The sequence below is a fragment of the Pyrus communis genome, chromosome 2, assembly GCF_963583255.1.
Source record: "Pyrus communis chromosome 2, drPyrComm1.1, whole genome shotgun sequence".
NCBI classification, from domain to species: Eukaryota; Viridiplantae; Streptophyta; class Magnoliopsida; order Rosales; family Rosaceae; genus Pyrus; species Pyrus communis.
In genome coordinates, this window is record NC_084804.1 from 7,359,803 (window position 1) to 7,473,199 (window position 113,397).

At 36.4% G+C, this 113,397-nt stretch overlaps 14 protein-coding genes and 3 pseudogenes across 14 annotated transcripts; 11 read left to right on the top strand and 6 right to left on the bottom strand.

Annotated features, from left to right (window-relative positions):
- Positions 1-17,237: 17,237 nt before the first annotated feature.
- Positions 17,238-19,815, bottom strand: LOC137725363 (vesicle-associated membrane protein 722-like). Its single transcript, XM_068464022.1, has 5 exons — positions 19,361-19,815; positions 18,718-18,859; positions 18,507-18,627; positions 17,847-17,909; positions 17,238-17,615 (listed from the first exon to the last, which is right to left on the bottom strand). Exons 1-5 carry the CDS (start codon positions 19,548-19,550, stop codon positions 17,466-17,468), a joined length of 666 nt encoding a protein of 221 aa, XP_068320123.1. The 5' UTR covers positions 19,551-19,815; the 3' UTR covers positions 17,238-17,465.
- A 2,002-nt stretch (positions 19,816-21,817) lies between these two features.
- Positions 21,818-25,787, bottom strand: LOC137726526 (protein OSB2, chloroplastic-like). Its single transcript, XM_068465460.1, has 9 exons — positions 25,329-25,787; positions 25,100-25,238; positions 24,518-24,614; positions 23,323-23,423; positions 23,054-23,225; positions 22,815-22,918; positions 22,589-22,736; positions 22,375-22,439; positions 21,818-22,273 (listed from the first exon to the last, which is right to left on the bottom strand). Exons 1-9 carry the CDS (start codon positions 25,664-25,666, stop codon positions 22,163-22,165), a joined length of 1,275 nt encoding a protein of 424 aa, XP_068321561.1. The 5' UTR covers positions 25,667-25,787; the 3' UTR covers positions 21,818-22,162.
- A 908-nt stretch (positions 25,788-26,695) lies between these two features.
- Positions 26,696-32,702, top strand: LOC137726544 (uncharacterized). Its single transcript, XM_068465476.1, has 16 exons — positions 26,696-26,980; positions 27,082-27,126; positions 27,215-27,255; positions 27,361-27,442; positions 27,744-27,788; positions 28,206-28,262; positions 28,725-28,784; positions 28,869-28,996; positions 29,244-29,481; positions 29,564-29,630; positions 29,912-29,982; positions 30,062-30,151; positions 30,754-30,862; positions 31,065-31,156; positions 31,479-31,584; positions 32,366-32,702. The coding sequence occupies exons 1-16, from the start codon at positions 26,840-26,842 to the stop codon at positions 32,491-32,493; spliced, it is 1,500 nt and encodes a 499-aa protein (XP_068321577.1). The 5' UTR covers positions 26,696-26,839; the 3' UTR covers positions 32,494-32,702.
- A 742-nt stretch (positions 32,703-33,444) lies between these two features.
- LOC137725713 (exocyst complex component EXO84C-like) lies at positions 33,445-39,429 on the top strand. The gene is made up of 7 exons (XM_068464481.1): positions 33,445-33,650; positions 34,691-34,785; positions 35,898-36,927; positions 37,547-38,071; positions 38,549-38,737; positions 38,820-38,956; positions 39,039-39,429. Exons 1-7 carry the CDS (start codon positions 33,555-33,557, stop codon positions 39,283-39,285), a joined length of 2,319 nt encoding a protein of 772 aa, XP_068320582.1. The 5' UTR covers positions 33,445-33,554; the 3' UTR covers positions 39,286-39,429.
- A 2,190-nt stretch (positions 39,430-41,619) lies between these two features.
- On the top strand, positions 41,620-43,792 carry LOC137722493 (phosphoribosylformylglycinamidine cyclo-ligase, chloroplastic/mitochondrial-like). The gene is made up of 7 exons (XM_068461511.1): positions 41,620-42,007; positions 42,286-42,380; positions 42,476-42,577; positions 42,667-42,726; positions 42,855-43,027; positions 43,179-43,284; positions 43,454-43,792. Exons 1-7 carry the CDS (start codon positions 41,620-41,622, stop codon positions 43,790-43,792), a joined length of 1,263 nt encoding a protein of 420 aa, XP_068317612.1.
- A 4,315-nt stretch (positions 43,793-48,107) lies between these two features.
- Positions 48,108-50,976, top strand: LOC137726568 (probable RNA 3'-terminal phosphate cyclase-like protein; annotated as a pseudogene).
- A 1,423-nt stretch (positions 50,977-52,399) lies between these two features.
- On the top strand, positions 52,400-54,594 carry LOC137724375 (uncharacterized). Its single transcript, XM_068463122.1, has 4 exons — positions 52,400-52,571; positions 52,643-52,741; positions 53,885-54,066; positions 54,389-54,594. Exons 1-4 carry the CDS (start codon positions 52,400-52,402, stop codon positions 54,452-54,454), a joined length of 519 nt encoding a protein of 172 aa, XP_068319223.1. The 3' UTR covers positions 54,455-54,594.
- Positions 54,595-60,128: 5,534 nt separating this feature from the next.
- On the top strand, positions 60,129-61,509 carry LOC137726509 (protein PHLOEM PROTEIN 2-LIKE A9-like). The gene is made up of 3 exons (XM_068465443.1): positions 60,129-60,282; positions 60,420-60,502; positions 60,874-61,509. Exons 1-3 carry the CDS (start codon positions 60,229-60,231, stop codon positions 61,274-61,276), a joined length of 540 nt encoding a protein of 179 aa, XP_068321544.1. The 5' UTR covers positions 60,129-60,228; the 3' UTR covers positions 61,277-61,509.
- Positions 61,510-63,783: 2,274 nt separating this feature from the next.
- LOC137726288 (protein PHLOEM PROTEIN 2-LIKE A1-like) lies at positions 63,784-65,243 on the top strand. The gene is made up of 3 exons (XM_068465196.1): positions 63,784-64,186; positions 64,604-64,719; positions 64,812-65,243. The coding sequence occupies exons 1-3, from the start codon at positions 63,812-63,814 to the stop codon at positions 65,215-65,217; spliced, it is 897 nt and encodes a 298-aa protein (XP_068321297.1). The 5' UTR covers positions 63,784-63,811; the 3' UTR covers positions 65,218-65,243.
- Positions 65,244-65,327: 84 nt separating this feature from the next.
- Positions 65,328-77,902, bottom strand: LOC137724657 (phosphatase IMPL1, chloroplastic-like; annotated as a pseudogene).
- On the top strand, positions 70,881-72,502 carry LOC137726784 (lectin-like). Its single transcript, XM_068465744.1, has 3 exons — positions 70,881-71,390; positions 71,486-71,598; positions 71,685-72,502. The coding sequence occupies exons 1-3, from the start codon at positions 70,881-70,883 to the stop codon at positions 72,055-72,057; spliced, it is 996 nt and encodes a 331-aa protein (XP_068321845.1). The 3' UTR covers positions 72,058-72,502.
- Positions 77,903-80,028: 2,126 nt separating the features above from the next.
- On the bottom strand, positions 80,029-80,807 carry LOC137724658 (uncharacterized). The gene is made up of 2 exons (XM_068463399.1): positions 80,406-80,807; positions 80,029-80,316 (listed from the first exon to the last, which is right to left on the bottom strand). Exons 1-2 carry the CDS (start codon positions 80,805-80,807, stop codon positions 80,029-80,031), a joined length of 690 nt encoding a protein of 229 aa, XP_068319500.1.
- Positions 80,808-80,906: 99 nt separating this feature from the next.
- On the top strand, positions 80,907-82,005 carry LOC137725767 (lectin-like; annotated as a pseudogene).
- Positions 82,006-82,132: 127 nt separating this feature from the next.
- LOC137725766 (phosphatase IMPL1, chloroplastic-like) lies at positions 82,133-86,679 on the bottom strand. Its single transcript, XM_068464547.1, has 10 exons — positions 86,299-86,679; positions 85,736-85,803; positions 85,340-85,473; positions 84,847-84,935; positions 84,474-84,531; positions 84,285-84,337; positions 83,800-83,898; positions 83,537-83,650; positions 82,787-82,888; positions 82,133-82,376 (listed from the first exon to the last, which is right to left on the bottom strand). The coding sequence occupies exons 1-10, from the start codon at positions 86,602-86,604 to the stop codon at positions 82,281-82,283; spliced, it is 1,119 nt and encodes a 372-aa protein (XP_068320648.1). The 5' UTR covers positions 86,605-86,679; the 3' UTR covers positions 82,133-82,280.
- A 2,223-nt stretch (positions 86,680-88,902) lies between these two features.
- On the top strand, positions 88,903-89,563 carry LOC137727037 (protein CYSTEINE-RICH TRANSMEMBRANE MODULE 3-like). Its single transcript, XM_068465981.1, has 2 exons — positions 88,903-89,295; positions 89,377-89,563. The coding sequence occupies exons 1-2, from the start codon at positions 89,003-89,005 to the stop codon at positions 89,438-89,440; spliced, it is 357 nt and encodes a 118-aa protein (XP_068322082.1). The 5' UTR covers positions 88,903-89,002; the 3' UTR covers positions 89,441-89,563.
- A 2,056-nt stretch (positions 89,564-91,619) lies between these two features.
- Positions 91,620-95,794, bottom strand: LOC137725752 (lecithin-cholesterol acyltransferase-like 4). Its single transcript, XM_068464530.1, has 11 exons — positions 95,409-95,794; positions 94,756-94,847; positions 94,119-94,237; positions 93,862-93,997; positions 93,645-93,696; positions 93,360-93,460; positions 92,922-93,104; positions 92,574-92,731; positions 92,362-92,416; positions 92,211-92,264; positions 91,620-92,099 (listed from the first exon to the last, which is right to left on the bottom strand). The coding sequence occupies exons 1-11, from the start codon at positions 95,647-95,649 to the stop codon at positions 91,716-91,718; spliced, it is 1,575 nt and encodes a 524-aa protein (XP_068320631.1). The 5' UTR covers positions 95,650-95,794; the 3' UTR covers positions 91,620-91,715.
- Positions 95,795-98,097: 2,303 nt separating this feature from the next.
- Positions 98,098-99,919, top strand: LOC137726562 (cytochrome c6, chloroplastic-like). Its single transcript, XM_068465497.1, has 6 exons — positions 98,098-98,196; positions 98,280-98,409; positions 98,899-98,996; positions 99,078-99,109; positions 99,501-99,564; positions 99,663-99,919. The coding sequence occupies exons 1-6, from the start codon at positions 98,140-98,142 to the stop codon at positions 99,801-99,803; spliced, it is 522 nt and encodes a 173-aa protein (XP_068321598.1). The 5' UTR covers positions 98,098-98,139; the 3' UTR covers positions 99,804-99,919.
- The last annotated feature ends 13,478 nt before the right edge of the window (positions 99,920-113,397 follow it).

The following is a 113,397-nucleotide window of genomic DNA, read 5'->3' on the forward strand; positions in this document are numbered from 1 at the left end:
AATTAATACCTTCAATATGCTTAAGCCTAGCTTTTCGGACAAAGACTATCAAATCACGCTTTAGGGCTTACGTGCATTCCTGTTCTTCTTGCCACCCAATGTGTCACTTGTCATGGTCCTAAAAAATTATGGTTCCACACATATGGTTTGTGATCAACATGGTTCACATCCCTTATTTTCTATTTCATTAGTTAAAACCTTATTCCTTTTCAATTTATTATCAAGGTTCTTTGGTTTTTATTTACTTCATAATTTCAATAACAATAAATCTACATGTTAGCATATTTCATACATTTCTATTTTTAATTTGTACTCATTTTTTAGTTTGTAGCAATTTTCTTTTTGGTTTTAATTTGTACCCATATATTTAATTTATTTTTGTGCCCATATTTTCAAACTTTTGTTGCACCCTTAATTTTGAAAAAATATTTTATTTCTACCCATAATTTTAAATTTTAATATGTAACCTAAATCAGATCGGGGTACATTTTGTGGGTACTTAACATTTTGTTCCTTTAACATTGAGATTGGTAGAAAAAAAAAAATTGAACAAAAATGAGATTGGTACATTCTTTTGACATAGAGAATGTATACGTGTATATTTTTTGACATTGAAAACCATATATAAGGCGGAGATTAATTTCCCAATGAAAGAAAAACGGAAAAAGGGTCTCGTTTAAATAATATACCATAATTCCAATAAAAGAAAAAAGAAAAAAAAAGGATATCTCATAAAATGGAGAGTTATAAATTTCATAATTTGTAACTTCCATAAAAAGTTTACATGGAAATACATTACATAAATATGAACATGATGAGATCTAAAAGTCAAAAGGTTTTGATAAAAAAAAAAAACAAAACTAAAATCAATAAATTTTCAATAATAACAGTGATAGATGAAAACCGCATCCAACTTCTCCTATTAATAATCACCAATAGAGCCTCTAACTTTATAATATTTCTGTATTTTTTTAATCCTAAACTCTAAACCCTATTCGTACGTGTATATGTAGCAGTAGTTGCTATCCAACTTGGTGTAGGAGGGAGAACAAAATTCCCCAAAACAAATCAATAAATAACGGATGGTCGACTTGAAAGCAACATATGATGACACAGATTTTTTGTGGGATTTTGCCAAAACTGGATTTGGACCCATTTTTTGGGATCTTTAGTCCCTCCGTGACTAGCATAAGACAGATTGAAAAACCAAAACTAATTAATTAAACTACTATTCATATAACCTTAGGGATTTGATATTATAATTTATAAACTTCATGAATCAACCTATCCCACCCACTGACTGAAAAGACCTACACGCCATATATAATTATAAGGGATGCCCGATGCAATGACCGTCTTTATCTAAACCATGCACATTTGGAATATTGGATGGTGACTGTTACCTTTTGTATTTTATATTGTTGTCATATATGTGGTTCAAGTTAATTTACTCTCAAAGGATGTGAGTTAGAGAATTCATTACGATTTGCACAAAGAAAAAGAACTAAAAAAGAAAATAATGTTGTTTTGATTACTTCTCACAGCATTGAGACGTTTATCTTACATTAATTAAGGCGATATACATCAAGCAATCATATGAGAACAGTTTCAGTGCCAAATAGTATTCAAATAAATAGAAAGAACGGTACTACATACACCAAGTTCATGCACTTACTTTAGTTTTTAAAAATGCTCTATCTAGATGCTAGGCAATTGATCACTATTCTGATTAATTTATCGACGTTAAAAAAATAGAAAAAACGCCTAGACTCACCCAAATCCCCACGTAACCTGCTTAGGGGCCACCTAGGTTGGCATAAGTGTGCTAGGCGGGCTGGGTGATTTTATGACTGCTTTTGCTTATTTGTTATTTATTTAAGAAAATTGCTTAGTGTCGCGATTGTCATTTAGAAAGAAAATAGATAGCTTATATTTTGTATTGGTTTTTTTTTTTTTTAATCCAAAATGGTTATTGAAATTGGTAGAAGTCGCCACTTTGGTCCCTAAAAATGAAAATCGATATAAGTGGTCCCTATTTTTGTCACTGTAAATCATTTTGGCCCTTCCGTAAAAAATGTCAATATCCTCGTTAAATTGTCACGTGAACGACCAGGTGACCACCTTTTTATGGGTATTTTTGTCAAACCAACCCCTCCACTTAACTAGGATAGTGACATATTTCTCATGGAATGACAAAAATGATTTACGGTGGAAAAACTCAAGGACCACTTCTATTGATTTTCATTATTAAGGACCAAAGTGAAGTGTTATGTCAATCTCACGGACCATTTTGACTAAAAAGCCTGTTGTATTTAATGTTTTCAATGAATTGTAAGATAGTTGTTGGATACATGGATGAACACTTACTATATGATTGTTTCCTTTGTTTTCAATATGTTTTGGTACTTTATAATTTATGTATCATTCTACGTTGCAATTTATGTTTCTCAAGTATGTATATTTTTTAAGTTTAAGTACAGAGTTATTTATATGTTATATAACAAATAAATTAATATTAAAACCTCCTAGTGGCCTAGTCCCCTAGCTAGGCACTAGGTCCTTACATGCTGCCCGACTAGTGCGTTTTAGAACCTTGATTAAATGTGTGCACCAAATAATGTGGCACATTCTACACCATATAAAATTTTATTATAATTATTAACCAAATTCGAATTTGAATTAAAATACAAGTTTAATTGGTTTCACATTCTTTAATGCACAAATTTGATGTGTAAATTTCGTGTACAAGCATTTGTCAAATAAAAATACAGAAAGTGAAGGTTTTTCTTTATTTTTCTCTTCTGTTTTCTTTTGCTAACAATTGAAAGCGAAACTTGACCTAATTTACATGTCCAACTCTGGTGTCAATTAATTAATTTGTTATCCAAGTCAAGTCGCATTTATATGTCAATTTTTTGAGAGTGCAAAGGTAAAAGAGTTTCACATCGATGAAAGGAGAAACTTTGCAACGACTTTTAAGAGGTTGGGTTACTTCTGATATTGCCAATTGGTTTTATGATGGAACATCAACTTTCTTCATGGTATTAGAGCAGGTTGGTGTCCACGTGTGAAGGTCAATGGCTACACGTGCTCCATGTCACCTAATTTGTGTTGTCCACATGTTTGGCTTGAAAATTCATTATATGCGGAGAAAGTTGAGGATCCACTGTAAAATCAATTGATAATATGGGAATTATCCCAACCTCTTATATGCCCTTACAATGTTCTATTTTCACCAATGTGGGAATCTTTTATCTTCACATTTTCACAAATTTTAGTCCAAGGGGTGTATTCAATTTAGATTTCAAAAGATTTTAAAAAACTTGAAATTTATTGTATTTAATGAAGTTTTGTAGACCCTCTATGTGAATTTAGGTGAAATTATTATAAATCTTAGGGTAGAGGCCTGATTTCATAAAGCCTAAAAAATACTATAGAATTACTACAAATTCATTAAATCCTTCATCTTTTAAAATACTTTAAAATCATATCCCAATTGAATACGCATGGAGTTTTATAAAATATTTTAAAATCCAGAATGAATACACTCAGATTTCTTTTAAAATCTTAATTGAATACCATCATAAATTCAATTAAATTTTTGAATGGACACATATGAATTTGTAAACTCTTCTAAGATCTTTAAGCTCTTATTTGAATACACCCCCCAAATTGTTGAGAAGAAATGGAAGAAGGAGAACTTGGTCTTATTGATGACTTGTTGAGAACAACAAAAACGTTTGTTAAGTTGTCGAGATAATCAATTAGATATAATGCTACACTAAATGTTCAAACTAATCTAAAATGAACTTTTAATTTCATAGATATATAATACTGATCATTGCAAGGGACATATAGCTTAAATGATTAAAAATATTTACTTATGTATGATATATCGAGGATCATAGATTCAATCCACTCTCAATACTATTGTTTTAATAAAATAAAATATAAAAAAAAAAAAAAAAAAACGGAAATCTAATCATAAATTCTATATGTAAATTAAAGTGCATGGGTCACAGGATAGGATTCGTTCTCACTTATTGGGATCATTCTTTTAATAATCAAATACAAAATCATGTCACAAGCACTTTGATTGTCGCGATAGAAACTAAGTTATTTTCCTATTAGTTATGATAGCTTTTTGTTTGTTTAACATGAGAACCACTTTCGTAACACCCAAAATCACTCTATATTTTGGTGGAGATATGATGAAGAAAATTTCAAATTAGTTGGAGCGTCGAACCTAAACTTAATTGGTTGTATGTCAAGAAAAGAAAAACACAATTGACAAGTGACAACATATGGGGTCTATATTTTCTAAAGCTTCATGTATTGGGACATGACATGTGAATGAAGTTTCGCATTCATCAATGTTAAAGTTGGAAGTTGGAACATGAAACTGAGATTAATTGATGAAGATGATAGTGAATTTAAACGTGCAATGTCATTCTCATCAAATTGGATCTTTAATACTTCAAACATGTCCCTTCACTTGCCCCACGGAAGGACCATCCTCAGAAAAAAAAATTAAAAAAATTAAAAAAAAATAATTTTATTCCTTTTAATTAGACACTCCATATTTTTTTTCAATAGTCCGAACTACTCAGTATGAGAAATGAACGGTCAGGATTGAGTTAAGGGAATACTATTTTTGCTTACTTGCTAATTTAATCGATAAAGCCGATCTTCCCCAAAACATTAACCATTCCATCTTTGATTTTGTTTCTAACACTTGTCTGACAATATGAAATTACAGGGATTTATATATATTGTTCATAAAAATAGTCAAATTATTCGTTTTGACATTGTTATGATTTGCCACGCATGAAAAAAAAATGAAAATAAACGAATGAAATTAAAAAAAAAACTTTTAAGTATGAAATGCAATTCAAATTTAGTTTTGAAAACAAAATTATGATTATTATGGTGTCCAGCTAGTTGTAATCTTGCCTACAACCAAAAGGGCCATTCACATGTGAAAGTTCTACAAGTTGTCCTCTAGTTAATTTCAATTCAAATGATCGATATTATTTGAAGTACTTCTTAACTTAGTTAACTATTGGGCATGCCCCGGAGGTTCTAGGTTTTGATTCTTTCTGTTGAAGAAAGAAAGTACAATAATATGGCTACTTATTTGTGATTTGAAAATTTTAAAAGTTTTAAAGGAAATATAGTCAGTTTTTGACAAAGCAATAATATTCAAAATTACTTTCATTCACATTATGAAGGGAGATATTTGATTATTTTCACTCACGTTATTTGTGGTAAATATTTTGTATGCCAAAAATAGCTCACTTTGCATTCACAAGCATTTGATTGTGCTGGCCGGCGTTTAATTATTGTTATTCTACCTTGTCATTTTATTTAATTTCAAACGTGCAGTGATAGTATTTTCCTTATATATTTTGTATCACTATCATACATTGGATAATGAATACATAAACCGACTTAACTGACTTTTAGCCCTAATTCAAACACAGAAAACCATTGAACCTGCAGGTTTTACATCCAATTCAACAATAAAAAAATAAAAAATAAAAAATAAAAAACTTGTCAAACCCAGTAGAAAAGGTCCGATCCCACCTCTAAGAGGCTCGTGCTAAAGGATTCAAGCTCACCTTAATTAGAGTACTCATTTGAAAACTCAGGCGTTGTTTTAAGGGCATGAGCTTACATGTCCAGGCCTTGGAAGATATCACTAATTATTGAATAGTAACCTCATAAAGCTGGCCTACAATATGCAACAGTTTCTAACTATTTCAATGTATAACTAAACCCTAGGCCTCAAACTCACAAAGTCCACATCTATTTTGGTAAATTTCTTAATGGGAATATGTTTACTCACCATCCTGAAGTGATGGTAATGCTCACCACCTTATTTATCACTGTTTGATAAGTTTAAATTTTCAAAATATGTGTAGTAGACAGATACAAATCTTAAAATTTAAACTTATCCAATGATAATAAATAAGTTGGTGAGATTATTACCACTGGTGAGCAAAAAACTTTTTCTTAATAGCTCTACTACCTTGCTCACATTAACAACCAACTAATTTTCAGACATTTGGAAGTTAGAAAGCGTCCCCATATAATTAGATTTGGAACCCGAGCTCCACTTGTTGGCCAAATTAACCGTTAATTCTTCAAATTGACTAAGATTTTTAAACTCCTTGAGGGCATCACATCATTTTATGCGTTGTTCATCTATTATTCCTTATAGTTATTCAAGGCCCGGACCACTCAAAATTGCAATGAATCTTCGGCCTTTATTTGTTGCGTGGGGATTTTCGGCCGTGACCATGTGTTTATGTACTAGATGATATAAACAAGTAGTGGCATGGAAGACCCGTCACCCATCTCGTAATTGTCATCCTAAATATATAATTAGAGGAATATTAGATATACGTGACATCTAATATCGGCACGCATCCAAGTTAAACAATGGCCACCACCTTATACATCAAAACCCAAGATTTATTATACTCTTGGTTGAATAAATATAAAGATATCATATATGTGTACGTAAGTGGGAATATTTCACTTTATTTTTATATGTTTCTTCTTCTTTGTCACTGTCATATGCAATGTAGGTGCGAAGATTATTGGCCTATGTGACTCGTGAGGTGTTCTTAAATTAATGATTTTGATTAAATATGATAAGTTGATAGGGTTATCTTTTCAAGAGCTGATGTTGCGATTAAGAGAAACTAACCACCTTATTTGTCACCTATAATTCATAAAATAAAGGAGTGGAAGAAGTGCGAATAAAGTAGTAAACCAAACTTTGTTGCTTTACATGCCATTCTTGACCTAAAAAATATCATAATAAAATTTTTGTTTTATGTAACAGAATCATATCTTTTTCACATAGCCATACATATGGGTTCCTAGACCTCTCTCTAAATCTGAGTTCTACTAACTCTGCACGAAGAATTTATAAATTCTAGGTAACGTGCAACACTGCACCATGTAGTACGTATGGCACAGTTGAACTAACGAAAAATTCTTAAAATTTTTAATTTTAATCAAAGGGGTAAAATAAATGTGTAAGCGAATAATATCAAGAGTGACTTTTCAGAATAAAAACATTCTTGATGTTAAAAGTGAACAGTACCGGAAGTTATGATGTTTGATTAATTGAAAATAAATGTGTAAGTGAATAATATCAGGAGTGACTCCCTTTAATTAATTGAAAATAAATAAGCATAGACAAAGATGAAACTGATCTTCTTTTCTGGCTTAATCAAAGAGGAACCCAATGTTGCATACTATGTAATTCTTCTTTTTCCCCATTTATCTTGATGTTATGATGTTTGGTTGTGATTTTTTTTTTTTTAAATATATATAAACATTACAAACTGAATCCTATACGGATCATAGTACAATACAAATCAAATAAAAGCCACGAACAAATTTCGGAGGAAAATTACAAAACTAAATGCAAGATTGACTATAAGTATGTGCTTGATTAGCAAACTCATCAAATGTCATATTGCATTCCTGTTAATGTAATTAATCGGATAATTGGAGATCTGGTCCAGCAAATACCATATATCCTTGATGAGTGAAGATAATTGTCAAAGAATCTGAACCTTCTACTTAATTGCTTGTATTGAGAGTTAAGACTTTGGTTTGCTTGTTATCATTTGTATGTTTCTGAGTCATAAAGAAAATCGATTTTAACTTAAACATTATATGTATGATATAATTTTCCAAAATATAACCTGCAAGATCTAGAGTACGTTTGGCCAATGTAATAATTTGCCTACGAAGGTGGTGGAGACTTGAAGTTAATTTTCACAAACCCATCACATCAAACAATAAGATGATGTGTTTTCTGTGAAGATTTGAAGGTAAAAGAGTCTCACATCGGTGAAGGGAAAAACCTTGTAAGGGCTTATAAGAGGTTGAACGATTCTCTATATTACCGATTAATTTTATGATAGAACCTCAACTTTTTTTTCATAATATCAGAGCATACGGATCGATGTGTTGACAACATATGCATATGTCCGTATTGTATATATAATAACACAAGAAGGCAGTGAGGACAACCTCTTCGTCCATGCCACATGGTACGCTCAACTGGCCCTCCTCTATCTTATTTATTGTCAAACAAGTAAGAAAATGGCACACACACAGCCCCACTCATTTGGTTTTATAGTTTTGTGAGGAGTGGCCCGAGTGGGGGGGCATAAGTTTAGCTGACCCAAATTTGGAGGATCCCAGTATGCAATTGCGATGTCTATCTACCCTGCTATTTAGTCTTTGACTTCTTGACTAGGGCATTGGTCCCAGTAGGGAAAATAGGTAAAGAAATGGAAAGGTGTTTCATAAAGATGGCAAGTCCACCTTGCAGATATATCCATATTCCATGCACAAAAGTGGTGGGGAATTTTGATGGTAATGGAGTGGACAAAGCCATGGCATAAAATATGGATCTCCATATATTAAAAAAAATGAAAAAAATTAGGGTCCCATGATGTGTAGTAAAATGTGGGGTGAGTGGCACAATCCAGCTATCAGCTTTAGTCATCACCTTAAAATTTGATGTTGCTTCCCTCTCCTCTCTCACAACACCACATTTTCCCTTTATAACATTGTCCCCGCTCATATGACAATTGACAAACAAGAGAGAGAGACATATAGAGAGAGAATATCCTTTATGTGAAAATTTTGAGGGCTACCATTGGTTTGCTTTAGGAATATGGATTTTATAGGATAAGAGAGATGGTGGAGTAGAAGCAAAGGTGGAGTATAATATCTATTGGGGATTATTAATTTTCCATGGTGGAATCAAGAACCAATAAAGTTTGAAGTATCCGGAAGGTTAAGGTGATTCTATTCAACATATGCATAAAAGGGGACCTTTACTTACCATTCTTTTCCATTGAGTTAGAAAAATATATGCCATTGTTGTAAGCACATAATCTTATCCCACCGAACAAAAATCCCATACGCCAAAGCCTAAAAGGCTGCAACCTCTCTTCATCACAAGATCCCATTCATTGGTTTCTTTAAGATTGCAGCATCAAATCTAATTAGTGCAAATCCCATCATCTTCATTTTTCTCTTTTATTTACTTGTTTTATAACATAAAAAACTATTTATTTAAGTTTTATGAATGAAACCCTAAACTTAAAAGTCTTTGCAACGAAGTAACCAAAATTATGGGCAAATGATCTCAATGGCACTTTAGTGGGGAGAGAGATGCTAACTTCTTCAAGTATGGGGCCAGTAAGGTATGAATGACACATTGTGAAAATGGTTTCTATGGGGAGGGATAAGTGTTAGGAATTGTTTTAAGTTTATATCTTTGTGCAAGTAAAAATTCTATTCAATCAAATATTGATAGATTTGGGTGAATAAATAAAACTTGTTATTTTTCTTTTCAAATGAACAATTGATTTATAATACATGTGATGATACTAAACAATTTAAAGTACATATCAGTGACTTTATTTGTTGTTTTAAACAATTGTTGGGAAAACACACTTTTAAATTAGGGATCAACTACCTATTCCATTTGAAGTTGAATTTAAAATCATCTTAACACTATTTGTAAAATATATTTGGAATAATGGTGACAACATATGGGACCTTGGTTGTCCATATGGCATGACTATTATCTACAAAACACACACACATATACATATATATATATATATGTATAGAATTTGTGTGTGTGTGTGTGTGAGAGAGAGAGAGAGAGAGAGTAATTTGAAGATGTTTCTTTCCATTGAAGTTTATGATTATGAGAGTAACTTCAAGGTCGTAATCAATTAAGACGAAAGATTGAAAAAGAAAAGAGAAAAAGAAGAGGAGTAAAATATGCGTCATTCCATCTAGATGTGCTTCCAACTTTTCCTCTCTTTGAAAGGAGAAAATTTAGCGTTGAAGAGAAAGGGTGATGACATGGAAAGTGACCCAAAACCTAGACTAATCAATTTTTAATCAAATATATTACATAATCAAATTTTTAGCAAGAATAAAAAATGAGTACCTTTAGGCACAACTACCATGAACATTTGATTAAAAAAAAAAAAAAAAAAAAAAAAAGAGGAGTGGAAAGAGTAATGTCGCCCATCACACTTTATTGGCCACCCGACATTGCATGTCCTAGCTATAAAGGAACCAAGTGCTGGACCGAAACATGGTCTCCAAGTCATCGTGTTGAATCCAAAACATAGAATCTTGGTTAAGTCATACAAAGAATCTTTTAAAATTAGGTTAAATTATGTGCGACAAGACTTAAGTCTTTTTTTTTTTTCTTAGCATGTGAATAAATTCGTTGGGTGGATACGGTGCAATTTTCTAAATGGGATCTCAGCTTTTGATGATGCTGAGGCAGCTGGTAGACCTTACCACTTTATTGTATCAAATCATAAAGTCGGTCTAACCAGATTTGCTCCCAAATTTATTAAGGAAAAAGCATGGCCTGGTCAAGGATGGTGAGGTTGTCCAATAGGTTTTGAATGTGATGTGTAACGACTACAGTGGAAAGACCCGAAATAGAAGAAGCCATTATAGCCAAGCATCAATCATGAATAAAATGAGAGAAGAAAAACGAAAGGGTAGTGTTATCAACACACTAATTTTCATCTCTTACACATTCTTCTCAGTTTTTTGCTATTGGATCGAATGATGGATACAAATTAGCAATATGTAAAAAAATGCGTGTCAATAGCATTATCCCAACGAAATTGGTTCGAATTGATTGAAGATTATAATATTGGAGTGTTGAGAACAAAATTAGCAAAATGTATTTGGGCCAAACTTACACTTACTCTATAGGGTTGGAAACATTCAACTCTAGCTTTAGAAAGCAACTTCAACTTCAAGTCTAGGCCAAGTTCAACCCACTTGAAAGGCCCACAAGCTAAAAAATGTTGATTGTATAAATTCTTTTCATCTGGGTTGTTTTTCTCTTTCATGCAAAAGTGGAAGAGCATGGAATCGAACATAAGATCTCGGGGGCATGGGTAATTGTTCTTGATCATTTGAGTTACAAGCATTTTGCTTCATCAGGTTATCGTTGAAGCTTTAACCAAACTGATATTGTTGTACAATCTAAGTATTAACATATTAATCCAACCACCATAGAGAAGCAAGCTTGAAGAAAAAAGAGAGAGAGAGAGGCTCTCTATATTTCACTCACAGAATGAGATAAATACCTTTACCATTCAGAGAGACTACAACATATGTATACAGAGAGAATCATAGCTTTCTTAGCTCTCAAGCAATACAGCTAACTCACTTACTGACTCTCTCTAACAGCCTAACAGCTAACATTATATACTAATTACCAATACTAAACCACTAATATTTAGCTAGATAACTGTCAATACTCCCCTTCAATCTCAAGCTAGGGAAAACGGTGGATTATACGAAGTCCTTTTTGTCAAAACGTAGCAATTTATTGATTTATTGATCTGTAGGAATGTAGGTCTAAATTTATAGTACGCAGTCGTTGTGCTCCTAGAACAACCCAGTGTACTCCTGGACCTAAACAAGAGAAATCATTCAGTAGAAACTCTAATGAAAAGGACTTATGGTAATGGAGTAACTGGTTGAAGTTCGAAAATCAGCTAACGATTTACCACCTTGCTTGTTACATAGATATGCAGAGTGGTATTCCGGTATGGCAGTATACCAAGAACATGCTTCCCGCGGCAATTTAAGGTCATACAACCTGCATATTTTTTTCAGTTAAATTTATCATGCAAAGGAGAATGAAGAAGAGATATAAAGAGTAAAATCTGCTGATGAAAATTTTAAGAACTGAGTCAAACAATGTAAAACAAACTAACAAAGTAATAATACATTTTTTCGATGATCAATCAGGACTGTTCAGAGTTGTTGCTCTGGCGTATAAACCTTCTCCTAAATCGGACAGCAAAATTCCCACTCGGATCTGCTAGTTTTGGGACAAGATGAAAAAAAGGACAACTGTATTTGGCAATATATACAGTCCCTTGGCTACAAAAACCAGACACAACCCCAAACGATGATGCCTTGCATCACAAGTCTAAATTGAAAAACTGTGTAGGATCGAAAACTGATCTACCCGTTGCAGGTCCGTGATGTGGTTCTCTTGTCTGTCGACAACATCGACAGTAAAAACCGGTAATCTCACATGAAGTTAATAGACACACATACCATATATACTGTTTATCTGTATATATTGAGTTAATCTTAAAGGTCATAATTCATTTAATTAAGAATTATATATAAGGTTTAATAAATTGCAGAAATGATACCATCAGTATCCAAGGATTAGAGCAGTGTGCTTCCCTTCTATGCATTAAGTTTGAATCTACTTTTTCCTCACGTTAGTTTCTAGATTCCAAGTTTACTACACGTGTTATAGCATAGTAATCATATTGGTTTCCATCCAAGCGAGTAGTAATCAGCTTTTACAAAATCAGTACTATTCTTACCCCAATTTCATAAAACTTTAGTAAATAGCTTAATAAGAAATTTGGATTCTGGCTATCCTCAAGTCTAATTCTATGTCAAATTAGTAAATGAGCCATCAAAGATAGTGAGAAAATTGAGAATCGAACACAAGATCAGATGTGCATGAGTTATTACTCATGACCACTTAAGTTACAAATCACTTTACTCATAAGTTCATACAGTCGAACCTAACTAATCTCATACTACGATCCAAGAGGTCTGAATTTGGAGTAAGAATTAATTGAACTCCTGGAACAATATCACATTTTCCCAATGTGATTGCATTGCACACAACTCTATATCGTTGGTTGATATAAATCTTCAAACTTAATTGACAAGAAAGCCCTTTTCATCATGAAATCCAATTATTCTGCGTATCGTTGTAACTTTTACAATATCTTGACGATGAAGAAACATTCAAATTGGACAGTGTTTTATGGTCCTTTGCAAACTCTCACTTAGTTTTTGTGGTCTTGGGTTGGCCTTGGCCTGGTCCAAATAAACACATCACATTGATGCAAGCCTTTGCTCGACAATAACGAGCTTAGCCCAACTCCAACTCCCAAATATGAAGTTTCAATTGTCCAACCCAAAAACAAAAAAGTCTGAATTGTCCAATTTTTCGAGACCCTCGCTCTTTAGGAAAATAAAAGTAGGGGTAAAATACAAAAAATTACCTTAACTATTGGTGTCATGACACTTTCATACCTCATCTTTTAAAATTGACAATGTCATACCTCATCTTACGAATTTGTGTCAATGTTATACCTTCCGTTAGCCTGCCGTTAATTTGTCAGTTAAATGTTGACGTGGCTTGATCCAAACCCCACTTTCTATTAAAAAAATATTAAAAAAATTAAAAAAAATCATTTAATATTTTTAAATATTAAAATACTAAAAAAAGTTAAAACAAAAAAAAATCAAAAAAGTCAAAACCTTTCGTCCCATCCACCCCCTCCTCCCTTTTCTCTCTCCCCATCTTCTTCTTCCCCGGTGATTCAACCAAAAAAAAAAAAAAAATTGAAAACCCATCAACCCCCAACCCCCCCACCCCCCCCCCCCCCCCCGCCCCCGCAAAGAAGAAGAAGAAGAAGAAGAAGAAGAAGCAGGAAGGAGGAGAAGAGAAAAAATAAAAACTAAATACCTAACGCAGTTCGTCCCTCCCCCCCCCCCCCCCCCCGCCCAACAAAAAAAACACAAACCTAGTTCGTCCCCTCCCAAAACAAATCCAACTCCCTGCCAACCCAGAAAGAAAAAAGGAGGAGGAGGAAGAAAAAAATAAAATAAAACCCAGATCCCGTTTGCCGATTTCGCAAGGGGTGGGTGCAGAGAGTGGATGTGAGGGGAAGACGAACTGGGATTTTTTTTTTTTTTTTCTGGGTTCCAGGTAGGGGCTCGAGTGGGGGAGAAGAGGGGGGTTGGGGGGGGGGCGGGGGGGGGGGGGGGGCGGGCGAGGGTGGGAAGGGATGAAGGCTTTTTTTTTTTTTTTTTTTTTTTTTTTTTTCTTCTTCTTCTTTTCTGGGTTGCAGGCTTGCAGCAGAGGGTTTTGGGGGGAGGGGGGGGGGGGAAGGGGGGATGGGGAAGGGATGAGGTTTTTTTTTTTCCCCCTTTTTTCTTCTTTTGTTTTCTGGGTTGCATGCTTGCAACAGGGGGTGGGTTGCAGGCTTGCAACTGGGGGAGGGATGGAGGGAGGGAAAGGGTTGTTTTGTTTTGTTTTTATTATTTACTTTTCTTTATTATTTTAATATTTAAAAAATATTAAATGATTTTTTTTTAGTTTTTAATAGTATTTATTTATTTATTTTTAATAAAAAGTTGGCCTTGAATCAAGCCACGTCAACATTTAACTGAGAAATTCACGCCAAGTTAACGAAAGGTATAACATTGGCACAAATTCGTAAGATGAGGTATGAAATTGTCAATTTTAAAAGATGAGGTATGAAAGTGTCATGACACCAATAATTGAGGTAGTTTTTTATACTTTACCTTAAAAGTTTTGTTCGGAGACGCCTTTGTTGAAAACACTTCATATCGTAAGTGTTTATTTTTAGAAGCACTTGAAAGGGCTTGATGAAGATGTGTTTCTTAGAAAGTACTTTTACAACTCAAAAACGTTTTTAAGTTTTATAAGCGCTTCTAGTTGCTAAGAGATGCATTCTATAAGCATTTATGAAATGCCCCTTTACCATGTCCACCTAATTCAAACCATATTCTATGAATTAGAAATGAAAACTCAAACCACTTTTTCTTTTTTTTTTTTCTTTTTTTGGGGAAAAAATAAGCTATATTTGAAAGAGAAATAATTTTTACACATCATATTTTTTTTGCATTTGCACAACTTGATTTAAAATTATCTTTATTCCTCCTTCACATTACGCGATTTTCCAAAAACAATTAACTATAAATTAGAATCACACGAACACAAAAGCGTATGTGATAATTATTAATTAGTTTGGATGTACTTTTAAATTAACTCAAAGAGCTTTTAGAGAAAATATTTTTGGATTCTAAAAGCACTTTAAGTGTATTCTACAAGAAGCATCAGTTATGTGTTTCTTCCAGAAACTTTCAGAAAGCACTTTAAGTGCTTTTTCAGGATTTACTAGCATTTTTTCTAATGATTGTTTCTACAAATATTTTCACCAAAAATATTTTTAATTATTTTAAAAGCACATCAAAACAAACTCTCTGACAAAAAAAATATTTACCACTCAAAAACAAAAATAAAAAGCCGCTAATAAAAGGCAAAGTTTGTCTCCAACAGTTTAGGGTTGAGAAGAAAACCACACCAGTATTCGAACTGAACAGTCTGCAAGCACCAAACCTTCTTCCAATCCACCAACGCCACCACCATGTCCCAAAAACCCAAATCACGACGCAAAACCACAAAAATCGAACAAACCCCAACACTCCCAATCCAAAACCCGACCCCACCAGAGTTCCATTTTGCCATAGCCAGGATCGCGGTGTCTCAGATCAGCCAATCAGTCGGATTCAAATCAACGAAGCCCTCCGCACTCGAAACCCTGACCCACATCGCCGTCAAGTACATCGGCGCCGTAGCCTCCGCCTCGGCCTCCTACGCCGCCATGGCCAAGCGCACCAACACGAACGTCTTCGACTTCGCCAACGCCCTCCACGACTTGCAGTCGGTGCAGGGATTCAGAGGCGCCTCCGCCCTCCACGAAAACGGATTCTGCGTATTGGGTTCGAGCGTTTTGAGCGATCTCGCCGGGTTCGTGAGGTGGAATCGGGAAACCCCCTTCGCCAGGCCGATTCCGCGGGTGGAGAAATTGGGCGAGGAGAAAAGGGGAAATGGGGTTCCCATTCCGCCGGAACTGGATTCCCGGAGGGGCTTGCACGTGCCGAGATGGCTGCCGGCGTTTCTGGACATGGGGAAGGCGGTTGGGAAGAGGAGGAATGGGGAGGAGCTGTGGGAGAATGTAGTGGCTGGTAATGGCGGCAGTGGCGGTGGCGGTGAGGGTGAAAGTGGAAATGGGAAAAGGAATTGCAGGGAATCGGTGGGAAAGAGTAAGAGGGGGAGAGTGAGGTTTAGGGTCGGAGGAGGGGAGGAGGAGAGTGGGGTGGTGGGGGGAATGGGTGTGGATTTGAGGAGTGGGGTGTGTAGAGGAGGGAAGAGGGTGTCTTGTAGTAACAGTAAAATTGGTTACACTAATTTCAGTACCAGAACAAGAATTCATGAATTTGTTGATGATGATGATGATGATGGTGATAAAAGATAGTTTTAATTTTGATAATTTTGTTGTGATGAAGATTTTGAAGTTTTTTGGCAAATTTCAGAGACTGTTTGTAATTTTTTTCACCAAGTTGTGTGTTCCGGAGGGACACAGCAGGATTCGATCGTCCGATCTCTCTCCCAAAAAAATGTAGTGCTCTCTCCCAAAGAAACGTAGTGCATCGTCGGCCCCATGCCTTTTGCAGGAGTTTCTACACGAAGCTATGGATTTACGATTTTATGTCATCGGTCTAGTATCTTAGTAGATAGGACATGTTCTAATATTTTAGGAGACAAGATGTGGTTCAATAACTTAGTAGATAGAATGTGGGGTTTCTACTTATGCATTTAGGGTTCGGAATTCTTCTCTTTTAAATTATTGTAAGTACTCATCGCCCTTCCCTAACAATACTAAAAAAGAAAAATTCATTGGTTCTCCACTGAAACTGGTGGGCCTCTCGTCCAATCTTATAGAAGAAATCTCAAGTTCGAATATATAGTCTTGGTGGAATCATCTTCCATTATTAGGGATGAAATCCAAGTTCAAATCCCCATCTCGAAAGATAATTTGGAATTCAACTTTCCTATCAAATTTAAACACATCAATGGCCCAATGCTGCTTTTAAAAGTGTCAATCCAAATGACCGTATGTAATACTCTAAAAATATTATCTCGCACTCCTTATTAATGAAATTAAATAAAGGAAAACTAATGAAAAGAATTTGAAAACTTTAAGTTTTAACGAAAAAGACAAAAAGGTATTGTAAGTGAATAGTATAAAAAATCAAATATTTTGCACTCAAAATAACTGTAGCCTCTCTGTGACCTCAATCAATGCCCGACACATTTATAAATTGAACTTTTCTGATTTTGTTGTCATAAACTTAATATGTTAGTTATTAATTGGAGCCACAAAGAAACCACACCCGTTTTGGAGACGGAAGATTTGATCTCGATCCGAAGGTCGGAGGTTACAAGTTACAACCAATGAGTGAAGCATTCAGAACTGGAATCAAGAAATCAAAAGACTATCCATCCGTAGGCAACGCACTCATTTCTTATACCAAAGTAGTAGTAGCATCATATAGGGAGTTTCTTTCACACAAAAAATACATCTTGCGCCTCGTGACACGTCCGAATATCACTACTTTTAACTAAGCACAGAGTTGAAACAGATATATGATCTTTCTCTTAACAATTACTACAATATAATTGCAGAAGTTTGGACTGACGAGGCCAAATGATTTTCTTGACAACGGCAAAGGGCTCATTTTCCGCAGTTGAAACCATGGCAAATGGACAGTATTATGATAAGGATTAAGGCGATCAGGATTCCTAAAACAATCAGCTTCACCTTCATGTTCTGCAGCCACATCTTCCTCCGCATTTTAGTCCCCACGGTCCGAAAGTCCTGTGCCTGTAAGCAGATCAATTTTTCCCCGTAAGTAGGGAACACAGAATAACAACTCGTTCAAAGGAAACAATATCTTGAAAGATGAATCAATTTCGAATGACACCGCACATTATGCATTAGCAATGTGCTCAGACTTACGTGGGTTGGCATGCCAATTCAAAAGGGAAATACTTATACAAAAAACTATTCTATTTATTAAACAAGACCATGCAAAGATAGAGAACGAGATACGACCTGTTGATGAAGGTTCTCAGTCTTATCAACTAAAAGCTCTATCTTTTCCCCCCTATCCAAAACCTGCATCAAAATGCAAAAAGAACATATGAGAAGATTATACTACAACACGTACAGAAAAACAGGTTTGAAAAAGGCAACTTGAGCAAGCAAGTTACAAGTTCATCTAATGACATTTGTTCTATGTCTATAAGAATGGATGCATATACAACCAAAATCAACAATCATCGAACTTAGCCCGTGCAAAATATAACCCCTCAATGGACACAACGATATCCGATACCACCACATCCCCCTTTCCAAATCCCAACTATCATTACTTCTTCCACATTGCCCGATCCGTTAGTAGCTTAGCTTCTAACAACACACATAAGATTGCATATGCTCCTTTATGTACGTGTGTCCAGATCGCTGTACAACTAAATGCTCAATAATTACTAAAGAGCATTTCTTCCTAAAGTCAGGGCAAAAACCACCAATCCTATCCATTTTCCCAAATCCGAAATAAATAAAATGGGCAAAAAACATAAACAATTAAGAAATAAATAGATGCGTGAAGCTCCAGCAGTTACTATTTGAATCAATAATATTGTATCCCAGGATTATCAAACAATCTGATACAAACCAAGTGAGCAATACAGATAAATCAAGGCTGTCTACCTTTTCAATATTCTCCATCATAACACCTTTGACTTCTGAAACCTGGGCCTTCACCTTTGCAAGCTTGCTTATTTCTTCAGGATGATCAACACAGTATTGCATATGTTCCTTCAATTTTGACCTGCAATCAACGGAAGAACAAATCACCAATTTTAACCAGATAAAAATATAATCACCGTGCATTTTACATGATCCTAATCAGGTACAATACCCAAATTCCTTGTTAAGGCTGTTGGCAGCAGCTGTGGCAGCCTTTCCAGTACCATACTTCGCAACAAAGTCATCCTTGACACGCTCCAGAAAAGCGATAGGTACTTGTCTTCCACTCGATTCATCTGCAACCACACAGTATGCTGGAACAACAACAAACTTCAGTGAGTACATTGATTGAATAACGCACCCGTAACTTTTGAATTGACACTAACAAGAACTTAAAAACACTCGGTTCTAAGATTTTAAACACAGGAATTTCGAATATCCTAACAATTTCAACATCCAGGAAATCACGGCATTGGAACTATTTTCGACAATCGAAGTGCAACAAGACGATTCACGCTTGCACACTTGCAGAGCGCAAATCAATACAGATATCTTCAAATATAAGCCGAAGATCCAAGATCTAGAAACTCCAATGCACAGAAACCGAAATTTTGCGCCGAAAACTCAAAATTTACAAAACAAAACCAAAGCATCAAGATCAAGCTCAGATCTAACAACAATTAGGCACACCAAACGGAGCGCAACAAAGCAAAGCAAAACGAACAAATCAAGCAATCAACACAACATAAAGTAGAAATTCCAGCATTTTCTCGGGAAACAAACGGAAAATAAAAGAAAAGGGAAAAGGAGATTACTGTAGCCATTGTCGACGAGGTAATTGAAGGTGTGGCCATCGCAGTTGTAGGTGAACTTGTTGTTGGTAGCAGGAAGCTTCTGGAGGCACTGAAACGCAATGGAGTTGAAATTGCCGCTGAATTCCGTGTACTCGGCGAGAACCACAGTGCCGCGCGCCACGAACGCGTAGATCAGCGCCTTCTGCCCCATTTTTTGCTCCAACCTTCTGCTCTCTGCCTACTGCTGTGCGTTCTTGTTCTCGTTTCAGAGAGACGCACAGCGATTTCGTAATTTTTATGCTTTTTTCTTTCGAATTTTTGGGGGTTGGGTTGGATTTTTTTTGGGTTTTGATGCGTGAAGCGCTCTTTTTGTCTCTCTCTCTCTCTCTCTCTCTGATCTGGCCTCCCACTGGATTTGTTTTAGAGAGAGAAAAGGGCAAGTTTAAGGGGGAGTTTAATGAGGTTTAAAAAGTAGAGAGAGAGGTGAGGGAGAAGAAATGTCGGGTTTAAAATTTAAAAATATGGATTAAAAGTTTAATTAGAGTGAGAGGGATTTTTTGGGGAAAGAATGTTGTGAGGTTGGACTCGCGAGATAATGTTGTGAGGTTGGACTCGCGAGAGACTCATGAGCTCTTTCTATCGAAAGTGAGATTCCTTGTAAGAGTATATAAAATATAATGTGAATATAAATGAGAATTGTTATTAGTATTTCAAAAATCTCATTTTATATTTTAAACTTTCTACATTAGGAAAGAAAAATACACTTGTGAGAAGTCTAAAATAAGATTTTTGAAGTGTCAATAACACTTCCCATATAAAAAGCTTTTTAGTCAAAATAGTCTTTAAAATTAGCACAACTCTTCACTTTAGTTCGTGAATTTTAAAACCGATAAAACTAGACCTTAAGTTTGTCTACCATCATCAATCACTTTGGTAATTCTGTAAAAATTTCCGTTAAATAAGGAAGAAAATAACAAAAATACCTCAACTTTTTATAAAATCATTTTAGTTCATTGTTTATTAATTTTGGTGTATTTTTGTTATTATTTAACAAAGATTTTAGAAATGACCGAAATAATTAATAATAAATAAACACAAATATTAATTTTACCAATTTCAAATATCAAAAATCATCCACGAACATTTTGCTAAAATGCTAAAAAATCGTTTGATCCTATTGCGTGGAGTAAGCTTTCATTCGGCTTCGTATACGTGGCAGAGTTCAGGCGCCCGTCAAGCCCCTGTGAGAACTGCTCACCCACCAGTGTTGTACGGAATAACAAATATTTCAATTTTTTAATCCAAAAGAGGAAGCGTAACAATAAAAATTAAGAGAGAAAAAGCATCAATTTGCCTGGCCCACCCGTGACGTCACTACTCACAGTTTACCATCTCACTCTCACAAAATTGTAGTAATGATTATTTAACTTTTAACTCAATTGGAGCAATAGTCCCTCAACTAAAAATTCATTACCAGTGGTCCCTCAACTCATCAAAACGTGCAGTTACGGTTCCTCAACTAAAAATTCATTACCATTGGTTCCTCAACTTTAATCTACCTAGAGAAATGATCTCTCAACTTTAATTCAATTGGAGCAATGGTCCCTCAACTTTAATCTAATTCTAGCAATGGTCCTTCCAACATAACTCATTTTAACAAAATTCAAATGAAGTTGACGAAAAGAATCTTAGCTACATGTTTTGATGAGTTGAGGGACTCCAATTGTAGCAATGATCATTCCAACATAACTTATTTTGACAAAATTGTAATGAAATTGACGAAAATGAACATAGCTACACATTTTGATGAGTTGAAAGACCAATAATAATGAATTTTTAATTGAAGAACTATTGCTCCAATTTGATTAAAGTTAAGAGACCATTGCTACAATTTACTTCACACCATAAGAAAGAAATGAGAGAGAGAGAGAGATGATGCAAAACAAAAACAAGTTTAATATCCATTTTTTTGTTTTCATAATTCTTTCGTTTTATATTTATATTTTTAATTTATTAAATTTAAAACGTTCAGAAGTATTCATTATAAATTATTAACAAAGAAAACAAAAGTACAAACTTCACCACAATACGTATGCAAAACTAAGTTCAACTCGCAAAAAGAAAAAGTTTCGACACACATACCGAATTGTTCTCAAAGGTGAAAAAGCAGAAAAGGAAAAGATAGATTTCATCGACCGCCTTCCAATTTGGAGTTTATATAATTTTCATAAGTACATTGCTCCTACAAGCAATCAAGGATTCTTTTAGCAAAGCAACCATTAAAAATAAAACGTTTTAGCCAAAATAGTCTCTGAAATTGAAATAATCCCTCACTTCGGTCCTTAAGATTCAAAATCAATAGAAGTGATTTCTGAAATTGTCCAGCATCAATTAAATCTCAAAGACCAAAGTAAGACGTTATGTCAATATCATAGACCATTTTAGTAAAAAGCTTAAAAATAAAAAATTCATATGGTCTCCAACACAACTATATGATTTAATTTAAAAAAATAATACTCAATATACAGCTTAAATACAGTTCACATTCATAAATCTTCGTATTTTGATGGTTTACTCAGATGCCAGAGGTCACTTTGAATCACTATTCCGACCCCAATTCCCTGTGATCGGGGGTGGAAACGATATGAAAGACGTTTTCCTTTTCAGTTTTAGATACATTGTGCCGTTGGTTCGAATGCTCTATGGTTTTTCATGTCAAAACTAAACTAAGGCAGAAGATAAACAGTCTGCAATAAGCTGCAAACCATGAGATGCTTGCATGTCTCACCGGAGAGGCGTATCTGTGTTGCCAATCTTTACATATTACTGTGTTTTTGAAGGTGGCAGCTTAGGTTGCGCCCATGCTGGTGAACTGTCGAGCCAAAGTCCTTCACCAGTTTCCTTGTGCTTAAAATCCGGAGCTTTTGGATTCCGCTGTGTATAACAGAGTAGCAAGGTAACAAATTGATCAAACAATTCAATTGGGTGTGTGTAGGAAGACAGCATGAAAGACGGACTAAATTCAAGAGGGTTACCTTATTCAATCTATTATCCCACCATTTATCCGGGTTTTCCACCAAGTTCTTCCAGGAATCCTCCCCTGATTTGAGGAGTAACAAAGTATATTTTAGACAGATTAAGTTAAGAAAATTCCAAAACCCTCCAACAGCTTAAACAGTTGCATGAAAGCATGACAGAATACATATTGGATAATGCAGGGTAGTATACAATAAATTTGTGCAAGCTCACCTTTACTCTCTTTTACTTGTTTTGACTTCTGAATTTGAACATCAAAATGCAGGCCTTCAAGTTCTGACAAAACCGACTTTGGTGCCTTCTCAAGCCAGAGAGCATGACCACCTTCCTTCCGCTTGAAATCAGGGTAGTTTGGCTTTACCTGTAAAGGAAACAATTATGTCAAATCTTTTACCGGGAAAATCAGTCAGATAACAAAGACATTGTAAGGAATCATCACCAATCCATTGAGCTTCTTACTGCGGCAGTCCCACCATTGTTTTGGATTACTAAGAAGATCACTCCAAGAACCCAACGTAGAGTCCCCATCATTCCTCAAGATGGCTGAAAAACAATTCAGTACCTCCTTTTTCGTCAGTAACAAGATTAGAATAAGTAAACACTTTAAACATTTATTTTATTAAGTCAACCCAGCATGAAAAAAATGAACGTGAAATCGTTCAATGGCCAAGAAATTACTTTCATGAGTATCTGATATAGGTTTCTGAGTCTCTGGCTTCTGACTATCTGGTATAGGTTTCTGATCAAATGTCAAAGAATCTAACTTGTTTAGGATCAATTCAGGAGTTTTGTCATTAATCCAAAGTAACTCGCCATTGTTCTTCCGTTCAAAAGCTGCAGCCCTTGGATCCTGAGTACTCATTATAACAAGTATGATTAACTATTTACAAATAAAAGGAACATCCCCATTTATAAAACACAAGCGGTAACCCATACAGAATTGGTACCTCTTTCAACCTGATGTCCCACCACTCATGAGGCTTGGCAAGGAGATCTTTCCATGCGAGAAGATCTTTCTTCCATGATTGATCCTTGTCATCATATACAACTGCTACAATAAAAGCATGTATGAACATTATTAGAGGTTGCTAATTGAAAGTAGGGCGGTATTTTCAGTTTTAGACTTCAATGACAGTCCTAAAAATTATAGTTCCTAACAAGTGTTCTAGCCACCAGGTAGACTTTTGTATGGCAACGACATAAGCACATGCCTTGCCCAGTATAATGCTCATAAAGACAATATTCAAAGATGACCCATATAATATACGAAACAAAGCTGTCCAATATAACTGATGAAAAAAATATTGGAAAAATGAGTAATGTCTTCCCAAAATTGAACTTTAACAACATTCCTAACCACAATCTAGACAATTAAGAGAAGGAAGACTGCCTGACAGACCCTCCATAAAGCAGGAGTTGTGCGCATTAGAGTGCACTCAATACTTTTTCTTTTTCAGAAGAGACAGAAATTTTATTTAGTGGGGGACAGTGGACTCCATACACACTCCTAATAACCACCGACCCTTGCAGTACAATGATATTTCTCTCTCTATCTGAATAGGGATTTAGGGGAAATGGAGACCGTCTGTGAACATTACTCTTTTGAAATGGAGATAAAAAAAGGGTTCTAAACCAATTAATAGAAACAATAAAATGAAGTAAGGCACAAGAAAAATGCACACAGCCACAAACATTATACTAAGTTGTGAGCACACGTTGCATAAAAGGACCAGTATAAACTCTTTGAACAGATATAAACTTTTGAATCAAAGTACACGATAATTGTGTGTTTTAAATCTAATGTTTGTAGCTCCTAGCATATCTTCTGGGGGACAAATGTTGTCTCATGTTCTCTAAACTTAAAAGTTTTATCAAAAGCATGCATACAATTCATTTACTATGTTTTCTTTTAGTTAAAAGTTAAAACTCCCCAAATATAAAAAGTAAATATAAAACACCAACTAAAGTACGGATTGATGAGATTACACATTAATGTACTATACTGTCAATATCTTAAGCATTTCATAGCACCATATTTCAATATTACATAGAACAGGTAGCACCGATACTTCAGTGTGTGATTAAAATCGAAGTACTATAAGGTGACAAAATAGAAGCTGAGAATCACTTGAATGAACTTACCAGTGCGATCAGTTGTCCTTTCTTCTTGTCTGTCAGCTTTAGAGCTTTTATTCAGTTGATTAGATTCTTCAACAAAGTTGAGGGTATGCACCAAAACCTAACAAAGTTAGACCTTAATTGTTAGATACATATGAACACGCATCAACTGTATACTCAACCTATAAAAAGAAAGGGCATTCGAAATAAAGAAAACACTAGAGCAGAAAATTCCACCTTCCACAATTGCTAAATTAATGTATGAGTAATTACAGCAATATTGGTTTCTAACCAATATGACATAAACCTCAAAACTAGCAAGAAGACTGAAACTACGAAAACCGCTATGTAAAATCGACTCAACCATAGCAAACCATGGTTCATGCTAAGTTTGAGTCTAGCTAACACTGCCTTCTCATTTACACAGAGATGCAGAGAGATTACAGTAAACAACATGCGACAAACACTTAAAGCGCAGATTAATGAGTACGCAATAAAATCACTAAAAACTAAACAAATGCATTATCTCAGGGAAATCAAATGAACCCACATTTCAAGTAACTACAGAAAATGGAAATTCGGCATACAGGATCCACTAGAATTTACCTGAAGACGAGCCTGGTCCTCACCGGCACTCAAATTGTCCAAATTCGACCTCAAACTTCCAGCAACAAACACAAATTCACTGTCTTTCAAATGCAGATCAGCAGTATGAGCCAAGTCGCCCTCAAAGACGATGGGAATCCTGACAAAGAACCCACCCAAAATTCAAAAATCCTGCATAATAACAACTACAGAAACAAACCCAAGTGATCGAATTCGGAATTCGATTTACCGAAAGGTGTAACCCGGAGAGGAACAAGAGGAGGTGAGAACGGTGGCGGCCAAAACTTTGCCATCAGGAGTACGCACGACTTGAAGAGGGGTACGCACGTGACCAATGAGGCGCACCGAATTGGCGACCTTTGGCTGGAAGGGGACTTGGGTCGGGGCCGGCAAATCGGGGTTTGGCGGCGGCTGCGGTGGTTTGGAGTTGAAGCGGGGTTTAGTGACGGTGTAAGTAGTTGAGGTTTTGGGTTTAGTGGCGGTGGTGGAGAAGTGGGATTGGAGAAGAAGTGAGGGGCGCGAGAGAAGGCGTTTTCTGGTCTGTATTGCTCTGCTTATTGAATTCATGGCGGAAACCAGTCTTTGGATTTTTCATTCGTTTTCTTCGATTTGTAGGGACTGAGAGTGAGAGAGCAATAAACCCGCAACCCCAAACACAAGCAAAGTTAAGGGGAACATCCAAAATTACCACATGTTTGAAAAATGTTTACACAATCTCCCACCGAAACCGAAAGGTCTAAATATAGCCCTTTAAAATTATAATTTTATAAAAATTATTTTTAGTTAAACAGTGTTATTATATTCATATATCATCTCTAAATTTATTGATTTTAAAGTTTATATTTTAAATTTATTAGTTAATTTAATTAAGCTACTATTTGATATTTTTAAATCTAATTGGTAAATCTATATCAATTATTAAAATTGAAGAGTTGAGAGCTAAAGATTGGTTAAGAGGGGGTTATATTTAACCAACCTGATACCTGTTTAGCTATATAATAATTTGGTGAGTTTCATAGAATTATATTTCAGCCGTCAATTTAAAATGATTTTTTTTTTGTACAAATCAGGCCAATTATTTTGCATATAAACTTTTAACCCCTGCATTAGAAATGATTTAACATTATGTTTGGATGCGGAAAATAAACATAGAATTTTGATAAAAGTTAGAATTTATAAATTGACAAGCACCAATTCTCTTGTTTGGATTTATAAACATATAAATTTAGAATTTCCGCGTGAAAAAAAAAATCGGAATTTGGGACCTCTAAATCATAAGTTCAAATTCCATGTAAATAGGTGTCATTTCTCAATTTCTATGATTGAGAGTTTAAAAATGACAAATTCCGTATTCAATTCCATTGTTATTTTAAGTTAACCAAACAAGAAAATTTATAAATTCTAGAAAATAAAATCTCGTCATTTCAATTTCCGTCATTTTTAAATTCCTTAATAATCTTAAATTTTTTGACCCCAACATAATGTAAGTGTGCAATGCGTTCAACAAAGGCACAAAAATATCAAAAGAAAAACAGGTGCCGGTTCGATCCGGTTGAGTTATTGGGCCGGAGCTTTGTTTAGAATGCTTGTGAAGGTTCTCGCACTTTCTTAACGGTTGTATTTATTGCGTAGGTCGGACACACTACTTTCTGCTTCTGCCGCCAACGAAACATCTCAAAAACTCCCGCACATTCTTGTCAATCGCAGAGAAAGATACAACACAAAGAGAAGACCAGAAACATGGAAGGCAATGGCAATAGCAACACCGGAGACCAGAATCAAATCGTGGATGTCCGCTCGGTGGTCGAAGCCGTCTCCGCCGACGACTCCGACGCCCCTCTCTACCGAGTCGAAAGCCTCTGCATGCGCTGCGGCGAAAACGTACTATCTCTCTCTTTATCTCTCTCTCTCTCAATTTCTTCTTAGGGCTTCTCTGTGTTACTTTTTATCTTCAAATTTGTTAATTTTATTGTTAATCTCAGGGGACTACCAGTTTTCTGCTGACTCTGATTCCACACTTCAGAAAGGTATGCATCTAATTGCTTACAAAGTTGGCCAATTTCTTCTTGTTGCTGTTGTTGTTTTGTGTACCTGAAAGTGTTTGTTGGTTTGCAGATTTTGCTTTCGGCTTTCGAGTGCCCGCATTGCAATGAGAGGTAAAACTTAAAACTATGTGATTGTAATTGTTCAGTTTTTTTTTATTCGTTTAGTGAAATTTTCGATTTTGATTTTCAATTTTGTATGTTTTGTGTCGAACACAGAAATAATGAGGTTCAGTTTGCTGGTGAAATCCAACCCAAGGGTTGCTGCTACCGGTTGGAGGTCCCTTCTGGCGATCCCAAGGTTAGACTAATCAAATTTTTATAATTTGCATTATGTGTATCATTTTATCTTTTGTTTATGTCGCAAATTTGCTGTATTTAACTAAATTTTTATAATTTGCATTATGTGGATCATTTTATCTCTTGTTTATGTCGCAAATTTGCCGTATTTAGTTAAATTGACAAGAAGTACTTATCGTATTGGAGGCACTGATATGTTATAGTCACAAGGCCTTTATCTTTATGCAATGCAACGCATGATCTTTTTTATATTGGACATCCCTCCTTCAGGATTGCCGAATTGATGAACTTTTTTTGTGCAGATGCTTAATCGACAGGTGGTGAAGTCTGAGTCTGCTACTATTAAGGTACCTTAACGTGTTCATTCTAAATCTTTAATTGGATGAATGCTGACACAGTTCGTAGTGGTATCTTTTATTTAATGTGGTTTAGTTAGTCAGTTTAGTAGTAAGATTTCCACATTCCGGCTGTGGAGATTGGGGCTGGATCCCAGTAGTGGCCCATTGCTCTAGAGCTTTCATTACGCCATAGAAAAGATTGTATTTTTCGTATTTATTTTTTTGTAATCCCCTTACAAGATGATCAAGAAGAGCAAGGAAATATTGGTTAGATATGTAAGAATAGCAATAATAAAATGCTAGGTTAGTCAAACTAAAATTAATTTTGTCTGTTCTCATTCCTTGTGCCATTGTCTTAATTATCTATTTGTATAAGGTAACAAAAATGTATTGAGTAGTGCATTCTATTTCATCTTGTGTACGCAGATTCCTGAATTGGATTTTGAGATTCCTCCGGAGTCTCAACGTGGATCTCTGTCAACGGTATTGTTTTACTTCCCCCTCTTCTCTAGTAGAGTTGGATAAATTGCTGCTTAGTGGATTAGCTCCATTCACCTTGGTAATTTTGTGGTTGGTAGTAATATCTTATTTTTTACATGTATGACCCTGTGTAGTGATCATGATATCAGTGCAGAATCTGCAGATCAGTAAAACTTTTGTATACCTTTTATTTAGTATATTTCTGGATGGGTAGGCTTAAGTGGTTGGTTCTCCAAGAAGATTAACATTGGAGATGGCTAGGCGTATTAAATGTATATGCATGTACCTTAGCGTTGGACACTGTATCGTCTTTTTAATTGTGTAGCTTGGTCTTTGGTGTATAATTTTTTATATATTTTGCGTCTTCAGTTCAATTTTTTTCCTTATATTTTTTAAGAAGTACCTACCTTCCACCCCCACCCCACCCTTCCCCTTTTCAAACATTATATTTGTCTGATAATTCAGGTGGAGGGGATATTGTTGCGAGCAGCAGATGAATTGCAAGCACTGCAAGAAGAACGCAAGGTTCATGCAGAAGTTTTACATTTATTGTTTTGTGAGATAATGTAGTTTCTTTCAATATTTACTTACTGTCCTTTGGGTTTTCAGAAAGTGGATCCTCAGACTGCTGAAGCACTAGACCAGTTTTTGTTAAAGTTGAGAGCCTGTGCTACAGCAGACATGTCCTTCACCTTCATCCTGGATGATCCAGCTGGAAACAGCTTTGTTGAGAACCTGTAAGAGATTCGCAATTTTGAAAAGACAACCATTTTGTTATAGTTTTGGTCCTAGGGATTCGTTCTATCAATATACGGTTTAAGTTGGAGTCACTTTTAAAAGGAATGCAGCTAATGTCTCATAAGTGACTTACATTTGTGTTGGACTTTGAATTTGTCTTCATTTCTTGTCGCTATAATTTGAAACTTAATTTGCTTTTTGTTTGGACTTTTCACTGACAGAGGGTATAAAATATTATGTGTGCAGGTTTGCTCCATCCCCTGATCCATCATTGAGTATAAAGTTCTATGAGCGAACTCCAGAGCAACAAACAGCATTAGGATATGTTGTTGATGCAGCATCGACAGAAGCAGTTAGCAGTTCTGACCAAGTACAAAGAATCCCACATGGCTCAATTGGAGCAGCAGCTGGTCATCGGGCCATTGCTCAGAGTAATAGTGCTGAAATTGCTGAATCTTTGTTTCGATACACAGCTCCAGAGGAGGTACACATTTATTAATTGTTCTATGCATTATCCACATTTATAGATTTTGAAATATTTAGTGAATATTTCTACTGTTTGACAGGTGATGACTTTCCCATCGACATGCGGAATTTGTACTGCTAGGTGTGAAACTCGAATGTTTGTCACCAGTATCCCTTCGCGTCTGTTATCAGTCTTCAGATATTTAAGTCAAGAAGTTGGCTCTCTTTTACAGCTGACCTGGAACTGTTTTTAGTCTTGTGAAAATGAACCTTCTGCTTTAAATATAACTCAATGGCCTATCTTTAGATCCAACAATAACTAGAAAAGAATACATCCAAATTAAAACAATCCAGTTGGTTGTTAAAGAAGCTTAGGACGTGCAACTAGAAGTCCCTTTTACCTCTAGAACTTCTTTTTGCAATATCTTTTTCTTCTTAACCATTTACAGACATTCCATATTTTCAAGAAGTAATTGTCATGGCATCCACTTGTGACGCCTGTGGTTACCGCAATTCTGAGGTTTATACTAATCTTCTTATTTTGTCGATTTGTTTTTTCTCTTCCATGCTTTGTTGTTAAATTATGCTCTGTTGTGCAGTTGAAGCCTGGTGGACGAGTTCCTGAGAAAGGGAAGAAAATTATTCTTCGTGTGAAGAATGATAAGGATCTTAGTCGTGATGTAATAAAGGTCTATAACCCTGTTTTTATCATATCTTGTCTTTATCTGATGATGTTATTACAATCATTTCTTGTCTTTATCTTATTATCTGTTGATATACTACTTCCATTTTCCCTCATACCAGTAACATGTAGCACTTGACATTGCTTTCCTAAAGTTGACTTGTTCTAATGGTTCTGATTAGAGTGGTTGTTGGCTTAATATTAGAGAAAAAATTTTGCTGCAATTTCTGCACAAATGCACAAGAATATGGAACTTTAGATTTGCATGAGACAGAAAATTGTGAAAAGGATGGGGAGTCTGGACTGGTTTATTGGTTTATCAATTCTGTAGTTTTGTTTTGCTGTTGCTTGTAGTGCTAAATGATGTACAGATATATACCATAAGAATGTGACAAAAAGTGTATTTTTTCTTTTTGGGAAGGAAAAGATTTTTGTTTGTTTGTTCTGTTTTGCCTGTTCATATAGTTGTATACAAACAAGCATCCTGAATGTGGAGGATGACAACTTGGATGGGAATAAATGTGTGTTGATTCCGCGTCCATGAGATCTTACATTTATTTTTATTATAAAGTTCCAACCATAGTCTAACAAACTATCATGCTGGATCAGTCCGATACAGCGAGCGTGATAATTCCAGAAATTGAGTTGGAGCTGGCTAGTGGCACTCTGGGAGGGGTTGTTACAACTATTGAAGGCTTGATAATGAAAATTAGTGAAAGTAAGTGCTGATATTTCCGCCTCTGCCGTCTATGACATGCTGTGATTTCTAGTATATGATTTGTTTAATTCCTTTTGAGTACCTACCTCTCAGAGAGTGGAATTTAACATTGGTATCTCACTATTTCTTCTAATTACCCGGAACTGATATGGCTCACCTGTGTTATGGTTTTGAGAGAGTGCCTTTATCATTGGTTTTGCAGGTCTTGAAAGAGTGCATGGATTTAGTTTTGGGGACAGTCTTGACGAGAATAAGAGAAGCAAGTGGCTAAAGTTTCATACAAGCCTAAAAAAGGTACTAGATGGCCTCTCACTGGAATATAGAAAAGAAATATGCGGTCTGAGCTTTTAATTTCTGTAATATTCTTTTTCATTTGTGCATGTAACATAGATGCAAAAAAAAATATACGTGCAAGAAATTTATTTCAAACATTGTAAAGATGGCAAAAATTTCTAAATATGGTTGTTTTTTTTTCTTTTCATAACGGCTGCGGAAAATTAGTTTGCTTTATTCTATCTTTTATTTTGGTTGTCTTTTTATGTATAATTATGGTGGCTTTTACTTTTTCCACAGACAATTATCATTTTTTCCCTTAACATCTCTCCCTTTGCTGCAGCTACTTTGTTTAGAGGAGCCTTGGACTTTAATTCTTGATGATGCGTTGGCTAATTCTTTTATTGCACCGGCAACTGACGATATAAAAGATGACCATCAGTTGATGTGTAAGACTTCTTTCTTTCATCTCAAGTGTGCTTTAAAAATTCATGGTTCGTCGTTTTTTTGCTCTGAGAGAAAATGCCATAGTTAACAGTACATTAGTAGAGGATGATTGCTGACCATCAAGACGTGTTTGAGAGAAATTGGGTTTTACCAATAAGCGATCTTTTTTTTTCCTTAGTTGGGTCAGGAGAGGATATTTTTGTCTGTTCATCTAGATTCTGCAACGTCTATGTAATTGAGTTGATTTTCTACATTGTCAGTACATATTCTTGCAAACAAGATACTTTCTTAGAACTACATCAGTTCTGTGTCGCCATATGCATCTCAGGTTGTGTGGTGTCCCACAAACCTTACCTGGTATGCAGTTAAGCAGTTTTAGCTCCCTTGTCCACTACCAATGAAATCGGTTATCCGTTTCTGGCTGATTTTACAGTTCTTGCAGATAACCTACGAGTGCAATAATGATAAAATCTGATGGAATTGAAACTTTAACGGAAATTTGTATGGAAGAAAGTTTTATCTTGGACTTCACAGAATTTTATTACTCTCTATTATAATCTTCGAGTGCAATAATGCTTGTCAAGTCATATATCTCTGGTAAATGCTTGCGTGACAAGCAGACCTCTTATATTTACCAGTTTTTTTCCTTACCATTTGATTTTAATTTTCGTTAACGAGTTCCTTATATTATACTGCTTGTTCATTCCTTTACCTGATTACGACGACGCTAGTTATTGCTTTCTTATGCTTGACGTTATTTTCTTCGGCACTGGCCGAATGCAGTTGAGGAATACGAGAGGTCATGGGAGCAAAACGAAGAATTGGGTCTGAATGACATTGACACCTCTTCCGCGGATGCTGCTTACGATTTGAAGGATACCGCAGTGACAGAGCAGAAGTCCGGGGTGTAATTCTATCACCTTCATCTCTTCCCTTTTTTCGGAAGGGAAAGGAATGCTATGTACTAATTCGAGCGCGTGTAATGTTAATGTTATAGCGTTTTAATTACCATGTATGAGCTGATGCTGCTTCTGGATACTTGATGTTACGCTGTTGTACAATGTTTTGATATGGAATGCCTCTTTTCTTATAAACGTCTTTCAAACGGTGGAGCTTTCCGAGCTAAAGTGGATGGAAATCTAACGGAGTCAAGGGCATGTGGTAAATTAATGATTTTAGAAAGTTAACATAAAAAATGATTGCTTAAAATTTTAATTTAAATGACAACTAATAGAAGTGTATGGATCTATATGACATTTTGAAAATTACCGATTAATACTATGTTTTTGCTTAGTAAGTTAGAAAAAGGGTAAATTACATTTTACGACTTTAATTTTGTGTCGCATAACAATTTCATACTTTAGTTTTTAAATACTGTAATGTCATATGTTAACTTAAGAATACATTGTAATGCAATATCTTTGTTAATTTTTTTTATTAAATGCCGATGTGATAGACGCAGACCCTACACTTTGCTGATATGGATATCATGTTTGAGCCACATGGACAAAAAATTAAAAAAAAAATTTGTTATTATTTTTTAATATTTAATTAATATTTTTATTCAATTGGGTTAAGAGGTGGTCTCAAGCTACATCATCATTTAACAGAGAAATTAATCGACAAACTGACAGAAGTTTAACATTGTAACAAATTTGTAAGATAAGATATGATATTATAATTTTAAAAATGCTAAGTGGTTCAACTTATAATTGAGGTATTTAATGTAATTTGCCCTTAAAACAATTTGACATTGATATGAAAAATAGCATTTTTTGTGCAACATAAAAAATAAAAGAAAAAATAAATTTACGATTTACTATTCCTTTACTACCTGTCTTTTCGACCTTTTGCCGTCTCTCTCTCTCCCGCTCTCTTTCTCTCTCGGACAGGCTGTCTCTAACATCTACTTCAGTAAACTGAGGGTGAAGCCGGCAGAGAGAGCAAAAGCAAACGCAGAGATCAGTCGAAAATGGAGAGCAGCGAAGAAGACGACGACTTTCCATCGATCGAGAGCATCACTCCCCAGTCCAAAGTCGACTCTCTTTACCAATCCCGCTCTGAAAAGGTTTCTTCTTCTTCTTCTTCCTCCGCCATTTGCCCATTTATTCGACCATTGAGAATTGCTCATTCCAAATTAATCAATACTTTTGAGTGTAATTATGATTGTTCATACATTATTACCTGAATTTGTATCTTTTTGATCTGGATTTTCACTTTCTTATGTACAATTTGAGTGAACAGTTGTTTTATTTCCCATCTGGGTTAAGGTCTATTTAATGCTGTAAAAGACCGAATTTGCAAAAAAAAAAAAAAAAAAAAAAAAAAAGTGATTGGCCAGCAATTTCATGGCACTGTGACGATTTCGCGTTATTGATCGATTTGTACTTAGTGATTGGATTGTTCCCTTTTGCAATCCAACACCAAAAGGGCTCATCTTTCTTCTAATTTTTATCAATTGCATAGAAAAATGATTACGTTTACTGAAAAGATTACTGCAATGGATTTTACGTTGTAGATTGGTGCATTTGTACTTGTGTTTGCTTTCCGAATGCATTCTCGTAGGCCTTAAGTTTACGAGCCCTTAAGGGTTTTTAGTTAAGGTGGTTAACAGTTAAGAGTTTGGTTACAATAGTATTAATATCTGGCAATAGGAATGGCTCATTGCAATCTGTTTAGAATTATACTCTCTTGGAAAAATGTAATAGTATGTTGACATTGTCCATATGTGTGGTAGATCTACCTTTTAATGGAGACATATGATGCGAGGGTCACAATGCTCATTAGAAGCGAATCATATATTGATATAAAAATGATTAATGTATGCACTTCTTGGGAACATGTAGTAATCCATATGTTTTTTGTAAGCTTGTTTGGGGTAAAAAAACTATGGACTTCGCCGCCATTGGGACAGTAGTTTCTGTCTCAGATTGGCAGCTGCAAGAATTGTATTACTGTTTAGATTCTTATAGACTTTATTGATGACACTTCTTTTGTATTGTTTCAGAAAGCAATTGTTATGGTTTCTATCACTTTGAACCATACATATATCTGTGAAGGACGATAACGACATTCCTATAACTTAATACATATATGTTGATTATGCAGGGAATTAGAAAGCTATGCTGCGAGCTGTTAGATTTAAAGGATGCCGTGGAGAACTTATGTGGGAATATGAGAACAAAGTATTTGGCTTTTTTGAGGTAAGTCAATAATACTGAATCATTTGTGTGTTTGTTAAACAATAAAGCAATAATAAGTGTATATATGATTAGTTTCCTACCTGAAAAGATAAAAACTATACAAATTTGTTCATGCAAGAAGTTCGCAAGTTTGAAATGGTTCATGCTTATGATCTACTATTTGAACTTTTGGGCACAGGGGAAGAGAATACAGGAAAAAGATTAAGGAACAGAGTCTGCCACATGAAAATTTCTTTGTATTATGCACGACAAGAACATCGATCAGTGATCCCTTGATGAGAATTTCATAAAGACTAAAGCAGTAATAGAAACATATTAACTGCATGTACGAAAAACTTTTTGGGAAGCGAAACTACTTAGTTTGATTATGTTACTAGGCCAACAAGTTTGACAACTTGAAGTACTGGTGGTCATGAAGGGGATGTGAAAGCTCAACTGCTTTTTAGATTTATAACTCGAAGCTTAGAAAACTTTTGCACATATAACATTGAAATATTTCACCTCATAATGATAAAAATTGTGTTTTGATCATTGCTGCGACCATCATACCATTTCAAGCAAAATGTTTCATAGGCATTATTCTTGGGCAGGAAGATGCTAGCATAATTTAATGTAACAGGAAATTTGTGTCAATGTCTCTGTATGTGCGTGGTAACGGTTTATTGAATGAACAGAAGTTAACATGCATCCCTACCTTTTTCCTTTTTGATAATTGCATGCCATGTGTGGGAGCTTCGCCAACATAGCCCTGAAGGGTTTTACAGGACTGGTCAAGTGTCCCACCTCAATTTTCTGGAGAAACACTGTTTGAAACCCCAGAAGGGCATGAACGATTCTTATTAACCTATGTTTTTATTTCTCAAAACTATGTATCTTTGATATCTCTCCTATGGTTCATTGATTATCTTGAAATCCTCTATATCAAGAAAAACATCTTTTGAGGTCTATTTGGGTTTTTGCCATCCCAAACCCTGAAACATGGTCCCAAAATGGCCCAAAGCTGTTTTGCTTTCTGAATAGGTGTAAACTGTTTTGAATTTCAGTTAATTTCAATAAGTTCATTAATCCTGCTTATCCATGCATGTATGGTCTAATGTTACTGCTAATTGCAGGATATCTGAGGAGGCTGTAGAAATGGAGCACGAGTTGGTTGAGCTCCGAAAGCATATTTCAGCTCAAGGGATTCTTGTGCAGGATTTGATGACTGGTGTATGCCATCAATTGGAACAGTGGAATCGGACAAGTGAAGTCGAGCCAAACTGTGATATTTGTGAACTTCAAGATCCATTGCCAATTGAAACAGACGATCACAAGATTTTTTTGGAGAAAGTTGATGTTCTCTTAGCTGAACATAAAGTAGAAGAAGCATTAGAGGCTCTAGATGCTGAAGAGAGAAAGTCTCCAGAGCTGAAAAGCTCAGGAGATACTTCAACAACTGATGGATCCTCATACAGATCCGATTTCTTGAAAAGAAAAGCACTGCTCGAGGATCAGCTGGTTGAGATTACTGGACAGCCTTTTATTAATTTTGTTGAGTTGAAGAAGGCCTTAAGTGGGCTAATAAAGCTTGGAAAAGGTCCTTTGGCACACCAGTTACTGCTCAAATTTTATGGGTCCCATATTGAGAAGAGCACCGAAGCTCTATTTCCTTCTTCTTCTATCTGTCCAAAGACATATCCAGCAACATTGTCTAAGCTTGTATTTTCTACAATCTCACTGGCAACGACGAAGTCTGGTTTAATATTTGGTGATGATCGTGTTTATACCAATAGAGTAGTCCAATGGGCAGAGTGGGAAATCGAATACTTTGTACGGTTGGTGAAAGAGAATGCACCATCTTCCGACACAGTGTCTGCTTTACGTGCAGCTAGCATTTGTGTTCAGGCTAGTCTCAACTACTCTTTGATGCTGGAACGACAAGGGCTGAAACTATCAAAATTGATTCTGGTGTTGTTGCGGCCTTTTATTGAAGAAGTTTTAGAGTTGAAATTTAGACGGGCAAGAAAAGTTGTCCTTGACTTGGTAGAAGCTGATGAGTGCATGCCATTTTCACCTCGCTTTGCACCTCCTCTGTCTGCATTCACAACATCATCACATAGTTTGATTGCTGATAGTGGGATAAGATTTATGTGCATTGTTGAAGTAAGTTAGGACTATTCTAATCTTTCTACAAATAATTTTTATTTTCATGTCTTTGTACTGATACAAGCATTATATTAACTTATGCTGGTCTTGTTAGGTTTTATGTTGAGGATTGAACTTGAGAAATTAGGATGATAGCAAGATTTCAGACCTATTCTCAGAATGCAATAGAATGCTTGAACTTATATTAAGTCGATTTAACAAGCCTTTATTTTAACTACTCTGAGAACAAAAATTTTAAAATTCTCCAAATTATGTCTTCATTATTTTCTTGGGAAAGTTTTCCCTTACACTCAGCTGGACTTGAGGAGGTTCGGATGTCTGATAAATATTGAGTTAAATACAATTATACAATTATACACACACTTCCAATGTAATTAAGTATGCAGGTGCCTTCTACTTTTCTGTGTGTGCTTGCATGTTACATGGGCACACCTGATAAGTAAGCAATTAGCTTCTGCAGAATACTTTTCTATGTCTGTCTGTGCATATGCATTTGAAATTTTGAATACGTATTGTTCACTAGTAAATTAGTAATGCCAAGTTCATCGATGTTACTAATTTGCAAGTAATGACTCAACTATCAGTTCATAATGCTATATTGGTAAAAATTTCACAGGATATATTGGAACAGTTGACCCCCTTGACCATTTTGCATTTTGGTGGAAACATACTGAGTAGGATCGGACAACTTTTTGATAAATACATGGATGCTTTAATTAAAGCCCTACCAGGTCCATCTGATGATGACAGTCTTACTGAGCTGAAGGAGTTTGTATCTTTTAGAGCTGAAACAGATTCAGAACAGCTTACCCTTTTGGGAGTTGCATTTACCATCTTGGATGAACTACTGCCGAATGCTGTAATGACCCTCTGGAAGCAGCAGACTGAAAGTGGGGAACCAAAAAGTGGACTTGCTGAAAATGTCACACCTATTCCAAGTACTTCTACAGAGTTAAAGGATTGGAGGCGTCGTCTTCAGCATTCATTTGACAAGCTAAGAGACCATTTCTGTCGGCAGTATGTCTTGAGCTTCATTTATTCAAGAGAAGGACAGACACGACTGGATGCCCAAATATATTTAAATGGGAATGGTGATGATTTGTATTGGGACTCAGCCCCTTTGCCTTCGCTTCCATTTCAGGTCTTGTTTCTTCCTCTATATGCTCTCCATGTACATGGTTTTTTATGTAATCATATTATTTATTTTAAATTTTATGTCTAAATCTTTTTCAAAACTTATGATTGCTATCTGCATGATTGCTTGATGCCTGTACGTTTGGTTTATGGAACTTATTGCCCTATGGTATTCTGAGTATTTTAAACCCTTCACTCTAAATTGCTTGTTTTTATATTTCCAAATATTGCTTTGTCGTAGTATGTTTAATCTGGGTTGTTTGGCTGTCTGGACGCACCCTGTTGTTCATTTGACCGTCTTTACACAGTTTAGAAAAAGGTTTGAGGAACTTGCTAGAAAGTTGAGTTTATTTTCCTTAATGTGGTATGTACTGTCCAAAATGGTCATGGCCGTGCATTTAGACATGACTTTCTCCACAGCATATGCACATCATGTTGCTGGATATTTTGTGGTGCAAGTAATGAGATTGTCCTATCGTTGCAGGCATTATTTGCAAAGCTGCAGCAATTAGCAACCGTGGCTGGAGATGTGTTACTTGGAAAAGAGAGAATTCAGAAAATTTTGCTTGCTAGGATAACTGAGACAGTTGTAATGTGGTTGTCCGATGAACAAGAGTTTTGGGCTGTGTTTGAGGATGATACAGGTCCTCTTCAGCCACTTGGGTTGCAGCAGGTACTTATATCCTTCCATTCCATACTTTCTATATTCACAATTTAACTTCACAGTTAGCGGATAATCAACTTTGTTGTTGCAGTTAATTCTTGATATGCACTTCACTGTTGAAATTGCACGTTTTGCGGGTTACCCATCAAGGCACGTGCACCAGATTGCATCAGCTATAATTGCTCGTGCTATAAGGGCTTTTTCTGCTAGAGGCATAGAAGTACAAAGGTAAGTTGTGTACATGTGGGTGGGCGTATTTTTCCTTTTTTATCCAACACAATCCACAACTAAAATTCTTCTGGTTTAATAGTGCACTCTCCGAGGATGAGTGGTTTGTTGAAACTGCAAAGTCGGCGATAAACAAACTACTTTTGGGAGCAGAGGGGTCAGAGACATCCGAGATTGATGAAGATAACATCGCTCTTCATGATGACATTGTATTGGATTCAAATGATTCTGTCTCTTCCCTTTCAAGTGTAGATTCTTCAGAGTCTTTTGCCTCTGCAACTATGGGTGAACTTGACAGTCCAAAGCATTTCGACGATTCAGAGGGTTGAAAACTTTTTCCCGCCCATCAGAAGGAAACAATAAAAAGGGAGGTTGTTTTGTAGGAAGTATGTTGACAATGTTCTTGTAGCGTTATGAAATTATTAAAATTAGTGTACATTTTAGTATTGTTATATGAAAAGCAGGTCACAGACCCTCAAGCATGTCGCTAAGAGTAGGGCTGTTTGAATTCTTCCCAGGGGCCTAATCCGTAGCTTTAGTATCACCGGCATAACCGGAGCCAATCTTCTTAGGCATTACAACTATGCAACTCATGGTAGGCTAGATTACGTTCGTTTCCCTTCGCCCTGGCTAGAGCTGCTCAGTAGTGAGTCATCGTTCTTCCAAAAATGATCTTCTCCAGTCCGGTAACGCACGAGATTTTGAGCTAAGCCAGGTAGGTTCTTGAGCAGAAGCAGATCCTACATTAGCTCAAGACGTTGTGATGTTAGCAGTATAACCAAATGGAACAGGAATCCTAATCCATAAGATATGTTATTTGTCTTATAAAGCAATTCTGAGCTTTAGCACATAAAAGATGCAGTTTAACTTCTGGTTTAAAGATTACAATGTTCAAATCAAATTCTAATCTTCGTGCTTGTCGCCGTAATCCTTTTATTTGGGTTCTATATTAACTGGCAAAGCCTCTCCTCTCCTGTACGGTAGAATTTGTTTGGGTTTATATAGAACCCGTTGTGTTGTTTGGTGAAAGGACGCAGCTGCATCCATGTGACCTACACCACTTACCAAACTTCACGTCCCAAATATATATAAATAATATGATCAGACACAACATTAACAGAAGAATAAACTATCAACTACCACGGGGTGGCCCAATGGTTGGGAACGAATTTCAGATCTGTACTTTACACGACACATCCTGAGTTCGATTCCTGACGCTGGTGAACCGCATGCAGTGTTTCAAATATCTGTATTGGTGGAAATATTGATAGGCAAATTTGTAGAAATATCAATGGATGTATCATATATCGATATCAATTGCCTTCGATGGAAATGATGGAAATTTGCTCAAAAACATGGAAATTTTAAATTAATTTTTAGAAATGTCATATGAAGCCATAACACACGTATGAATCAAGAATTCAAGAATTAATGATTAGATATTGTGTAAACAATAAGTAAGTGATATCTGAGAAGAAAAACTCCTTATAATGACAAGTAATAAAATAAAGCATTTCACTAGAAAAAATAAATTATACATATCTTAATTGAAATTTTTGTCAAGAAAGCAACATAAGTTTTATTGAAGTAAACTAATACCATAAAGAAATAAATTTTAAAAAAAATAAAGAATACATAGGCTCATGGATATTTCCTGCAAACTTTTTGCAAATCATCTACAAAGACGGGATATTTCCTGAAAATATCGAAAATATCAAAGAAATTGACTGATTTCTGGAAATATTGTGGATATGGAGTGAAGTTTAGACTTCACCCCCCTTTCCATATCGTTCCCTGAATTTTTGGATATTTCCGTGGAAATATCGAGCATATCTAGGATATTTCAAACATTGATCGCACGATGGTACAATGGGAAGCTAAAGTACCTCTATGAGTCTTCCCAGAACGTCGTGACGAAGCTACCAGCACCTAGCACGGGGGATTAGGCATTGTTGATAAGAGAAGATAATGGCTGTTGCTCTCGGATAAGGGTTGCTGTTTCATATTTGAAATTCCAAATATTTGTATCTTGTTATCCGTTGTAATTTTGTTAGGTATTAAGACTCCATCTAGGTCTCTACCTCATTGTATATTTATAGCCCTAATGTAAAGTCACAGACTCACAGGCTTGCACGCCAGGTCAAAAGGTTAAATTTAGGGTTTTACAAAAGAAGTTTAGGGTTTCATGAACTTCAGCCCTAAAAGGAAATTGGAATAACCTTGCATTCTTCACAAGGAAGAGTTATATAACTAATCAAAGTAGAAGGCAAGAAGAACGCGTGAGTGAGTAACGTTTATTTTTAGGGCATAGGGTTTTGGGTTTAAGCCTTTAAGGGTATCTAGTAACTAGGAAAACTTACAGTAAAGACACAAACACATCCAAAGTGTTAAACCCAGTAAAATTGCAACACCTCGGATCGCTTCTAAATTATATTTTAGCTTTGGACACATATTGGCTGCGGTGGCGTGCACACCGGTTCTAACCATGGTCATGCCCGCAGATAATACATAGTTTCCAAGTTTATCACAAATTTATGCAAGCTGTGTTCGACTTGAACCCTAACTCTCGTCCACCAGTAGGGCCAGCTGCACATTACATAGGGTTTCTGATTTGTGATTGTGAGGAGTGAGAGACCTTGCGTTGCTCGTGTTTTAGGGTTTCAATGGCTGCCAATGCCATGACCGCCGCCTTCAAGGCAAACACAGAGTTGTCTCGTTGTGTTAAATCTTCGCTAAGACCCTCCTCCTCCAAAGCCAACCCTAATGAAGCCCAACTATGCAGACTGCCAATCGGACTTCCCTTCAACAACTTCTCCTCCGGTCTCTCTCTGACTTCGGCCGGTAATATTTCACAGAGCAGACGCGTAATGTCAGTGTCGAAGAACAACGAGTCCTCCAATGATTTTAGCGCTAGCCGACGTGGTGATGACAGTTGGACGTACAAGGATGCTGGTGTAGATATAGATGCTGGGATGGCACTTGTTGATATAATTAAACAGGAGGATCCTGAAATTGGGTCATTTGGGGGTATTGTCCAAGACGAGATTCTCGGTATGATTACATATGTATGATATAGAAATCATATCAACATGAAGAAAATGTGACACCGTTGGAAAAATGTGATTGATATATGGTTGTCAATATTATGTCTTTGAACCTGTGTCGTCAAGTGCAGTTAATTGCAAAGTAGAAGGACTACATATATAATATGTGACAATTAACTAATTTGTGTTTATATATTTTTTGTGTGGTTGTGCTATATTTATATATGGTTGTCTGATATCATTATTTGGGCTCATCAATTTAATTAACTGTATGGTGATCAACAGATGATGTATGCCTTGTTCATGGTACAGACGGTGTTGGAACGAAACTTAAGCTTGCATTTGAGACTGGAAATCATGAAACCATTGGTATTGATTTGGTAATATTTCTAGCATTTGTTTCAAAAATATGATTTTTACTTGAATTTAGATAATTGCTTTTCCTACCAGGTTTGTTCACTCATTCAACTCTCAGGTTGCCATGAATGTCAATGATATTGTTACTCTTGGGGCCAAGCCAGTATCTTTTCAAGATTACTTTGCTACAGGCCGCCTTGATGTTGATATTGCTGCAAAGGTAGAGTTCAGTATGCCTGAACTTCTTGGATTGCATAGACAGATACCTCTACAGCGTAGCTTATTTTGTTTTTCTTTTGTTCTTTTCAGGTTATAAAAGGTATTCGTAATGGTTGCAAACAATCTGGCTGTAAACTTTCGGGCGGAGAGGTATTCTAAACTAATTAGTTGTTTTAAACTCTCACTGCGCTATGATATGTGAATATTCTATCTTATGCATGGTTAGTTTTTTCTTTACAGACACAATGTTGTTTCATAATGTTTTCGTATATTTTCAGACTGCCGAGATGCCAGGTTTTTATAAGGATGGCGAGTATGACCTGGGTGGCTCTGCTGTTGGAGTTGTGAAAAAGGGATCGATCATTGATGGGAAAAACATTGTGGCTGGAGATGTTCTCATTGGCCTACCGTCTAGTGGGGTTCATTCTAATGGTTTCTCTCTTGTGAGAAGGTTGGTTGTAGCTGCTTAAAGAAACGTTAACTTCTGATTTATAATGTAATAGATGCAAATTCCTTGCAATTTATGCAATTAAATTTTATATCTCTTGACTCCTCATGGAAAACTTCCTACCGTACTATTGATGTTTCCATATATCTTACAGGGTTCTGGCTGATAGTGGGCTTTCTCTCAAGGACCAACTACCTGGTGGAGAAGCTATCACATTAGGTGAAGCTTTGATGGTCCCAACTGTGATATACGTTAAGCAGGTAGGTTGGCATCGATCAAACCTTGCTTGTGCATTTTGTTATATATGTGTGTGTGCGTGTGTTCATTCTCTTGTTGTGTTTAACTAATTAACTAGCTGCTGAAAATGAAAGTGTTCCCTTCATTCAGGCGCTCTTTATTATTGCGTTGCACTAAAAACATGCAGTGCAGGTGCTCGACTTAATAAGGAAGGGAGGCGTCAAAGGAGTAGCTCATATCACAGGGGGTGGTCTCACAGAAAATATACCTCGAGTGTTCCCGAAAGGCCTAGGAGCTGTCATTTATAAAGATTCATGGGAAGTCCCACCTGTTTTCAAATGGATCCAAGAAGCCGGAAGGGTTAAAGATGCTGAGATGAGACGAACTTTTAACATGGGCATTGGAATGGTTCTTGTTGTAAGTCAGGAGGCGTCCCACGGAGTACTCGGGGAGGATGGAAATGGAGCTGCCTATAAAGCTTACCGCATTGGTGAGGTAGCAAGTGGTCTTGAAGGAGTGACTTATATATAGTTAAGTAACGTCAACTGTGTGACTGTATCTTTGGAGGGTTTATTAATTGAAGAGGGATCTCAAAAGACTACTGCATAATTTATTTGTTGAAGGTACTTTGATGATACTGGTAAGATTTACATCCCTCTTTAATCATTTACTTCCTCAAGATATAGGGCTCATTTGGGAAGTGCTGCTAAATAATTGAAAGCGGCTTTACAAAATATATTTTTGGAACCAATTCTTTGTAAAAATTCAAGTTAATCATTAGAATTTGTACACATTCGAGGGTGAAGAAATACCCATCCCTATTAACAAGAAAGGAAAAAAAAAAGGTGTGCTCTCTACACACTCTTTTTTACTTCATACACACGCTCTTGCTGTCAAATCGACTGAATTAAAAAAGATCAAATGATGAGAATTTATTCCGTAAAAAGGGAAGTCTTATTCAAGGTCCAGGGATTGGATCTTTAGGAAAGCTTTGGAGAGAAAGAATCAAGAAGATAAGAAGTAGGATCCCAATATAAAGATTAATGTGGATGAGTTAGGCTAAATGGTCAAGGCCTTGTGCACACCCTCTTGCATCGTTGTTCAAATTTTCCTCTGAACAGATTAAACACTCTAGGTGTGTACAAGTATTCAAAAATTTGATTGAGTTTTGTCAACTTTGGAAGACTTTTGAGAGTAAATTATGTACCAAAGTAGTCATGAGTTTTTCCGCCTCCACTTTCTGGATTTCAAAGGATTAAGCTTGAAACCAGACATCTATGATTTTTGAAAAGAAAACGAACTCAAAAAGATTCACATCTCACTCATTAGGTGATAGCTAGAGTGCTCATACTTCACATACATATTGAACAACACCTCCACAAAAATAGATTAGAAGAGAAGCCGGATCCAACAAAAGTCCAATCATAAAATTCGCATATAAGATGCCGTGCAGCATCTGGTAAAATAAGGATAACCAAAAGTTCAAATTTCTCTGTAGTACACTATAAAAGACATGATGTATGCAACGGAAATTGAAATTGCTCGTCTTCATTCTTAAGTCTTAAACATTTTCTCTTATCATTCCCTTAAGAGTTATCAGGCTTGTCTTCTTGTAATTTGTAATTGATTTCCCCTCATAATGCCGTTTAGCGAGCGCCCCTATTTCCTCCGTGTTTATATCATAAAAAAAGTATCCATTATCTTGCTCAAAGAAAGTTATATATTCCACTCCATTGTGCAACTTGCCTTCACAATGATGTTCACCTGCCCAAGGCCTAATTCGACCCTTCAAATGTGGTTTTTCCTTTAAGAACTTCAAGGGAACGACGATCTTTTTTTTACTCCACTTGCGCTCCTTGAAGTTTTTGAGAACCAAGGCGTTAAGTGTTTCGTCTGTTATATCAGCAACAGCTAGAAAATGATTCCAACGAAGAGGAAAAACTTTTGTTAAGTCTGAGAAAACTCCAGGGGGCAGAGTAGTAACAGTGAAACATTCACTCCATACATCAAAAGATTGAACTTCTAGGTACGATTGATGTCCATCCCAAATAACTTCTACCAAATGAGCCCCCCCTTCAACTTATCTGGTCCAAAAGTACGTCTTCGAAGCACATTTTTCCCACGTTTTCCCTGCTCCAATTTGCCATTTTGCTTGGGGAGCTTCAAGGGTCTCCATCGGTCATCCTTTCCAATAGTTATAACTTCAAAACCTACTTCAGTGCCAAAAAAGTCACATTTTTCATGTAAAAGCATGCCACTTTGCACTCACCGGTGAATAAATTAAGAGCAAAGTCTATTCCTCTGATACCCTCATGTGTATCAGGCAAGTCAAGTGCTTGGTGCATTGCAGGATTTCTGACCTGGAAAACTTGTGACCTAGTACGATTCTTCTCAAGAAACAAGCCACTGAAATTTGAGTAATAAATGAAATTTTCATCAAAAATCGTGTTGGCCGCTTTACTGTTAGTTTCCCACACGTATATGTAAGAAAATTCCAGAGGACTGGCTTGGTCGTAATGCTTTGCTTTAAACTTGCTGTCTTGATCTATAAAGAAACACCATTGCTTGGACACACCCTTGAACCTCATCAAAGACTTTACAGGCAACCAGCTCAAAATCTCAGTGACGATTTCAATGGGAAGATCTGATGTCATTTTTTGAGATATCTGCAGAATGTTATAACTTTTTAAGTTTGTAACATATAGGAAGAATGCTAGCTGATTTGACAAGAAAGAACTTAAACCAATGAATATAACTAGGTTTCTGTCTCACATTAATAAGAACAAATAATTTTGCATTAGTGTTGAAGCAAATATTTGTGCAAAGTACTTATTAGAGAAACTTACATGTAGGTGAAAGTCTCCTGTAACATGTAGAGCACCGTTGCCTTGATCTTGGGAATAAAATACGTTCTTAGCATTCGTCATATTTTCATGCACTCTACACAAAACCCAGGCATGCAACTGCGCAGAAGAATTAAAACCACATAACCATAAATTCGAATCCATATTAAAGTACTACATGAGTAAGGAATGAAGAAAAAAGTTGCTGACAGCCCCAGTTGCTTATGGTGCCATTACACCACTCTTGTACTCGATCATATACCAGTCAGTAGTTGTTGAACTTTTTCGACTGCTCCTTTGGCAAAATCGTAACAGTTTTTTGTATCCAATTATCTCATTCCCTGTTTGATTCCTTCATATGATCTAATTGATTTCCAATACCCATTGCCGGCTTTACGCTTTGGGACACAGTTTCGACGGGTGAAGAAATACAAATCTTTTTGGTCTGCTAATCCATACATCCCTAGGGTTCGAGAAAGAAAAAAATCATATTCAAGGCAGGCATTGATGTCATCCTACTTCCTACACTCCTATGACAAACTTTAAATGCGAATCGAAACTGCAAAAGAAGAAAGATAAAAGATAACACATAAATTGAAAAAAGAAACCAAAACAAGATAATTCACCGGAGGGTTGCATAGGGCTGTAGTCATAAAACTTCAATTCTTCAATGATCCCGTTCACCAGCAGAGGATCGCCAGAGATTTTTTTGTTCAGAAAATATGTAACTATTTCTTGGTCGTTGGGTTGAAATCGGGGCGTATAAAGTTGGTCGCTTGTCATCGTTGAACGATTTCCACCTTCAAAAGAAGACATCAATACCTAGCTATATCCAGACACAAGGTCGTAGCCCCCAAAAAAAAAGAAGGCTTGCATTTAGCTTCCTTCCTGCACAAGAAAGAATTATAGTCACGAGTTTAAGGAAATGAGAGGTATGAACACGATAGAATATCAAATCGATGTAGAAAGAGAAAGAGAAGTCCGAGTGAGTAGCCTGAAACGTACCAAAAATCTGAACAGTTCAAACATTTTTCATAGGGGAAAAGGTTTGGTCTTGTGCTTGTTAAAAAGATGTAGTTGTGAATTACTTGTAAGTAAGCCATTTTGTAACCCTAGTAAAAGGAGAGGAAGGGACGCACGGGAGAGAGAGAGGGAGTCCCAATAAGGATAGTGCTTATTATCCTCCCACTATAAAGGTCAATGCAGATACAAGTACATAGTAAACGATTTGAGAAAATTTTCACAATTTAATATATATATATATATAATCAAATATACACAAAGCATTTAATATAAAGGTTATTTAGGTAAAGAGCAATAAAATCTGTACTAATTAGCCATATATCAATGGTTTTTTTTTTTCTTTTCAACATAGGAGTAATGTTATGTAGATTAAAATTTTAAATTAAAGATATGTCACCAATAAGAAATAAGCACGTTAATCAACTCTTAAAAGTAATAATTCAATCATCGCTTCCTAGCATTCTCCTTTTGTGATTGGTTTTGTGGCTTCATAAATTTTTTGGTCTGCCGGAATACGTGGTGTATACCAAATGTCATTACATATGCGTAAAGGAAGATTTTATTTTTCAAGCATCCCTCCATTTATTTAAAGACATGTGGTATATTAATATTTTGAAGATACTGAAAAATTTCTCTTATGTTAGCACACTAATTAAGTTGTCTAACGAAATTGAAGACCACATTGTTGAGTGATTTAATAGATGAAGAATGAAATGTTTAAAACATAAAAAGATCAAAATCATGATTTTTTATTTTGTTTTAACAAATGATATTATTTACGATGAGAGAATAAGTTAAGTCTTACAATGAACTTGTAATAATGTGATTCAAATTCGTTTTTAACGATAATTGAAGACCTCCAAATTAAGTAAAAAAAAAAAACTACAAAACAGTAAAACTAAATGACGACTAAAATCATGACTTTGCATAAGATAAAAAAACCATTTGTAATAAAACCCAAGAAGGTAAAAATAAAAAATTTGATTGCTGCCGTGCAAGCAATTTGCAAAACCCCCGTCCCCGCCACCGAGCGCAGAGAAACTGACAGACCAGAGAGAAGCGAAAATGGGGAAAGCAAGCTACAAGAGGTTAACCGGAAGCCAAAACCTAAGGCAACGGCTCGTCCTGGCGGCGGTTGCGTCCACACCGGTTCTTATCGAGGACATTCGCACAGAGGAGACATGGCCCGGCCTCCGCCCCCATGAGGTATCCTTCCTCCGCCTGCTCGAGAAGGTCTCCGATGACTGCGTCATCGAAATCAACGAGACTGGTACTCCTACTAGCTGTTTCCAAACACAAAAGCACTCGCCTTTTTTCGAATTTAGCGAAAAATTGAAGTTCCAATTTTGCTTCGGGGTTTAGGGTTTTTGAGAGATTGTGTTTTGGGTTTGTGAGCAGGTACAAAATTGAAGTTCAAGCCGGGGATAGTGATGGGTGGGAGGAATTTGGTGCACGATTGCGGGCTCAGTCGGGCGGTTGGGTATTTCTTGGAGCCATTGATTGTGCTTGGTCTCTTTGCCAAAAAGTCGCTTACCATTACGCTTAAAGGTAACTGCTTTCGTTGTTGCGAATCTTCTCCGCACTTTTATTTTCGTTTAGTTGTTGTTTTCTATTGGTGTTCTTGTAGAATTAAAAGCCTCAAATTTATGGTTCTAGTTTTGATCCAAGTAAGGAACATAAATTTGTAACATTTTCATGCTGTAACATCGTTATTTTCTTTTATCAACAATCTCCCGGTAGCGAAAGTTGCCTATTGTATTCAAGACAATTCCTTGATGTTTATGGTACTGGTCTTAATATTGTTTCACAGATTAACATGGGAACAGAAAAGCTAATTTCTGATAGTTCTAAAATATCTCTATTCTGTTTCGTATTCCGACTAATTACCTTACTACTTATGAACAAATGACCTGACCCCAATCAGTAACCGAAAAGGGCCTCTCCCCATATCAAGGTGGATAGAGCACAGTAAATCTTTCGTGGGTGTCCATTTGAGCTTTAAGAAGGTGCTTCCACTTTATGAGTGTTTCATATTTTTCTGTTAGGAATTACAAATGATTCCAAGGACCCATCTGTTGATACAGTCCGGTCTGCTACTTTGCCCATGTTAAAACACTTTGGAGTTCCCTCAGAAGGGCTAGACCTCAAATACAGAGTCGTGGATCTGCTCCTCAAGGTGGTGGCGAAGTGTTCTTGTCAATTCCAATCGTTCAAAGTCTAACTGTGAGTTTCTGAGACTTTTGGGATACTATATATGTTTTTCACCATTTTTTTCAGTTTTGGATCCATTATTGTTTTATGTTTTGCTCTATAGGCAGTCAACTGGACTGATGAAGGGATGGTTAAGAGGATTAGAGGGGTTACATTCTCAACAAGAGTGTCCACACAGTTTGAAAATACCATGGTGTATGCTGCTCGTGGAATCTTTAATCTCCTACTCCCAGATGTTCACATATTTACAGACCATAGAAGTGGCCCACAAGCTGGACAGTATGTTCTCAATTTTTACGAAATATCATTATATTTTTTTTGTAGAGAGACATTTTAGAAGTTTGAAATTTTCTTTATTTTGTTTTGAGGTTTGGTCATATTGAAGTGGTCACTTAGGCTCATATAGACAATAATGATTTTGTGGCAGTTCTCCTGGTTATGGAATTTCACTGGTTGCGGAAACAACTTCTGGTTGCGGAAACAACTTCTGGTTGCTGTATCTCTGCTGATACGGCAATTTCTTATTCTCGAGGGGAAAATACAGCTGAGCTTGAAGATGAGGGGAAGAAAGAGCTTATGCCTCCAGAGGCTGTTGGTGTGCAAATTGCTAATGTTTTGCTTGGGGAGATTGAGCAGGGTGGAGTGGTAGATTCAACACATCAGGTTCGTGGATGTATTTTACTTCCTTACTGGCTGAGTTTGACACATTATCATGTTGGTTGTGAATGCAATTTCACATGGAATTCTTTTTTGTAAAGCAAGAAAAGGAAACTTGGGTTTTGTTTATAGACGGATTTTGTGATCTTGATTCATATAGTATTCCTGAAATACGATTTAATGTTGATTTAAATGTAGTCCTAAAAATCGAATGATGCAAGTATGATGACTATTGTCTCCTTTTTTCAATTTTGTTAACAGCTTGTTCTATGACAGTGGTAAAATTACTAAAAGGCATTCTTATAGGAAATAGATACAGTATTTGGTTACAGGTTCGGTTTTTGTCCCTTTATGAATTCTGTCTATCTCCTCATAGTTTGCTGTCATTTTGGCTTGTAGGGCTTTTTGTTTCTTCTCTGTGCACTATGTCCACAAGATGTTTCAAAGGTTCGTGTTGGAAAGCTCTCCCCTCACGGAATAGAAACACTCAGAAACATCAAAGACTTTCTCGGAGTTAAATTTGTCATTAAGCCCGACCCATCTACAGGGACCGTCATACTTAGGTGTGTTGGCTCTGGGTTAAGGAACCTTTCAAGAAGGATCTCGTGATTGTCACAAGAGGTATATGACTTTCTAATGTATTGGTGAGTGTTTCTTGGGTGGCAAAGAGTAGTTGGGACTCGGGAGGCATTTCATGCATACACACTGTGGGGGAGGAATGCAATCTAATGGAGTAGCCGGAAGAAGTTTTGGCAATTTTTGACCATGTGCTCAGGTTTGGATGTTGTAAACAAGAGTTTTTCCTTTTCGAACACCAATATCTATGCGTGCAGTTCATTATGATACAAATTGGAACAACAGCCTCTTTCGGAGCGAAGCGTATTGACTGTTGTTGCCTCCAAAATCAAATGCCTTGTTGGTCTGCTTGTATTAACATGATGGAATTGTGAAATCGAAATTACTGAATTGATTTTCATGTCATTTGATGCATTTTCTTTTTAAAAGCTTTGAATTGCAACAGTTGCTTCAGCGACAGCTTCTTCACTTTCTAGCGTCCAATTAAACAATGTACAAGGAGGATCCACGACAATGCATATCGGATGTTGATGCATATGGAAGTTGGACATTGGTGCACATCGGAGTACCTCCTCATCTTTAGCCACACGACTCACTGAAAGATTGAACTTCTAGATATGAATCCTGTCCGTCTCTAATAAATTCTACCAAATGAGCAGCCCCTTCCAACTCTTTATCTGGTCCAAGAGAAACATCAGAGTGCACAATAAACAAGACTACAAAATAATCCAACAGGATCCTCTCTGGATCCTTTCGATGAGGATCCTGAGGATCTGTGAATCGTGTCCGTTCATCGTACATCGTGCGGTCAGCTTTTGTCAAGTACTGTTTATGTTTATTTTTAAATAAAAATATTTAAAATGATTTCTGATCGTACGTTGTACGACAAACAGACACGATTCACGGATTCCGGGGATCCTTACAAAGAGGATCCGACGAGAATCCGGACTCCAAAATAATAAGCATATATTTAATAAACAAGAAACAAGATTGCCGAGACGTCTACAAAATCCAAAGTGACTACTAGCTTATTATTCATATTAAACTATAAGTTATATTTACATAAAGCAGAACCTATAAACCCTAATTCGTATGGGCTAAGCTCATATACTTAAACTAACAAGAAAATCCAAATAATCATAAAATACTAATATTTTCCAACAAGAGAAAGGAGTTGCAGCACCCGTTTCCGCGTTATCTCGTGACCAATTTGTCATTTTAATTGGGGAGCTTCAGGGGTATCCATTGGTTATCCTTTCCAATTGCTATATATATAATTAGATTAAAGAATCACAACCTTAATCGGTGAATCTCTTTCAAAGATGGAGCTAGAATTAAGTTAGAATATCGCTTGAATAAAAGTAAATAACCTCATGTGAGAGGTATTTATGGGAGTTTCTTATTGAATTTTGGGTGTTGAAAAGAATGTTGGAAATTACTAGAGCTTAGCTCAAGTCGTTGGAAGCATGCATGTCAGCACATAAGGTCTTAGGTTAAATTCTTCTTCTTCCAACGGTTGCTTGTATCACAAAATAAAATATGAAAATGGACTAAATAGCCCTACACCAAAGACCCAAGATATGTAGTTTCCCAAAAGAAGAAGAAGAATAAAAAAAAAAAAAAAAAAAAAAAAGGAACCCAAGATATGAGGTTGGGCTAGGCCTATATATAATCACCTTGGACCAAATCGTAAACTAAGATATAAAAAGGGCGGGAAAGGTGGCCAATACGTGGCCAAATTTGAAGAAAGCAAAACGAGGGAGAGAGAGACTGAAACATTGATACAGAAATTAGGGTTTTTACCTGAACAAAATTGGGGGCAAATCAAATGGAGCAGGGCACCCAAGGCAACATAGTTGTGAGAAGACATGGAAGGGAAGAGTCACAGGAAGACGAAGAAAGAGTGGTGGACTTGAGTGGTCAGGTGCACCTCCTCCCCTGCTCCATCAAATTCAATGGCCCTTCCAATGTCTCCCAATACTTCAAACCCAAACCAACTGGTAAAGAATCTGCCCTTTTTTCTTACATACAATTTACATGGCGTAATTGAGTAATGGGATTTTTCTTGGAGTTGAGGGAATCGAATCGGAGGGTTTAAGGATGCAGGAAGCTTGTTTCAGAGGAAGGAAGTTGCAAGGAGCTTCGATTTCGGTTCCAGATGGGTATTCTGGTATGTCATTGCAGTTTCAGTCAGTAAATTCAGTACCTTTTTATTGTATTGTATGAGTTCTGGTTGTTGACGCCTTATCTTTATCGATTTCTTCATCATTTTCCAGCTTATTTAGACCTCGGTGCTTCTGTATTGATGTTTAGAGTTGGGATTTTATAGCACCGAATAAAGATTCTGACTTTAGGTCTGAGATTTTCGGAAAGCTAACTTACCTTAAATTGTAAACATTACCCTTTTTAATTGGTGAACCCAAGTTTCATCCACTTTCCTCTTCAATGATAAGTTCTGGTTATCTCATAATTTCTTGGTGCTTTAATCTCTCCGTTACTTGCTTTTAGGCCTTACGACCAGTCACTACCATGCGTTTATTATATACAATTTTTGTAGTTCAGCATCATGTTTGAAGTACCATGGGTCCGTGGCCAAACCTTTTTCTTTTCTTCACAACCTTATTGTGCATTCTGTCATTTGAGGGGAAGTTGTTGGGTTCTGCTGGCACCTACACTGTGGAGCATAGGTGAAATTGATGTTTTCATGGTATCAGATGAAAGTGAAGGGAGAGAGAAATGAGACCTGGAAAGAAAATCATTGGTAAATTTGTAGGAGGTTCAGATGTGCATTCTCAAAACCACAGAGGCAGTGACGAAGTGCTAACATGGAGAAATGACGAAGAAATTAGAGGAAGGGGGCTAAAGACTAGGCCACAAAGAAAACACTCCAGTGACTCCACAGGCCAATAACCAAATCATGGTTTTTTAACCATTTGATATTGTGAGCTGACCTTTGGGACTTCGATATAACAGAGAAATGGCGAGCAATCGTTTCTTGTTTTGATAGTGTTGACTTTTGTTGTGTCCTATAACTGATCCCACCCATTGAGTTGTATGTCAGCAGTTACCACCTCCATCTACCAAATTTTTCTTCAGCAAAACGAAATAGATTTCTTAGGGGCTTGGAGACAGGTGTGGTCGGGAGAGGCTACAATTTCATGGGAAGGGAGATACCCTTGTTAATTCAACATGGTGTTGTTGTATATATGTGTGACAACAGAAGGGCTCTCTTTGTATGTTGTTTTCGAATGATGTAAATGACTAAATTCACTTTCAGTTTTCTAAGAGTTCCTCTGTAGTAATTTCTTTGCAGGATTTGTTCTAGGGAAGAAGAGTCTTGGCAAGAGAAATCTTTCCGATAATTCTGATGGGAGCTCGAACTGTTGGGAGATGAATGCGAAATATAAAAGCTTCACATATTGGAATCACGACAGCCTTCCTTCACAGGATGATGCATTCTTGCGTTGTTTTCACTGGCTTTCTGTGGCAAAATCTGTAAGTTTGTGCTCGACAATATGGTGGTTCATGAATCTTTGTTACATTACTCTATGGCCATGTGTTTTGTCTGTTGGCAACTTGGCATGGTTTCGTTTTCATGTGTTATTGTTGATCGATCAGTACATATTTAATCTAGAATAGTTATGATTAGCTTCCAATATTTACGTTTCCACGAAGTCTTTTGCTTTTTAAAAACTGAAATCCCCCCTTTTCTTATTGGTTTTTGGATCTTGTTGAAAAATATTACTAGTTTACTATTTGAAGGGTAATCACCTGTTCTTCCAGTCACGTTACACCAGATATTTGCTTATGGCTGCAGATGCACAAACCAGCAACAGCCGAAGATTTGGTTTCTGCAGCAGCTGCTTTGGAAAAGATGAACTGATTACTCTTTCCCCACGTGTTCTTTGTACTAAAAAAAAAAGCCAAAAATCTCAAAGTACTTATAACTCTCTCCTGGTAGAAATTAGCATCTTTGTATTTTGAATGCGTGTAGGTTTGTAACATAATTAATATATGTTGTATTGGCGGTCGAAATCTAATTTAACTTGTCCTTGAAAGTTTGATGAACCTCATCTTGAAATTGAAGCTTGATTACATTAGCTACTGAATACACTTACAAGTGAAGTGAAGTATACGCTTGCGAGACGAACACATATTTCTGTGTATGCTAGGCAAGATTCTTTTTAATTAATTTGGGATAACTCGGTTCTTTTTTTCGTCTGAACAAACACATTTTGAGTAGCAAGGCTTGATAAACTTTTTTGTTCTTCTGCAGCCTTGAATGCGAAGTCAAAAAAGATCATAACTTTGCTATCTTAGTCGGGAAGAATTCTAAAAGTCAAAGCAAAAACGAACATACTGAAACTCCCTTTTTCTCCCTTCCGCACCGGTATATGTTTCTATCAATGAGAATATCTAATGTCTATCATTAAGGAATAAGATCCCTTCTAGCTGGACATATACATATCACCAAAGAATGAAACTCAAATTGCATATTGGATTCTAAAAACAAGGGTCGACAAAACAAGGGTCGACAAGTAATCACCAAAGAATGAAACTCAAATTGCATATTGGATTCCAAAAACAAGGGTCGACAAGTAATCAATTTAGATTAACGTCAAAGTAAATATTTGTGCAAACTACCTCATTCATTTAGGGGTGTGTTGTCCACACATCCTTTTTTACTTCTCACACACCCCTCGTTAATTTATATCATTTGATATTCTTCAATTCATCTGATCTGATGATCGAAAATTAACAGGATGTGTGAAAAATAAAAAAGGGTGTGTGGATACCACACCCTTCATTTATCGGAGAACATTGTCGAGAGGTTACGTAATTCAAGATGTCTCATCTGTCGTCTTACATTTGTCCAATCTTGGGAGTACCGTTGGACGAACTATAACATGGCCAACAAACCCTTTACACTTGAATGTAAGTTGCCAATTAAATTCATGGATGGTTGCTGGCCGAAGCAACTGAGATCAAATCTTCTGCATCCAAAATGGATGTCGCCTCTCTGTGACCCCAATAAATATCTGACACGTATTCATTATCTTAACTTTTCTTAATTTTGTTGTCATAAATTTAATATGTGTCAGATATTTATTGGGGAAAAGGCCACATCCACTTTAGGTGCATAAGATTTGATCTCGAAGCAACTAGCCACTATCCATCATCAACTCTAATTGCCAACGTGCATTCACGTCTAGAAAATTTGTTGACCATCCAACGACACCCTCTATATTAGTGCATCTGGAAGATGAAAGACGGTAAATATAATATCTTAAATCGAGTAACAAGACTGATGAGCGGATTTTATAGTATATATTTAACCCTATTTTTGGTATATTTTGGTTAATATTTTGAAAGAATTTTGATACTTTGAATTGTATTTCTAATTTAGGACTTTCGAATTCCTCTGGAGAAAAACATAATTAAATGGATGAATTTTGGAGTAATTCTAGTTGGAGAATGTTCGTGAGTCACTTGGCTTGATCGTATCAAAATATCAGAATTTTCTACCAAGTGGTTATTTTCTGGCGATAAAATAAATGAGCAATGCGCAGTGCTGTAATTGTGACGTTTTGGGCTTGAATTGCATTTTTGAAGTCCAAGATGACCTTGGATGGGTTCATGGCCCTCTGGAGATGTGTTCAGAACGTCCCGATCTTTAAAACAAGCTCTTATGGGCCGGATTTGGAGAATTTCTGAGGCTAAAATGTGGCTGGACAGTTCCCTTGCAGTTTTTCCTAGTTTAATTAGGATTTTATTTTCTAAGTATTTTATTTTTATTATTTACTTCCCTAGTTGGAATAAGAGACCTATGTTTTAGGGTTTGTAGGGGGGGCTCAGCAATTATATTGCTTGGCCGTTCTTAAATAAAATGGGGAGAAGAAGAGTGATTGCGGGGCTTCGTGGATATTTTCTACTTTAAGGTGTTTTCATTCCTTTGCTCATTTGAATGATATTTCCTTTGATTTTTATTATGAGTATGCGTAACTAATTCTTTTGCTAGGGTTAGGCCATGAACCGTAGCATGAATATGTAATTTTATTAATTTGCTTATGAATGGATGCATGTTTGCTTTGAATTATTAATCACCACGATTAAATCTATCTATATATTTTAATGATTGATCACCATTAGGGTATTTAGACAAGTTATTTGATGCAATTTTTGTTGGAACATCACCCTGAAATTGAGGAGGGCTTCTTGTGATTAGTAATTGTAAGTTCACTTAAGGCGAACATCACGCTCTTAAGGGTTGCATGGTTTTTCAAAGGGTTTTCACGAAGTTTAATAAGTCTTGCATGTTTATATTTAATCTGAACATCACAGACGGATTGCATGTTAGATATACGTTTTCGCTTGAACATCACAAGGAAAATATGCGTTAGGAAAACCTAACCTTCAAAGCGTGGATGTGGAAATTTATAAGTAATTGATAGAATTGCATAGGATTGTAACGGTGACGGTTTAACCCTAGTCTTTCCCTAAATTGTTTTAATTAAAAAACGTTTTTATGTTTGCTGCCTTTATTTTCTAACTTCTAGGTTCTTTAATTGTTAATTCAACATTTTCAAACTCAAAAATCTCAAATCTTTGATAAAAATCTGTTTCAATAGTTAATTAAGAGTTGATTTAATTATGAATTAATCAAACAATCTTTGTGGACAATGACCTTGCATGAGCAATTATACTACAATTACCTTGTATTCTTGCAAGTATTTTCAGTGATTTTAACCCTATTTACTTGTGGTAAAAATCTCAATCACTATGAATAAAAGTGGAGCAATTCATGTGGACTTTACATGTATTTCATATTAATACACTAGTTTGCTGGATAAGTGTGATTGTTAGGTAACTATATTTCATAACATATTCATTCTTTTGGACAGTGATACATCATGGAAATTTTCATTGTGTGTTTAACGAAACAACAATATGTGCGTGGGGCATCTGACATGCTCGCAATTCATGTCTTCTCGGGCAAGAATTTCTTATGTGGATGTTAAAGGTCCATCTATTAGTCACTTGCTACTACAGTTTAGTGATATTTTTCTTCATTTATAAGTGAACGGTTTTAGATTCGAATCTCGTATATGTTCGTAACCAATTTATTCCCCCTGCCCCTTATGAATTAACTTGTTAACAGGAAGAGGAACCAAATAATTTTCATAACTAAGAATCAATTACAATATGGCAGCTCTTGAAACAGAGTTGGTCTCATTTTCCGGAAAGCCAGTCTATACTATTTTGTAAATCTCGTAGGGAGCAATGAAAGAGCTGAGAGATACAGGAAAACAAGGGTAGAGTCAAAGTTTACATTACAAAAAATAATTTGGAATATAGGTCAAGGTCTCCTGTAACATGTAGAGCAGTGTTACCTTGATTTTTTGCAGAAGCACTTGAAATTTTGCTAATATAATACGTTATTAGCATTCGACGTTTTTTGTTACAGCTTACACAAAATCAGAAAGTTGCTATTTTAGTTGGAAGAAATTCGAAAGAATAAAAATAAAAACGAATAAACTGCCGTTTTCTTACTTTCTACGGGCGATGTTTTTGTCACCACCAAAATTTAATACCTTAGTTTGACATGGCTGAAAATCCTTGCACATTTGGGAAATAGAAAAATCACAAGGGAATATGACGTCTTTCTAGCTGGACACAGATATAACATCAAAGAATGAAACCCAAATTGCATATTGGATTCCAATCGACCAATGAGTGCCGACCTTCATGTAATATCACTAATGTGTGCTTGAAAGAAGTTTGACTTTGCTTTCACTTTCCTTCATATAATAAATAGTTTAAAAGTTTATAACTATTAGCAATACCAGAACTACAATTTAGTGGTAGTTTTCTCCACTTATAAGTTTGATGTTAGACCATTCTTTAACTCATTGACCTCCACTATTGGCAATATTTATACGTTACACTAAATTCAGTGCACCATATAATATAACACGAGGTTCCAAATTTGAATTCTTCCGCAATGCGGTTGGCACCTAGAGATTGATATTTGAGGGGATCCATTTCAAAGTGGTTTGCGTCACCAAAAGTGTAAACATATACCCTTGGAAAAGAATTAACCAATAGCCGTTGGGGTCCCCCCGCCGCCGGGGGGGGTGTGGGGGTGGAGAAGGGGGAAGGGGGAAGGGGGTGGTGGGTGGTGTGGTGGGGTTGGGTTGGGTTGGGTTTGTTAAGGGAAGAATTATTCCAGTTTCTCTTCTGTCACAATTATGCGTTTCGTGGTAACTTCCCGAAAGCGTAAAGCCAATGAAAGCTACGAAACAATCTATTGTTAAAATTATTCTTGTACGTACTTGTTATGGATGTCCGTTTCTTGATGAAGTGGAGGCCACCAATGAAAATTGAGATCAAGTTGATCAAGATAAGCTCTATATAGGAACCGGATCCCCTCCTGAGCTTAGGAGGCTGAGCCTGCTGAGCAAAGGATCTGAGCCGTTGAAATTTGATCAAACAGTTGTAATTATTATAACTTTTAAAGGGATTCCCTATTTGTAGCCATTTGATCAAATTTCAACGGTTCAGATCCTTTACCAGGCTCGGGCCAGGCCCAGTGCGGGCAGGGCGACCGTCCGGGGTCCAAAAAAATTCATTCATTACTTATACATATCCTTAAAGACTCAAAATCATTAATATTTTTTCAGTCTTATATTGACGAGGCTAGTAAATAAGAAAAAATAACTCACGATTTATACAAAAACACTTTAAAAGTTCAGATGGAAAGCAAAACTCATAATCTATCTACTTGAAAGTCCGAAGTTTTTTAGTTTCTTCTCTTGATACAAAATAAATTAATTATTCTGTGTTTATAAATTATTGAGTTTGAAGTGTTTTTCTAAATATAATTTTATCGATGTCTTATTTGTGAAAACAAATATTTTTTTTATGTGAAATGAAGGCACATTTTTTTACGTCGCCCCGGGCCTCAAAAATCTTTAGACTGTCCATGTCCTTTACTCAGGAGGTTTAGCCTCCTAAGCTTAGGAGGGGATCCGGTTCCCTCTATATATGTGACGTGTCAATGTGAGTGGACTTGTTTGGCAAAAGCCAGCTGCACGTACGTAGCATGCATGCAAAGCCAATTGCGATTCCATACCGCGCGCGTTTGTTAGTAGCCAGTAACCCTTATTGACCCTTATTTATGCCTTGGAGTTATATATGTTTTTAGTACTCAAGTAGGCTTACAGAATTGATCATGATCAAATGCTTTATGAACATGTCTCACGTTGGAACATTTAATACCATTTACTAGCAATCCGACACACACACACACAGACACACACATATATTCTTCTTTTAAAAAGCTAATAAGGAACCTTTTTGCCAAAATAAAAGGCAAAGAACCTTCAGCATAAGTCCAAAGCAATCACTTTATTCTCTATACATAATTCAATTTTATTATCAATTTGTTTTGGTTTCACATTTTGTTTTGTTTTGTGGTAGGCATTAGATTCTTTTCTTCCCAATGGATCATGGATTTATAAAAAGGCTCGGTTAGACTAGAGGTTCTCTATCTTCAAAACTGCGCCAAGAGAAACATAGAGACAGAAAACAAGAAAACATAACTGCAGCAGAAGAAGAAAGAAGAAGAAGAAGAAGAAAACCGAGTTAGGTTTCGAAATGTCTATGACAAAACCTCATTTCCAAGCAGATCCAGATGAAATAAAACAGGAGGTGATTATTCATGTTATAAGGCCTCACAAATTGCTTAATTCATTGCTAAATGTCTTGTTAACATCGGAAAACAATCTTTCGCATATATCTAATTCGTTTCTGTAAAAAAGAGATTAACTGTATATTCGTGTTTACAGGGAAATAATTACATTTTCAGACCACGGGGACTTAGCATTGTATGGGGCAATGATGAACGCTACTGGAAGTTACCTAACAAGAAGTAAGGAATCAATTATCTGAACTACGTGGAAAACCTTAGATATAATCGGTTACCTTAGATGTAATCGGTTGTTTACAACCGGTAAAAGAGAAATATGCCATAAATGCTCATCTCATTTCTCATAAGTATGGAATCTACACCGCTACACCACTTATGCGTGCTTGTTCTGCCTTCTGGGATATGTGTTTTTGGTAGATGTAATGTTTAGACAGTCTCAGTTTGTTACTTTGCACTTGTTAAGGTTTAATAGAATAACAAAATAATGATTTTAGAGTGCAGAATGACATATTGAGAGTGTGAATAGAAGATGCATTGAATTATGTTCGGCTTCGCCTATATGAATAATTTACTACATACTATACATTTTGCAGGCAATCTAAGGATGAACCTACTGAACCTGCGGAGCTGATACAGGTTTCTTGGCTGGAAGTAACCGGCTCATATAGTTTAACACCTGCGAAAAAATATGAAATTAGTTTCGACGTAGAACTGGCACCTGATGCATTTGGTTGGAGAGACATACAAGCTTTCTTGATGGCCAAGGTAGGGAAAAAGGGTAAGTACACTTGGACCAAAGTTAAAGTTGCAGCGCAGGATCCAAAAGACAGTAGATTCACAATTCCTGATGACAACGGCCCGCGAATGAGAATTGAAGTTCCGCAGAATGCTCAGGATAGCACGCTTCATTTTGGTCTGTATGAAGTCTGGAGTGGAAAATGGAAGGGGGGCTTGAAAATTCATCAAGCACTTGTGAAAGATGTAACTCCGAATTAACTTAATTAGTCCACGTACGGTTCACGCGGTATTTTCTATGTATACAGTACACGTATGTATTGAAATATTTTCTACGTCGTTGGGGGTTTTATATATGTGACTATTTAATAATGAGAACAGGTCTCATATAAGATGATTTGTATACCATATATGAAGTATTTGCTACTACAGCATGTATTTGTATCTCAAAAATGAATAAATTCTTTCTTATATATATATTGAGAGCCAATTAATGAAATGCGTGTGTGTCTATACGCACACAAGTATATACGGGCAGTTTTAGCTCCAAATTTTCAAGGGGATGCACTAAAACACTCAGAACTCAGAAGGCTGAAATTCCATCAAGACAATCAATCGCTTCTCACCGAATTTAAACATATAGCGCACGTTCTTATGAGCTATGGAAACTATACTTACATACAGATGTGTTGAAGCTGCAATTAATTCCCAGTTTCTGTGTAACGTTATTCGTTAATTAGGACAGATATAGAGGCCGTTTATCTTCTTCTTGGTACTGAACAAAAGTGAGTTTACATACGATAAATCATGATTATGTAGTTAACTAAAGAAAACTCATTTTGAAAATCTATAGAACTCGGGTTCATAAGTTCGCATGATTATCGTAACCCTTTCGGTCCTTTGTGAATTCTGAGTCACTAACAAGAAAGGAACGTAGCGACAACCTTCCAACTGCGGGAGCAAAAACTCGGCCAGGGATCTGCTGTCCCGAACTTTGCGTCTCCTGCCATGTCTCCTTCTAATTATGCCATTAACTTAACTCCCAATTTAACGGTGTCAACTTTTCTTAATTAATATTTATTTAAATACAAAAACTGATTCACTAAAGAAAACTGAAAATCAGAACAAAAAGAAAGCAAATCCCAACTGGAAGTCCGAAAGTCTGCAACTCCCTCCAATCTCAGTTGGCGGCAATTCACACGGCTGTTGAAGCTTCCATTTCACTCTCTCCTTCTATATCTCCCCAGCAAAGTCCCGTAGGATGATTGAGGCGAACCTTCCCGTAGATTATGATCTCGCCGTTTATTGTCATCGAGTCGATTCAAATCTCGTTTGTATAGATTGACCAGATTTCTTCCTTGCTTCCTCAAACCAAAATTTACATAAAATTTGATGTTTGACGGGCTGAGTCGATCATGATTGGGTATTTGAACGGAGAAAATAATGGCGAACAGAGAGAAAAGGAGGTTTCGCCAGCCGTGGAGTTCTCCGATGACAGACCGGTGTTGTTGGCTGTCGAATTGGTGTTGATGGGAATTTGAGTGGCTGTTGGTTTTAATTTTTTAACTTTTAGTTTTTATTTATTTAACCTTATTATTTTGACGGGAAAAAAAACCCTTATCAAACATGACACTGTTGAATTACAAGTTAAATTAAAGGACATGAAAGGAGACACAAATTTAGGGACAGCAAATCCCTAACCCAAAAACTCACCTCCAAAAAGAGAGATACTGACTGTAGAAATTGGGGTCATTTTGGAGAAAATTTTCCATGTAATTGGAACACACACCTCAGCGAGAGAGAAGAGGAGAAACAAAAAGAGGAAGAAAGGTGTCGCCGGTGGAATCACAGGGCGGTGATGGGGGTGAGTGATTTCTGATAGGGTGGGTGGTCGGCGGGGAAGGAGGAAGTCGAAGAGTTTTCTGACGTCTTTCTCTTTCAACTATTATGTTAGGGGTATATTAGGAATTTTATTGACCAATTTATTTAATGCCTATCATAAATAACAAAACGTGGCAAACTTTTTATTTTCAACAATAACATTGACACATGATAATGTTTCATTGGTTGGGAACTCCACGTAAGCTAATGTGCCAGTCACCTAGGAAATTTTTTCGTCACGTTGAAGGTTGTTCCGGACCTTTGGTGGTCTTCAATTTAAATTCTAGAGGGTAGATTTCCAACTTCTATAATGCGTAGGAAAGAAAAGAAGATGGCTTTCAAACATATTGTAAACCAGTAAAGGAAGCTTCTCAAATCGATTTTCCAAAGTAAAACAAGAATTTAAGATGATCGTGATCGGTTGCAAATTTGAAGATTACTTTATAAACGGGATTTACTCAAATCGATTTTCGAAAGTAAAACAAGAATTTAAGACAATCGTGATCGGTTACAAATTCAAAGATTACTTTATAAACGGGAATAATACATCGGATGTGATGCCTTATTTGAGAATAAAGCTATTTTTCTGCAGAATGGAATATATTTTGATAAACAAACAAAAGTTTTACTTATTGGCATAAAAACTTTTTTCAAAAGTGCTTTCCGATCTAGTGCTTTCCTACATGGTCGAAATTCCAAAGTTTCCAAGCCATTGCTTGCTAATTCATGCTTTATATCAACATAACCGAAAACTAGAGAATAAAAGGTTCGCAAGGCATCTTTCTTGGGTTTCAAGCTACAACTCTCGTTCTCGTCCGCACGTTGCGGTGACTCGTGGAAATTACTTGTTTAGCCGCCTTGCTATCTATATATATAAAGTAAAAACATCACCGGTTTGAAGAACTGCATGCAGAGATGGGGACTGGGTGGTCACAAGATGAGGCCTCACAGTCACGGTCGCAGCCGCCTAGTGAGCAACCGACTAATAATAAGGTAGCGGCAGAGAAAGAAACAGAAGCAAAGCCGACTGTCTCTAAACCCACGGTGGTAGAGAGAACAGCTGCTGATCATCAGGCCAAGCCCTCGGCGAATAACAACCAGGTAGCCGCAGCAGCGAAAGAAGTCAAGGAAATAGAGAAAAGGACAGCGGCACAGCAAGTTAGGCAGCAGCAGTTCCCACATAACTATGAAGCCCTTGTGAAAGATGCTGACACACCAATAAACAAGTCCTCAATTGAAAACCTCTTTCAGCAGCTCCAAGCAGGAGTTGTCTTAAACCAAAAGAAAAAGGTGAAATCCCTGCATCTAACTTTCTGACAATTTTAAATTATTTTTCCTATTTGTTTTTCAGTTATTGTGTGAAATTATCAAACATGCTTCAGAAATGTGAAATTGTTCTAATTCTTACTGAAATTTAGCTCCAAATGATCAAAACTAAAGCAACTTATCTGGAAATGATTTTTGCACACTGCTTTTCTCCCTCTGGACACTCGTGTTTGTTTATAGCATTTGACTATTTGTATAAACCAAAAGAGAATCACTTCAAGGGCAGCAATAAACAAGGTGTGCAAAAGAAGTAAATGGGTGTGCGGAAACCATTTCCTTAAATATATCAAAAGTTCAACTCTTGATAGGACTTGAAATATCAACAATCATGTTTATCCATTTTTTTCTTGACTATCATTAGCAATTTAATTGTTATTGCAGAAATATTGGGTTGATAAAAAGTCCAACAACTGTTTTATGGTGTATGCAAGAGATCTCTCAATCACTTGGGCCGAAGACAATCGTTACTGGCACTGGTACTCCCTGCAAGAAACCAGGTAGCAAAATCTTCAATCCGTATATCACAATTGATTGTTGGATACTGCTATATATATATAGAAATCGGTCCTAACTTAGGGTTTAATTGCAGTGACGTCTTCATTGATGCTGCTGAACTGTTGAATGTATGTTGGCTAGAAGTGCACGGGAAGTTTGAAACCGCAAACCTGTCACCCGGAACTCTTTATGAAGTTGCATTTGTGGTCAAGCTGAATGCTGCAGATTATGGATGGGAAGTTCCAGTCAATTTCAGGCTCACTCTCCCTGATGGTACCAGGCAGTGCCGTAAAGTTAATCTGATGCAAACCCCAAGAGGACAATGGGTCGAGATCCCAGTTGGCGAGTTTAAAGCATCACCTGAGAAATCTGGCGACATGGAGTTTTCGATGTATGAATATGATGGCGGGAACTGGAAGAAAGGGCTTGTTATCAAGGGTGTCGTCATTCGTCCTAAAAACCAAGTTGCACAGTACTCAGCAACTTCGCTTACGAGCTGAGAAATAAAGTTCCGGTTTTTTTTTTTTTTTTTCTTTCTAATAAAGCAGAAATGAGAGAAGTGCTTATGTAAGAAATGGTCCGAACAGAATAATGAAACGATGATCCACTTTTAACTACTGCCCAAATTCCGCATTTTTCTTTCTGCTTCAGTAAAGTGAGTACGGTGACTCCAGACAGGATCAATTCTTGACGAGAAAGATCGATGATGATCATTATCGACGATTATTTCTGAATTAGAACAATTCAAACCTATTCCATTTGCCTAAAGCAACATAGGAAAACATGCTATGCTGTAATTAAACCCCTAAAGCAATATTCATGTCAGTAAAGGAACACATGCTGAGATATAATATAGGCTAAATTACATTTTGCCGTATCAGGTTTGTGTTCGATTTCAATTTCTTACAATATCTTTAAAACATTTTAATTTCATACATTTACTTATCATTTGATTTCAATTTCATACGACCGTTAAAAAATCTATTAAGTTAACTGTTTAATGATGATGTGACAAATATGTGATCCTCATTTGTGCTGACATGACTGCTACATTTGTGCTGATATGACTGCTACATTTGTGCTGATATGACTGCTACATTTGTGTTACGTGACTAAAAACTTAATAAAAAAATTTAAAATATTAAAATAATTAATTAAAGAAAAATATTAGAAAAAAAAAAAAACCAAAACCCAAACCCCTTCGAATTCCCCACCCGTTTCGCTCACGATCCGGGATATTCGAATCGCGGACCGGTGGCCCTGTTTGTTCGTGTAGGCGAACCCGGAGGTGTCGCCGGAGATTTTAATCGGCAGGAGGCCGTCGTCTTCCGGGTTTTTATCCTCTACTTCGCGGTCCAGCCAGATTATCCCGCGCATCGACTTGGGCTTGTACCAGAGCTTGATGTAGTTCTTCCTCTGTTTCCAGAGCTTGGCGGAGGCGGCAATGCCGAAAACGATGTCGTTTATCCCCGTCGGCTGGTTTGCTTTATCCGGTTGTTGGGTTTTGAGGTGGAGCATCTGGGAAGTCCGAGCTTGGGCGGTAGTGGTGTTGCCGGTGGAGGAGGAGGAAGAGAGGCGGAGAGGGGTGAAAGGGTCGTTGTCGTCGGAGCAGGCGGCGCGTGAGGTGGAGACGACCTTGAGAGTGTAGACAATGTAAGTGAGAGGGACGAAGAGGAGGAACTAGACGAGGAGTTTAGGGGTGGCTTGAGATTGGGAGTCGGGTCCAGGAATTGGGGTCCCTGTGGAGCTCCGCATCTGAGATCCCAAATCACTTTGTCTTGATCTTTCTGGCTCCCTTTCATTTTTCTCTCGAAGTCCCTCTCTCCCTCAAAGCTCAACGCCTTTCGCTGCACTCTGTTGATTGAAGAAAAAAATCAGAGGTTTTGCAGCACTGGGTTTTCAAAGGTTCTTACATTGTGTGGGATATTTGGTTCCTTTGGGAACCCAATTGGGGTGGTTCAAATCTCTCTGAAATTTTCAATCAGTGGTGGAGAAAGATTGGGACTTTTGGGGGGAGAATTGGGGATTGAATGGGAATGGGGAGACCCAGTTGGGGGATTTGTGGGGTTAGGAGGTTTGGAATTGAAGAAAATGGGAGTGAAAAGGAGGAAGAAGATGAGGATGGTGTTGGTGTTGCAGAAGAGAGGTAAAGGCGAGAGCTTGCATTGCTTGCTGCCAGGTTGCACATAACATGCCCGAAGAGAGGGGTGGAGCCGTGGAGGGGATGGTGGGGTGGAGGGCTGCTCGGGTCGGGAAGATGAAGCGGTTCAGGGTTTTTTTTTATAAATACTTTTCTTTAATTAATTTTTTTTAATTTTTAATTTTTTTATTAAATGTTTAGCCACGTGTCACAAATATAGCAGTAACATCAACATAAATAGGGACCATATATTTGCCACGTCATCACTCAACGATTAACGTAACAAATTTTTTAACTGTTGTATGAAATTGAAATAAAATGACAAGTAAATATATGAAATGAAATTAAAATGTTTTAAAAATGTTGTAAAAAATTGAAATTGATGTCAAGTTTGAAAAAAATGTAATTTACCCTATAATATATATATCATGTGCGCTTGAAATGTACTTTACAGTGAACGTCACCAATGAAACAATGAGAGACCATCTTCCGGTGGAAGATATGTTCTCAGCACGATTGGCAAAAACAAAGAAAAAAGAACCGTCAGGTGCATCAAATGTCTGTTGTGTAACCTTCGGGCTTGTTCCTTTGCTCTTCAATTTCTCTGTTGCAGGTGCAATCCTCTCTAAAAGCTGTATTTTACAAAAATGAAATTCAAGAATTATTCATTTTAAACCATTAGTGCATTAATATGATTACAATCTACGGCGTCTTTTACAGGAAATCATAGCATTACTTTGAGCTCTGTTACGGACTTACAATACCATCTGCTCTACTCACTCGCCTCAACCTACCCTAAAACAAAAATTGGAGCGAAAAAAATGGAAAGGGAAAGGAAATCTTGCCACTTCATGAGTAGAAACATACATCAAGTTAGGGGAACTGAATTGACTTTTGACTCTTCGTAAATGGTTATATAAATTGTGAACAAGATTAGTGGCAGTAACGGAAAGGCAATGAAAAGTTAAGATCATGCGTTATAGAACCGTGGTTCGATCTTAACACATAAGGTTTTGTAATTGGATTCTGGATAAAGCAGAATATTAACCTTGCCGTGCAGCACATCATTGGATACCAAGACAGATCTATCAAATACAGAAAATTTTCCGCCATCCATGCGTGTAACCTTTCCTCCAGCCTCTTCAATTATCTGTTCAAAATTGCAATACCAAATTCTATGAATAATGGAAATCACACATCTGATCACCAGGATTTTGCTGAGAGAAAAGTGAACTACAATTTTCATGCATCAGTTTAAGCACCTTGTCATAAGAGATTGCCGGAAGCAACCCTTTCAAATACTTGCCATAAAAACGTAAAGGATGAGTCTTATGACAGAAAGTCTATGTATATTCTTCCCGCGTAAACTATTCATACTGCAAATAAGTGTTAATATGAAAGTCTGTATATTAATATGAAGGAAAAACAATAAGTGTTAATCAAGATACCACTGCAAATATTCTAGCATCCCATAAGATCAGACTCAGTCATCGACCGAAAATAACATGATTCGGCATAGTTATAGATTTCAATTTTTTTTTTTTCTTTTTCTTCTAGTGTAAGAAATACTAACCTCATCAGTTTGGCTCACATGAATTTTTTGGCCATTACAAAATGCTCCCCCTCCTAATATAACACAGATTATCAATTGAAGCTCAACGTCAATAGTACACTTAGAAAATCATACAAGGCAGAAGCAACTATATAGACCGAACTTCCATACCAGCACTAGCAGAAAAAATGCGGCTATTCCAACACATAGGGCCCCCAACGAACTCGACCTGAAAATATAGATGGAAAGCCAACATGTTATTTCCCCACTATATCATTCATGGATGTACAGTATAAGATGATTTTTGGTCCACATCCTAACAGTTTCGAGCTTTTGAAAATAATGGTAAATCAATAATATTTATCACGGTAACAGAGTAAGAGATCCTAAGCTCAAATCATTGCATCGTAACCTTGCTATATAAGTTGAAGACACTTTGACGCTAATAATAAGGCCCACGTGTGAAGGGGAGTACTGGAAAATCAAATAGACATCTTAACATATCATGGAATCATGCAAGCAACATGTCAAATAAAATCTACTATATGTGATCAGTACCACTGCAGCAGCAACAGGTTTTCCTCAAAATAAAACTCCAACAGAAACAGCAAAGCTAGTATAACCATGTGCAAAATTTGTTGCTCCATCTACGAAGATATCAGAGGTTAGATAAGACAAAACAAAGAATTGTCAGGTTACTCTAAAAAGGTGGGGATATAAAACGCTACCCCAGCTACCACCCTAATAGCTCTTTCCAATTTCATATCAGCCATCAGAAAGTTCGTCTCTAAACATTCATATATATATATATATGAGTATATGAACTTCCGGCTATATACATAAACATAATATTTACTAATTATTGCTACCATTGGTTATGAAAATGTCAAAGTCAAAAGTATTGAGGTAAGAATTATGAAGGCTGAAAAATTTACAGTAAATCATGTTCCGAAACACTAATATCATGAAACCATATCATACTTGATGGAGTCTTGAAAAACCCAATATGCACAAGCACACCTATAGTGCACCTTAGAAGATAGGGGTGTGCTATCCACACATCCCATTTTACTTCTCACATACCTTTTGATAATTTATGTCCGTTGATCTTCTTCAAGTTATCTGATCCGACAACCGAAAATTAAAAAGGTGTGTAAGAAGTAAAATAGGGTGTGTGGATATCACACCCCAGATAGGATCAATGCACCACATATAATTAGATGATACATCTCCAGTTATTCCACCCTCCTCTCCAAGAATAAGGTGATATACGAAGTTCTTTCTCACACTTCTAAAATTGTGGCTTCACTCTTTTTATCTGTGCTGCAAATAGTTTTCATATCACATGAAAATTCATGCTAGGCTGTTATACTTTTTAAGAATGAGAACGGAACACATGATAAGTGAATTTTCCTTCATGATTAGTGAATCTTGCTTGTAAAAGGTTCGACCTTTACATGTAACTTTCAACCTCTACATGTAGAGAGTCAAACTTCTACTCCATTCTAGAAAGTGTTACCACTACAAGTCAATTGAAGCGTCATAAACACACACTAGTGAAAGCATGTCGATTCAGTTCTTACTCAGTGACCAAGTCCATTAGTCCCTTATGGGTGATATTCCGAGGCTTCTTAACAGCATACATCACAACCTGAAAAGAGACGCAGATAAGCTTTATGAAGTTCATGATGATTCAGTAATGGGAGACACGGCAAGTATTACACATAACGCAATGAAAACATGCTTTCTAGCTGCAAACCAATATCATTATATAACACCGGCAAAAAAATTCTCCTTTAATACCTCTTTTTTGTGAAAATATTTTGACCATGTGTAGTTGCCAACTCCTATCAGGATGAAATTTAACAACTTTCATTCCCTAAACATATATTTAACGGAAAAAAAAGGCGATGCCGGAGTAAAATAACACTCTCAGAGTAAACAAAGGCATGATCAAAAGCCAACAATGCTTCCAAAACCAAATTAACATACCCAACAGGATTAAAAAAAAATAATAATTAAAAAAAAAAAAAACCTTTTTGGGCGTATGGTCATTGATTTAGGTGTTTGATTATTTTGTATATGCAAATTCATCAAAACTGAAGACGAATGATTTTTGCTAATGCAATAATCACTTACAAATTTAAATATTACTTTATAAATGAGAATAATATATGGGATGTGATGTCTTATCTGAGAATGAAGGCTATTAAATAGAATATACACGATAAACAAACAAAAGTATTTAACAAATACTTTTTATACATATCAAATACAAAAAGTCGGGAATCCAAAAACTTTAGCAAAAAATTCTTAGGCCAATCTAGTGCTTTCCCACATGATCGAAATTCCAAAGTAAAAGAAAAGGAATTCATGCTTTCCCATGTGGTTAAAATATTTACAGCCCCCATCTCTTTATCTCTGTCTATCTATATAAAGTAAAAACAAAATTAAAGAACCACATAAAAGAGATGGGGCAAAAGAAATCTCGCAGTCGACCCTCTAACCCCCCGCCCGCATCGACTCCCTATAACCCCCCGCCCGCATCGAGACCCTCTAAACCCCCGCCCCCGTCTAACCCCCCGCCCGCATCGACTCCCTCTAAACCCCCGCCCCCGCCTAGCCCCCCGCCCGCATCGACTCCCTCTAACCCCCCGCCTGCATCGACTCCCTCTGACCCCCCGCCCGCATATACTCCCACTAACCCCCCGCCCCCATCTACTCCCTCTAATCCCCCACCCCCATCTAACCCCCCGCCTGCATCGATTCCCTCTAGCCCCCCGCCCCCATCGACTCCCTCTAGCCCCCCGCCCGCATCGACGCCCTCTAACCCCGCTGCCACAGGAGCACAGCAAGTGAAGCAGCTCCCACATAACTATAAAGCCATTATAAAGGATTCTGACTCACCTATCAAGGAGCCCTCCCCTACAGAACTCCTTGAGGAGCTTCAAAAAGGAATTTTTTTAGACGAAATGAAAAAGGTGAAATCCATGCATCCAACTTTCCTACAATTTTAAATTCTATTTCCTCTTTGTTTTCCAGTTACTGCATGAAATTGTTCCAATTCCTACTGCAGAAATATTGGGTTGATAAGAATTCCAACAATTGTTTTACGGTGTATGCAAGAGATCTCTCGATCACTTGGAGCGGAGACAGTCGTTACTGGCGCTGGAACACCGTAGAAGACGGGTATCAAAAACTTCAATCCGTATATCACAATTGGTTGTTGATAACTGCTATATAGTAATCGGTCCTAACTTAGGGTTTAAATGCAGTGGTGACCGCATTGATGTTGCTGAACTGTTAGATGTATGTAGGCTAGAAGTGTACGGAAAGCTTGATACCGCATACCTGTCACCCGGAACTCTCTATGAAGTTGTATTCGTGCTCAAGCTGAATGCTAAAGAATATGGATGGGAAGAACCAGTCGAATTCACTCTCGAAACCCCAGCTGGTGACAAGAACACTCGTAATGTTGATCTGATGCAAAAGCAGAGAGGAAAATGGGTTGAGATCCCAGCCGGCGAATTTAGAGCATCGCCTGAGCAGTATGGCAACATGATTTTTTCGCTCCGTCAACTTGGTGGGCAGTGGAAGAAAGGGCTTGTTATCAAGGGTGCCGAAATTCGTCCTAAAACTGAAAAATAAGTTGCATAGTACTCGGCAACTTTGCTTATGAGCAGCGAAATAACGTTCTAGGTTTTTTTTTTTTTTTTAATTAATGAAGCAAAATTAGAGGAATGCATATGTAAGAAATGATGGGACCAGAACAATGAAAGGAAGATATAGTTTTAACTACTGCCCAAAATTCAAGCATTCCCCACAAGAATCAAATGCAAGTTCCATCTGGATTCTTCTTCAAATTACATTATTTACGCAATGCCGACACATCCAAAGAATTACAGAAACAGAGCTAAAAAGCAAACCTCAGCGCCAGTCTTAGGATCGAGTTTACAAAGCTAAGTCCTTTGCTACTGCAAAAATACAAGGAAGCATTGAGGGGTGATGATCCTGTCTTTTAGAGGATGTATATATGCTACAATGCTTGCAGGAAGGGATTCATAGAAGAGTGTAGGACTCTGGTTGGGTGTGATGGCTGCAACATCACGAGACCTGGACCTTGGTTTCTTGATGGATATTTATTACAGACAAGCAGAAGGGCTTGGGAGTTGGGACTAGCTATTGAGAACTTCTCTAATGCAGAGGATAGACATTGTATTAGGCACCATCATAGCAACTTCAGGTCCGATGGCCATGGTAATTCGGCACTAAAACTAAGGCTAGGGGCTGCAGCTAGGGCCACTAAGCAAAGATGGATAAGATCTTGATGCTATCTGAAAGTGCATATAACTGGTTGGTAAAAAGGCCAGCTAAAAATTGGAGCAGGTCACACTTCTCCATATGTTCTAAGTGTCGTATTTTGCTAAATAATTTGTGTAATGCTTCACTTCTAAAACTCTAGAAGCAAGGAACATGCCTATATTGATAATGCTACAGAAAATTCATAGTTACTTGATGTAAAGAGAGAAGATAAATGGCATCGGAAGGTTGGACCTAAAATTGTTTAGATTTTGGAAAAGATTGCTCAAGAGAGTGGACCATGCCTTGCTCAAAATGCCGGGGAGGCAAGTTTCAAGTGACACACATGTACTGGGCGCAATATGCAGTGGATTTAAATAGACATTCATGCTCATGCAGAAAATGAGATCTATGTGGTATTCCTTGTTGTCATGCCTTGGCCGCAATTACAAGACAACAGAGGAGTCCGATCGACTATGTAAACCCAGTATACAAAAGAGAAGCATAGTACAGAGCTTATGGGAAATTTATCTCCCCAGTGCCTGGCCAAGATTTGCGGGAAAAAAAATGGTAATAGACACATTAAGCCTCCTTATTACCGCAAGCAAACTAGAAGACCAAAAAAGAGTAGGACTAAAGAGCAAGATGAGATACCAAGAGTGCTACTAAATTGAAGATGTATGATATAATCATTCACTACTAATCAGTTTGTGGCTCAGATGCTCATAATTTTTCCAAGGGCATATTTGTCGATTTGTCCCTGAACTTGTATGGAGTTGCCAATTTTTCTCCTAAACTTTAATTTTAACCGATTACTCCCTTGAACTAAAATTAAAGTTCAAGGAGAAAATTGGCTAATTAAGAAAGTTCAAGGGGTAAACGGCTAAAATTAAAGTTCAATGAGGAAATTGGCAGCTCCATACCAGTTCACAAGGAAAATCAACCGATACCTCTTTTCCAATTTACTTTAGTCTAAAGTATCCAACCATCAATGCAAAACAAACCTCGAACTTTAAAAGTTTTTTTTTCTCTCCTATGTGAGAGCTCTCTCCCCTGTGAGTGTACTTTCCTTCTCTGTGAGGGTTCACCTCTTTATGTCATCAGCTATAATTAGGGGTGGGCATGGTTTGGTTTGGTGCGGTTTTGAGTGAAACTGAAACCGAAACTGAAATTTTTTACGGTTCGGTTCGGTGCAGTTTTGAAGCCAAAACCAAAATAAAACCAAACCGTTTGATTTGGTTCGGTGCAGTTTCAAACAGTTTTAGTTTGGTTTTTAAGAAAAAATGTACAATTTGCAATTTAACATATTAATAAGCATTTCCCAATAGTAATAGGAAAAAGATATTTGTTATGTAAATAATTAGCATGTTGCATGCAATTGTGATGTTAAAACATGTTTGTGCAACAAAAGGGTGTTGCTTACAATGTTTATCATAAAACAAGCTGAATAAATTTGAATTCATTAAACGTAAGTGAAACTTTCATACTAGAATATGTGATATCATGCTTCAAATGAGTGGACTTCATTAAATTAACAATATTAGTCCACCCTTATACATATATGTGTGTGTGATGGTATAAAATAACAAAGGTCCTTCAAGTTATTGAACGAAAAAAAGTGATGAATGATGATATTCTAGTATGGTTGAGTCCATACTAAGTGTATAGATTCTAACAAACAACCAATTAAAACATAAAATCTAATATGAACATTTAATTAAATATTTATTAATATTTGCGATGCGATTCGATTTCGGTACGGTTTTCAAAAGCTAAAACCAAACCATTTTTTATGTTGTGGTTCGGTTTCAAAACCGAAACCATTTCAAAACCGTAAAATCAAACCGTTCGATGCGGACCCTAGCTATAATCTACCCCTCCCCTTCCATTACCCAATCACCATTAATGCCCAGACCCATAACGTAACCTCCACGAGACCTCATTAATGGCCAGACCTACATCCCAACCTCCACAAACATCTTATCACCCATTAATTTCGTTTCACCTAAAACCCATACCTTCAGTCTGCCCTCCTCTTCCTCACCTTAAATCTCAAGTAAACAAAGGCATGACCAAAAGCCAACAATGCTTCCAAAACCAAATTAACATACTCAACAGGATTAAAAACAGAAAAGAAAAAAAAAAATTCAAGCATACCCCACAAGAATCAAATGCAAACTCCATCTGGATTGTTCTTCAAATTACATTATTTACGCAATGCCGGCACATTCAAAGAATTACAAAAGCAGAGCTAAAGAGCAAACCTCAGCGCCAGTCTTAGCGGCCTTCTCTCAACCACTCCAACGAGCTGACCAATTGGAATTGGTCCGGTTGATTTGGCGCCAACTTTCACATACACCTCCCGGTTTGGAATTCCAGATAACACAGCCTTTGTGCAGAGACTTCTCGTCGGTTTGGCAATCAAAAGTCCAAATCTTTGAAACCCATGTTGGAAATTTTTGCTTTGAATTCAGAAAAAGTGAGTAACTTGGTCGATTGGGCGGTAAAGTTGATCTGGGTATTTGAGAAATTCTGAGAAGAACGTTTGTGGAGAAACCAGGGACCTGCCTATTTTAACTGAATGAAGTTAAGGTGTTGGTATTCCTGTTTTATTATTTCGCAGTTTGTTTCTGCCACGAAATTTGCTTAAGGGTATCGGGTGATGAAGATGGAAGCATCTTTTTGTGTTCCACACACTACGGACACTTGTTCATCCCATTTTTTTAATTTTTACCTGTTTCTTTTCTTTCTTTTGCTTCCATCGGTTTGCAACATTTATTTGAGCAGAAAAACTGACTTAACCATCAAAAATTTAGGAACGTGCTATCCACACGTTTTATTTTACTTTTCACGTATTTTTTGATAATTTTTGTCCGTTGATCTTCTTCAATTCATCTGATCCGATAATCGAAAATTAAAAAAGTATGTGAGAAGTAAAATGGGATGTGTGGATATCACATCTCAAAATTTATTGGTCAAATCTCCCACACTTAAAATGTGTGGTCATCGATTAAGATGTTTAATTATTATATATATACAAATTCATTAAAATTGAAGACGAATAATTTTTACTACTGCAATAATCACTTACAAATTTAAATATTAATTTATAAATGAGAATAATATATGAAATATGATGTCTTAACAAAGAATGAAGGCTATTAAATGGAATATATAAGGTAAACAAACAAAAGTTTTAGCATATAGAATAAAGGCTTCATTTGAAAGTACTTTCCAATAAAAAAAGTCATGATCGAGTTGTTGGTGCGGTGGGAATCGTCCCGCCCCTCCCCCCCCCCTCTTTCTTCTCAACATATAAAGTTACAAAAACCTATGTCTCTTTGCAATCTATTTTTTCTTTTAGCTTCCCAATATTTTTATTTTTATTGAATGTTTAAATCAACAATCACATGGTTTTGAAGTCTTGAACATTGTAATTTGAGGTAGCATTCAAAAATTTATTATTCAGCTAGATTATTCTAACACTTAGTTCGTTGGTTGGTGTTGATTTTAGAAAGAAAACAAGATAACTAATTGCATGTGGTCTAATATCCTAGTGAATCGAGTGTTGGGTTTCCAATCATGCCCCACGGGTTCGAAACTTCTCTCGTCCCCTAAATTATTGTAATACTTTTGAACCCTCCCCTCCTTAATAATAATAATAATAATTTTTTTATAAAAAAAAATAAAAAATCAAGAGAACTCATTAACGTTGTTGAATTTATTATTTTCTTCAATCAAGTTTTATTATTCTTTATTCTCTTGATTATCAAGTTTTATTGCTATGCACTCTCAATCGTAAACTTATGACTGCAAACACTTAGTACATTTGCGTATAAAAATATGAGATGGATAATATTTAAGTAATATTTGTATATCATTTTTTTAATATTAATTTTTAATGATATTTAATGTAGAAATAAGCACTTTTATGTATTTAACAAATTCATTTTATACATATCAAATACAAAAAGTTGGGGATCCAAAAACTTTAGCAAAAAATTCTTAGGCCAATCTAATGCTTTCCCACATGGTCGAAATTCCAAATTAAAAGAAAAGGAATTCATACTTTCCCACATGGTCGAAATTCCAAAGTAAAAGAAAGAGAGTTCATGCCAATCTTGTCCTCGGGTTCGAAACTTCTCCCGTCCCCTAAATTATTGTAATAGTTTTGAACACTCCCCTCCTTAATAATAATAATAATAATAATAATAATAATAAAAGAACTCATTAACGTTGTTGAATTTATTATTTTCTTCAATCAAGTTTTATTATTCTTTATTCTCTTGATTATCAAGTTTTTATTGCTATGCACTTTCAATGTCACGCCCCGATCCCGACATACGTCCAGGATCGACACGTGACGTTACCAAATACTCGTATATCTCACATATCCCGTCTCCGGGATATGGCAAATCACAATTCGAGAAACAAATTGCAAAGAAATTTTTTCGTTTACCTTATGACTGCATCTAACCTCCTCGTTAGACTGCCTACGTACCCTTAATAGGGATCAAGCCGTTCGTAGTTCATTATCACAAAATCAAACATTTATTCCACTAAGTTCAAGCAGAAAAGCATAGTATTCCTCAATCGTTCAATATAACCTGACAACATGTAATTCCTAGACTCAGGCTACATAACCAATCCCCATGAAAACATGATTCCTCTCTCATCCAACATATAAATCATTATGTCTCATTATGATATCACAATTCACAAAATACATCATATTTAAGAACCGATGAAACACAAAACCATTCTCTAGCCACATTAATTGATTAATTTGATCAAAGTAATAACAATCATTCTCATATATTCTAAATTCATACCTTATGAAATCATAATCGAATCGTAGAAAATTCCGAACGAGTCACCCAGATGTCCAACATCTTTTCTAACTCAATTCACAAGATTCTCGAAACCATTGACACAAATATATATAAAACTAAGGCTAGAGTGACACAGTTAGGCCAAGCCTACTTCTCCAAATAATGGGATTTCAGACCACTCTACAAAATCCAACAACCCCGAGTTCTGGACCACTCAACGAAACCAAACCAAATATGATCGCCTAAAAATGCACCATGTACAACTAGTCATCATCACCTCTAGAATGCGTATGGTCCCCCATCGCGGGTATACCAAGCAGGACCATAGGCATAAACTCATCGTGCAGGCAGTGATCACCCATCGCGGATATACCAAGCATGATCACCCCTGAATACATATGGTCCCCCCATCGCGGATATACCAAGCTAGACCATCCATGTACCATAACTACGTGGTGCAATCTCATCATTACACATTAAACATAATTATACGTATGCATGCCATCGATTCCACATATCAACCAGCATCAAGTCAGATGGAGCACAATATAAGGAATTCCCTTAATTAATATTTCTACTAAAAATCTAATAAAGTACCTAACTTATCTCTTGACTTCCATCTCCATCTCATGCTAGGTAGTAATGCCAAGTTCAAATAGGTATTCAGTTGGCAAGCATAACCAAATAATTATCAAACAATACTTAGATCCCATAGTTATCATAACATTCATCATTATTATAATTCACATTATTAAAAAGATAATTAAACACATATATGTCCCAAACATCTTCAATGCACAAGCCAAATCCTATTTAATAAGCATAGGTCTATGGCTAAATATATAAAAATCATATTTCAATAGAAATTATAATTATAAGACCAATTCATATTCACAAATGATACTAATATAAGAAATTAAGATAATAATCATGTCTCATATATTCAAGTCGCTATCAAACCAATATAAGCCCACTAGATTTTCACTAGTAATACCTTAAGGTCCGTAAACCATATCTACAATAGCATACTAAAATTTGGTGTCAATTCAATGGTAAGATCGTCAATTGTTAGACTATTCAAGCGGCGGACCTTATCGAAAATATACTCAACCAATAGCATTTCATAAATCAAATGTTACATACCGGAAAATTTGACTTTTTCCAAAAATTCTCAAATTTCACAAGAATTAAGATCTCAACAAGTAGAGTAAACTTTATACTTGTGGCCAAGGCCAATTTGGCCGGAAAACACCCCAAACTGGACACAAATTGCCGGAACCCTAAGGTGGGTGTTCTTCAATTCCACTTCCTCAGTGTCCCAACGCCCCTACAACATGTTGGGTCTTGTTCCTGGGTCCAAGAGGAGCTGACTAAGGGTGGTGGTGGGTGGTGAAACTTACCGGAACGGCGGAATCGCCGTCAAAGCTCCATGGGTCACCCGCACGGTTTTTACACGGTTTTGGACCTAAAAACCCTCAACTTGGGGTGGAAATGGAAGATGGGAGATGGTGGAAGAGGTTGCAGGTGATGTATAGTTGAATTGTACCTGAAAGAATGGTGGAAGTGGCCAAAAACCACTCCAGGTTAGCGCAAGTAAATGGGTCCACGGGAATGGAGGGGAAAATATCCCTCTCTTTTTTTTCCCTCTTGGTCCTTCCTTTCTTCCTTAAGTGATTGGGCCAAAAACCAAGCCTTACATTGGTTCCCTTCCCACTGGTGGGGGTTTTAAAGAAAATTAAAGTCTATAGTTTAGAAACACCACTTCAGATGTCTATAACTATACCGTTGTAACCTGAACTCGCAAACGGCTTTCGCCTATGCGCTCGTGGCTTCGAGACGTATTCGAAATTGTTACTTGTGACCTTGAAAGGTCAACGAGTAAATAATAATTTTCCAAACTTCACTTTTCGTAACTAGTTTAATTGAAATTTAATTTCAAATAAATTAATATAAATTCTCGAAAAATAATATAAAATCTCAATAATACAAATACGTAGATTATAACAGTGAAATCTAGAAACGGGATTTCACATTCAATCTTAGACTTATGACTGCAAACACTTAGTACATTTGCGTCAAAAAATGTGAGATGGATAATATTTAAGTAATATTTGTATATCTTTTTTTTAATATTAATTTTTAATGATATTTAATGTAGAAATAAACTTTTTTATGTATTTAACAAATTCTTTTTATACATATCAAATACAAAAAGTTGGGAATCCAAAAACTTTAGCAAAAAATTCTTAGGCCAATCTAGTGCTTTCCCACATGGTCGAAATTCCAAATTCAAAGAAAAGGAATTCATGCTTGATATCATGCTTTCCCACATGGTCGAAATTCCAAAGTAAAAGAAAGAGCGTTCATGCCAATCTTGTCCTTTGGTGACTTGTGGAATTGACTAGTTTAGCCTTGTCTTCTTATCTATATAAAGTTAAAACATGATTGAATAACTACATAAAGAGATGGGGACTAGGCGCTCTTGGCGTCAACACTCTTGCCCACCGCCCCCACCACCGCCACCCCCGCCCCCGCCACCACCACCCCCGCCACCACCCCCACCTCCGCCCCCGCCTCCCCGACCCCCACCCCCACCTCCACCCCCGCCCCCGCCGCCACCACCCCCACCACCACCCCCACCTCCGCCCCCGCCCCCGCCACCACCCCCACCTCTGCCCCCGCCTCCCCGACCCCCACCCCAACCTCCGCCCCCTCCGCCACCACCCCCACCTCCGCCCCCGCCTCCCCCACCCCCACCCCCACCTCTACCCCCCGCCTGCACCAGAAGCTAAGCCGACTCCCTCTAACCCTCCGCCCACACCTAACCACCGCCCTGCACCAAAAGCCAAGCCGACTCCCTCTAACCCCTCGTCTGAACCAGAAGCGAAACCGACTCCCCCTAACCCTGCAATCGAACCAAAAGCCAACTCCCCCTAACCCTGCAACCAAACCAAAAGCGAAGTCGACTCCCTCTAACCCCGCGACCAAACAAGAAGCAAAGCCGACTCCCCCTAACCTTGCAACCACACTAGAAGCAAAGTCAACTCCCCTTAACCCTACGGCCGCACCAAAAGCAAAGTCGACTCTCTCTACCATCACGGTTGCAACAAAAGCAAAGCTAACTCCCCCTAACCCTGCGGCTTCACCAGAAGTAAAGCCAATTTCCCTTAACCCCGCGACCGCACCAGAAGCAAAGCCAACTCCCTCTAACCTCGCAGTCACAAGAGCACAGCAGGTGAAGCAGCTCCCATATAACCATAAAGCCATTGTAAAAGATTCACTCACCTATCAACAAGCCCTCCCCTAGAGAACTCCTTAAGGAGCTCCAAAAAGGAATTTTCTAAGACAAAACGAAAAAGGTGAAATTCCTGCATCCAACTTTCTGACAATTTTAAATTATTTTTCCTCTTTGTTTTCCAGTTACTGCGTGAAATTATTCTAATTCTTAGTAAAGGGTAGCTCCAAATGATCAAAACTTAAGCTGCAAGTCATCGAGAAATGATTTTATCACGCTCATTTTCTCCCCTTGGACACACTTGTTTGTTTATAATGCCTTTGAATATTTGTATAAACTAAAGGGGAATCAAAGGACATAAATAAAACAGGGTGTGCAAAAGAAAAAAATGGGTGTGCGAAGATCATTGCCCTAAATATAGCAAAATATCAACTCCTAGTACAACTTGAAAATATGAACAAATTGTTATTGCAGAAATATTGGGTTGATAAAAATTCCAACAACTGTTTTACGGTGTATGCAAGAGATTTCTCGATCACTTGGAGCGGAGACAATCGTTACTGGCGCTGGAACACCGTAGAAGACGGGTATCAAAAACTTCAATCCGTATATCACAATTGGTTATTGATGTTGCTGAACTGTTAGATGTATGTAGGCTAGAAATGTACGGAAAGCTTGATACCGCATACCTGTCACCCGAAACTCTCTATGAAGTTGTATTTGTGGTCAAGCTGAATGCTAAAGAATATGGATGGGAAGAACCAGTCGAATTCACTCTCAAAATCCCTGCTGGTGACAAGCACACTCGTAATGTTGATCTGATGCAAAAGCAGAGAGGAAAATGGGTTGAGATCCCAGCCGGCGAATTTAGAGCATCGCCTGAGCAGTATGGCAACATGATTTTTTCGCTCCGTCAACTTGGTGGGCAGTGGAAGAAAGGGCTTGTTATCAAGGGTGCCGAAATTCGTCCTAAAACTAAAAAGTAAGTTGCAGAGTACTTGGCAACTTTGCTTACGAGCAGAGAAATAACGTTCTAGTTATTATTATTATTTTTTTTTTTTTTAATAAGCAAAATTAAAGGAATGCATATGTAAGAAATGATGGGAACAGAATAATGAAAGGAAGATACAGTTTTAAATACTACCCAAAATTCACATTTTTCTTTCTGCTTCAGTAGAGTAAATGCAGTGACTTCACAGAGGATCAATTCTTGACGAAAAAGATCGAACCATGAACATTATCAACGATTATTTCTGAATTAGATCAATTCAAACCTATTCCACTTGCCTAAAGCAACATAGGAAAATATGCTATGCTGTGATTAAAACCCTGAAGCAATATTCATATCAGTAAAGGAAGACATGCTGCGATGATTTATATTATGTGCGCTTGAAATGTGACTTACAGCTAACGTCACCAATGCAACAATGAGAGACCACCATCCTGTGGCAGATATGTTCTTGGCACGATTGGCAAAAACAAAGAAAAAAGAACTGAGAGGTGCATCAAATGTTTGTGTAATCTTCGGGCTTGTACCACAATGAGAAATCAATTTCTTTGCTCTTCAACGTCTCTGTTGCAGGTGCAATCCTCTCTAAAAGCTGCATTTTACAAGAATTAATTTCTAGAATTTTTTTTATTTAAAACCACTAGTACATTTAAAATGATTACAATCTACGGCATCTTTTACAAGAAATTATAGTACTACTCAGAGCTCTGTTACGGACTTACAGTAAGCATCTGCTCTACTACTCACTCCCCCCGACCTACCCTAACCCAAAAATTGGAGAAAGGGAAAGGAAAGCTTGCCACTTCATTAGTAGAAACATACATCAAGTTAAGTAAACTGAATTAGCCCTTGACTCTTCGTTAATGGTTATATAACTAGTGAACAAGATTAGTGGTAGTAATGGAAAGGCAATGAAAAGTTAAGATCATGCATATGTAACCGTGGTTTGATCTTAAAACTTGAGATTCTGTAATTAGATTCTGGATAAAGCAGAAGACTAACCTTGCCATGCAGCACACCATTGGATACCAAGACAGACCTATCAAATACAGAAAATTTTCCGCCATCCATGCACGTAACCTTTCCTCCAGCCTCTTCAACTATCTGCTCAAAATTGCAATACCAAATTCTATGAATAATTGAAATCACACATCTGGTCACCATGATTCTGCTGAAAGACAAGTGAACTATAATTTTCATGCATCAGTTTAAGCATCTTGTCACGAGATTGTCTGAAGCAGCACTTCCAAATACTTGCCATACAAACGTAAAGGATATGTCTAACGACAGAAAGTCTATTATTTGTATGTTCTTCCCGTATAAACTATTCATACTGGAACTGAACTGTCAATTGGTTTATTATTTTGTTACGTGCTTGATTTCCGATGGATACTTTGAGTTATCACAACTCTTTGCAAGTATTAAGTTCAACTAGAAAAATTAAAAAGAACTAACCCATGTGTAAGAAAGTATCAATTATTAGTTAGGCTCTCGTAACTAAGTAAAAACAAAAACATATTGAAAAGAAAAACCAGAACAATATATTATATAATGCAAATAAAAAATCAGACAAAATTGCTTTGGGGAAAAAAACTAAAATTGAGAGAGAATACAAAATTCTCTGCCGATGTATTATGTTTCAACAAAAACAAAACATGAAGGTATTCAATTGAGTATTATAACAATAGACTTCCAAATATTATTATTACACAAACACCTAACACATGAGTTTGTGAGAAAACAAAATATTACCAAAACACCAGCTGCCATATCCCACGGCTTTAGTCGATATTCCCAGTAAGCTTCTACAATCCCAAGAGCTACATGGCACATGTCTACTGAAGCTGCACCGAGCCTTCTAACACCCTAACCATTACAATGTAGGGATAAATCCAAGAGGGAAAAAGAGTTAAAGTCATAAACATGAAGTGAGAGATGGATATAGGAAGTTTATTAATCCTAAAGCTAAAGCTCAAATAAAAATTGCTTAGCACTAAAAAAAAAAACGTTATTACCCTGCTGATGTCGGTGAACTCTTTAAATAACTCTATGTTGGTGATCCATACGTCATCATGTTCATAACCAAATCCAGTAACAAGAAGAGACCGTCCCACCTAAAATATGGAAGAGTATGAGCCTCAGTAAAATATAAAATGGTTTCTCCTTTACAGAGTATACGAAACACATGAGATTGCTCATATTTCTCTATTATACCTTTTCTAGTTTCTAACTTGCTACCTTTATGCCTAACACTCTGGTGGTTGTTGGAATTTCTGAAGAAAATGGGGTAAAAATAATCACAGCCTAAGGTATGTTATGGTTTTGTACTTTTATTTATTGCATTCTAGTATGAAGGAATAGCAATAAGTGTTAATCAAGATACCACTGCAAATATTCTAGCATCCCATAAGATCAGACTTAGTCATCAATGGAAAGTAACATGATTCAGCATAGTTATAGATTTTAAAATTTTTTTTCTTCTAATAAAAGAAATACTAACCTCATCAGTTTGGCTCACGTGAATTTTTTGGCCATTACAAAATGCTCCCCCTCCTATCATAACACAGATTATCAATCGAACCTCAACGTCAATAGTGCACTTAGAAAATCAAATAAGCCTAAGGCAACTATCTAGACAGATAGAAAATCAAATAAGGCTAAGGCAACTATTTAGACAGAACTTTCGTACCAGCACTAGCAGAAAAAATGCGGATATTCCAACACATAGGGCCCCCAACGAACTCAACCTGAAAATATAAACGGAAAATCAACATGTTAATTTTCCACTGTGTCAGTCATAGACATTATAGTATTAGATGATTTTTGGTCCACATCCTAACAGTTCAAGCTTTTGAAAATAATGGTAAACATGGCAACAGAGTAAGAGATCCTGAGCTCAAATCATTGCATAGCAACCTTGCTATGTAAGTTGAAGACACTTTTGACTCTACTAATAGGCCCACATGTGAAGGGGAGTACTGGAAAATCAAATAGACATCTTAACATATCATGGAATCATGCAAGCAACATGTCAAATAAAATCTACTATATGTGATCAGTACCACGGCAGCAGCAACAGGTTTTCCTCGAAATAAAACTCCAACAGAAACTGCAAAGCTAGGATAACCATGTGCGAAATTTGTTGTTCCATCTACGAAGATATCAGAGGTTAGATAAGACAAAACTAAGAATTGTCAGGTTACTCTTATAAAAGGTATCTGGATATAAAACGCTACCCCAGCACCACCCTAATAGCTCATTCCAATTTCATAACAGCCATCAGAAAGTTCATCTCTAAACATTCTTATATGTATGAGTATCTGAACTTCCGGCTACATACAAAAACATATATTTACTAATTTAGTAATTTTGCTACTATTAGTTATGGAAAAAGTAAAAGTCAAAAGTATTGAGACAAGAATTATGAAGGCTGAAAATTTTACAGTAAATCATGTTCCGAAACACCAATTTCATGAAACCATATCATACTAGATGGAGTCTTGAAAAACCCAATACGCACAAGCACAGCTATACTGCACCTTAGAAGATACTAACCTAAAGGATCAATGCACCACATATAATCAGATGATGCATCCCCAGTTATTCCACCCTCCTCTCCAAGAATAAGGTGATCTTCAAAGTTCTTTCTCAGAACTGCTAAAATTGTGGCTTCACTCTTTTTATCTGTGCTGCAAATAGTCTTCATATCACATGAAAATTCATGCTAGGCTGTTATACTTTTTAAGAATGAGAATGGAACACATGATAAGTGAATATTCCTTCATGATTAGTGAACCTTGCTTGTCAAAGGTTCGACCTTTTACAGGTAAGTTTCAACCTCTACATGTAAAGAGTCAAACTTCTACTCCATTCTAGATAGTGTTATCACTACAAGTCAATTGAAGCATCAAAACATACACACTAATGAAAGCAGGTCGATTCAGTTCTTACTCAGTGACCAAGTCCGCTACTCCTTTATAGGTGATATTCCGAGGCTTATTAACAGCATTCATCACAACCTGAAAAGAGACGGAGATAACATAAGCTATAAGAAGTTCATGATGATTCAGTAATGGACAACACGGCAAGTGTTACACATAACGCGACGAATCAACCTACTTTCTAGCAGCAAAACTATATCATATTATATCACACCGGCAATGTTTTTATCCTCTAATACCTCTTTTTTGTGAAAATATTTTGACCATGTGTAGTTGCCAACTCCTATCAGGATGAAATTTAACAACTTTCATTCCCTAAACATATATTAAGCGGGAAAAAAAGGCGTTGCCAGAGTAAAATAACACACTCTCAGAGTAAGCAAAGGCATGACCAAAAGCCAACAATGCTTCCACAATCAAATTACCATACTCAACAGGATTTAAAACAAACAAAATTCAAGCATTCCCCACAAGAATCAAAAGCAAATTCCACATGGATTCTTCTTCAAATTAAATTATTTACGCAATGCCGGCACATTGAAAGAATTACAAAAACAGAGCTAAAGAGCAAACCTCAGCGCCAGTCTTAGCGGCCTTCTCAACCACTCCAACGAGCTGACCAATTGGAATTGGTCCGGTTGATTTGGCGCCAACTTTCACATACAGCTCGTGGTTTGGAATTCCAGACAACACGGCCTTTGTGCAGAGTTTTCTCGTCGGTTTGGCAATCGAAAGTCCAAATCTTTGAAACCCATGTTGCAATTTTTGCTTTGGATTCAGAAAAAGTGAGTAACCTGGTCGATTGGGAGGTAAAACTGATCTGGGTATTTGAGAAATTCTGAGAGGAACGTTTGTGGAGAAAACCAGGGACCTGCCCATTTGAACTGTATGAAGATTAGGTGTTGTTATTCGTCAGTATTACTTTGCAGTGTGTTTATGCCACGAAATTTGCTAAAGGTACCGGTGATGAAGGGGGAAGCATCTTTTTGTGTTCCACACACTTTGGACACTTGTTCATCCCATTTAACTTTTACCGTTTTCTTTCTTTTGCTGACATCGGTTTGTAACATTTATTTGAGCATACTTCAATTTTCACCATTAAATATAATAAAAACTAATAAAAATGTTTTAAAAATTTTGAGTTTTAACTATAATGACAAAATAAAGGGTAAAGTGAATAGTATCATGATTGACTTTTTAGTGTAAAAATGTGGTTTTTCGTTAAAGTGAACAGTACCGGAAATTTTTCGTTAAAATTCTCATATAAATATAATCCAAAGAAGTTAAAAGTGTCTTTGAAAGAGATGTTAAATTTTAAATAGAATGTCACATAATTTGAAGATAGATAGAAGTTCTATTCGATATATCAATTCTACGTGAATTGTCATAAAAATTGTGTGCTACCAATTTTGGCATGTAAAAAAAAAAAAAAAATCTTATGCCTTTCTTATATTTTAAACGTTTTGTCGTGTGAGTTCTAACAATGCAACACCAATCATAAATCATCAAAAGTATTTTTGATTGATTTATTTTGAAGAGTGAGTCCTACAAACATTAACTGAATAAGGAAAAACATATGGGATGGAGCAGGAAATTTGACATTGCCAAATAGGCATTCAAATGTACATTTGACATTTTTGTTTCAACATTCCAATTGAGCATCTCCAATCATGCTCCCTATGTTATAGCAAAGTTTTAGCTAAAACTATCAAATGGTTATTTTAGTAGCTCTCTAAAAAAGTCGTACTCCTTTTTTTTTTGGTAAATAAATAATATATTGAAAGGGCAAAAACCCAAGGAGAACAACAAATGAAAACTAGGCAAAGAAAAAAATTCAAGGCACCAGCAAACAAAAGGGAAAACCTAAAAACCAAAGCCTAAACCACGCAAGGAAAGGCAACAAACAAGGAGCAACAACATTCTAGTTATGGAAGACCCTTATGTTAATGGTGGAAGGCTTAACTTTCAAAGTGCACAATCGACACCGAATCATATTGGTGATCAATTGAAGAACTGTAGCAAAAGATTTCCTACAGTTGTTGAAGATACGGTTATTCCGCTCACACCATACGCAGTAAACGGTGACTTTAGTCATAATGGCTATGAATCAATAATAAGCCAATAAGATTTAATGATTTATTTAAAATAATATTAAAACAATTTAACATTAATTAAGAGAACCACTAGGAGCTCCCTTCTCTCCCTATATTTAAGAGCTCCTAGATGAATTCTTATCTTAAAAGGTGGATAGGAAGCATGATTGGAGTTGATTTTTTTTTTTTTTTTTTTTTTTTTTTTTTTACTGAAATCATCTCTAAATTCTAGTTAGGAGCTCATTCAGAGAACTCATTGTAGATGCTCTAAATATAGTCAATTTTTCTTTTAGACATGAAGCGTTAAGTTAGGGAATTTGTTTGATGTTATGTATCACAAAAATTCTATATTATATGCTCCGGTATTATCACATACAACGGGTAATATATGGTTAGATGATTGAATGCTGATACTAGAAAATCCTATATATCAATACCCAACTAGGAGCAAAGTATACCTAAGGATTTTATCTATTATATATAAACTATAAGATATTAAGCATATGTTTCTTGCAGTCCATCTAGAAGAGCAAATTTATAAGTGGCAAATAGTCTCCCAGAGTGTTTTTTTTAATCGCCACCATCTTTAAGACTTGACAGTTTGAACTTTGAAATGAAGCAGAGAAGCTTCTTCTTTGACCTAGCTAACTACCCAACAAAGGAGTTGGTCAATATGCCATGTGTCGCTAACTGATAGGTTTGCATGAGTTTTGGGGAAGAGATCTCATCCGGATCTCTCCCACTAAATTCTAGGGATCCGGAGATCCGAACTTTTGAAATTTGATCTAACGGCTACAATTATTATAAGTTTTAGAGAGGCTCTCTGTTTATAACCGTTCGATCAAATTTCAAGGATCCGGATCTCCAAATCTCTAGAATTTGGTGAGAGAGATCTGGATGGATATCTTCCAATTGTATAAGACTGAAGGAGTGATGGTATATTTTCCAAGACAGACTGCATACGTTGTGCTGAAATGGAGGTAACTACTGAACATCAGATAATCACGCGTTTAAGGCCCGCCAAGTTTGAAAAAATATCTGTAAGGACAAAACAGTTTTATATATACATAAAACCATATGTTGTAAGCTAATCATAATTAATCAAGAAAAGATTTTTCATTGAGCAGAGATAAACATTCTCTCAATACCCTAAATTCATATATTTTTCTCTTAAAATCTTTACCATGAGTCACTACAATCATCATCAGGCTCCGCCCACTTCATACCTTCCGCCACCGGCCGGTGCATATCAAGGGCATCTGCCGCCGTCGTACCCGCCACCACCAGAAGTTCAGCAAGGATACAGCACTAGAACTCAAGGTGATCCGTATGTTGTTGTTGCACCACCAGTTAATTACACTATGAAAAGTGATGGACCTCCAGCTGGATACCCCCAAGAGGCAGCTCCCTATCAGCAGCAGCAACAGCCACCAAAATCTCATCACCAACAGAGAGGTGGTGGATTTTGGGCAGGATGGTAATTAAACATTCTCTCTTAATCCTCCTAATTAATTAATTGCTCTGGCAACTAACTATTTCTTATGTGTATATCCTGCAGTTGTTCTGCCATGTTTTGCTGCTGCCTCTGCGACCTGTGCTGCTTGCCCTGCGCAGTAGTTTGATCTTAATTTCAGAAGATTATGAATTGTTTGTAACTATATATTTGATTTGTATCTGGTTCGTACGTGCACCGACCCGTCCCTCAATAATACTTCCTTAATTCTGTCGATGTTGATTCCGCAGTACATTCTCATATGTGCAAAGATTTGCAATAGTTAATTAACATGCAACAAATATATATGCCAATGTTTGCGAGATTTCGTATGTTGCATCGCAATATTATGTGGACTCGGCCACACCACAAGTTTGGTGTCTGAGTTTGTGTCTAATTGCAATGTACCATCTCAAACTCTTGGTCTAAAATCTAAAATATTTAGATTAGAAAATTTAGGTTTTAACCCAGAAATAGTTTTTCTACTCCAACCCTTCTAGCCTAAAATTTTGGCCCCAGATTATTAAATAATGAATTTAGACTTTTTTTTTTTCTTAAATTAACTTTTTAAAAATAAAAAAAATTATGTAGACTATCCTAATTTAATTTTATGAACATTTTAACCTAAAAATATTTAGATTTTGAAAAATACTGAAAAATCACTAACTGACAGCATGAAACTCATTAAACACTGTGAAAAAATATGAAACAAATGAAAGATTTTTTATTAATTACTTTAGCCTTTAGATTTAAATTTGGACCGTTAATTTTTTGTTTTTTTTTTACCATTGAATTTCATCAAATTAGATCTTAATTATTGGATTCAATGTATTTATAAATATAAAACTAAATACATTTTAGCATTTAGAGTTTTAGGTAAATTTGGTTTTCATTTGAGTTTTAGGTTTTATGCCACATTTTAGCATTGGGTTGGGTTGAGTTTTGAGGGGAAATGGAAGTCGAAATTTAAGTTTTAGCCAGAGAATGTCTCAGTATCGTAAGGATGACACAATTGACAGTCAAGTGGCGCAGAAAATTACCAAAATAACACAAAGATGCTACAAAAAAAACAGCAACACTAATTCCATTAATTTTGTCACTTAGTATCATAGTCTAGTGGTCTTCTTCACTTGTAAGTGAAAGTTCTTAGATTCGATTCTCGTCAAATGCAAGTTAGAAACACATTATTGCTAGTCTATAGTGACTAAGCCCACCCCTTCCCTTTTAGTGTTGATAATATTGTTTGTTAAAATAAAATAATAAAAAAAAATAATAAAAAAAAACCTATTGCATAAGTTCACGTTTTATAGACAATATTAACATAAATAAATTGATATAATCACATGATAGTGAATGTTACTAGAATGTCTCTATATAGGATCTCCTTTGGACTCTTTGGGTTGGAGAAATTCACTTTTGCAACCACGCATGATCCCAGCAGCCTCACTCAACCAATTAATATTTGTCATCCAACCAATCAATATTTATCACGTGTTTAAATAAAAATAATAACTTTCTAAAAAAAACCTGAGACCGTACTATATCATCGTTTGGGCTTTTCTGGCTTCTGCTGCCATTGGCATTTCGGCCTTTTTTAGGCTCATATTATTTGACCCAAAAAAACCTAAGACCATACATAATATAAACCCTAATCGCTACGACATGGCTCCTCCTCCACCGTGCAGCCGCCATTTTTCTTTTGAAAGTGGTGAGTTTTCTGAAGCAGAACAAGGCGGTGCTCCTCCTCCAGGGCGGGTTTGAGAGGATTTTAAAGCAACTCGGATTTGAGAGGATTTTAAAAGATTTTAAAATCCTAGTACAGTCAATTAAAAGATTTTATTATCCATTCAAATCTAGATATAGTCAATTTAAAGATTTTAGAATCCATTCAAATCTAAATGTAGTCAATTAAAAGATTTTAAAGTATTTTTAAATCCATCCAAATCTAAGTGTATTAAAAAAATTAAGATTTTGAGGATTTCAATAAGTTGTGAATTTTGTGAAATTTGAGAGTAAAACGTATATATAACCAAAAGTAAAAAGAATCCAACCCTACCCCCTAGGATTTCAAATCCTTCCACCACAATCCACCACAATTCATTCAAATTCTTTAGAATCCATATGAATTTTGTAGGAGTCTTTAATCCTCTTAAATCCTATCAAATCTATCACTTTTAAAATCCTTTAAAATCCTTTAACATATTAGTTTGACTACACCCCCTAAAAGAATTAAAATCTCTCAAAATCCCAATTGAATACACCCCTTTAGTTTTTTGCCAACTTCATAGTATTTAAGGAGATGTTTAATATCTAATTAAAATTATTTTTTAGGATTAATTATAATTTAAGATCTTGTTTTATATACAAAGGCACCTGCAATATCCAATGCAGCTCTGTTCTTATATTCATACATCGACTGAGACGCTTCGAGCATTCAGCTCCACATGTTGCTTTCCCTCGTTCCGAGGGTGAACAGTGAGAGTTGCGCGGGCCTCGGCTCGGGCGTCCGAAACCGATATGGAACTCACCACAGGCTTTGCATCGGCGTCTTGGCATTCGGAGATGATTTCCCACTCCTCTTTTACAGATGTTACTTCTCGACCTTTCTCTTTGTGCCTCTCCATTTCGAATGCAGTGGGTAGAATCACGTAGTCGTTTACGGGGTTGTAGTACGGGTCATGGTCCGCCTTCAACCAGTGCTTGAGTATCCGGAACACATGGTGCTCGCAGAGAATTCCTCGGTGCTCGCCAGGGACTCCAACCCTTGCTACAGCATCGAGACCATCTGCCTGGAATTCACAAGAAAGGGAAGAATATGAACGTTGGCAACTCGTATTGACCGAAACAAATTTGAATGAGTGGAAGGCCGGTTAAGAGTATGGACAGGGGAGTCGACAAACCTTAGCTGATTCTACTGGAACTGTCCCATCACCATCGACGCATACATACTTAGGCTGATTCAATGCAAAAATGAGTTAGCCTTGTGATTGTAATCTCCTAGAAAAAATCGTACAACATATCGTGGTAGCACCTCCATTAAAAGATAATAACCTGGAAAAAACGTAGCTGTTGTAGATCTGTGACAGGGGTTTCCTCATTTCCATAGCTGCAGAGTAGTTGACTTGGATGTTAAATTAAGCCACGATGATAAAAGAAATTCGTATCTGGAAGCGTTTTTAGTATGACTTGAAACTTTTATCCACGAATTATCTAAAATAGCAGGCAAGCAGAAGAGAGATTTTAAAGAATTCATGGAAGACTACCAAACACTATGAGGTGTCTCAAGATTCATCCCATATATATTGTAGAATTTAACTTGAGGAGGAAGTTTCGCCCGAGATATAATGTTGCGTGTTTCATTAGCCCATTTCAAGATTTCCATATTAAATGGTAGGGGAATATCTTCACCGTTATAATTGACCTGAAATTATGAAAACATGCAGTGTAAGTTTAAGATGTTACTATTACTTTCTCAAGAGAATAATAAAAATAATATCTAGGAGAGGAGACCAAGCAACCTCATCTCATAGGAGTGAAGAGACCATGCAAGCAAACTTTTTAACTTTAAATTACATTTTAAAAGAGCACCAAATACATATGGTGGCGCTTACCGTATTATTTGCAAGAGCTTCCGTAAAAATCTGTACGCTCTCTACCAGGGGGTAAGATTCTAGCAGAATTTGAGATTTCTCATCACCATCTGGCCTACCTCTCCACATTTCCAGAAGCGGAGGATGTTCCCATTGAAAATCAAGACAAGCCATCAATTCATATACTGATGGGCACTCAATAAGCTGGAACATTGCAACAAACCTCAGTAAGAAAAAAATGGATGCAAAGGAAGAAATAAATGTCTGTGAAATGCTTTACCATCAAAATACTTCTACCATCTTATGTTATTTTTTGTTTTAATTTAAAAATATTCTCTCTTCTAACATATAACTTTCTTCACCCTGTAAAAAGATGACATTTTTGTTCCAAATTCCAAAAAATGGGGTGTGTGCGCTTAAGGTCTTGAATGTTAATTGCCCATAGAATTGGACTCATACCAGTTGGTGCATGCTCCATTTTGATATAAAAAAATTCTGTTCCCACCCGTCAACAAATGACATTCCATTTAAAAAAGTAGATGTGATGTATCCAGGCGCACCTGCAGAACAATGAAAAGTCACAAATTAGCTTTTGTTTAATTTTTCACCTTAATAGTTAAAGCTTTACAAAGGAATCTGGGAGCAGCATATAACTGAGATTATACAAACTCTTAGAGGTTGACTTCAAACTAAACTTCAGTTTACATTTTGTTATACAAATGATAAGTGTACATGATCAATTACCCTGGAATGGTGCAGCAATTGCAATCCACTTGTTCACATATTTCTCAAAAACCTGTGAAACAAATGGCATCAAATTATAGGATATAATTCGCAACACACAAATTAGACCATATTGTTAAGCTGTATTTGATTCAATAAATTGGAAAGGGGTTGACCTGAGCAAAATAAGAAAAAGACAAGAATAATTATTACTCAAAAAGCGGGGTAGACGCCATACATCACTATGCAAGCACATGAAACATTTCACTAGAAGGCCCCCCATAGAATGAGTTACGATGATTATCTTTTTCCCTCCAGAAGCATTATACACTGCCTCTAGTTTTGCAGCTAAGTGATCCAATGTCTCCTGCAACCTAAACAAAAACAAAGCATAACCATATTGAAAACCTTGACCACGGTGATTACCTAAACAAAGCATAACCTTCACAAATAAAGCTTTTAGACTTCTAAGTGGCATTCAAATAAACCAGATACCTGTTGCTTTGGCGGAAATCATAACCAAACCCAAAAAGTGTCGTTCCCTCTTGGAAACCCCACTTGGTCAATTCAACAATCATGTCATGGAAATAATATACACACTCCTGTCCAATGACCTGCATGAGACAAACCGTCAATAGAACTTTATCATTGGTTCAATCACTTCCCGAAAACTACTCAAGAATCAATGAGATAAGAGTTCCAAAAATAAGAAAGATAAGCATTAAATACTGTACCAAATTCTGATAAGTTTCAATTATTATTATAACTATTCACTAAAACCACACTACTATATCAGTTTGGCATGATCCGAATCATCTACTTATGAAATAAGTAGCCAAAGAAAGAGCTTCCACAATTGCTAGAAAGCAAAGAAATCTCAGACTCAGTGGATGGTTATTGGAAGGTTCTAAATTCTAGTTGGGAAGAAAAGGAGTTTCATTTGGTGTAGCAAATTAACAAGGAAAGGAGCAAAAAAATTTGGAGTTAAAATGATGAACAGTACAGCTGACCAATAAATGAGGAAGCAAGAAGAAACAAGGAAACCTCAAAAGAAATCTATAATAAAAATCATGCATAAAAAAAATTAAAAAAAAAATCGAAGTTGGCTTCTTTAAGTAGTTATGCTTCATACCATGTCAGGGTCCAAGGCGTCGATTGCCTCAAGTCCACATCTACCTTCAGGAACCACTATCCTTGTGTTTGGATCCATAGACTCAGTTTTACCTGTTCTACAAACAGATAATTATTTCTATTGTTCCATAGAAACTCATGCGTAACTATATAAAATGCATTCATATCATTCCAATCGAAAACCGACTTTCCTATATGCACGTGAGGGACTACAAGCATGCTTACTACATGACTATATGACCAATGCATTCATATCATTCGAGCTAGAGCTGATGTGTATTTGTGCCCTGCCGTAAACCATTGCGGGAAGGGCGCATTGCGACACACATAAATCGAATTGACATTCCTTAAAAGTTAACCAACAGATTGCCGGAGCTGGCCTTCAAATTTCACTTTTGCGACCTTTTTATGTATTTGTAAATCGAAAAGAAACAATATTTCTACCTTAAATATTTAACCACTATACACAATTCAGCTTCGGAAACTCAATTGAACTATGTGACAACTCATATACATGATCAATAACAGGAAACTTCATCATTTAATTACAAATAGCAGATTTTTCGTTCTCCTAATTCTACAATTTCCTCAGCAACCAAACACAAAGCCACCAAATTTTCTTCCCAGAAATTTCAAAATTTTCAATGATTTTACCTGTTGAAGGATCGAAACGAGACCAAAGCTTGGTCCGGAACGTGTAGTCGGCACCGAGGATTCGAACCCAAACGCGCTCCTCCGCACCACTCTCTTCATCGACGGCGTTCAAGACCGAACCGGCGATGCCCGGAACTAGCAGAACCGGGTCGAGATTGGGGTCCACGTAAGGCTGGGGCTTCTTGATCAGCTTTAACCAGAGCTCCACCGACTTCAGAATATCCTCCAAAAGCATCGCCATTTTCCCCCAATCAAAGCGCTAAATTTCGAATTTCGATTTGTTCAGAGGTCGAATTTTTCAATTGGAGCCTGAAATTTGATGAAACTTGGGAAATTTAGGGCTCCTGAGGCGCGAAGCTAAAGGGACAGCAAAAGCGTTAGGACGGTACGCAATTCCGCGATAAGTACGGAAGACGATGACGAGATATAAAGATAGGAACTCGCAAAACGACAACGTGGCAAAATTACTTTAACACTTTCTATTTACGCTCACACGAGTCACGACGACGTATAAAGTTGGGTAAGCTTTTCATTAATTTGTGTACTGACAACTCTTTAAACCTATAAAAGCTAGCATTGACAACACTAGTAACCTATCTATGACATCACTTGTAATAAAATTATTAAATTTTGTTATTTTAGATTAAAATTACTTATCAACCTTGTAGAAAAGAAGTTAGTCATACAAATACGCATGTGTTTTGAAGTTACTAAGAGCAATTCCATCGGATAACTGATAGGCCAACACTCAGCCAAAAAACAGGCCGACACCCAGGCTATCCACTTCAACCCAGCATTTTGACCGGCACCCAGCCCAAGCCAGGTAAGAGATCGCCCTAAAATCGACAGACCCACATGCCGGGCCATCTGACGTCAACCGGGCCATCAACTTCCCGCACGATCAATGCGTCGCAGAGAGATCTTGGTGCAGAGCTCCTCAAGGCTGAGGTTGATTCCGGGTTCTTCGTGCAGGGTTCCTCGAGGCTGAGGTTGATTCTGGAACGGAGGGAGATTCCGGGTTCTTGGTGCAAAGCCTTTCCAAATCTGAATGGGGAGGTTGATTCCAGATTCTTGGTGCAGAGCTCCTCCAAATCTGAAAGGGTAGAGAGAAGGAGAGAGAAATGCAGGGAGGTTGCAGACTTACCTTTTTTTTAATAAAATTATTATTTTTATTATTTTATAATAAAAATAATAATATTTTAATAAAATTGACTAGGTTATTTTTTGTTAGACCATCTCGAATGGTTGGGCTAAAAGCCAACTTTTTTAGTCCGGAAAATTTAGCTTTTAGCTCAGAAACATTTTTTCTGCTCCAATCGTTCTAGCCTAAAATTTTAGCCCGGGATTATTAAAAAATAAACTTATGCTATTTTTTTTGTTAAATTATTTTTTTTTAAATAAATATGTAGACTATCGTAAATTAATTTTATAAACATTTTAATCTAAAAAAAATTAAATTCCGATAAATATTGGGTGGAGTCCACTCCAATTTCTGGGCTAAATTTTGGGGGGAATTTGGCATTGGTTTAGCATTTAGCCCAAAATTTCCCCTTAGGTTGGAGTGGGTTTGGGGGTAAATTTTGGGGGGTAATTTGGCTTTTAGCCCACCATTGGAGTTGGTCTTAGGGGTGGAGATGCATTTGGTATATTACTGTTCATTGGGGTTTATCACTGTTCACTAAGTGGATTAAATAGGCTGGGTGTTGGCGTATTTTTTTAGAGTAAGGACTGCTCTAAGGATCAGTCTAATGACGTAGATAACATTTGAATTCTCGATATAGATGTCACATAATTGGTTGTAATCCTTCAGAGATTACAAGTGCAATAGGAGCATCCGTCACAAAAGGATGATCCTAAGATGATCATCTCATGGTCATTGAGTGTTCATATGTGGATGAGGTGGACATACTGATTAGTACAAGTAGATAGGATTCAGGGTTTGGTCTGTATGTATTTTGAAAATAATTTCACTTCTTATACACTTCTACTTGTGAGTTCTTGTCCCGATAAAATCTACTTAAATCTACTCTTATCAACTATATGAAAAAATTTCAAAAAGAAAAATGCTAGGGACTACAGTTTGACACCTTAAAGTTTAACGTTAATTCTCGTGTTAACATTATAAAATATTATGTCAAAATATAAGATTTAATTTTTTGGTTTTTATAATAATAATAATAAAAAAAAGACTATTAATACTCTTTATTTTAATCCACAAAAGAATAGTGACGCAACGGTATGACAATAACATTCATAATAAGAATATTGAGACATTAATTTTTTTAATTTTTTTTTTTTTTTGTACATTGATATTTTTACACTAAAAGAATGAAAAGTTCAATTAAGTTACACAATGGGTAGCCTAATTTGGTATCGAATTCATCATCTACGAAATTTGAACCTAAGATCTCTCATTTCCAAGTAAAGAAAAATATCATCAGACCATTGTATTAAGTGGCAAGACATTAATTTTTATTTCCAAGAAATTTATCATTTTGGCGGTAACCATTTTCCTATAGAATGTAGCGTATAGCTTTAAAATTTTAATATGAATTCCAACAAATAAAAAAGATAAAAATTCATCAAATTTAGAAAAATTCTAATAGGAAAAGAGGGGAAAAAAAGTAAGCATATATATATATATATATATATATATATATTTGTGGTATTTTGCATTTGTGGCTGCAAGTTGCAACCACACTTTCAACTTTGTCATCCACTAGAGCGAGAAATGCAGCTTACATCTCTGGTGTCTAATAGCCCTAATGATACCTTTTTCCTCCCAAGGGTAATCTCTGTCTCTCTCTCTCTCTCGAATTGGCAGATGAAAATTCTGAATTTTGAGAAAGTAGAGTGTGTTCTTATATACAGGGTGCAGTGAAGCAAGGAGGAGGACACAACCCAATTCCTCAAAAGCAAGAAGAATGGAAGTTTCTCAAGAGCTTGGCTCCTCCTTTAATGGCTGCAGTTCTGACTTTATCTCCACTCTCAATCACCCCTGGTAAGTACCAAGTAGTGGTGACCACAGACCACCAAACAGTACTTATCACTTGTTGTAGGTTTTATCCCTCCAATTAATCATATATAGTTTAATAACTCCTGCATTTCCCTCAAATTTCCAAGATGCCATGTTTTTTCCAGTGCAGTAATGTTTTGGTCTTGGATAAGGTAGTAGTTGGTCTCAGATAATATAGCAGTACATGGTTAATCATTTGAAATAATGTAAAGTTGTGTGCTTACTTAATGATAGTTGCGTTAGAGAGGGATTCGAACGCAATACCTGTTACAGGTAAAATGATAGAGATCGAAACGAGTAAATCTTGTGAATATGGTTTCATAGTTTTACTTTTGTTTTTTAGGGTTTAGGAGTGCTGCCATTGGGAGCCTTGATTGTAAATAGTGTAGATTGCCTTTGTTGGACTCGTAGAGGCTTTTTTATTGTTTAAAATAAAATACTTTATCGAATTTTGTTGTTGTTGTTGTTGTGCAGTCTCGCATGCGCAAGCCATTGATGTTCAAAGAGGAGCTGCATTGTTTCGTAGAACTTGCATTGGATGTCATGATGCAGGTGGAAACATAATACAACCAGTGAGCCTCCATTCACCAACAAATCTCGTATATAGTTATCGCTCAAAATCTTTGTTATTTCTTACTGTGTCTTCTTTCCAGGGTGCAACACTCTTTACTAAAGACCTACAGAGGTAAGGCGGCACAACCTCCGTCAATTGTTTAGTTAGATGCATGCATTTCAACAAGATTTAATTAGCTTCTGAAAAATGAAGATGACTAAGGCAATACTGATACGGCTTTCAAAACCCCTTGAGTCACTGATTTGTATTCTCTGCAATCGACACTGGAGAATATTGTATGTTGATGTTGTTTCAAGGCATTTATGCGCAATTTGATCCAGCCTGTCATCTTGATTAAGGAAATAAAAAACAAAGAAAGGCCATGTTTTACGTTATCACCTTTCATAACTTGGACCTGTTTCAGAGTTTGAACCAATTGATATTGATCAAGTGCAATAATATGATATCATTTTCATCGTTCTTAAAATAATTAATTGATAATTTGAGCATTTTTCTTCTCTAGAAACGGAGTTGATACAGAAGAGGAGATATACCGTGTTACTTACTTTGGAAAGGGAAGAATGCCGGCAAGTTTTTCTAAATCTAATTTGAAAACTTTGCCTCCTAACCGTCATATGTTTGCACCTAACTTAAGATGGTGAATGTATCTTCTGTGAATTTGCAGGGTTTTGGTGAGAAATGCGCGCCAAGGGGCCAGTGCACTTTTGGAGCCCGTTTGCAGGATGAAGAGATAAAGATTTTGGCTGAGTTTGTTAAGTTACAGGCTGATCAAAACTGGCCGTACATTTTAATTGAAGACAAATGAGTTTTTGAATTCAATTAATGCTGACTCAAGTTTTTGGTAAAGTGCTTCTTTGTGTAGTTGCATATATTCAATCAGTACTAATTCAGGGCATGAAATCTTTGTTGGTTTATCCTTTATGCCATGTTCACTACATATAATTTAGAGTAGTTTCATATACTATTAGACTCTTGATTTCAATCTGAATGCTTTATGCCAACTATTAAAAAATGAACACCAGTAGACATAATCCGAAGTTTGACAGAATTCAAGTTAATGCTGATCTATTTGTAGTGAAGAATCGATGAGAAACAAGGCCCTTGCAAGTTCTGTAATGGAATTTCAACGGATATCTAGCGCGAGCACTGTTTTGATTCAGTCTTCTTACAGCCTGTGAATTCTATGGAGGTATTGATTTTTCGAGCTCAATCGATCGCTAAATAATATTATGATGTGTCATACTAGGAATAAAGCATGTATGTTGTCAAGGCATAAGGATCATATTTTGGAACCTCTGCTTCCAAATTGCAGCTAATAATCTGCACTCAAACACATTTCACCTTTTGTTTATTGGTATTCTTGCTAGTTTTAACTTGATCAATCTGTGCTGCAACATCTTCCATTGAAGTAGAAGATGACTTAATTTTGGGCACTAGCTCATGGAAAATGACTTCCTCACACCCTTGGAGTACTACGCTGGCGGTATCAAATCCAACTCACGTCCCTGACTTGGGATGTCATGTTTACATTATTGAAATCAATTACGCATTATCATGTGGGTTGGTCCAAGGGTAATACTAGAAATTTCTGTTGGATTGGTTATGATACAATTTTGTGGGAAAGGAAAGGGCAAATGATTGGGGTGGGCTAAATGTCAAATGCAAATAGAGGGCTTGAATGGGTTGGGTTTTGTCTTTCTAGTCATATGCGCATGAAGTGCTTGGTTTGAGTGGTGGAGGATGATCCAACCCAAGTTATCTTTTGTGCCCCAATTGTGCAAGATCGAAAAAGTCCCAAGCCTGTAAGACATTGAAATACATAGCAAGGAAAATGATAATCACGTTTTACTGAAAATAATATAAACACGCATTATTTTTCTTTTCCGACACACTTTTCCTTGCTTCTAGATATCGGTTTAAGTAAATTAACCAAAACAATGAGCAAGATTTAATAAGGGTATGTGGGAGAGAAAAAGGATGTGTGTGGTTATCATTTGTCGTTTATCACTCTTGATTCATACCCTTAGTGTTACATCTCACACATCAAGTGATAAGTAGACAAAGAGATTAGAGATGTGTTGTAATTAAGTTGTTCTCTTGTAAGAGATGAGGACTTCAATGGAATACATATATTGTCACAGCATCATTTTGTATTAATAATACAATGATATGTGTAAGTTTCTCGTCACATGACGTTGTATCATTACTAGAAATATTAAAGTAATGGTCTATTCTTTCATATAAATTATGCTCGTAAGAGATACTAACCTAAAATTAACTTGTGAAAGAAAAAAAGGGATTTCCCACTAAAAATGTTGAGAAATGCTAATTCTACAAGAAGGAAAACCCCAAAACGAAAATAGATAAATAAATGTGAAAAGGAGGAAGCTAATTGAAATTTTTGGGTATATATCTGGTGTAATCTATATATAAAGTCAAAGAAAAAGGTGAATAGTGATTTTGGTGTCATCAAGCTTCAACAAAAATACTTGGACAAAAATGCCTCCAAGACAAAAAACTTCACATCCCAAAATAATGCATCAAATAAGGCAGGAGCATTTTCATCATTTTAACAATGTTTTTTTTTAATAATTAATTTTTTTTGTTTTTTTGTTTTTTGTTTTTAATTAGTACCTCACAGACGCTAGCAATAATGTGATTCAATTTCTCTATTTTTAAACACGTTCAAAACATCTTAAGAAGCATGTAATGTCAGTTATAAAAAAAGTCATTCGCACGCGGATAATAATGTGATTAAATTAGTTGTCAAATGATTTTTTTTTTTTTTAACAAACGATATTATCTACACTAAGGGGAAGGGATGGGGTTAGCCTCAGAATGGGCTAGCAATAATATAATTCAATCAATTGTTTATTAAATATTATTTTCTCTATTTTAAACACGTTCAAAACATCTTAAGAGGCATGTAATGCCGGTTATAAAAAAAGTCTTTCGCACACGGATAATAATGTAATTAAATTAGTTATCAAATGATTGTTTTTTTTTATTTCTTAACAAACGATATTATCTAACTAAGGGAGACGGGGTGGGTTTAGCCTCATAATGGGTTAGCAATAATGTGATTTAATCAGTTTTTTATTCAATATTATTTTCTCTTTTTTTAAACATGTTCAAAACATCTTAAGAAGTGTGTAACGCTGGTTATAAAAAAAGTTTTTTGCACGCGGATAATAATGTGATTAAATTACATTAAATTAGTTGTCAAATGATTTTTTTTTTTTAACAAATGATATTATCTACACTAAGGAAGAGGGGGTGGGCTTAACCTCACAATAGGTTAACAATAATGTGATTCAATCAGTTGTTTATTAAATATTATTTTCTATATTTTTAAACACGTTCAAAACATATTAAGAGACGTGTAATGCCAATTATAAAAAAGGTCTTTCGCACGCGGATAATAATGTGATTAAATTAGTTATCAAATGATTATTTTTTTTATTTTTTATTTTTAACAAACGATATTATCTACACTACGGGAAAGGGGTGGGCTTAGCATCACAATGAGCTAGCAATAATGTGATTCAATCAATTGTTTATTAAATATTATTTTCTCTATTCTTAATGTAAATTCTATAGAGATCGATTTTATTATGTGAATTCAGCTACTTTAATTGGTTTATGAGGGGTTTCTTCTAGCATGATCTAAGACTATTTATTTACTTCAAATATTTGACTTTCCTTTTGTCAATTTACGCATATAAATACATTTAAAACGTATAATTTGCGCGTAACACGACATGATTAAAAAATACCTTCTACACACGCGTGAAGGCTAGTGAATGAGAATATGGGATGTGCCTAACTAAGTTGAAGAGTTTGCAGCAGCATACATATGATTTTGACAAGAATCCGCGCGTGCATGAAGGCTAGTGAATGAGAATACGGGATGTGCCAAACTAAGTTGAAAAGTTTGCAGCAGCATACATATGGTTTTGACACGAATCCTAGATGACAGTGCAATCAAATTATTCCGAACCATGTCACTTTTGATTAATGCACTTAATAATAATTACCTCATACGTTGGTTTGGACTAAACATGTTTGCCATGGTGGTACTCATATAAACCATCATTACCAAAATGATGATATGTTTAACATAGCAAACATGGAAACGTAACCACATTATACGTGCCCCCCAACACATGGAACGTCACCAACTAATTGCCATGTCTGATTAATTTAACCAAACAAAATTAAATAAATAAATAAAACTTAAGTGTGATCAAACGACTGGATCTTATGCAAGTAAACAAACTAGCTAGCTCCGGCTATCTAAAACAATAGCTCTCTCAGTTTAATGAAATTTCTTTTTTAATGTTAGAAAAAGATCATTACGCATTGTTATCTAACATTTAATTATTGCTTTTAGATGCAATCGTAACAATATTTTAAATCAATCATAAATTATTGCTACATAGTATTACGGTCTAGTGATATTTATTTTTACTTGTAATTGAGAGGTCTTGAATTCAATTCTCGTCAAATGCGAATTTGAACTACATTATTGCTAACCTATTGTGAGGTTAAGCACATCTCCTCCTCCTTAGTATAGATAATATCATTGGTTAAAAATAAAAATAAAAAGTCGATCATAAACTATTATGATACAAGATGATTCGATTTATATTCACTGCTGTGATGGTTGTATTAACGAATAATAATCCTTAATTGTACTCTTCACATGAGTTTATTTGCTGCTGAGCTAGCTCTTAGCTAGTCTAATAGAATGGTCCTCTGCACATTATTTTTACCGAAACTAATAGTATATGCTAGGCTGAAGATTATTAATTAAGTAGTAGTTGCACCACCTCATTGCCAAGTTCCAAGGTGATCAAGGAAAAAAAATGAAATACTTCAAAGTCTCATTCTCCTAGACTTAATGTTCAAAGAAATAGTGGGCAGTCACATTAAATTTTAATCCAACAATGAAGAAAAAAGTATAATAACAAAAGTTAAATGATCATTTACCGTTGAACTAAGATTAGGCGGTGAGTGACCTCCATTTCCTTGGACTGTAGGGTCTAAGAGAACAAGACTGTAAATCTCAAGAGCTTTGAAACTTTAATTAAGTTCTACAGCGCTGCCTACATATATGGGTTACTTAAGCTCTCCATCTCACTAAACAATCTTGGTTATATAATTAATAGCAACTACTCAAGTCATAGAGGTCACTGTGATGCAGGTAACAAGTCACACTAATCCTCTTTTAGTTGTTGTTACTTTTTAATACAAAAAATTAAGGGAGAAAGATTCCAAGCATGATCATGAGAAATGGTCCTATCAGGATCAGTAGATAAGACAACATAATCCATTTTTCCAATGAATAAGATGAACAGAAATGTCAAAGAGGAATACAAACGAAAGAACTAATATAGGTGGCACAACCTGTCATATATATTCGATGTGTGCATGTCATCTCCTGTTGTTCACATGTAGTGCCACTTGATTTTGGCTCATGCACGGAAATTTCATCATGATCCACATTTCAACTGCGAAAAATGAAATTCAATTATTATAAGATGAGAGTACTCCTCGTTTATGACAATTTCAACTTCAATTTCGTAATCTTTTGTTTTCTCCAAATTTTACAATCTATTTGTTCGCTTTTATGTGTATTTGGATCGCTGGAGACTAAGTTATAGTCCATAAATCGGTCAATTGTTCCAAAGCTTCTTTATGGCGAGATGCGATGAATTCTAATTAACTTAAGATTTTAGTTATTTTGCTTGGCTTTGGGTTATATGCTTAAATTTTAATAATGTGTGCCGTTTTAGTCATACGGTTTGCTCCGCATTGGATTCAAGTCTTGGATATACTTTGAAGTTTATCTAGTTTTCTACAGAAAAGATTAAAAGAGGACACATTAATAAAAGGGTTCTTTGAATATACACCCTTAAAACTCCTATTTTCCGAATAAAAACCCATCTAAATTTAAACATTCAAATAAAATCCAAATTTCAAATAGCCTACCATGTAGACAAATATATGACCAACTATTACAATACAATTACAACTTATGCCATAGAATCCTAATTTGGTCAATAAATGTTATTACTCATCCTAATTATGATGAGCAATTAAATCCATATGGATATTTTATCTTTCTTGTATCATAAATATTAGCAACATATATAAATTAATTTACCAAATTTAAAAGAGAAAGACAATCTTGTACGGAAAAAATAATTTTGTTTGAATTATGTAATTACCTACATACAAATTAATTTACCTACTTATAAAATATTATACTAATAACCTACATTTTGAATCATGTAATTACCTACATACAAATATTATACTAATTTACCTACATTTAAATTAATTTACCTACTTATAAAATATTATACTAATTTACCTACATTTAAATTAATTTACCTACTTATTAATATTATACTAATTTAACTACTTATTAATATTATACTAATTTACCTACATTTAAATTAATTTACCTATTCCAAAAAAAAAAAATTAGTAATATTAGATAATGTTCGAATGTTGTGGTTTTATGCTTGTAGGCAATTAAATAAACTTTTAATCTAATGCACATAAATCATGTAGGTAAATTAGATCATTTTGAAAGTAAACTAGACCCTTTAAATTCTGGTTTGATGTAATAGGTAAATTAGACTATTTTGTAGGTAAGAATTGTGCAGAACATATGGCTTTTGTTTTGTGTATTAGGGATTGGAATATTAGCCGAAGCTGTTTTAGGTTTATTGTTGTGTTGGTAGGTAAATTAACTTATATATGTAATGCACAAAATTATGAAATTAGTATTATTATTTTTCAATTGGCACGTTATAACAATTTGAAAGTTAATACATTGAATATACAATGAATGGCATGAACTATTTTGTAAAATATATAAAATTAATTAAATGGATATAACAAGTAACTGATCCAAAAACCTCATCCAATTATTAATAGGGGTAGTTTAGGCATTCGAAAAATACACAATTTGAAAAGTCAAACTTAATTAAAGAATTTGTTTAGTTGGAGGCTAGTCAATGAGCTTTATTTAAGAAAACAAAAGAAGATGGGTTTTAATAGAGGAAAATATAGTTTCAAGAGGTAATATCAAATTTTCAGTTAATAAAATGGTTGAGTACATACAGAATGCAAATTTCAATGGGAAAACATGCACGATCGTAATTATATGGCAACAATGTCACATCCCGGCCCGGGGCGGATCACTTCTCGGGCCCGCTCCACCACCGTAGCACGATATTGTCCGCTTTGGGCTTACCATTCCCTCACGGTTTTGTTTTTGGGAACTCACGAGCAACTTCCCAGTGGGTCACCCATCATGGGATTGCTCTAGCCCCCTTCTCGCTTAACTTCGGAGTTCCTACGGAACCCGAAGCCAGTGAGCTCCCAAAAGGCCTCGTGCTAGGTAGGGATGAGAATATACATATAAAGATCACTCCCCTGGGTGATGTGGGAAGTCCCAATCCACCCCCCTTAGGGGCCCGACGTCCTCGTCGGCACACACGCGACCAGGGTTAGGCTCTGATATCATATGTCACATCCCGACCCAGGGCGGATCACTTCCCGGGCCCGTTCCACTACCGTAGCATGATATTGTCCGCTTTGGGCTTACCATTCCCTCACGGTTTTGTTTTTGGAAACTCATGAGCAACTTCCCAGTAGGTCACTCATCATGGGATTGCTCAAGCCCCTTTCTCGCTTAACTTCGGAGTTCCTACGGAACCCGAAGTCAGTGAGCTCCCAAAAGGCCTCGTGCTAGGTAAGGATGGGAATATACATATAAGGATCACACCCCTAGGCGATGTGGGATGTCACAATCTACCCCCCTCAGGGGCCCGACGTCCTCGTCGGCACATACACGACCAGGGTTAGGCTCTGATACCAAATTGTCAAATCCCGGCTCCGGGCGGATCACTTCCTGGGCCCGCTCCACCACCGTAGCACGATATTGTCGGCTTTGGGCTTACCATTCCCTTACGGTTTTGTTTTTGGGAACTCACGAGCAACTTCCCAGTGGGTCACCCATCATGGGATTGCTCTAGCTCCTTCTCGCTTAACTTCGGAGTTCCTACGGAACCCGAAGCCAGTGAGCTCCCAAAAGGCCTCGTGCTAGGTAAAGATGGAAATATACATTTAAGGATCACTCCCATGGGCGATGTGGGATGTTACAATCCACCCCCCTTAGGGGTCCGACGTCCTCGTCGGCATACCACGGCCAGGGTTAGGCTCTGATACCAAATTGTCACATCCCGGCCTGGAGCGGATCACTTCCTAGGCCCGCTCCACCACCGTAGCACGATATTGTCCGCTTTGGGCTTACCATTCCCTCACGGTTTTGTTTTTGGGAACTCACGAGCAACTTCCCAGTGGGTCACCCATCATGGGATTGCTCTAGCCCCCTTCTCGCTTAACTTCGGAGTTCCTACGGAACCCGAAGCCAGTGAGCTCCCAAAAAGCCTCGTGCTAGGTATGGATGAGAATATACATATAAAGATCACTCCCCTGGGTGATGTGGGATGTCCCAATCCACCATCTTTAGGGGCCCGACGTCCTCGTCGGCACACACGCGACCAGGGTTAGGCTCTGATACCATATGTCACATCCCGGCCCAGGGCGGATCACTTCCCGGGCTCGCTCCACTACCGTAGCATGATATTGTCCGCTTTGGGCTTACCATTCCCTCACGGTTTTGTTTTTGGAAACTCACGAGCAACTTCCCAGTAGGTCACCCATCATGGGATTGCTCAAGCCTCTTTCTCGATTAACTTCGGAGTTCCTACGGAACCCGAAGCCAGTGAGCTCCCAAAAGGCCTCGTGCTAGGTAAGGATGAGAATATACATATAAGGATCACACCCCTAGGCGATGTGGGATGTCACAATCCACCCCCCCTCAGGGGCTCGACGTCCTCGTCGGCACATACGCGACCAGGGTTAGGCTCTGATACCAAATTGTCAAATCCCGGCTCCGGGCGGATCACTTCCCTGGCCCGCTCCACCACCGTAGCACGATATTGTCCGCTTTGGGCTTACCATTCCCTCACGGTTTTGTTTTTGGGAACTCACGAGCAACTTCTCAGTGGGTCACCCATCATGGGATTGCTCTAGCCTCCTTCTCGCTTAACTTCGGAGTTCCTACGGAACCCGAAGCCAGTGAGCTCCCAAAAGGCCTCGTGCTAGGTAAAGATAGGAATATACATTTAAGGATCACTCCCATGAACGATGTGGGATGTTACAAACAAGGGCTTGAATCTTTATATATACCAATTTGTGAAGCATTTTCACCTTCAAGTACATAGACGAGATAATGTAATCTAGAAAATGATTCTACACCACTCTTAATTAATAAATAAGAGAGAAACTAATAATAATATAGAAAAAAGGGAACCAACAAAACCCATCTGCATCTGCATCTGCATGCAACAACTGCTCCGTCATGAAAATGGCAACAGAAGTTGCAAATAAAACCCTAAGTTTGGAATATATTGCTTTTTATATTTTACAACCACCACTGATATCTACCTTATTGATTTTTTTTTTTTTTTTTTTTTGGGGCCTGAAGCTTAATGAAATGAAGCGGCGGATCTGGATTCTCCCGCGTCCCATTTTTCCTTTCTTTCCTTCCCTTCTAATTGAATGCTTAAGATTAAGCCACATCATCATCTTGTTTTACCTTTTTTTATAGAGAGAAAAAGAAGAAGAGAAAATTGCGAGACGAGGAGGGTGAGGAAAGAGAGAGGAGGGAGGGAAGGAGAAAAGTAAAAGGAGAGAATCCAACTCCAAAGCAGTAATACCAACTCTTGGAGCCTAAATTTATAAAAAAAGAAAAAGAAAAGAAAGTGACCCTATTCATAATAAACACTATATTAAAAAGCTGTGGTCCTTCCTTCCCATTAGGACTTGTCTCTCTGCATGTCATTGTAGTTGTCAACCAAAGACAGAGGAACCACCCAAAGCTAAAGACAAAAGGAGGACACTCGATCGATCAACTGATTCCACCAACCAGGGGCCAATTCTTGCCCTTCGTATAAATAAATATTGAACAACAGATATTGAAATTGCATTGTTGTAGGGACCAAGCGACCGCTATAAGCACATGCATGGTCACATATTTCCTCTTACTAGCTGCTAAAACTGATGATGAAGATCAGTAATTAACCCCATTAACTAAGTCTTGGTTATTGTGAGGATCAATTGAAGGAGGACTTGAAAGAAAGGATTGGGATTTCATAACAATGCTAAATTTGCTATTTACAAAAACTGGAAAGCATGTAGATGTAACATGAATTTGAAATATCTATATGCATACAATAACTTATTTGAAATGAGCTAATTTCTCAGTCAAACCTTCTCGTTTTGCCTTCTCTATTATTCTTCTCATCTTGCATGACCAAAATCGTCTTCTTTGTAGTTCATCCTTAAAAATAATCATCTCTACAAAAATTCAATTAAATCAGAAATCGTTCAAATGTTTGATTAATGATGTAAAAAAATCAATATTTAAAAGAATAGCATGGTTCTTATATTTGTTAGACAGCTGAAAATGTCATATTTGGTTGTTTTTTTTGTAAAGTTGATCTTTAAGGACCTAGAAAATAGACGGTTTAGATCGTCATGCGACATTGAAAAATATGATGGAGAGCAGAGAAAATTCAAATGAGAAGGTTTGCTAGCATTCCTCATTCGAAATTGATTTATGTCTTGTCTGCCCTTTCTTCTTACTCTAATTTTCGATTTGTGAATTGTAATATTCCAAACAGAAAATTTAACCATAAAACATTTATCTGAATCCTTAAATTTGTTATCCCCATCCAAATGGCCCTTAAAGGGTTTCTTATACATGCCACAAACTTGGTAGTGATTATAGAAATGTATTGAGATGAGTAAGGTCTATTAATTGTCACCATCCTACTAGTTATGGATGGAGAAAGCCTACACCAAGCTTTGAGTAAAAGACACGCCTAATTTAACAAAGCGAGCATGCTTGCTCGTCAACTTTTCAGACCAAGAGAAAAGCACGCTTAACTTTTCAAACTTCTCTTTTGGCTCAAATATTAATCTGAAAGTATAACATCTATCGCTGGCTCCCTGCAGCTGCATTCTATATATATTGATAAAGACTGTATAATCATCATGAATAATTTGATCAGAAATATTTTCTTTCCTTTTGAAGACTCTATAATCTTTCCTTTTGAAGACTCTATAATCATCGTGAATAATTTGATCAGAAATATTTTCTTTCTTTTATAATTTGAACAAATTTGATAGGTTAATCCTTTAACCAGCAGAATATATATTGCCCCATAAGTCAAGAGTTTTGACTACACAATGAATCAATTTTCTCTGAGCTTGAAAAATAATCTGGGAAAACAAGAAAAATATAAGAAGATAGGGTTTTAATATTACACTTGTGAACAGAACATCGTGGTCCCTTTTTTAGTCTTTAAATATATTCATTTATAATGTGCTATAAACTAATAATGGAGAGAGAGGGTTCAGGTCTATAGCTGTAAGGAGGACAAAGAAACTCAAAAAATAAAAACTCAATATCTTAATGCTAGAGTATACAGAGGAAGTGAGACTTAAATGACACAGGTAAGTTATTAACATGACCTCTTATATCAATGATAACATATTATGTGACGTATTATGTGTAAATTTTTATCTTTACATGTCATTGTATTATTGGCACGAAATGTCATAGTGAAGCTTTACTTGTGCAATGCCATTTAAGTTGCTATAGAGGATGAGGGATAGAGAGAGGGATAGCTAGAGGTGCATAAAAGCTATCATTTATATAGAGATGAGGGAAGCTAGCTAGTTAGATAGAATAATCTAGAGAGAGAGCTAGGAGGATTGTCACGAGGCTCCTCCCTCTTTCTCTTACCTAAAATATGCACGCCTCTCTATATGTAGCCTAAGCTGAGAGTGAAATTCTGAAAAGCTTCAGCTGTTTCCTTAAAAAGTTCAACGAAGGCCAAACCTTTATGCAGCTTCTTGGTTTATCTTTCTTCCCTTGTCTGGTTTGTTGGTTTGAGAGCTTGAAGCTGCCAGCATGATCTGGTATACATAACTATAGCTATCACATATATGTATATATATATCAATGGTGTTCCGCATGTATATACCTTAGATCTTGCACCACCATTTTTTATTATATACAGATCTTGATTATTTCATGCTTTTGGATAAAAGGGTTTTTAATTTTTAGTCAATTAACCAAGAGAGTAATTGGCATCCTGCTAATTACAATTTTTTCTTTTTCTTTTTCAATAAAAAAATTATACAGATTGATCAGAAGCCTGTTTTTAAAATCTTGTATTTATATTTTCAATTAGTTAGATATAACACACAAACACACACATATATATAGGATATTCAACCAGGTCATCTGGCAGCTTCAATCACTCATTCATCAACAATAGAAAATGTTTCTGAGCTCAGAACACAAGGTCTCTTGTGGTGAAGGATTACTCTCATCCCAAGGACAGCTTTGTTTGAGGTATTTATTACTGCTTCTTTCTCTGTGTCTTGGATGGTGCCAGTATATATCGTAGAATTAGCTATGCAGAACAAATTTCATATTTTAAGACATAAATTAAACAAGGAATTTTAAGAGTGTATATTGAACTTGTTTTTTAGGTGGGGCGATAATCTTAGTGTACTGTCATCAGATCAGATCATAGAGTTAGGTGTTCTTCAAGAAAGCTAATATATAAAAGATGCATGCTTTTGGTAATTTAATTAGAGCACTAGTATGATTCATCTTATTTCAAATGGATTACTAACTAGTCTGATATTGGAATTAAAATGTTATCTTGTATTCAAATTTTGGCATTCATCTGTTAGATTTTGTGTTTGTAATGTAGATATTATATAGAAGTACCTAATCCCATAAGCCAGATATACAATTACAAAAATCCATCGGTTGATTTTGTAAGCGCTTCAAATTTGTTTGATCTTTCCCAATTATCCTAGCCGGAACTTTTTACGCAGCATTTATATAAGCTAGGGAAAATGAACTCAAGATCTTTGGTGCAAGGTGAATTATATTGTCTTAGTCAACTGAGATACAAATTTCTTATATGTTTTGTTGTTCATTTAGTGTTTTGAATAAGTTTTTGCATGTAGAGTATGTGTGTGTGTGTGTGTGTATATATGTATATATAATTACAGTTTATCTATCAACGAAGAATAGTAGCTTGCTAATGATTCTATTTTTTTAAATTTGTTTATTTTGTTTTTAAGTTAGCGAAAAAAAGTCGGTACTTGTTTTTTTAGCCTGAGACAGTGATCAGTACTGTACCTCTATTTCACCACAATGAGCTTGTAGTGCACCACTTAGAAGAGTTCTAGCTATCATCTGAAGTCCTAAGGTATTGAAAGCAGCAGTTGTTGATTATTGTGCATCGTATCTTCATAATTCAATCATAATTTAAGTACCATCTCTAAAGAAATGCATGCTGTTTGTTTTTTTGAAACGACTGAACATGCATCCTTGCCCAAAATGATTAAGTGGAAAGTAATCATCATTATGTCCCCGTCAAGTCCCTAATCTGTCTGTCTTTCACTGGACTATCTTCTCAAGATTGGGAAAAACTTTTGTTCATTAATCTGATAGTCAGTAAAAGCTTAATTTGTTACTTCAATAGAAGTCCTGTGAAGTCCTCTCTACCAAAGGCCTTTCTTTCCATTTGTAGTTACATGTATTAGCTTTGCAAAGTGGCAAAACACTTCATTGGCTTCTCTCTCTCTCTCTCTCTCTCTCTCTCTCTCTCTCTCTCTCTCTCTCTCTCTCTCTCTCTCTCTCAAGTTTGGTGCAGGGTTACATCCCTTGGCATATAAAAATCAAAGATTGTGGTCTGCTACAGAAACTCAGTGGCTCATTTGATGATATGATCGTTGGATTAAATTTAGTGTTTCTTTGCAGAATCATATATGTCAAATTTTTCACTACAAATGAATGTTTTGGTGATTTTGGATTTGTCGAATTTTTTACAACGATGATCTATGAATAATGTACTAAAATATAGATGATTCAGATCGTTGTAATACATTACAAAGTGAGTCCTACAATGTAAGTGTAAAAAAAGCGTAGGTCACAAGATCCTGACTATATATATATTTACAGCCTTCCTAAAGCATGTATCAATGCACCTGAATTAATCATCTGAATCCTCCGAACTTGGATCAGAATCGGAAGCCTAGGAAGTCCTGGAAGCCTCCTTGATCCAGAGTCCCTTCACCTCTTCTTCCCATGGCGCGTTACCTGGAACCATCCTTTGATCCCTTTGATTTCCAAAATTTCACCTTCATCATCCGATTTGTCGCCTAAAACCCTAAATGCACAGTCTCCACTTTTTCCCACACAAAAAGGCCCCACAAGTTCT

What these genes read in the sequence shown, in the direction of transcription:
- LOC137725766 (XM_068464547.1), bottom strand. Translation starts at nt 86,604, where the DNA reads ATGGGCAGGTCCCTGGTTTTCTCCACAAACGTTCCTCTCAGAATTTCT. An exon ending in AACCTGTTGCTGCTGCCGTG is followed by an intron (nt 84,532 to 84,846) that starts GTACTGATCACA and finishes TTATATTTTCAG; the next exon opens with GTTGAGTTCGTTGGGGGCCC. An exon ending in ACGTGAGCCAAACTGATGAG is followed by an intron (nt 83,899 to 84,284) that starts GTTAGTATTTCT and finishes TCCATATTTTAG; the next exon opens with GTGGGACGGTCTCTTCTTGT.
- LOC137725713 (XM_068464481.1), top strand. Translation starts at nt 33,555, where the DNA reads ATGGAGAGCAGCGAAGAAGACGACGACTTTCCATCGATCGAGAGCATC. An exon ending in ACCAATCCCGCTCTGAAAAG is followed by an intron (nt 33,651 to 34,690) that starts GTTTCTTCTTCT and finishes TTGATTATGCAG; the next exon opens with GGAATTAGAAAGCTATGCTG. An exon ending in TGCCTTCGCTTCCATTTCAG is followed by an intron (nt 38,072 to 38,548) that starts GTCTTGTTTCTT and finishes CTATCGTTGCAG; the next exon opens with GCATTATTTGCAAAGCTGCA.
- LOC137726544 (XM_068465476.1), top strand. Translation starts at nt 26,840, where the DNA reads ATGGAAGGCAATGGCAATAGCAACACCGGAGACCAGAATCAAATCGTG. An exon ending in TCCCTTCTGGCGATCCCAAG is followed by an intron (nt 27,443 to 27,743) that starts GTTAGACTAATC and finishes TTTTTTGTGCAG; the next exon opens with ATGCTTAATCGACAGGTGGT. An exon ending in AACTCGAATGTTTGTCACCA is followed by an intron (nt 29,631 to 29,911) that starts GTATCCCTTCGC and finishes AACCATTTACAG; the next exon opens with ACATTCCATATTTTCAAGAA.
- LOC137722493 (XM_068461511.1), top strand. Translation starts at nt 41,620, where the DNA reads ATGGCTGCCAATGCCATGACCGCCGCCTTCAAGGCAAACACAGAGTTG. An exon ending in ATGTTGATATTGCTGCAAAG is followed by an intron (nt 42,578 to 42,666) that starts GTAGAGTTCAGT and finishes TGTTCTTTTCAG; the next exon opens with GTTATAAAAGGTATTCGTAA. An exon ending in CTGTGATATACGTTAAGCAG is followed by an intron (nt 43,285 to 43,453) that starts GTAGGTTGGCAT and finishes CATGCAGTGCAG; the next exon opens with GTGCTCGACTTAATAAGGAA.
- LOC137726562 (XM_068465497.1), top strand. Translation starts at nt 98,140, where the DNA reads ATGCAGCTTACATCTCTGGTGTCTAATAGCCCTAATGATACCTTTTTC. An exon ending in ATACCTTTTTCCTCCCAAGG is followed by an intron (nt 98,197 to 98,279) that starts GTAATCTCTGTC and finishes TCTTATATACAG; the next exon opens with GGTGCAGTGAAGCAAGGAGG. An exon ending in TTTACTAAAGACCTACAGAG is followed by an intron (nt 99,110 to 99,500) that starts GTAAGGCGGCAC and finishes TTTCTTCTCTAG; the next exon opens with AAACGGAGTTGATACAGAAG.
- LOC137724375 (XM_068463122.1), top strand. Translation starts at nt 52,400, where the DNA reads ATGGAGCAGGGCACCCAAGGCAACATAGTTGTGAGAAGACATGGAAGG. An exon ending in CTTCAAACCCAAACCAACTG is followed by an intron (nt 52,572 to 52,642) that starts GTAAAGAATCTG and finishes TTTTTCTTGGAG; the next exon opens with TTGAGGGAATCGAATCGGAG. An exon ending in GGCTTTCTGTGGCAAAATCT is followed by an intron (nt 54,067 to 54,388) that starts GTAAGTTTGTGC and finishes TTATGGCTGCAG; the next exon opens with ATGCACAAACCAGCAACAGC.
- LOC137725752 (XM_068464530.1), bottom strand. Translation starts at nt 95,649, where the DNA reads ATGGCGATGCTTTTGGAGGATATTCTGAAGTCGGTGGAGCTCTGGTTA. An exon ending in GATTTCCGCCAAAGCAACAG is followed by an intron (nt 93,998 to 94,118) that starts GTATCTGGTTTA and finishes GTTTTTGTTTAG; the next exon opens with GTTGCAGGAGACATTGGATC. An exon ending in AACAGCTACGTTTTTTCCAG is followed by an intron (nt 92,265 to 92,361) that starts GTTATTATCTTT and finishes GCATTGAATCAG; the next exon opens with CCTAAGTATGTATGCGTCGA.
- LOC137724658 (XM_068463399.1), bottom strand. Translation starts at nt 80,807, where the DNA reads ATGGCTTTATGGTTATATGGGAGCTGCTTCACCTGCTGTGCTCTTGTG. An exon ending in GCTTCTGGTTCAGACGAGGG is followed by an intron (nt 80,317 to 80,405) that starts GTTAGAGGGAGT and finishes CTTCTGGTGCAG; the next exon opens with GCGGGGGGTAGAGGTGGGGG.
- LOC137726526 (XM_068465460.1), bottom strand. Translation starts at nt 25,666, where the DNA reads ATGAATTCAATAAGCAGAGCAATACAGACCAGAAAACGCCTTCTCTCG. An exon ending in TATATCAGATACTCATGAAA is followed by an intron (nt 22,919 to 23,053) that starts GTAATTTCTTGG and finishes ATTGTTTTTCAG; the next exon opens with CCATCTTGAGGAATGATGGG. An exon ending in GTAAGAAGCTCAATGGATTG is followed by an intron (nt 22,737 to 22,814) that starts GTGATGATTCCT and finishes TTTCCTTTACAG; the next exon opens with GTAAAGCCAAACTACCCTGA.
- LOC137726784 (XM_068465744.1), top strand. Translation starts at nt 70,881, where the DNA reads ATGGGGCAAAAGAAATCTCGCAGTCGACCCTCTAACCCCCCGCCCGCA. An exon ending in TTTTAGACGAAATGAAAAAG is followed by an intron (nt 71,391 to 71,485) that starts GTGAAATCCATG and finishes TTCCTACTGCAG; the next exon opens with AAATATTGGGTTGATAAGAA. An exon ending in TGGAACACCGTAGAAGACGG is followed by an intron (nt 71,599 to 71,684) that starts GTATCAAAAACT and finishes GTTTAAATGCAG; the next exon opens with TGGTGACCGCATTGATGTTG.
- LOC137726288 (XM_068465196.1), top strand. Translation starts at nt 63,812, where the DNA reads ATGGGGACTGGGTGGTCACAAGATGAGGCCTCACAGTCACGGTCGCAG. An exon ending in TCTTAAACCAAAAGAAAAAG is followed by an intron (nt 64,187 to 64,603) that starts GTGAAATCCCTG and finishes TTGTTATTGCAG; the next exon opens with AAATATTGGGTTGATAAAAA. An exon ending in TACTCCCTGCAAGAAACCAG is followed by an intron (nt 64,720 to 64,811) that starts GTAGCAAAATCT and finishes GTTTAATTGCAG; the next exon opens with TGACGTCTTCATTGATGCTG.
- LOC137725363 (XM_068464022.1), bottom strand. Translation starts at nt 19,550, where the DNA reads ATGGGGCAGAAGGCGCTGATCTACGCGTTCGTGGCGCGCGGCACTGTG. An exon ending in CCTCGTCGACAATGGCTACA is followed by an intron (nt 18,860 to 19,360) that starts GTAATCTCCTTT and finishes TTGTTGTTCCAG; the next exon opens with CATACTGTGTGGTTGCAGAT. An exon ending in TGATGGAGAATATTGAAAAG is followed by an intron (nt 17,910 to 18,506) that starts GTAGACAGCCTT and finishes ATTTTGATGCAG; the next exon opens with GTTTTGGATAGGGGGGAAAA.
- LOC137726509 (XM_068465443.1), top strand. Translation starts at nt 60,229, where the DNA reads ATGTCTATGACAAAACCTCATTTCCAAGCAGATCCAGATGAAATAAAA. An exon ending in CAGATGAAATAAAACAGGAG is followed by an intron (nt 60,283 to 60,419) that starts GTGATTATTCAT and finishes TCGTGTTTACAG; the next exon opens with GGAAATAATTACATTTTCAG. An exon ending in TGGAAGTTACCTAACAAGAA is followed by an intron (nt 60,503 to 60,873) that starts GTAAGGAATCAA and finishes TACATTTTGCAG; the next exon opens with GCAATCTAAGGATGAACCTA.
- LOC137727037 (XM_068465981.1), top strand. Translation starts at nt 89,003, where the DNA reads ATGAGTCACTACAATCATCATCAGGCTCCGCCCACTTCATACCTTCCG. An exon ending in GGTGGATTTTGGGCAGGATG is followed by an intron (nt 89,296 to 89,376) that starts GTAATTAAACAT and finishes TATATCCTGCAG; the next exon opens with TTGTTCTGCCATGTTTTGCT.